The following is a 124,317-nucleotide window of genomic DNA, read 5'->3' as shown; positions in this document are numbered from 1 at the left end:
CTGTCCTCCCTTGCCCTTGTGCTCTTCTTTTTGCAGTGCTGCCTCCACCCGTACATTTATGGTTACATGCACCGCAGTGTGAGGAAGGAATTTCTAGCACTGCTCTGTGGGCTGTTCTGCAAACAGGGCCGCCCCAGACAGAGCTCTGCAGTGGAGAGCTGCTTTACAACTACAGATGGACGTTTAGGTGCCCACCCTCACCTGCCCAGCCTGACTGCTCGAGTCTTCCCTCTACGGACTTGGGAAGAGTGCACAACATCCTCCTCTCCCACTTCTGAGAGGAAGTCAAGAGACAGCCGTAAAGAGACCACCTCTACCAGCGTCAGCTCTGAGAGGGAGCTCACAGTCCACAGCAAGCAAAGCACATAAACTGCCTTGAGGATTCATCGGATATAGACCATGTACAGTGTGTTCACACATAAGCTAACATGCCTTCTTGACAACAGGGTCATTCATTCTGAAGTTGCTGGCATTAGGGATAGTGGTATTACCTAGTTGATCACCAACATAAGGATCTTTTACTAATTTGTCATACGCCTAAGAATGATGAATTAGAGGTTGAATATATCTCTTGAAAAAAATGACTTGGTCTATTCATTGTTGCATTATGAATGTATAATAGACTGGCTGTCTGAATGAAAACCTAAACAATGACTAACTTTATTTTCCTTTGGTCAAACTTTGAGAAACACAGTTTTAAGAGTTACCAAGTGTCAGATAAGTCTCAATGTGTGCAGCTGTTATTTATGTATTTTTAAGTTGCATTATGTTTTGTCTCTACAAACCATTGTTAGTATTTTAAATGAATGAAATTATTGTACTTGCTACTGTTACAGCAAATGGGCATTCTAATAAATCTAAAATTTAAAAAGATTCAAATTAAAGTAAAACCAAGGAAAAACCTTTGCCTGCAGGTCTTTAAATGTTATGTTGGATCAAAGCGGTTGGTGTTCTGACCACTTTGGCTTAATCATGGGCCATAGATATCTTCGATAAGGCATTAATCTGCAGTATCTGCACAACTACAGTATCTCCTTTAAACTTATTGTGTGTTGTATCCTCTGTGATCCTGCCTGAGGGTACAGTCATTGTGTTAGTGGAAACAAGCGTCACCTGTTAGGAACTCAGGGTATGCTTGTGGAACAACGCCCATCTCTGTTCTTGAAACTTGTAGAGCAAGTAACCGTGTGTGTTTATGTCCCTGTTGCAGTAACTGTTCTTAGTCTCAAATTGCCTTTTGAGCAAATGAGTAGAATAGAGATTTAGTATGCCTGCCAGTTACAGAACACACCAGAGTTGGTGAATCCCTCTCCCTGATGGGATGGTCACATTGTCTTAGCCTCTTTATTTCCTTTAACTCAAATAACATAACCAAGGTGGAAATGTTGCATCTTACTGGGGTGTACCACTGTATATCTGGACTCAGTATTTGCTGCCTTTGTAATGCCAGCCTTTCTTTGAGGAAGCGAAATATTTTTGTTGTAAAAAAATAGAGAGCAGGGTATGATAAAACATGACTCCAGTGGATTTAACGTAGGCTGCATGGCGCAAGATCTTATGTAACAGAGTCAACAGTTTCTTACATTCCACTGAATACATGTACAGTAGATTTTACAGGATACCTCCTGAAAACCCTGTGTGATTAAAGATGATGAGTACTTATGTAACTCATTTAAGAGAAATGCAATCCATTGAGTTGATTGGATAGATAATGTGTTGCCAAAGGATGTCAAAGGTGCATCACCAACCAGGGGGCTCCCAGTGTGTTATTATTAGTATAATTATTGTTATTAGACTGTGATAGTTTTCTTGGAAACAATTCACAATTTATGGGACCTTGCTGGACTGGTGTGGATTTGAGCTTTGGTTTATTGAAAAGGTCAGTGTAGAAATCCATACTACAGTATAAATGACAATCAAACTTGTATATTAAGTTTGTCAGTGTTGCTTTGTAAAAGACAAAATGGGTAAAGTACAGTATGTAATAGTGTATCATAAAATAAGAGAACATTTTGTTTTTAAGTGCTTTAAAACATATATACACATATTGTGATCTTTATTGTGCTTTTGTATTATTTCTGGTTTCATTATCCAACATCAAAAGTTGTCCGTTGTTGAATAAAGGTGAACTAATTGTAGTATGTGTAAAGTTTTGTATTCAATTTGACACATCCCTTTTTCATATCAAACCCTTGAGATTAAGTTGACCACAGGTGTGCATTAGTGTGTCAGGGTGCTTCTTTGACCCCATCAGCCAATGCCTGGCTTTAGAAATGAGTAGGATCTTTAAAACACTTACAGGACGTCTGTGCAGACAGGTCTTTGCATTGGACGCAAAGCAACATTCTGTTGAACAAGTGAGTGAGGCATGAGTGAAGGGATTCCAGAAATCAAAGTGAGACTAATTAAATGTATGAATGAGATAAACACTTGCCAGAAATGAAATTAGATTTAAACAAAAGCCAGACATTCTCAATTAGGTTTTTGTGCACTTGTGGTAAAGTTCTACATTTTTAAGTCCAAAAAAAAAAAAAAAAAAAAAAAGCAAAAGATTTAAGAAATTCGACATTCAGCTGGAAAGGCTGTTATAAAGACTATTATAGCAAACATGCTGAACACCCAACCCCATAGTCTTAAGTCTTGACATAAAAAGTAATCAACATGGTTAATTGTGTGTAAAATGTTCATGTATGTATTTTAGTGGCTCAAAGAAAAAAAACGTGGCCTTCATTTTGAATTAATTGCATTTATTTGTAAAAATGTTATCACCTTGGGTGATGACTCCACACTGCTCAAAGCAAAAGGCAGCAGTGTTTTATGTAGTTACAGTTCAGCATTAACTGCTTAATAAATCTATAAGGGTGCCTCTCAACGGTGCATATGTACTTAATCAGTAAATTCATGGACTGCGTTAGGATCCTTCATGTGCAACATACTGTTGCTGTAGCATATTCGTTTATGATACAGATGTGCTTCTTAACCAAGTGTACCCTTTGTTTCTATGCAAACTTAAATGTAGCCATTAAAATCAAGAGAATGGACATGTATCATAGCAATGTCATGTTTTATATAATTTCTGACCTACAATACAGGCTGATATTTAAGGATGTATAGCCCCATCTTCACCTTAAACAAAAATAAAAAAAATAACAGGAAAAGGAATTCCTACAGATGATTCAATAATGTGACAATCTTTAAGGAGCATTCTCTTGCTGACTCTATACAGTATATGTACACACATTTCATCATTACAATACAGGTAATGGAAAAACAAAACATTTAGCCATGAGGGAATGGAAAAACAATATTTTACTTCCTTTAGAAAATTAAAATAAAAAAACATTTTAGCTTGTCTTAAACCCATCAAAACAGACTGCTCACTATGAAAGCTAGATAGATCATTGGAACCCACACTAATTTTCAAAGTGCCACTCAAAATATTACTGGTCAACAGTGAAGACAAAATTATATATATATATATATAAAAAAAAAAAAAGAACCATAGCAACATAGGTTTAAAGCACAAAAGAGGACGGGCTCTGCTCATCGGGTCTTTTCTATGATAAGTGATGTTTCAGTTGAGACCACTTTATCACCCAGCCAGCACAGGAGGAGGACAGTACTGCAACAGGAAGGAGTCAAGTCTTCCCCTCAGGCCTCTAGTCCACCTTGACTACACTGTAGATCTTATTTACAAACCAGAAGCAGGCAAAGAAGCCAATTGTACCTGAAAAGAAAAGTTAGAGGAAGGATTTGATAAATATTACAAAAGACAAACAAAAAAAAGAAAACACCCATGAGAACTAGCTGCCTTTGAAAATCTTCTTGGGACAAATATTAGTAAAGCACCACATTAATGAAAAGCCACAAGGTCCTGGAATTAATGTACTTCACAAGCACACCTTAAAACCCAAAGTTTCAAATTGTACACCAGCTTGCTGTCATGGCAAAACCAAATTTAACCACTAAAGCTTGAAAAATAACTTGACAGTTGGGACTGCACTCTACACAAGACAACAAAAACACCAGCACTTCATACCCCCAATGTTGAGAAGCCAGATTGGTCAAAATCCTGGATCAATTCAAGTGGGTACAAAAAATAAATAAAGTTCTGCCTGCTCAACAGGGGTCACGCAACCCAATCCCGAATTAAATTGTGATCAAAGTTGGGACGAGGTGGAAAAAAAATTAAAACTTAAAGATGGGGAATGAGTGAGAGAGATTAGGATTATTTAGATCAAAACTGGGAGCAAGGAGGGAAACTCCTCATCTTTTCCTTGAATCCTTGGATTATTTCTTAGTGATAATCTTCTGACATCTCGTCCCCTTGCTACTTACAGCTCTGACTTAAGATAGTGTCAAGCAGAGCTACAGGCTAACTTTTTTTTTTATCTGGCCTAATGACAGTTTAACACCAGAGAAAATTTCATCATGTGACATCATGGTGACAGAATAGGCAGTTATCTAGTCCTATATATATATTAGCCTCTTTCGACACACACACCCCTAGTCTCATCTGAGTGGGTGTGCATGAGAGCTGGACAGGGCCGGAGAGTGCCGTTACCATGTCAACCTGTCTCTTTATGTGGAGACAAAGGCAGCAACAATGTTCTGTTCATCCTACCTTTGTGGTAGTGTGTGGTGCATAAATCTGCACAACCTTAGTCACACGGCATGATTTTAAGTGCAAAAACAGAATTGGAGGAGCAAAAGGTATTTTAAGCCTAATTAGGTTTGCTTGAAATACTCTTGATGAAGGTCCGGAGGGACCAAACGTTTGTTGTATATGATGGTAAATAAACGGTGATGCTATAGCAAGAGCAGAGTGCGAGAGATTTGTTCCTTTGTGCCAAGTTGAGGTTATTTGCCAACACACCTGCACAGAAGAATCTTTGGATGTGAGAGTGGTTTCTTCAAAAAAGCATAAGTACAGAGAAACTGACATCACAGCTATAGTCAGGAATCCTGAGTGCATATAGACTTTAAATCATCCATTGCAAATCGTAAAAGTGGCGCCTGTATCTTTAAATCTACAGAAAAGAAACTCCGAGGGGAGGGTGGGGGGGGGGGGGGGAGAGACAGACACTTTCTGTGATCTGTACAGATTCCCCTACACGGTTCAGCATGCACGTGAATCGTGGATTAATTGCAAGGTTTAACCATTGTCGTATGACATTGTTTTAATGCTGCTGTTAAGTGACATGGTGTGACAGAGCTGGGGTGGAAATGCAGCGAGACTACGTCACCTCTGCAGCTTGTTCAAGTCAGTGAGTCAGGGCAATTCCAATAAAGAGGCCGCATGTGTGGTTACACTTTTCTAAACTTCACGCAGACAATGTTTGCGGCAATGTAATGTCGAGCCAAAAGCAGTCGGTGTGGTTACGCTTCCTCTGAAACAAAGGCGTTCTCCATGCCCTGGTGACAGACTGACCATCTAGAGGTTGTAGGGATGGGAGAGAGAGAGAGTTGTGTGTAGTGTGTAAAATGTTCTAATATAAATTTAGACTTATTTTTACAACTGAAATCCATTGTGTTATTACAAAAAGAGAAAGTACCAGTAGGCTAAAACGATAACTTTTTCAGTATCAAATTACAGACGTGTGAAATTTTGTTAGAATTAGCTATGAATTCTTATGTTAAGGCCAATAATGTGTTATCTGAGGTCACAGTGACTTTGACCACCAAAATCTAATCAGTTCATCCTTTAGTCCAAGTGGACATTTGTGCCCAATTTGAAGAAACTCCCTACAGGCGTTCCTGAGATGTTGCTGGCACAGAGGCATAAAAAGGACAATCCAAATAACTGTTCTTAACTTCATTTGACACAGTGTCTCTGTACATGCTATTATAGAAATAAAAAAGGCCAAGGATTGGCTTTTAGCTAAATAAGAGGGGGAAAAAGAATTTGCACTGCTTCCTGGTGCATTATATCGGAACAGGATGGAGGTCCTGAATCTACACAATACAGTTGAACCACTGAGCAAACAATGACATTCCCTCCTACAAACTACACACACCTTTCTGCCTGTCATGTAAAAAGTATTGGAGCTTACTCTCCAGTCATAAAACAATTAGGATGTGAATTTATTTTTTTTTTTTTTTTTTTTTTTTTTTTTTTTTTTTATGTATAAAGATGATCTGAGCTCTTCAATAAAAGAAACTGATTACTATATGCCATCTAGTTATCATTGCAATGGGTCAAGACAAGCAGGAAATGGTTGTGGCTGCTTAAAGAGCTCACGTGTCAGTTATCTCAGAGCCTCACCTGTGAAGAGAAAAAAGATGAGGACCATAATCATAGTGTATCCAAAGTAGAGGATGGTGCTGGCAGCTCCAATTATTTGTAGCTTTGAGAAGAAGTAATGCACAGCGTAGACAAACAGATAGACTGCTGTGAAGCCACTGGTCAGGAAGGAACGCCACCACCAGTGGTAGTCCTGGACAAACGATGACATGTTAGGATAGGTCAGCTGAAATTACCCTAAACAAATACATTATTAGACATGTAGTCAAGGTTGTGCAACTAAATAAATATATTCAAAGGCAAGATCTAGAGGAAGACACCTAAGATATTTGTATTTCCTTTCTTAGTAGGACTATGATATGACCAGTATAGTATGTGCTCCTAACCAGAATTTATTTTTAAGTTTAAGTAATTAAATTTCTTTCAGCAAACAATTGATAAATGAGAGATTTCTCTGAACATTCAGGTACCTCAGCACATAGGTGGAAGTAGCAGAGCAGAACTGTGGCCTCAGAGCATGTGATGAGTAGAATAATGAAAACCAGGAACAGGAAGCCAAACATGTAGTACATCTGATGAGACCTAAACAAAGAAAAGGCAACATGTGACTCTTTTCTGTTAAGAGTGCAAGCTGTTCAATAAATCAATTCCAGACCAATCAGAAAAGACAGCATTCCTCTCTTCTTACCAAATGCTATTGAGAATGAAGAAAAGTTGGATGAAGATGCAGCCGAAGGGCAGGATACCACCCATCACTATACCAGGAATAGGCTTTGTAAAGAAGGACTGCTCAGGAATCTGACGGGGGATTTGGTTTGTTCGCACTGGTTGCTCAATTGCCTGTACAGGAGCAGAAAGAGAAAAATGATTACAAACTCTTAAAAACACACACCTCATCTACAATCAATGATTTCCAGATTTGATAAGTTTATATAAGGCCCAACTCACAGGTTTCTTGAATCCAAAGTAGGCACCAACGAAGGTGAGGGGCACAGAGATTCCAAACCACAGAGCCAAAATGGCCACCAGAGTGCCAAAGGGGATTGCTGCTGAGGAACCTTCCACCCAAAGGATCAGGTTCATCAGGAAGAAGTCTGCAAACACAATACTAGGGGAAGAAAGGTGGATAACAGACAATGACAAGGAAAGACAATATTTGAGAGAGTGAGCAAGACAACAGGAGCATATACAAGCGCAACATCTTGCTCTAGACAAATGAACGAAAATCTGCTTAGCAAGTGAACTTACCCTGGGCACAAGAGTGCCGTCAGCAAGACGTTTGTCTTCCACTTTTCACCGCCAAAAGCTGAGAGCAGAAAGAGATGGATGAGGATATGATGAGAAAGATCACATTGACTGCAAAAAAAACAAAAAGATTTTTAATGAAATTTTGCTGCAAAGTTTTCCCTGGACTCTTACTTTTGTAAAGGCGTGCAGACACATAGCCAGCAGGCGTGCCCAGCAGAACCCAGAGGACCACAGCACATGTCATGAGAGCCCCTCTGTTGGCCGGTGACAGGAAACCCAGACAGGCCAGGACTACAGAGGACAAACTTTCATCAGTGCACTCATTAAGACATAGCAGCACCATTGCAAATGAAAGACTGAAAAATCAATACAAAGACTCAGTACAATGCTAGTCCTATCTGCTCCCCACTGAACTCCCACTGTAAAACCTAAAACTGGCTTGACAATGTATATGCATCTTCTTGGTGTACATTGAATGTAGTTCAATATATTTCAGAGGTTTCAACAGATGGGCCTTTAAACTTGTTCTGAACTTTCAGTAGAAGTATGAACTGAATTGTTCTACTGCCTCTCGCTGTAGGGATGTCCGTTACCATGATGGCAAAATAAAACTAAGGGAATTAAACAAGGTACGTTTTGGGAGACAATGAAAGTTAAAACTCAGCAGGTTGTCTTGAAGTTCCAAATAAATTCAGTTTTCCCATACACTCCTATTTATTTATGTTAACTCAACTCACTGAATACAACAAGGTGGCCTTTAAGTGTAATACTGACTGCAACAATTTGTAAATTGCTGTTAATTATGTGTAAAAAAAATATATAAAAATAAAATGACACTAGTGTCACTTGAAGTACTTAATGTGGTGAACACAAAAGAGGGAAACTAATCATAGCAATAAAAAAAAAAAAAAAAAAAAAAAAAGAAAATTTCAGTGTGCGTCACCATTACCAATATTGTAAGTTACAGCCCAATGTAAAATAGTCCTTACAGAGAGTAATGAAGGTCATGATGAAGATCTGGGTGCCCTGTCCAAGAAACACCGACAGCAACATGCCTTTCCGGGGGGGGCGGAAAACATCTCCGTGCACCTGCTTCCACCCCGACTCCTCCTGGGCATCCTCCTTGGAAGGGAGGCAGAAAGCAATACAGCAACAGTCACAATCAAGGTAGTACTTAACATTTGCAAATGAAAAAGTTAAAAATGTTAACCCACCACCAAGCAGTGAACACTACCTCACCTTTTAGTAAAGAAAAATAAGGTGAAGACAGAAAACTTTGTTTACTAAAAGCTGTAAAATGCAGTGTGAAAAACTTCGTGCCCAATTTACAGTATACTTCTGCAGTTGGGCACCTATGCAATCCGTTTACACACCACATTTTACATCATGTCCCAATGTGCTAGTTTGCTGCAATCATACACCCAAACACCCAATTTAATAACCACAAAAAGGTTCTCTTCAAAACAGCTATTAATAAGCTTACGTAGGGTATAGAGGATTTTTCCTTGGTCGATGGAAGCTTTATCAAGTCTGCCTGTGAAATGTAACAAAATATTTATAATTCTGGGTACTGAGCACCCAGTGTGCTGGGTGGTATTTCACATTGCAAGATTAAAGCATTACCCACATAACTGTGATAAAGATGAACAGTAAATCTCACTTATTGCCAGGTGAAAACCTTTACCTTGAATTTTTGTGAGTAAAACGTTTCAGCTAAACTCTAATATCATCATGCACTGTGGGTTAAGAGAGATTTACAACCACAGACATGAAGTGACCTTTTAAAGCCCAACAACATAGCTTCAATAATGTATGGCCATCTGGCTAAAAACAAGGCTGCTCTTCAAAGCTGTAAGCTTGAATATGAGATTTCACTGAAATGGTACAATCTACTTTGAATAGTTAATTTGCATGGTGGCAACATGTTGCCATGCAGTACACAAATAAGAGAAAAACTGATATTCAAATTGTTACCCTTAAAGGTCCCATGACATGGTGCTCTTTGGATGCTTTTATATAGACCTTAGTGGTCCCCTAATACTGTATCTGAAGTCTCTTTCCCGAAATTCAGCTTTAGTGCAGAACTACAGCCACTAGAACCAGTCCCACAATGAGCTTTCCTTAGGATGTGCCATTTCTGTGTCAGAAGCTATTGAGGAGGGGCAAGGTGGAGGGTGGGGGTGTGGCCTTGACCAACTGCCACTTTTCTCATTTGAAAGCCATGATGTCTCTCTCATGGGTTGGCCAAATTCTCTGGGCAGGCAAAGCAGAGAAAGGGGAGGTAACCTTGCTTGTTATGACCTCATAACAAGCAGATTCCAAAACGGCTCATCGGAGTTTATTTTCTCAAAGATAGGTTTACTCCTATCACCATTTCCATTTCTAGACAGGCTGGGGGAATGCATATTAATGTTAAAAAAACCTCATAAAGTAAAATTTTCATGCCATGGGACCTTTTAAAAAAACAAAGAGTGTTTATTTCAAACCACTGCATCTTCAAGAAATCTTCACTTGTATGCTGGTGCTTCATATACACATCAGGATCAGCTCCAACTGAGAGAGAGCTCTACCATGCTTTTTACCTGGTCCACCTGGTTGTATCTGGCAATGTCCTTGTGCAGGGTTCTCAGCATGATCATGGCAACCATGCCAGACAGGAAGAGGACAATGACCAAGGAGTTCATGATGCTGGACAAACAAGACATACCAGAGCATCAACTAACAAGCATCGAGACCCAGGGAATTTTAGGGAGAGTGGTTCACAATGTGAAAATGATCTTCATACCTAAACCACTGGATGTTGGTGTGAGGCATAGAGACCAGGATGTAGTCCCACCTAGAGGCCCACTTGATAGAATTGTTTTCCTATAAAAAAGTAGTGAAATTATTGCAAAAAACACACAAAACGTTATCTTCCTCATTCTCATAGTCCGACGTTAGTTGCACACAATAAATTATAAAATACAATTGGTCGTATAGTTTAGATACCTACCTCAAATGTGACAGAGTAGGTGTAAATGATTGACAAATCCTCATTAAACTCCCCAGGGACCTCCATTGGGGTGCCTCCTTCACAACTTGTTTTTTTTTCATCTGTATGTTTGATACTGTTGTGCGCAAAACAAAATTCTTCATGTTAGATTAATAAATCTAGTGTTTGTTTTGAATGGCAAGTTGTCATTCAGTTGGTAGATTAGCCTTAAATCAATATGTTTACTTCCTATCAATCTACTACCAATCACAATTACCTCTTTGGCTCCAGAGTGGCAGCGACCAGCCGAGCCCCTCTCCACCCTTCTGATGCTCCATTGTGGTAAGTGATCTTGATGTCCACATGGTTGAAGACATAATATGTGTTCTTCTTGTTGAACTCCGACTGAAGAAGAGAAAGAAAAAAAAAAAAATCTGTAGATTTTAAACAAACCCCTGTATGTTGTTGAGAATCTTCAATACTGCAATTGTCTTACTCAAAGAATTTTATAACTTGATTTCCAACTTCACCACTATCCTACGTATGTCAATTGTACTATCTGTGTGGCCTGGACCCATCAATTCCGATGATTTAATATTTTTGGTTACATTAGTGACTATGCTTCAATATTTATATGAAAGATTGTTACATCGTGTATATGTAAGTATTATCAAATACTGTTTGAGACTTTAAATGTCAATTAATTGCAAATTAAAGACTACTTTTGTATTCTAACACAATAAATCAAATACACTATGAATACTCCCTAAAGAAAGAAATAGTTTTTTTTTCCATTACAACTTTCTAAAAATTAGAAATGATTACACTTGTGATTATTTGTGGACGTGAAAAAAAAAAAAAAAAAAAAAAAAAAACCAATTAGTTTTAAGTTATTATGTTAAGTGGAGTACATGTTCAAAGACAGAAATAACTCACATTGATCACACAAGCATCTTTAGCTCGGCCATCTGAGGTAACAAGGCAGCCAATGGGGAAGCCCGGGTTGCAGTACTTCTGACCATCTTCCACATCATAGCACCATGTCACCGGCATGTTGTCAATGATCCTGAAAAAAATAATTTGCTCATCTCAATAAACTTCTTGATAAATATCTGTGCTTGTGTCTGTTTGCTCAACTGCTGTTATCCATCTGTCAAACAAAACCCAACTACAAAACAACTTACAAATAAATGACAGTACAATGCAGTATCAAATGTACAAACCAGTGGTGCTGGTAGTTCAGCTGCATTCCCATCTTAAGAAAATCCAGTTTGGTTAGATCCTCTGGATTGCCTTTCTTATAGTTCTTTGTGCACACCGCCTCGCATTTAACATCTTTGTTGAAGCTGACCTGTAAAAAAAGGCAAATAAGAGTCATGTTGCATTAATAGAATGCATTAAACAAACTTATATGAAATCTAACAAATGCAATCCCATAAATGCCATGCAGGCTTAGATTTTCTGATTTAAACCCACCTTGTATGGTGAAGACTCGATTCGTTCGCCAAACAGTACCTGTCCAAGGTTCTCAGACGGCCTGCTTTCCTTGGCATCCTTGCAAAAGTCAAACCTTTAACACATACAGATGGTCACATATTGATAATAGGTCATTGAGCTAGAAAACATTTATCCAGAGAGAACATAAATAGCATCAAGGAGAAACGAAACGCCACTTACACATCATATTCATAAGGTAGGACTGACTCCACGGAGTCCAAGCGATTGACAAACAGCTGAATCACAGTCTGTTGAGAAGCAGAAACGGTTTGCCTTTTAGTCTACATTATAAAAAGGTGGCCAGTCAAGATAGGTATGACTTTTCTCTCATAGTTCATTATTTGAGTCAGTGTTAATGTGTCAACAGTCTCATAAGTATGCTGGATAAACCCCCGACACTCCAGTTAACTTAGTTTATATACTCCCTTGGCCTGGAAAACCAATTAGCAATTCATTAGAATATTATGCCAGAGCTACGTTTCCATTTGATAGCCGGGGCCTAAGGAGAAGGTTGGCTAGCTAGCAATATTAAGGAAAATAAATTGAAATGAGGATGCCAATTCCATCTACCTAAGACAATCCAATACACTACATAATAATTTTGAGTCTCATCATGAATTCAACCTACCTGGCAATCTTCGCCGCCTTTGCCGTCTTCACAAAAACTCACTGGAGCTAAACCCGGAAGATAAAACGCCGAGCACGAACAGAAATACGAGACTAGCGAATAAACCAGTAACGTTACAAAACCAAAGTGTATCCGCCTCTTCATTTTATCGCGGACACTGTTCTCCTAAGAGTTTATATACCTATGTCAAAGGAGAGCTTTCCTTCTTCTGAGAAAAGGAAATGTTTCCTAGTTGTACACTGTTAGCTAGCTAGCTACGCCTTTCTACTCGGGACGCAGTAGCTGAGCTGACCTGTCTGTCTGGCTCACCCTGCTCAACCAGCTTAAGTGACGTTCTTGCACCGGAAGTTTAAGAGTGTAAGTTCAAAATAAAGCCGTATAATAAGTAATCTGTTTAGTATGTAAGGTTTATACATTTTTAGCTGCTGTTGATACACCCATTCCCGTTTTTGTAAGATACGTTTTGTATAAAGATGATTATAAACGATTACATTTTCAATCTTAGCAACACGTACATCGATAATTGTTTTAAGTTGAAAGGAAAAGAATCGGACGTCGGTTCTGACCGAATTGACACCGTGGAAGTAGTTGACGTTGCTTATTGAATCCTCCATAAACGTCCTTGTTTTGTTTTTACGAACAATAAGGTGTCTGTGCTTTACACTGCTATAAGTTAGAAACAACGCGTTATGAAAGAATATTTCTCTGTGTTTTATTAACCCATTAAAACTAGACATAATATATATATATATATATATATATATATATATATATATATATATATATATATATATATATATATATATAACCCCAAGACCAATACAGTCCACAATACAATCACCTCGAGTCCTTCTCGTACTCATTCAATATATTCATTTTAAAAAGTATCTTGAAATTGCTCATTGTTGTAGGCCTACATTATTTCATCTCTTCACTGCAGCTGTTCCATAAATTAACTCCTTTGGTTGTGATGCAGATATTAAGCAATAGTTCTATAGGGTTCTTTTTATCTAGAATAGCTAGAAAAAACGGAAAGGGTTTATACACCCTGCAAGTCTAGCTCTTGTAAAAAGTATTAAGTGCATGTACATGGGTGCAATGTTGATGTACTTGTAGGTAGCTTATTTCTTCATTATACTTCTAGAGAAAAATATTGTGTTTTTAATTTAACTTACATTTTGAGTTACACATTGGGTAGTGATGGCGCAGTGGATATGACACATTCCTTTGGTGTGGGAGATCTGGGTTCAATTCCCACTCTGATACATCAACCAATGTGTCCCTGAGCAAGACACTTAACCCATAGTTGCTCCAGAGGCATGTGGCCTTTGACATATGTAGCAATTGTAAGTCGCTTTGGATAAAAGCGTCAGCTAAATGACATGTAATGAGTTACTTTGCAGATTCACATTTTACATACAAAACATAGATCAACCAACAAAATATGATGCATTGTTGAAGGTTAAACTACCAAACAGTATATCAAGTAGTTAATATTCGCTCCATCCATCAGCCACATTAAAATTGCAATGTATCAATATCGATCATACAAAATACATCTAATAATGTAACACTTTGAAAGGGCCAATTGGGAAAAATGTGTTCTTTTTACCTTATACAGTACAGGCCAAAAGTTTGGACACACCTTCTCATTCAATGCGTTTCCTTTATTTACTTCATTTATTTCCTTTTATTGACTATTTACATTCTAGATTCTCACTGAAGGCATCAAAACTATGAATGAACACATGTGGAATTATGTACTTAACAAAAAAGTGTGAAATAACTGAAAACATGTCTTATATTCTAGTTTCTTCAAAGTAGCCACCCTTTGCTCTGATTACTGCTTTGCACACTCTTGGCATTCTCTTGATGAGCTTCAAGAGGTAGTCACCTGAGATGGTTTTCCAACAGTCTTGAAGGAGTTCCCATGCTTAGCACTTGTTGGCCCTTTTGCCTTCACTCTGCGGTCCAGCTCACCCCAAACCATCTCGATTGGGTTCAGGTCCAGTGACTGTGGAAGCCAGGTCATCTGGCGCAGCACTCCATCACTCTCCTTCTTGGTCAAATAGCCCTTACACAGCCTGGAGGTGTGTTTGGGGTCATTGTCCTGTTGAAAAATAAATGATGGTCCAACTAAACACAAACCGGATGGGATGGCATGTCGCTGCAGGATGCTGTGGTAGCCATGCTGGTTCAGTATGCCTTCAATTTAGAATAAATCCCCAACAGTGTCACCAGCAAAGCACCCCCACACCATCACACCTCCTCCTCCATGCTTCACATGTAGAATCCATCCGTTCACCTTTTCTGCGTCTCACAAAGACACGGCGATTGGAACCAAAGATCTCAAATTTGGACTCATCAGACCAAAGCACAGATTTCCACTGGTCAAATGTCCATTCCTTGTGTTTCTTGGCCCAAACAAATCTCTTCTGCTTGTTGCCTCTCCTTAGCAGTGGTTTCCTAGCAGCTATTTGACCATGAAGGCCTGATTCACACAGTCTCCTCTTAACAGTTGTTCTAGAGATGTGTCTGCTGCTAGAACTCTGTGTGGTATTCATCTGGTCTCTAATCTGAGCTGCTGTTAACTTGCGATTTCAGATTAATTTATCCTCAGCAGCAGAGGTGACTCTTGTTCTTCCTTTCCTGGGGCGGTCCTCATGTGAGCCAGTTTCGTTGTAATGCTTGATGATTTTTGCGACTGCACTTGGGGACACATTCAAAGTTTTTGCATTTTTCCGGACTGACTGACCTTCATTTGTTAAAGTAATGATGGCCACTCGTTTCTCCTTACTTAGCTGATTGGTTCTTGCCATAATATGAATTCTAACAGTTGTCCAATAGGGCTGTCGGCTGTGTATCAACCTGACTTCTGCACAACACAACTGATGGTCCCAACCCCATTAATAAGGGAAAGAATTCCACTAATTAACCCTGACAAAGCACACCTGTGAAGTGAAAACCATTTCAGGTGACTACCTCATGAAGCTCATTGAGAGAACACCAAGGGTTTGCAGCGCTATCAAAAAAGCAAAGTGTGGCTACTTTGAGGAATCTAAAATATAAGACATATTTTCAGTTATTTCACACTTTTTTGTTAAGTACATAATTCCATATGTGTTCATTCATAGTTTTGATGCCTTCAGTGAGAATATACAATGTAAATAGTCATGAAAATAAAGAAAACGCATTGAATGAGAAGGTGTGTCCAAACTTTTGGCCTGTACTGTATATATTTTACCCAAGTCAAATTTTGAATGCATGACTTTTACATGTAATGTCATGCCCTATTTTCATGTGGTATTACTAGCCTACTTTTAATTTGTGACTAGAGCCATCTGATGCCAGGACTTTCTTAAGCCCCATTTAATACTGTAGCCTACAATTCCCTCTCAAGGAAGGAAGTTGCAAGTCACAAATAAGGAAAAGCGTGAGTAATGAGTAAAGAAACGTAACAGATGTAGATACTTCCATATACAGTGTAGATATATTCTCAAACTATCACCATTCCAACACCAGATGTCCTCATTCCAGCTAGGGGATAAAAAAGACTTAATCAAACTAAGAGTTTGAAAAAGTCACATTCCACTAACCTGGGTAGGTTCCGCAGTTTTTACATCCACCTAGCCTATTGGAGAAAAGTTTGTTTTTGCTCACTTTAAATGTGAGTCTGATTGCAGCTAGTGCACAACATGTTTTTGTGACATCACAGCTAAAGTTTGGAAGCCAATCATTATTCAACTTGAAACTTCCAGCCTTTTAGTTTTTTTGCTTACATGTGTTATAACATGTCTTAAGGGGATATTTAAGTACAGGATTGCTTTGATCTGTTCATGTAATCATCCTATACTGCAAAAAGTATTTGTTTGTCCATCATTCTTCTTCTTCTTCTTTTAACGGAAGTGTGCATTAGATTAGATTGGATAAGATAATACTTTATTCATCCCAGAATGGGGAAATTCACTTTTACAGCGGTAGTTTTACCACAATAAAAAAAACCAATAAACAAACAAACAAACAACAGACAATGTGCAAAAAGTACTGAAAGAATGTAAAGTGGCATTGTATAAAAAGTATTTTAAAGTAAAGTGAGGTGGCCATAGTGCGAAAAATATTGTAATGTAAGTAAGTAATTGACGTGAAATTAGATTGAATAATATGTAATTAAAACATCTCATTATGTTCTTATCCTGCTCCTGTTATCCCAAATCGTTTGATTTCGTCCATAATGTCCTTTCTTTCTCTGATACATGTTTCCTGCAACTAAAAAGCACATCCTCTACAGTTTCTTTCCGTTTTGTTCACTTACTTCTTAACACACTCATTTTTGGACTGAATGTCACCCATATTTGCTTTATCACAACGCTGTTACAAAATCAAAAAGTTAACCTTATTCGCGTGTTTTAACCATAGGTTTTAACTGTAGGTGGCAGCCTTACTTCTTAGGGCATCTGGTCTGCCGGAAACGGAAAAGAAGGAGGAGGAGGAAGAAGAAGAAGAAGAAGAAGAAGAAGAAAAAGGGAGAGAAAAACCGTTGTGCGCACCATTGCTGTTAGCTTTAGCTTACACAAAGCCGCGGTACAGTACAGTGTGGCAACACAGCTGACTGTGTGCTTGCATACGTATGACAACCCACATAGCAGTATTGCCTTGTTGTGTTTTTAAAGTTGAGTGTTGACATTTGTAAAGCTTAAATCTCCCGTTAGTCGCTCGAATACTTGCTAACTATCGTTAGCCAAGTAACTAGTTAGCTAAAACAGCTGGCACGTTTATCGCCATTTTGCGCATTCAACCGCCCAAGACTTTCGCCAGAAGCAAGGTAACGTTAATCACCACAGACATGTGTGTATACCGAGGGCAAATACAACGTTGCATGCTTGTGTTTGCAAATGCAAAATGTTCTATTGACTATGCACGACCCTTCTTTTGTTGCAGGTGGTGGATTTTGTAGCATGGCAGAGGCAGACCGACCAGGAAAGCTCTTCATCGGTGGACTGAACACCGAGACAACCGAGAAGGCCCTGGAGCAGTACTTCAGCAAATATGGCAGGATTGTCGAAGGTGTGAGCGGAACTACTTTTGGCTATTTTATTCTCAATTCGTACCGTGGTCAACCCTAGTAAACGTGTTTAACGTTAATGCAATGCTGTTTCAGTTATCCTTAAAATTGACCAGTTTTTGCTGATTCGCATGCATAACGTTACCAGATGTGTGTGCCTTAAACGTTACCTGACTGTACGTTAATTGTTAACACCTCAAATGGGGGTGTTGAGATAATGCTCATGTTCGAATTGGTTGTTATGAATCTGTGAATTTGGTATTCATTTTTAATAATCAAGCACAAGCTATTTTGTTTTTATTTTACGCTTGTCCCCATTTTGTTTACTTAACATGAAGCCTATTCTGAGCTAAAGACTTGTTTACTGTTAAATTCACTTTCGTCTTACAGCAGGAAATGAGGAAAAAATCTTTCAACCGTAAACTGTAAAATGGGGGTAGTAATAAGAGCATGCTTTTGCCATCCTTAAACTGTTGCAAGATCATTGTTGTGACTCTGTCAGAGAATAATGTAATCAGCTTCATCACTAAGCACTAACTCTCCTCTCACTCTGTATTTTCACATTTCAGTTCTTCTGATGAAAGACCGTGAAACAAACAAATCAAGAGGCTTCGCTTTTGTTACTTTTGAAAGTCCGGCTGATGCAAAGGATGCAGCACGCGAGATGAATGGAAAGGTAAGTACAATCTTAAATCAGCCATAATCTTTAAAAATGTGCTTGAAGTTGTAATTGTAATTCTTCTACAACAGTCGCTTGATGGTAAGCCTATCAAAGTGGAGCAAGCAACAAAGCCTCAGTTTGAGAGTGCTGGCAGGCGAGGACCTCCACCTATGCACTCCCGCAGTCGTGGTCCACCCAGGGGCCCCCGTGGTTCCAGGGGAGGCCCTGGTGGTATGAGAGGCCCATCATCCAGAGGTAAATTCTTAATTTATTTAATCATTTGAGTTGGTAAAATAATACAATGTGTGCTATAGTAAAATATTCTCATTGAATGTAGTTTTTGAAAATTGTCTTTGGAGCTTAGTGTGTTTAATATTTGCATTTCTTGTCTGTGAAAAGACTACTATGATAATTCAGGGAATGTAGAACCCTTCTTTAAAGGGATGTCATCCAGAGGTCCCCCTCCCATGAAGAGAGGACCCCCAGTTCGTAACGGAGGTCCCCCACCCAAGAGGTCTGCCCCATCTGGTCCCATGAGTAGAGGTAAGTGTGCTGGCTGTGTAGACTTAAACAGATAGCCTCCAATATTCACTTCTCATCTAACTGCAAGTACCCAGATGGGCTGCATGCATCTCAGGGTTATTTAGTGATTTATGAGCCAGTTTGTCATTACTTTGTGTTCCAGCCCCCATGTCAAGGGACAGGGATCCCTATGGTCCACCCCCTCCTCGCAGAGACTCCATGTCCAGGAGGGATGATTATCCATCACCAAGAGATGACCATTACAACTCCAAAGATAGGTGAGGCACTTCATATATAGTTACATTATACATTTGTGTGGCACTATTACCCAATTTCTCCAGATTTTGTTGAGCTGAAATAAAAGTATTGCTTCTGACACCTCTACAGTGTTTTTGTTATACGCCAACTGTGGCAAAAGGTTTAATTTAAATGAAAATGAGAGTTGTAAAGAACATTTGAATCTGGATTAAAATATTATGTAATCCAGATTACTACATGTTTGCTTATTAAATGTTAATCTGTTACCCTTGTCTTACTTTATTGGAAAAATCATGGGCAGCTGAATCAGAGTTCTTTTTTTTTTTTTTTTTTTTAACTTTCCTGTAATAAAACCTAACTGTATAGATCTTTGGCACAAACTATATAGAATTTAACAAATCACGGTTACAGCTTTCCCGTTTTGTGCTATTTTTCACAGCTACTCCAGTCGGGATTATAATTCCAGAGATTCAAGGGACTATGGACCTCCTCAAAGAGATTATTCATACAGAGAATACTCCAGTTCCAGTTCCAGAGATGACTATGGCTCAATGTCAAGAGGATGCAGGTATGAGTATGGGTTCATACAAAAGGTTAAACATTGAGATCAGATCTCACCTGGTCCTTTAAATAACAATGTTCCAATTATGCAGTGACCGCGATGGTTATGGGGGAGGCCGGGAACCCAGAAGCTATATGGACCGTTCAAGTGGTGGCTCCTACAGAGATTCATATGATGGTTACGGTAAGATATGACTCCATGAGTATAATGACGACAGATAACCACTTTGTGGCACAAAGAAGAGCTGCGCAAATGACCAACCAAATGATATCATTGACTACCACAATCTCCAGTCACAAGACACTGCCGTTTTCCCCTCCCCAGAGGAAACTGCATTTCAGGCACCCTTTTTAAAGCCTTTTTCTTTCCCTTTGCTGCACCCCTGACCTGCAATCCAAGTTGCATATTTCAATGCGTTTTAGAAATGTGACCATTGGCATCTCAACTGAAAAACAAAATTATATTCCAAAGCGGTGTCCACAAATCGGTGCATGTTACCGCTGCATTCTGCAGTGTTTGTGGCAATATTATGCAGAAAAAAATAGAGTATTTAATGTGCCCCAGAGAGATTGCAACCATATGGAACCCCAAAAAAGTCCTTGGAAACATCTGTTGACCACTCAGTATGTGTTGCCTAGAAAAGCACTCCCTCAAGGAGTAACGTTCAAAAAAACCATCAAGACAACTCTGAAAACCTCGTCCTTACCTGCAGTTCTAACACTTGGAGCTCTAAAAGGAAAAATGGCTTCTCAAATCAATGGCATGCTGAAATGGGTAACACTGCCCATTTGTCCCCTGTGCTTGGATATGTTACTGCCCATATCAACTAAATATCTATGTTAAACTTAAGATCGATGACAGAGGAGGAACACGCACCAGTGTTGGAGAAGTGCTGACTACGATAAAAGTACAGCTGAGAGAGAAGATTGTCGCACAGTCGTAGCCACGATGCAAAAAAAATAATTTGATAATTTACACACATTTCAACATGACATTCTTCAGGGTATTGAGGGACAAAACGGCTCAACAGACATTACATATGGGGATAGGACAGAGATGTGCTCTATCATGGGGAGGACTTTATTCAAATAGATTTACAAATTGTAGGAGGCTATCTGATTCATATGCCATTTATAAAAAAAAAAAAGAAGCAGTTTAGTCAAAAGCTTAGGTTATACATTATATTATAAAAACCTCCATGTAAATATCTTAAAATGGCTAAATATTAGAAACAATATATTTGAAATGTTAGGTTATATAATGAATCTAAAAAGTCTACATATAAGTATAAAAATCTACATCAAACTGCTTTTCTAATGTGATTTTTTTTTTTTTTTTTTTTTTTTTTTTTTTGAAATGGCATATGAATCACGTTGCATGCTCCTCCTACAATGTGTGAATGTAACTGAGGACACTCCTCTGCATGATAGAGCATGGCTGTGTCCAATCCCCCATTTAATCTGTTGAGCTGTTTTGTCCCTTAATACCCTAAAGAAGACTCATATCAAATGTTTGCAAAACTTTTTTGCATCGTGGCTACAAGTGTGCCACTATCTCCCCTCGCACCTAAACTTTAAGATCGATAACATGATGGGACATTCAAACATGTCGTCCATTAAATGAATCTGTCAGAATGACTTCTATTGGCGAAAATGAGCACTTCACAGTGCAAGAAAATGTATAAATTGAACCTTGCCAATTACCTGACCCATTGACCCTGCAGGTAACTCTCGCAGCGCCCCACCTTCACGGGGTCCCCCACCAGCCTATGGTGGGAGCAGTGGAAGCAGTCGTTATGATGACTATGGCAGCAGTTCCCGGGATGGCTATGGCAGTCGTGACAGTTACCCCAGCAGTCGGAGTGACCCATATCCACCTAGCCGTGGTGAGCGAATGGGCAGGCAGGAGAGGGGCCCAGCTCCCCCTGTTGAGAGAGGCTACCCTCCTCGTGATTCGTACAGCAGCTCAAGTCGTGGAGGGCCACGTGGGGGTCGTGGTGGCAATCGACCCGATAGAGGGATGGCTCGCAGCAGATACTGAACTGGACTTGGAAGTCACATTTAAAGCCAACATTGGTCACCGTGCACAGTTAACAAGTATTTTGGAAGAAATCTGACAAGACAAACTAGCCATGTCTAAATCTGTGGAATATGAAGCTTAGCTTTGAAATGTATTTTGACTTTACCAGTTTTTTTTTATGTGTAAGTTTTTTTTTTTTTGTTCTTTTTTTAGTATTTCTCCTGCTCATGTAACAGTACAGTTACCAAGTGAGTGTTAGTTTTTGTACATTCAGTGCTGTTGGAATCTGCAATGCCCTATCAGTCTGGCTTTCCTACTCTAATAAAGCTTTTAATTGTACCTTCACCACTGCTCATCGATTTTCCAAACAAGGCCAGACCGTAACGTAAATGTTAATTTGCAACATGATCTCCTTTACAACAATCTGTGCAAAGCATAGGTGAGTCTTTGCTCATTCTTTATAGTCGAGTGACTTGAGTTCCTTCCTAACACAAATATGCCATCAACTGGACGCTGCTGTTTTCAAGGGTTAGGAAAATGTTACTGTCAAAATGTTCCAATGTAGTTTCCTTGGAAATGGATCCATCACCCTAGAGCCATTTGATGGCATGCAACGACAAAACCAAAGACAACAACCAAATGCAACTCGACTGGTAGTCAACAGCTGGTAAGCAAAGCAAACCTCATTGTTTCTCATCTGTAAATGAGTTTCTCATTGTCCTGTATTGCAATCTCCCCTCAAAGGGTGATACTCAAGACAACTTTTGCCTCAGAGGACAAAAGAAAAAAGGAGGCCAACTGAATGTATTTTCATTGTAGTGCGTTTTCATCAGCTTACATTGTCAAAAGTGCAGCAACAGCCAAAGAAGTTTCGTCCCTTTTTCAGCAATGAAAGTTTAACCGTCACTTTGCCAACTGAACCCTGAAAATGACCCTTTTTGCCCAACCAATCGTTCAACCTCAGTAAAATGATTGGAAACAGTGCATTTTTAAATCCTAAGTAAAGATGTCTTAAGTATTTGTAAGGACTATTTCTTGGGGGAAATGAAAAGCCATATTTAAATTAAGATCCATTCCCAGTACCGAAACCTTTTCTACAAGCATGCCAATCCAAACAATGGAGACCTCTGGAAGAACACCATCGTCCTAACTGCCAAACCGGAAACAATTGCGCAAGCCAATTCGCAGTTGGATCAAAAACTATAAAATTATTTTCTGATGTTTTATGAATACATGATTAAGAGAAGGGCAACATGTTAATTTTGTGTTCTGATTGCAGGATGAACACTCAAGGCAACTGCTCTTGCAAATTAGCTGAATTGTGTCCTCAAGTTGTTGGACCAATGAAACCACAGTGCACCAGTGCGGGTATGTCCACCAGACTAATTGTAGTACACATTCAATGTGTGTGTGTGTGTATGTATGTATGTATGTATGTATGTGTTTGTGTGTGTGTGTGTATGTATATATGTATGTATATATATATATATATATTTTTGTGTGTGTGTATGTATATATGTATGTATGTATGTGTATGTATGTATGTGTATATATATGTATATATATATATATATGTATGTATGTATGTATATATATGTATGTGTATGTATGTGTTTTGTGAAAATGTACTTTTGAGATGTTACAAATGATTGAGTGGATTTATGCTGTAAAATAAAACTGATATGTAATCAGTCATTTGTAATGTTTACGATCTTTCAGATGCTGGCGCAGGCTTCTGTTGAGAGTGCTGGTTGAATCTTCAAGTGGAAATGCGTGTTGAATGTGGGAAGAACACAGGCTGAGGATTTGCTCAATTTAAAGTGTTACGGTTTTCAATAAATTGTTTAAAAGGAGCTTTTGTTGTTTACTCAGTTTTTTTTCTTGTCATGAAAGAAGAATGCAATTAGCACAATTCCTGAATTGGTCACTATAGTTTTTAAATGGGGGGCTTTGGGGTTTGTGGTACTTTTAACAATGTTTGTTTTAATTTATTTATTTTAAATAAATATTTTGTGATTTAAGCTACTCTAATGGTGATAAACAAGTATTTAACATCAGCTTTTACCTTACTGAATAGTAGATATATTGAGGCAATCATGTTTCCTCCTGCATATATCACAATTCAGTATACATGGCAATAGTCACCCAGCTTGTTTTGCTGTCAAACTTGAACGTGACCCAATTTGCATCCTGATCAAAGCGTTTAACTATTGTGAAGATGCTATGGGGTTCAACGCTATAGTGTTGATGGATGTTTGCAGATTATTTACATGCCAGTCCCCCTGATTATGTATCCTGAGTTAATCCCACAGGAGGTGGAACTGTTTTCTCTTGCAAAATATGCTGATGCACGTCAGATATCCGTTCCTTGATGGTGTTGCCTGATCATTGCTGCATTTTAACTTGTAACGTAATATTGGAGAAAGTGCCCTCTGCCAGCATGTGGTCCTTTGCAGAGGAAACCTACTCCTGTCTATTGTTGAGGTGCCTATTTGCCAGTAGGGGTGATCATCAGATTTGCGTGTAGAAACAGCGGCGTCCTTCCCCCACCGCCTCTTTTTTTAACTTCTACTAGAAGTGCGGATGTGAGTTGCGTATTGATACGGAACAGGCCGCCAGTTTTTGTTTTTTTTTGTAGCAATGCCTGCTTAGGCAATGATCATTTTGTGGAGCTATGAATCCAGAGGAGCAGACCGTAACGTGGTTAATATCACTAGGAGTGCTCAGCTCGCCTAAAAAGAACATAGCGGACCCGGAGGAGTTTTTGAAAACATCGTTGAAGGATGGGGTCGTCCTGTGCAAACTCACGGAGCGGCTCATACCTGGTTTCACTCCCAAGGTGAGTTGTTGTTTTAAGTTAACTTAGTCAACAAATGCCAAATGATCGACGGCTCCTGGGGAAAGGAAGGGAGGGGTTTGATGAAAATGATACCGAGAAAAACTTCTCCCTGCAGCAGGCCTTTCGTTTATCTAGCTCACAGTACTCGAGCCGTGAAGTTTTACTAGCCACCTGTGCGTCTATGTATAATACCTAATGCATCGAATTACAGCTGCATTTGTTGAGTTTTCTGATGATGAGATTTCAAGATGTGGCTTCCTGTGAAGCGAGGAGAATGTTCCGCATTCTTGACATGATCGAGTTAGTGTGAACACCCACCATAACAGGACAAATTCGGCAGGAAGAGTGCATGAAAACATTGGACACATTGGCTCGAGCAGGGGATTACACAGGACTCGATTTTTAAACAACTTTTTGACGCAATAAGTCAACGTTAACAACACGCTTCGCTAGTTGATGAGACGACAAAGTTCATAATGACAAATAACAGTTGCAAAGACAGTACGTCACTTCCTACTGAAAAGCCTCTTGCCGGTGCGTTTCTAGGATGGCGACGGTATGTCCCGCCCTCTGCCGTATTCTTCCTCTGATTGGCGTACCCTGGTTTTCTTACACAGCACTAACCAATCTTACTCCTCAGGCATACATTAACCACGACTACTAGCCGATCAGAGGCAGAGTATGGCGGGCCATGCCTTCGCCATCCTGAGGAACGCAAATTTGCTCTCCTTTGAAAACAGCGGCGTCAAAAAACGGAAGTGGTAACTTCTCTCTTGTACGATTTCCTACATTGCCTAGCAAGCTAGTTTGTTGCACTTTCTGTTTGGTTGTCATACATTTCTCTAAAAAGAACAGTGGACTTTACTTACAAGCAGCGAAAAGCCAAACGTGTCTTCCATATTTCGTTTTCGAACCTTGCGACGCGGCCGTTAACAAGAACTTTATTTTGAAAGTTTGAAAAGTGAGCGGATGTTTTGCTTAAATCTGGCTACTTTGACGTATCTGTCTGTGGTGTTGTTAATGGTTATGTATGCATGAAGGAGACGCAGGGAGAATCCACAGTTATTTTGTTAACTGTAGGTTTACCACATTCGGATATGATACAACAGTGTTACTTTATGCGCTTTAATATGTAGCGCTAACACAAATTCCAGTAATGTCGGCCATGGATAAGCGCTTGTGTCAGATGTCTGTCTGACATACTAAGCCGTGGTTTGTGTTTTATATATTTATTTCGTGTGTGTGCTCAGTATTCCCAGGATCCGAGAACTGAAGCTGACTGCATTACCAACATCAGGGAGTTTTTAAGAGGATGCTCGTCCTTGAAAGTGGAGGTAAGTTGCTGTCAAGTTGTGTACAAAAGTATGATGTTTCGACCTGTCTCTTTTCTATTTCTTTACTTAGCCCTCTAAACGCACTGCAGTTTACACACAAGACTTCAACACACTCTTGCTTGTGTTATGATCTGCTTAACCTGCTGGCATATGTTTTCCTTTCACGCCCATGCTGTCAGTCACTCCCACTGACCAGACAGTAAGGGAACTTTTCTGACTAGTTGTTTTCAAATGGTTACAACTTAGTTTTCAACAGTGTTTATTTCCCTTTTTAATTTCCCTTTCTATTTTATACTGCAGTGTCTTTTGCATACTTGTTAGTTGCTGCAGGTTAAAACAATTCCCTAGGCATACACTGCAGGGCTGTATTGCTAAAAAGATGTCCTAATATTGGAAAGGGGCAAATCATTCACAGATGTTGGGTGTTTTCTCTGTCTCTGTACCAGCCTGTTTGTGACTGCCAAACTGGACAGTAATTTCTCCTTCAGCTTTATAAATAGTTCTTTCTGGTCTTGAGTCACATCAGTTGGTTTCTTTAAACAGCTAATTGAGTCAGCTAGCTTGGCTCACTGCAAAGTCAAGTGGTTCAGTAGTTCTGCCCAGCTGGCTTGTTATGTCTGGGAGCTTTCATCCACCAACCCTGCTATAGCCCATAATTAGACCGTTTGCGGCCAGCCAGTAGCTCATGGGCAGAAGTTATTGGAGAGCCACTGTCAAATGTATCAGTCAAGGGATGTCTGTGGTGCTACAACGAGCCCTACCCATCCTTTGAGCCAATAATGTGATCATGGTTAGATAACTTTTTCTCTCTTTTCTGCCATAGCAAAAAGTGTCTGTTTGTCCAGTGACTGCACAAATAGAGCAGTCATACTGCTTTCACTTCTGCTCTGAGAGGCTGAAAGAGGAAGCGCCAATTACTGTTAAAGGCTACTGATGTTTTTTTTAAAATTATAAACTGCATCAGATTACTTTTATTTGCTCTGATTTCATACACGACTACAGTTGTTCAGAGTAGCATGTATTCATAACATGACTCATTCAAACTACTGGCTCTAACCGTGGTCAATATGTCAATACTGACAACATCAATACCGTGATGTAAGGCCTAAGTACTCCATTTTGTTTTATCAATGCAAATGGGGTTTTCCAGTATTTTCTACTTTTAAAACCAGTGGCACAAATATTATCCATAACAGTGTGTTCTTTTTTTTTTTTTTTTTTTTACATGATGAAAAGCAGGCTGAGTAGTCCTGTAGACCCTAAGGGTGATCCCATACCCAGAGATGGAATGGTCACCCTTGCTTTACTCTAAATTAGGTTCTTACACAACTCCTGACCAAGGCTGTAATACTCAAACTTTATATTTAAAGATGTTTTATTTAAAATGTGAAACCTTATCTGCTGGAGGAAAGAAGATAGCTGTTTGAGATTGTGTGTGTGTGGGTGTGTGTGTTAGCATCAATGTGTGTGCGCAAGTGCACAGCAAATTGCAAATGAGTCTGGCGCTGTCTGTTATATTACAAAACACTAAGTCACAAAATATGGGTCATGCTCAACATGTCATTTTTTATCTCAATCTTGTTATAGGCTTATTCATAGCCTATAACAAGTGTGTGCTTCATTGTTTGTGTGTGTGTCTCTCTATTGTTTGTCCTACAGCCTGGAATGTGTCTCTCACGGTTTCTGTGTACACTAATCAACACTACCAGTAGAAAAACATCTAATTTTGATTTACTCTTCTTCCACATCTGATGGATTCCAGCTTGTATGAACCAATGGTTTGGTTTTTTTTGGCCTGATGCCATTTTCTCTGTTACTTTTCCATCCAGGGGTTTGAACCAGAGTGGTTATACACTGGCGAGAATTTTGGCAAGGTTCTGACCACTTTGCTGGCAGTCAACTTTGCCACACAAGGTAAGAGTTTTGCAGTCTCTATATGTATCTCCAGTCCCTCATGGGGACTGCTTGATTAAAGTAAAGAATTAAATGGTAGTGAGTAGTTGTATTAGCTCTCACGTTATGGTATCCTGTGTCTGTGTATTGCACAAAATGTTTCTTCAGTGCTGATCCCTCCCTTGTCACTTGATGTAAACATTCCAATAAACAAGCTTGGATAGTGAAAAACAATACATGTAGCTACATATTAGCAGTGGCCAGGTGATGCCTTTTTCCACATGTATATCCTATGATGGTGGTCTTTGTCATTTTTCACAGACTATGTACCTGCAGCCACTGTAAATTATGATTGAGTGTGTTACCCATGGGCAGCTGGCATGGCAGTGTGTGTTTGTGTCATGCTGGGTGCCATATTTACTAATGTGCATCCGTTGATAGACCCTGAATGATGTCCCCTTTTGTTCATTTTATGCGTTTTTTTACATTAAGAATTAAGCTCAAAGTGATGCAAAATGCATAATTAATATGATTATATCGCACATACACTCCCTTTTCAAGTGCATTTCTATAAAGAAGGATGCAGCATAAAATGGTTGGCAGTGCAGCACGCCCACAGCAGTTTGGTGGTAATTGCTTTGCTCGAGAGTCCTTGTTTGGGGGCAATGAAGAGGTAAGCCCAGTCTCCCTCTAGTTTCCAGCTCACAGATGCACAGGGAACTAGCAGTCTTAGAATTATTTAGTCAGCCTTTTTAGATCAATCTACCACCTCTGCGTTTTTTATATATATATATATATATATATATATATATATATATATATATATATATATATATATATATATATAAATTGCCTAATGTTCCAGGCTATTTGAAAACATGAGTTTTTCACATTCCTGTATGTAAACAGTGTAGCGGGATTGTGCATGGAGCATAACATTTGTGCTGCGGTTAATGATAATCTTCATTTCTAATTAATTAAATAGTCTATAAATGTCAGGAAATTGTGAAAAATGAATGTTTGCTAGACCCAGAGGTGACTTTTTCAAATAACTTGTTTTATTTTACTAATGGTACAAAACTCCAATTTACAGATATTTAATTTACAATGATTTACAACAGACAAAGGAACCAAATGCTAGCAGCAGCAAACATTTGGCATGTTTTACTTAAAAAATGACTAAATTAATTAATTATTATGTAAATAGTTTTTGACCCATCAATTAACCAGCTAATTGTTTCAACACTACATGATATTATCTTCCTCTCGTGAGATGTTACACTTGACTTTGTAAATGCATGATCAGTCTTTTTTTTTTGAGTGCACTTGAAGGGAGGACGCGTGCCACAGTGTGAGATGTGGACCAGAAGCCTCTGTCAGTACTCTGCCTCTGCTTGATATGCAAATCTATGGCTATGTCCAGCAGCTGTTCTCCAATCTTCAAAAGTGAACTTGATCTGAACTGGATTAGTCACAAGTTTGTTGATGTGATCAAACATTAAAGGCCTCTGTTTTTACTTGTGATCCTCTTCCAAGGCTGGCTTTGCTCCTGACATAAGTGTTTCTGTGCTCAGAATTTAGGTTTGTTTAGGGTAAATGCTTTTGAACATAGCCTGCATACAAAAATAACCGTGTTAACCACAGAGCATAGTTGACAGAAGGGCTTGTTAGGCTTCTCTGTGTGCGTTAGGAGTGGCATGTGGGATCCATGAGCCCCACCTGCAGTACACGATGTGGACCATCCGGCTGTCTTTAGTGTCCTTTTTCATATCAGTTAGGCCTCCCTGACGTCTCAGCATATGGAAAGCAGTAGGGAATCACCAGCCTTTCCCATCTTGACATGTATTGCATATGTTCCAGCTGATGAAAAAAGATTAAACAAAAAGTGTTACCATGAAACATAAGTTAATGTCAGTTAAAGTGAACTAAAACATTTGTCTGTTACTAAGGCTAATGGTGCACTTAGATTTATCTTTTATTCTTCTGTGATTTGCGCAAGGATTAGAGGGTAAACGTGGCTAGGATCCTGTTGGCATTTGATAGGGAGAGCCCTCAGTTGGTTGGTTTTCTGCTTATTGTGTAAGAGGTTGCAGGTTGCATGGCTACCATGTGTCACTTTTCAAGTGAGTACTGGCAACTAAATTGATACCTCTGTCAGTGCACGCCAAGGACTGCACTTACACTGCAGCACAGCTGGCAGCTACTGACCCTAAATCACTGTTACTCTGCTGCACCGGCACAGAGATGACAGACACTGTAGAGGGGTTGAGTGTCGGTAAAATAAACTTTTTTTATTTTTTTTTAACCACTTTAGATAAGAGACAGGGTTGAAGGACATTATGTGAAATCCATTAAGTCAGTGGTTCTCAACTGGTGGAGCCCGCCCCCCTGGGGGGGGCGTGGACACTCTCCCGGGGGGGCGCGAGTAGGCTACAGGATGGGAAAAAAAAAGAATTTCCCCCATGATGAAATGCAAGTGGTTGGACTGTAACACACAAACAAATCATCCTCCTGGCGACTTTTTTGTCAAAAACTAATCTAGCGACTTTTACTGGTGTTATTGGAGACTTTTGTGGTGTTTGGAGACTGGAAATCACGTATCACTCTGCAGCTACTGTGCTCAACGAGCAGCGGGTGCTGCCGTGAGCCCCTCCCCCGTCCAAAAACACTCACAGGCGGTCAATCTCTCAGTAGCCTCGCGCAGCAGTCCCAGCCTGCAGTCGGACCAGAGAGGAGACACACACCACTCCTCATATAAACTCAGATTTTGCTCCTTGCAGACAGAATGGACGCCTTCACACAAAAACTTGACCTCTGGCATGGCCGCATCAGTCGAGGGAACTGCGACATGTTCCCCAGCCTTGCAGACTTTATCACTGATGCACGTCACACGACTTCTCCTCTCTATTTCAATCAGCGTCTGAGCACCTGTCAGCAATGAGAGAACAGCCACTGACCAATTGGGAGTGAGAACGGGTCAAATTAATTTCCTTGTTTATGTTATGAAGACGATCGTGTGTGTGACTCGAACATCACACACACACACACACACACATACAATCACGCAGGGTGGATGCAGAAAAAAACGCAGATGAGACAACACAATGACCTAAATTGAGGACAGCTACACTCGTTATTTTAAGTGCAATGATAAGTTAAAGTACTTTGTCAAACCGTATGAATGTGTGTGTGTGTGTGTGTGTGTCCCAGGCCAGATTAGGAAATGAACTAACAATGTAAAGATCAACAATCCACTGACCGTGACATATATGTTCATATTTGATGAATTCAATGAATTATAATTTTTTGTCTTAAATCCACCAGCCGTTTTTATATTATACCAACATTTGCAGCATCCTGAGCCTTTTTGGTAAGGTTCCTAGGAAATCTCAGCCCAGAGTAATTAATTAATAGTAATAATTATTATTCTCCCCAAAACAAGTTTCCTTTCTATTTTTAAAGAACTATTAAAAGAAATTGCAACTTTTTTTGCAACTTTCACTGTCTTCTGCAACTTCATTGCAACATACAAAAGACACCACAACTTTTATTGCAGTTTTTAACAAAAGCTCCCGTGAAATCAGGCATTTTGGGCCGCAACAATCTCAAAAAAAGGCCACAAAATCCTGGAGGGACTGCCCTTGGTTGTTTTTTCATGTGTTATGGTGCACGTTCACCAGTGTTTCTTTGTTGTGGTGGTGCGCGTAGGCTACTCCTGATTTTGTCAGTCATCTCATCTCTTATATGCTGTGTCTCTATGATCCTCTCCTGTCCTATTCATGGTAGCCTACTCGTGGACATTGCGCCGTCATCACGTGCTGTAGTAGGGGGGGCCGCCTTGATAATCCTGCATAGGGGCCCGGTGTTGGCTCGTTACGCCACTGACCTCCTGCCTTCTTTCGTCATTCTGGGCAGCATTGATGCAGGAATACTCTCAACTCTGTGACGTCGCCTTGAAGATTCTCCTCCCTTTCGCGTCGGCGTATTTGTGTGAGGCAGGATTCTCAAAAATGACGCACTCAAAACCAAATACCGCAATTGTGCACAAATCGAGGATGATTTGAGGCTATGTTTATCAGACATTTCGCCAAGAAATTGGAGGGGGCCCCAACTGCAATGAACAAGCTTTGGGGGGGCCCAGCTTGCAAAAGGTTGATAACCCCTGCATTAAGTTGTCAGAGTGAACATATTTGCTGAACTGTGTGCGTGTGATCCTGGGACTGTGTAGCGCAATGGAACATAATCACACAAATTAGCATCCAGATGTCAACTCTGCATCATGTGCACCTGCATCAACTGTGATGATAATATGTGTTTTCGAGGTGAAGATGTTTACCTGATTAGAACAAGGCCAGGGAGTCATACATTCAAAATATCAATGTAACCAAAATAAAAGAGGCTCTGTATTTTCTCTGTTTGTCCCTAGACTGTGCTACTGAAAGGTCATGTTCACAGTCCGGTGGCCACTCTCCTAGTCAGACGACATCTTCACACACACTCTCCTCTGCCAAATCCAAAGGCTCTCTGCGTAGACAATCCAAATCGGTGGTATGGTCACTTTTTTGTACAGTTTATCTACATTTTCTGTCTTTCTGTCGTCTACTCAATTCACATGCTTGAAACTGGTTCACCCCAGTTTGATTTTCCATATTTTGCAAATATTATACGATGAATTTGTCCGATCATTTAGTTGTTGTACCTCCGATGACCACACATTGCATTCCCTTGCACAATGAAGGACAACACATATAATGCAACGCGTAATTTAAAAAATAAATAAATGTGCAGGTCAAAATTTGGGTGAATATTTTTTTAAATGTAAGGTATATTATGCTCATACGTACAGATATTTTTGCTGATACACCCCATGACATTTGTGTTTGTGCTGCTGACCGTCCCTCTAACAGGAGATGTCTGAGAACGGTGGAGGCTGGCAGGTGATGGTGAAGGCCCGGTTCAACTTCAAGCAGAACAATGAGGATGAGCTGTCATTCAATAAAGGGGACTTGATCCATGTGCTGCGGCAGGAAGAGGGAGGATGGTGGGAGGGCACACTCAACGGCAAGACGGGCTGGTTCCCCAGCAACTACGTCCGAGAGATCAAACCCTGCGGTGAGTTGGGCCACATAATCATGAGTATGAATTCCATGTATTGATAGTGTATTGTATCGTGGTAGTGGGATTGAGTATGATTGTGCCATAAGTTTCAAAGGGAAATGTAAAGATGGTGTAATAGTAGAGTATGATGATGCAGTGGCATTGTTCTGTTAAAAGATGGAAAGCTGCAATGGAAAATATTCAAGTTGAAAAATAGCTGTGTATGTAGTGGTTTTTTTTTTTTTTTTTTTTTTTTTTTTTTTTTAGTATTAACACTGAATAAAATCATTTGCACGACAGAATCTGAGTTAGAAATTCTGAGGTAATATGATTGTAACCTGTAATCGATTTCCCTATAATACATTTTTTTTTTTTTTGTCTTAAATTGGCTGTGTATAATCCCAAACAGATTTCGAAGATAGTTATCATGGTCCTGGATAAATGGTTTCTTTTTTTAAACTTTTTGATGATTATAATATATTAGCTCTGTTACTTATCTCCTCTCCAGAGAAGCCATTGTCTCCTAAAGGAACTCCGCTGACCAAGAACTACTATAGTGTGGTGAGTCAAAATTGAGCAGGACATGTCAAAATGTTTATTCTTTATGTCACTTTGCTTGCACACAAAATGTGTGTTTTTATGTAGATCTTAATACGTAAAGCAGGAATTCATAAATTGCCATTCTTAGATTTCAACTGTTTATTGGAGTTTGTCAAAACCTTTATTGCCACTGTCCTGGTTAAAAAGTGGCAAAAACAATGTATTGCATCTAGCAGAGTTTCCTCATTTTGTTTATTTTTCTGGAGGTATCTTGTTATTAACTTCAACAAATACTGTAAGTCACTTCTCCATTTTAAACCACACTATCAGCATGGCATCACATTTTTTTTCTCACATTTTAAGTGAACTAAAGATAAAATAATAAAGAGTACTAATAAAGTATTGTAGACTAAAAAAAGACATAATTCCTCCTGATTTTCCTGATCATTAACCAGTTACATTTTACTTTTAGAAAATACTGTGTTTGCCTGGAATCTGCCAACATTAAGGTTCTGCTGGTTGTGCTGCTTTTGCAGGTGGTACAGGACATCTTGGAACATGAGCGGGAATTTGTCAAAGAATTACAAACCGTGCTGAGTTGTTATCTACGACCTCTGCAAGCCAGCGACAAGTAAGAGTAACGACAAGGAGATTTGACAGATCCATTAAAGGGCAAAATCCATTAGACAGAGGGCAACATGTATTACCATGGTTAATTGGATGATCCAAAATTCTTGAATAAGATTTTATTTTTATTTTTTGACATATGAAATTAACGTTTTCAGAAATGGGTCAATATTGTTGAATTTACTGAAATTGTAATCAATGATAATGCTTACTGTACTTTCATGTTTAACTTTCTTCCATCGTGCATGTTGTAGGAAAGCTGTATTGTCTCCGTTAACGCTAAATATGTGTATATTCAGGCTGAGCAGCGCAGACAGCGCCACACTGTGTGGAAATCTGGAGGAGATACTCACCTTCCAGCAGGCTCTGTGTGTGGCTTTGGAGGACTGTACCAAGTAAGTCATGCTTAGTCTCGCTTTGCCAGACCATCCACACGCTCGCGAGCGGAGGAGTGTCTGGCTACTCCAGAGAACATTCCAGGATGGGAGAAAAACGTCCACTGGGTTAATTGGCATTTCTTTAAACCAATCACAATCGTCATTGGGCGGCGCTAAGCTTCACACCAAGCCGCTGTAAAATAGTCGTGCGAGAGAAAACTCAGATTGGACAGATAGTCTAGCTAGCGGTCTCAATTTACCCTGCAGAGATCTGAGGAGCAGTCAACCATAGTTCTCATAAATCCACCGGAGTTTAAAATTCCAACACATAGAAAGCGGAAGGAAAACGGACATCAGCGCAAATACATACATCCGACGGAATTGGGAATATCAGTGGGGAGAAATGTTTGGACCACAGTCTGCAGCCTGCTGTGCTTCTTCTGTGAGACATAATCAAATGCCTTTTGACGACCATTCTTGTTTTCATTTATGTGTTTACAGTCGCTCATTTACTACACTGCACACATACAATACATTACTGCCAAGTGTTCCGCAAAGCAATCATACTTGATTACATTTTTGCAGTCACTTCCTCCCTCCCAGACATCTCTTGCTATGTATTGGTTCATGGTACAGATACCAACTTGCAAAGACTAAAAATAAAAACAATGTTTGAAATGGGTAATTCGTCATAGTAAACCTGTAGCCGAATATATTTTTCTCAAAGTTACTATGTTTGCACACATTGATTTGGTGCATGCTGCACTGGTGGGGAATCAGACATCCAAAGTTACTGGAAACAAATGGCTGCCTTGGGGGAAAATACATTCATACATTTAGAAGTTATGCTTTGGATAATGGCTGGTAGGAATGTGAAATGTGTACAATTTTTAATACTACTCATTTTAGCTTGAGGCCTTGAAATGTCTTAAATTAGTCTCAAATTCAGTTTAAGAAATCTTAAGATATAATGGTGTTGTAATGTTCTGATGAGAAATCCGTTGCGTATCAAAGACCTGTATTTGTCCAGGTTTTAAAAGTGCAAGAACAATCTTGTATTCTACCTTTCAGTAAAAACGTCTTTGACAGGATACAACTTAAACACGTCCTGAATAATGGCTTTTCAGTTATTGGTAAATTATTCAGTATATCATCACTGCAAATGTTTTCTTCATCTCTTTGCATATCTCTCTTCTTTTCCCGACCCTTTCTTCACTCTTCCCACCTCTCTAACCTTGTCTCGGTCTGTCTGACTTTGCAGAGTCCCAGAGGGCCAGCAGCGAGTGGCGGGCTGCTATTTAAACCTGATGTTTCAGATCAAGACTCTGTACCTGGCTTACTGTTCCAGCCATCCTTCAGCTGTTTCCATCCTCACTGACCACAGGTCAGCCCCTGCACACACAAAACGGCATACCACAACAAAGAAAAGTCTGATTCTGAATCATGAAGATATTTGAGAATCAGGATAAATAGTGCGAATGTTTTAAGCCCGCCACCACATGACAACTGTGTTAAGTCGTTTAGTCTAATTTTCAGTTTGATGTTTTTAGACTTTTGAATGCCTTTTTTAATGTGGCTCATGGTGGCAAACTTTATTTCTTTAATTTATTATACAGGAAAGTTAAAAGTAACATTAAGTTACAATATAAACAGGCATGACTCAGTTTAAAAAATGGTTTCCAACAGGTTCCTGTTTTGCAGAAACGTAAAACATTAGACACAACTTACAGTACATAAGGACAGACACATTTGTACAGGACCTCTGCATAGACTAGACCGATGCAGACATCTAAAACAACAATACAGTTTTGGCACATAAGGACAAAAACATTTAGTACAAGACATTAGCGTGGGGTAGACAGATGCAGACAACTGAAAAAAATGCAGACAAAAAAAACAATCTACTCACTCAACTGATGAAAGTTACAACTCAATAGTAGCTAACAAGGTTTTTCCTAAACAGATATAACATCATTATAAACATAACATTATAAATTATGATGTAAACCAGTAGGGGTCACAAGATGAATTAAAGGGGTCATGAGATGATTTCCTGGGTATGAAATAAGAAAAACAAAAAAAACAATAGTCTGCGGTCTTTTATTTCTCAGACTCTTATCGGAGTTTTGTTCTTGTAAAAATACAGTATGGTTTGTACCTCTTCCTTTCCCTAAAAGTATTCAAATGAAACCTTCTGAGAAGACATGATCTCTATTTGATCAAACTGCTTAAAACTCAGACATGCACCCTGTAATGTGTTAGGGGACATAGGGGTTAAGGGGTAATGTAACCAACCTAAATGCCCTCACACTTTGCTTTCTTACCTGTCCTTTTCACAGTAATGTGTTCTTGTATTTGAGAAAGGTTGACATGGGTCATTGTTGTGTGATTTCTGGAACTACTATATGTTGTTTTCTGTTGTTGAGCTGTAGTTTAGCTTTTTACCACAAGGTGTCAGGCTTCCCATCTGTAAATGACGAGGAGTCTAACCTGAGTCTGTGCGGTTACAATGAGACTCTGTGTGCTAAAAGTTTCCTTAAATCCAGTTACTATTAAAAAGCATTGACTGGGACCTGCTGTTATGAATCTGTATTGCATAGATCGCAGTTGCTGCTGAAATAGCAAAATAAAGTTTAATGATCCAATCTTGAGTAATGCAGAAGTGGCTTGTCGGATTCTACATTGCGAGCTGCAGATGAGGTTGAATTACACACAGGAAGTCGACTGTTGACAGGATACAAAGAACTGTGGTTAATGTAGATAGGCAAACAAGGCACTTTTTCACAGTAAGCACATTTGCATTTCAGTTGCAGCCTTTTTTCTGTGACATTCACATTTACTCAATGTTAACGGTTAGTGTTGCTGGTGTAGTGTTGCTAGGTGACCATATGATTGAAGTTTTTATCATGGAAACTCATGAATGGTGTTACTTTCAAAGCACATTTTCAAGTTTGCAGTGAGGTGAGCGCATTGCAGTTAAAAGGAAAAGTAGTGCCTTTTCACATTTTTTATTAGCACCCTTACAATTGTTTGTGGTCTATTCTTGCACACAATACAACCATAATATACAGTTTTTTTTATCACAGTGTTAGTGATTGTTACAGCAATGACAAATAAATCCTATGAAACCACATGTGGTTAAATATCAGGCCCACTAATGGTGTCATTGTATATTATCAAATTTTCTCTTTTAAAGGATTTTTTTTTTGTTTTGTTTTTTTCAGTTTTAGAAAACAAATGTATTCATGTTTATTTGTGTTATGTTGTATGTAAATGTATCTTTGTTGTGGAGGCGCACATAATTCTCAATCTGCGGAAACAAATTTTAGAATAGATGTTAATTGCCATTTGCACAGGTACATGGCCGTACAGGTACATAGGATTTTCTGTGTGTTGCCCTTTAGAGTCAGCTCTACAAAAATATAAAATATAACAAATAATACAATAAAAAATATAAAGCTATAAAAATAAAAAATTTAATATAAATTAGAAAAACAATATAAAGAGAAAACAGCTGTAAGATAAATAAGGTTATAATTGCAAAAGTGCACCGGAAACGTACACTGTGTAAAAACTACTTGTGAATATAGATATTATTGCACTGGAGATTTTTCGCATTGTTATTGTACAAAGAAAACATTGTTATAATATTGCACTGGAAACATACATTGTTAAATTTTCATAAATGTTCCTTTTGACATTAAAATCAATCTATTTATTTTCCACTTAATCTACACAGCTAGCATAATGTTTAATAAATGACTCTCTTGCAGTACATAGCATATCTGAAATTTGACTAGATGGTAAAGTCCTACTGTGTGTACCATCTGGACTCAGGCATATTTAGTGAAAACTTATTACTTTTTACTGAAATAAATTGTAAAATTAATGCGATGAAATTACCAAATTGTTTTTTGGGGGTAGCATTAATTAATTTACGGTACCATCAAGTTCTTGAGCCTTGATGTGTACAGTCAGGGTGCTGCTCTGTACTTTGTAGTTTATCCCCTTAAAAATAATCTTAAAAACCTTAACTGTGCATAAAAAGTGTGTTTGTGTGTGTGTGTGTGTTTAACAGTGAAGAACTAGACAAGTTCATGGAGAGCCAGGGAGCCAGTGCTCCAGGGATCCTGACCCTGACCACCAGTCTCAGTAAGCCCTTCATGAGGCTCGACAAATACCCTACGCTGCTGCAGGAGCTAGAGAGACATGTGGAGGTACAGGAGAAAATAAACTGGAAATATTGAAGTGTTCTATAATTAGTAATTACATATTTTTTTATTTCATATACATAAGGAATTTAAAATACTTTTCAGAATGTTGTATTTATATCTGTTTATTTGTAAACACATTTTACCTATTTTGTGAAATTGAATTTTGTTAATTTGATTTTTGCCAAACAACTAAATGACGAGTAATGTCAGACAATGTATGTCAGTGGAAAATTAAAAACCCTTTAGTCTTTATCTCTTTTAATCTCTAACTTATTTTTGTATATTACTGCATACCTAGTATGTGTGTGTGTCTTGCCTTACCATTTAGATGGCTCGCTTCAGGCTGCTATGTGTGATCTGATGTGTTGTTTATTTCCTCCACAGGAAGCCCACCCAGACTATGCTGACATTGTAAAAGCGACAGCAGCATTTAGGAGCCTAGTGGTGAGTCTTGGACGTCCAGGGGGCTCTGCATGCTTACACTAGCCTTAAACTACATCATCTTTGTTAATCTCCATCAGGTATTAGGCTCGTTCAGTGCAGAACAAGGCTGAGTTAAACAACCTGTAAGCCCCTCATGTCAATTCTCAATTATTAGATTGATAATGGATTTCCCATTTTTGTCCATTTATTGATTTATCTTCCCAACAAAATTCAAGACACTGTTTTGTGTCAAAGGTTGAAATGTGGCTTAAGTAATTTTGCTTTTAAAATGTATGCCACTTATGTTTTGTCTCTAATGTTAATTAACCAACTTAAACACTCTTGTGTGTGTTGTTTTTGACTCTTTGTTTTTACGATGTCACCTTTGTTGTCAGATGGGCTACACACAAAGGACAGTGTAACGTAACATAGCACTTCATAATCAAGCACAGCTCTGGCGAAAGGGGGAAAAAAGTGAATGGTAGTGTGTGCTGCATGTTGAGTGATCATGTTGTTCCTACAGTGGGTGTGAACTGAAATGCCATTTTAGAAGAGTTGGATTAGAACCGAGCAACCGCATTGTACCTGAGTGAACATCACTGAGACACAGTTTCCTCGGTATAGCTCCAAGTTCCTAGTAAGAATAGATGAAGTGACTCACATGTCTCTTCAGCAGAGCACAGATCACAAAAAATACTGACTGTTGTAATTTGCCAGTCTAATTTTGCATTGTGGGTTTTGAATGTGTGGTTGGATGTGCAGGCGCTAAAGAAATGCTAGTTACATCTCTGCAGTGCTCTATGTACACAAGCTCATTTTTGTACAATGTGCAGTGGAAAACGACAGATGTCATTTTTCTTGTTTGAAGAGGGAGAGCCCCTGCCTGGCACCTGAGATAGGCTTACCTTATGTAGCAGGTTACTCCATATACTTCTGACAAAAAAAAAAAAACATGTACACAGTAAATATCAAAGGAAACGGTTACATTTTTCTAAATATATCCATAGTGGGAAAAATATATCTGCTCCTTATTACTCAGTATTTCTAAATGGCAAGACACCAACTTGTTTTCTAAGAGTATGTGTCACATACTTGACATTGTGTAATCTGGACTAAAACTCTTCAAATCCAGAAATCTAGAAAAAGATATGAATAGCAAATATAATCCCAGATCAGACCAAATATATTTCCAAAGTAGCCAAATGAATTATGAAACGTTTTGTCATCTTCGTTAACTTATGTGTGTGTTCAGACACAGTGCCAGGAACTGCGGAAGCGCAAGAACCTGGAGCTCCAGATCTTGTCAGAACCAGTGCGGGGCTGGGATGGAGACAGCATGAAGAGCCTGGGTCATGTGGCTTACATGTCCCAGGTCCATGTGAAAAATGGGTCCAGTGAGGTGAGAGACGTGTTGAGTTTGACTTGCTTCAATTGTCATTTTTTCCCCCATCTAATTGTAAGGATTTGGATGTCTTCAAAGCTGTAGATTAGAGTCCCCTGTGTTCCATTCATTCAGAGGATAGATAAGACTGTAGAAGGTAAAAAAAATCTCCTGCTCCCCTATAACGAATACTAGCAGTTTGATATGCAATTGGCATAATTGCCCAGCAAAAAAAAAAAAGATTTAGCATTTTTGTCTTCAAATTTAGACCGCTGCAATGACTTTCATTAGTTCAAGAAATGTGCAATAAATTGTATCTTCTTTCCTTTCATGAGTCCAAATTGAGATAAGTGACTTAGTCATCCATCAGCTCCTATTTTCAGAGCCTGCATGTGTTATATTAAGTCTGTGGGGAAACCTGCCGAAGGAACTTTACTGTATATGTTGCATTTGCAATGTGGCCCAAAGGTGTTGCACCTAGAGGAAAAACACGTATGTCAACGAAAACCCCCCCTAACCCTTTCTGGCGGACATTCATTTTTTTAAACAAAAATCCTGTCTCGCCTATGGTATTATATCATGTCCCGTGTCACTTCTCGCATGTGTTTTTTCAATACAAAATGTAGTTTGGAGACCAGACATACACATTGGGAATTCTCTTGGTGAAAGATCTTGTATTGTGTGACCCCCTGTTGCCAGCGAGTCATCATGTTGTGTGAAAACCACAACTTTAGACTCCCGATTTTGACGGTACATTAAGTGTGAACATTACAGCGATAAGCCAACTTTGAAAGTCATGTAGTGTGAACTTAGCTTAACCAGACCGAGAAAGTGTGAACGGCGCCTTGAGGTAAAGTGCGCTAGATTTGTTTGACTAATGCTAAGACTCCCAGTTACCAGTTAAGGGCACAGATGGTACCTTTTTAATTCCAAAACCCAAAAGTGTATAATTTTATAAAACAAATGTAAAGCATTTGTCTTGGCCTAAATTAGTTTTTGGGTTCCTAATATCCATGAAACTGAATGGTGGGGGGGGGGGGACAAACCTTTATTTACCTCTTGTTCAATATCCCCCTCAGGTGTGAAAACCGAAACCTATGTAGGCCATATGCATACTGAAAAACCATCTCCTCTTTCTTGTGTGGTTTCTGTGTAGGGGTCTTTTTTTTTTTTTTTTTTTTTTTTTTTTTTTTTTTTGTCAGCGGTTGGAAGACAGCCCAAGATTGACATTTGGATTCACTGTCTTTTAATCACTGCTCACTGCTTTCCAACCACCATACTAGTCACCATATTTATTCAACCTTCTTGTCAGCTCATCTTATTTTCCATTCATAAAACAAGTCAAAACAGCCTTGCCAAACTGATTCCTCGCTTGAGCTAAAATATGCCAGTGTCAGCTATGAGTGTTTCACATAACTGGGTGTGACATAAACTGGCACACATTTGGTTTTTGACAAGCAACATAGTGAACCGTTTCAGCTGCAGCCACTTTCCTTTCACTGACTGCATAAACTAATAGGCCAACCAAATCTTTTTTCATCTCTTACAGGAAAAAGAGGAGCGCTATCTAATGCTTTTCCCTAATGTGTTAGTCATGCTCTCCGCCAGTCCCCGGATGAGTGGCTTTATTTATCAGGTGAAGTACATTGTATACAACAAGTCCGCTACATCTGTCCTTCATGAGTCATTTTTCAGTTTGTTGTAGTTTTAATTTTTGTGGGCACATAATTCCATGAGTTTTATAATGTGATAACGAGATATATTACATACTTCCTACCTATGCCATGGTGTCTTATTTCCTCTTCCTTTGTTTGTCCCATTCAGGGAAGACTGCCACTGACAGGCACCACAGTAACGAGACATGCAGAGGATGCAGACAATGCCCACTATGCCTTGGACATCACAGGTTTGCATCTGAAGCTCTGTAGAAAATTATGACTCCTTCTTTTAGTTTAGTTGAGGATACAGCACTAATACAGAAAAAGAATCGTAGATCAAGCACTAGCTCATTTAACAGACATGGGACAGTTGTCACTCCAATCCCAGGGAACTAATTCATATGACAGTACTCTGAACATTTTAAATTTCAACTAGTTGTCAAGGCAGCCCTTCTCCCGGTGAAATATTAATGCTGGGCTCTGTACATAGTCAATCAAAGGATATCAAACTTGCCCTACTTTTTCAAAGTATACCAGTTGCTACACATGGATCTCGATGAAGCATTTGATTCAAATAATCCCTTGACTTCAACAGTAAGAAATGGAAGTCCCCACCACGATAGTCACCAAAACATGTTGCTTCACATGCCTGACACAGTATAGTCATGTCTCTTTATTTGGGGCATTTGCAACCTGTCAACAGGTTTGATAGTGTTCATTTTGTATTTAATCATGTATTTGTTCCTGTCACACAGCATGGCATTTTAAATTTTGGGGGAAGTAGACCTAGATCTATGGCACCTGCATTCCCTAAGTGTGTGTGTGTCTGTGTGTCCTGCAGGAAGCATGATCGATCGTATAACAGTGTTCTGCAGTAGTGCCCAGGAGTTACAAGACTGGCTAGAGCACCTTCAGCCCTTTACCAAAGGAGGAAGCCCCACAGGCACCATCTCAAAGGTACACATCGCAAACACGCACACATACAGTAAATGTAAAAGTCAAAACCATACCAAAAGTGAATCCGGCAACATGCGGAGGTGTGAAAAGACTCAGACTTTCATTGCACGTTACACACTTGCTTGTCTTCTTTCCTTTCTTGATCGTCCCATGTAGACTGTAGAAGGCAAGCCACAGAGCATGGTGGGCCCTCCCACTCACCTCTCCCACCTGGGCAGCCTCAGCGCCGTCAGTCGCGGCCCCCTGGAACCGCCCAAGATCAGCAAGCCCTGGTCTCTGAGCTGTCTGCGCCCCGCGCCTCCCCTCAAACCCTCTGCTGCACTGGGATACAAAGAGGTAGGAGGCTGTAGAGCTTCACAAACAAACCTACACAAGCTTGATATAGATGCAGTGTTAGTCAGAAACCGCAATAATAAGTCCCCATCTTCTACAAGTCCCCTTCTGTAACTCCTTTTCTATCTCTACTTTTTTCAGACTTTCACTGTCCTGTTTCACACAAACCCTTCCACCAAACGCACAAATAACACAAGTGAAGTAGTGAAGACATACGCACATTTAATCCATTAACTGGACTAATATTGACACATAAATAGCAAAAATAAAAGTAGTACTCCAACTAGATGAGTATAGATTTACATAGATATTCTGTGAAACCCAGTGATTACCTACAGTTGTAATCTGTTGGCCGCCTGTAATGTACTTTTGTACCTTAGGACCAAAGTAGCTTTCAATGTTTGGATATGTATGTTGGATTAGTAACTTTTTCTGCCATTGAACATTTTTATTCATGAGTAGCAGGAATTGTTATTCGATAACTAATGTTTTGAGTGTTTTTCATCAAGGCAACAAAACCTTAATTAACTACTCCTTAGTGACGTTTGATATTTTACAATACAACAACTTAAACTACATGTGGTCACTGGCTTTAAAAACCTTGCGCTGTGATGACGACAGGAAACTCCTTCGCATATGTATATTAGTGCTTTGCACAATGTGTGGGCCAGCTAACTAAAGTACACAGTGACTGAAAAGCAGCAACAAATATTAAAACAGTATTAATTATGTACGTAGAATACGGTAGATTTAAAACTACTTGAGTGTGTCTGAGACATGACAGGGTATGATTACGTTCCATTAACGGCAGCAGGATCCCCATGTCTGACTGGCATTGAGTGTACCAGCACTTATGACCTACTCGGCTCTGAGTGTGATGGTGGCCACTCTGTCATCGGTATGAGAGGTAAAAGCTTTTACGCAGTTATCAGTCAGAAGTTTCAGTTAGTGTTTTGTTGTGGCGATGTGTTGACTATATATCTACAGTAAACATGCACGTAGGCACTTCTGTACTTTTTAACACAAAATACACACATATACTTTCAGCTATCCGCTTTGAGAATACAAGCTACAGGCTCGTAGCTACCTTGCTCTTTTTCTCTGCCCTGCAGAGATTGCATGCATAGTCGTCTGAATGCATAACAGTCTTTCTGCCAATTTCTCCATGTATCCCCTTTTTTACATGAAGTAATCGCCCTATTCTGCATAGACTAAGAATAGGTGAATGGCAGAGCGGGGTGTAAAAATGTTCACTATTAACTCTCTATCACACCCTTTTCTCGTCGTATGTTTTCATGCACATTTCCCCTTTTTCTCTCTTTCTCCATCCTGCTTTCTTTAGAGGATGTCTTATATCATGAAGGTAAGGTTAGATCTCACTCTGTTTCTGTGTGTGTGGGTAAGGATGTGGGGGGTGGGATGGGTTTGTGTGTGTGCGCCTGTGCCCCAGTGTTGAGCTGTCATGTTATTTGCTTCACTCCTTTCTCATTGTCATGGGTTTCCTGTTTCGTATGTGGCCCTGCATGTTGGCTCATTTTATTTATTTATTTTAATGCTCCAAAATTATGTGAAAAACACACGCAAAACTACCTCAAAGGGACAGAAACTGATGAGACAGAAACAAAAATGACCAAAAAGAGACACAACACAATGACAAAGATACGCAAAACCCACAGAGACAAAATCCCCAAAAGAGACACAAAATGTATGGGGAATTGTATTTTTTTATTGAAAAACTTATTTTCTTGAGGAAGGACACTTAAACCCCCCCGCCAAATTCGAGCACCTACAGTATGTCTTCCATAAACTGAGGGAAAACCCTGTATTGTATCAATTATCTGTTCTCATGCGGCAGTAGTACTAAATTTCTACTCTAGGTGCTATTTTTTGGAAAACTCCAATCATTGCTGATTTTGATTTGATTTATTGGGATCTCCATTAGCTGGGGCCATAGCCACAGCTATTTTTCCTGGAGTCCACCCCTCAACTTGTGCAACTGATGTGTGTGTGTGTGTGTGTGTGTGTGTGTGTGTGTGTGTGTGTGCTGATGATGTGCTTGCACAAGTGTCACATTTGAATAATCAGCAACCCAAATATGCTGCCATAGGTTGGATGATGTCTCTTTTGAATGTCAATACATGTTTCTGAAAAACCTGGTGGGAGCTATGTTTTCCATGCGTGATGATGAGCAATTGTATTAGACCTCACAATGATCCACATTAGTTCTTCGCCAGGTGGCTTTTAACAAAACTCCAAAAGGATGCTAAAGCTCCTATATGTAAGGCAGCTGTTAAACATGTTGGACAAAACAGCTTTACATAAGGTGAGCATATACTGTATCAGGTCCTTGTGTCTGTAAGCTTCTTGTGAAGTTCTCCTGCTCCCAAGCAGCCATAAATATCAATCATGCGGCTTTAAAGTGACGTAAATCTCATGGAATGTGTGTACGCTGTGCATAATGCGCTATTGATGTACTCCAAGCAAGTGGACGGAGCTATAAACGCTGCCAATCTTAACACAAAAGCTGCAGCGTGCCACTTAATTGCCATTTGCACACCACCCCTATTTCCCCTTTCCTCCCACTGTCACAATGAGAACACTAAACCAACAAGGGAAGAAGCTCATTACACGTCAAGAAAATGCGCTTTGTGCTGTGTGCCTGAGCAACTTCAAAGGTTCTAAGAAACATGATGTCGTCAATTATTCCTCCTGATTCTTATGAGGGACTTTTAGGAGTCTCTGGTGGAGTTTCACGATGCCCCATAAATTACTGAAACAGACAATTCCGTACTCTCGGTTTCCCTATTGCGTGTTTGACTAAGCCTCTCCTCTCCTCTCCTCTCATGGGGCAAATTACTACATGTGAAGTATTATAAGAATATGACATTCATGGCCACAAGTTAGCGCTACCCATCAGTTTTTAGTGAGCTAATTATTCATCACACCTCAGCTTTTAATGTGTCATCAGGAGAGGAAACCGACAACCCAGCACCAAAAAAGAAAATCTCTCATTCATAAAACCACATCATTGTGGTTTTGCTATAATATTAATGTAATCATATCTTAGCTTTTTTCCCCATGGCTTTGTGAACACTGCATTCCACAGGTAAAGCATTTTTCTCCTTCCCTGACAGTAGTCGGTTGTGGGTGAAATGTTTTTGATATAAGTACCGTGAAAAAATGTGGACTTAATACTTAATTGATTAATTTATATATAAATTAATTTATTTTTTATTTTAGATAGATTGATTACCTGGCAGGTTGGGTCACAGTCATCGCCACATGCTTGCTGCCTCGTTTGTTGATGGATTTTGATGTTCTTTGTTCATAAGGGATACGTTTCCCTGTAAGCTTGCATTCTGTTTGGTATGGAGCCTTGGCTTTACGTGTGCGTGCGTGCGTGCGTGCGTGCGTGCGTGCGTGCGTGCGTGCGTGCGTGTGTGTGTGCGTGTGTGCATGCGTGTGTGCACGTGTGTGTGTGCGTGCGCAGGGATGTACTGAATTTTTAATGTCGCACTCCTCCAGGACTCCAGCAAAAGCCCACGGCCCATGAAGAAGTTCCTGCCAGGCAATAGGAAAAAAGAGCGGAAGCCCTCTGATGACGAGGTTCAAACGAGGAAAAGTAGGAGTTTAATCTTACTATAATAGGAAATGTATGGGTAGCATCAGAGATTGTTTATCTTGTTGTTGAGTTATTTTTATCTGTGTGTATTTGTTGAGGATGATTGTGTCTAGCGCCAGCCCGTAAAAGAAATAAAACAGGAATTTGTCTGCTGAATGAAACTCCTAAGGGTGTATTTATGATATTGACGGTCTGTGGTTTTGACAGGCACGGTTGCGCTGGAGGAGGACGCCCAGATACTTAGGGTGATTGAGGCGTACTGCACAGGAGCCAGCCTGCACCAGAACACCACAGGTGTGCGTTTATGTAAGGAAAACGTTTCTTTATTGCCTTCTTAGATTGCACATCTTCAACAGATGATACAGCGATGGATCTAGTTTTTTTTATTAATTTGTGTGTGTGTGTGTGTGTGCGCAGCGGTGCGGAAAGAGTGCATCCCTCAGGTGCTTCTGCCAGAGGAAGAGAAGATCATTGTGGAGGAGATGAAGAGCAACGGGCAGACCGTTATTGAGGAAAAGTATGTGTATTATTACTTTGGAAAATAGGCCTTCATTTACTTGTAGTACTAACAGTATAAGGCAGTGGTGGCCTAAAGGTTAGAGACGCGAGCTTGTGACCGGGAGGTTCCCCAGACTGACAAGATAAAACTTGAAAGTGAAAGAACAGCACTTGTCTCTCCCTCGTTACCACCACTGAGGTGCCCTTGAGCAAGGCCCTTAACCCCAACAGTGCTCAGTGGCCAGCAGATCAGACTCTGGTTGTACTGGGCAGCTTCCAGGTATGAATGTGTAACTGTGTGAATGTGATCAGGGCGTTCCTGTAAAAGAGAGGCTGCTTCTCAGTGAACCTTCCCTGAATGAATAAATAAATGTTAAAAAAAAATAACCGTGGCAAAAGGGGCTTTGTCATTATTTGTATTTGGATCCTGATTTTTTCTGTAATTAGATTCAGAATTATGATATTGACCCTAATTAGGCTGTTGAGGCATTATTCTTTACACCGAATGACCTTGGGTTGAAAGCCAGTATCACATCTAAATTGTGTTTTTACCTGCTTAATACATAAGCAGATGTTTGAAAAGGAAAAAAATATACATACTGATATTGTCTTGCAATAATTCTTTTTTTCAGGAGCCTTGTTGATGCTGTGTATGCTTTAAAGGATGAGGTTCATGAACTAAAAAAGGTAAGTGTGAATTTAGTTTGACTAATTTAATGAATCTGATAAAGTGTTTCACTAACACAGTACGTGTAGACATCACACAGATATATGATTATATTGCTTTCTTTATATATTATAATCTTTTTATTATCAATTTCACTGCCACCATCAATGTTTGAATGGGTGGGTGAATGAGAGGTAAATTGTCAAATTATTTGTCCGGTAAGGTAGAAAGGCCATATAAAAATGCAGTCCATTATAAAGTCGGTTTCCTGGTGTATTGGCCAATCTCTAGAATTTTAGTATAGAGATTTGTACATTTTGCAAGCGGGATCAGTCAGACAACCCGTTAAATACTGTCATTATCCGTATGTTTTACAGGAGAATAAGTGGATGAAGCAGTTTTTGGAGGAGGAGCAGAAGTCTCGTAAAGATCTGGAGAGAGTGGTTCGAAAACTGGCCAAGCAGAAGAATGATTCTGCTTGGGATGACGGCGGCCACTGAACACATCCATACGATCATCTGTGTGTGTGTGTGTGTGTGTGTGTGTGTGTGTGTGTGTGTGTGTGTGTGTGTGTGTGTGTGTGTGTGTGTGTGTGTGTGTGTGTGTGTGTGTGTGTGTGTGTGTGTGTGTGTGTGTGTGTGTGTGTGTGTGTGTGTGTGTGTGTGTACATTTATGTAAGCGTGCTTGTGGAGGGTCAGGTGTGTGTGCGTGTCTGTCTATGTTGCGTCTCCATATTTCAATCACACACATTAGAGTTGGACTTTCTGACGACAATGCTTGGAGTTTCTTCACTTCAAGTGCTGGAGCTTCATTTGACATTTTTGATTAAATCTGATCTGTCTTCCTGATCTAACCTCACTAGATAAGACCACACATATAGTTTCCTCGCGAAGCAGCTCAGCTAAACCAGGACTGGTAAAGTGGGATGTTTTTCAAACATACTGCTTCTTGGCGACTGGCACTGTGAACACTCCCCCAGGAAATGGAACGATTTTGGACAAAAACAAGTTCTTCGCTGCTTCTTTTGCTTCAGTTAGAAATAGAAAAGGAGTACGAAGCCATCAGGTCCAATAGGTGTTCTCTTGCATGCACTTCTCTTACCAAGGGGACACATTTTCTTCTCACATAATTTTTTCATATTTTATTTGTCAAAAGGATAATGGGGAAATGGATTCGTTGTGCTTTCATGAGCATGTGCGATTGGCATTCACATTTTCCAAGCCATTTTGTAGGCGTTTAAGCAATTCAAACAGGTTAGCTCATCATGCTACATTCAGTTGTTTCCAAATGCAGCCCTTGACTGTTTATTTAAAAACTGCATGAATGTACAGTGTTTTTACAGTATGAATTCTGCATCAGAAATGTGAAAATCAAGATATTCAGATATATAGTCCAAAGCTATCAGGGATGCAGCTGCATAATAGAATAGGAAAGGCTTAACTACGTATCCTTTAATGACAAGAGTACGCAAATAATGACTAAGATGTCACCCCTCCACTTCTTACTAAAATATGTACAAGTGTAATTTTAACACATTAATTACATAGCCTTGCTTTCAGATTTTTTTTTCAAAGATTATTCCTTATTTATTGTTCACCCAAGCATTTAATTGTGGTGTTAGCCTTATATATATTGTTTTGCTGCCTTTGCATTTGTCTGAAATTTTATTAAACTACATTGATGTGTAAAGGCAAAACAAAACATCCTCATTTTGGCCCAAGGGAAAATAGACATTTTTTCATCACAAAAGAGGGAAAATGATTTTAAAAATGAGTCTGACTTCGGAATTCAGAGGTTTTTGTTTGCAGCCTCTGTGGCCTCCTAACAGGGTCCTCCAGAGCTGATGGAGACAGGAAATAAAACGAAAGATTTATTTGTGGGTGTAGAGCTCAACTGTGTAAGTGCCTCCCGAAAGGTGTTCGATAAACTTAAAGAGTTTAAGACTGGGACTAAATGCATGATTTATATTGAAAGTGTCACAGGTGGTTTGTTGTAATATTTTTCAAGCTTAATTGGTATATATATCTATATATAGGGTCTATAAAAAACAAACCGGTATTTGCATGCTTAAAGATGCAGCCTCTTTACAAAGACCCACAGCGGTACATTTCCTCATGAGGTTGAGTGTGTGTGCACTGTCAACACTGTTATCTACTTGCTGTGCTGAAGAGCAACAGTGGATGCTATTGAAATGCAATAAGTGACTGCTTTACTGCCTGACCTCTGGGTTAGTCCCAGCATTGAAGGTCAGATTTTGAGAAATTGCAATAATAATAATGTATGAATTAACCCAATTTATTAACCAAAAAGGGCCAGGCCATGTGGTTAATCCACCACACAGTTAGGCTATTCATTATTTTCCATTTGCCTTTTATTTAATCTAGTCTCTTGATATTGATGATTGTTCAAAGATCACTGTCTAGGTCCCAAATTTCATCACACGTGATCCAAAATGTAATAATATTGTACAATCCCTCAAGTGCTGTTTTTGTGCCTCTTTCCAGGGAGGTCAGGGTACTGTGTAGGGTGCAGCAGAGATGTGTCTTGCTCAAGGGCACTTCAGCAAGAAAAGAAGCTGATCTTTGATTGTTCTTCCTAATGGGACGTTTAGTTGGCAGCCAGATTCCCCGTCAGTGTTACAGAGACTCTTGCTTCCTGTACAGATGTCTGACTCTCATAATGTTCACTGTTGAGATTAACATATTGCTGTTCCTGTACCCTAAATTGTTTTAATTAAGTACCACATACTCTTGTTTTCAATTCCCAATAGCTGCAGCGAGCACTTACTGGTGGGAGGGGGTTGAACTCAGTCTTCATTATGTTTATCTCCAGACCACTGTGTGTATTGTTTTCAAAAGGTTGTTCTATGCAATTATTGTTGTTGCAAGTATTGTTATTTTTTTTTTTTTTTTTTTTTTTTTTTTTTCTAGACACTCTGTACTCTGCGTTTTGGTATGGTCATTCTTTTATTAAAAGTTTAATATAATATGTGAAGATTGCGTCAATTTAACCAAGTGAGAAATGGAAAACTCCAAAGGTTTTAAACGTGTGTCAACCACACAGCATGAACTGCATGTTCCCTTGTTCATACTGGAAAATCTACCAAGACAGGGCTTTCCATGCAGCATTTGGAGCACGTGCAGTTCAGGAATTTGTAGGTTGTTCAGTTTTCGTTAGCAAGAAACCCTTTACATGATGGAAGGAGTGACTAGAATAGATGACATCCTGTGAGAGTTTACCACTTCTGCATCTATAAACACCTCCATAAAGATTCACACTTTCCATGCTGATTTTGCTTGTTATGGGCAGGGGTGTAGAATGTTTTTACTCACCAAGTACTTTCAAGACATAGTCAGGGAAGCTAAGGTGTACCCAGTGAGTAAGTTAAAAACTAGGTCAAGGTCTAAACCGTACATGTGCATTTTAACAGGGCACTTAAAGTTTGCTTTCCACAGAGAAGATATTTTGTGTACCAATGAAAACAACATGCAGATGAATGCAAATATTTCTTTATATACATCAAAATGACCGTTAGTACTGAGTCCAGTTACCACCTCTCGAGTGGTAACCTACATCTTGGGTGGTCATGTTTGCAGAAAATACATCATTGCTATGTGGTTTCCTGCGTCCTAGAAATTGAAAACCATTGCAGCATGGTTTTGTGCTATACAGCAAATGTGGTAAAAGATGATTTGAGTCTATGGAGGATCATTTTGGGTATGTCAGGTGAGTAGTGGTAGTCTTTGCTGTGTTTACTGGTGACTAATCTGGGTATTAGTAATTGTGATTCATCAAACATCTCAATGATTTTCTTTTATACGACTAAAACCTTTTTTTGCCTGCACATCTTTCCTTTACACCATTTAAAATATGCTGCATTTTCATGCAGATACGCTCCATACTGGGACATGCACACATGGTGCTTTTTGTAGTCTGGACGTTTCAGTCGACTATATGTATAACGAGCTCATGAAATAGAGCAGACGCTAGACAAAGTGATTTAAATATCAAAGTTTCATTTCACAGCAATACAAACTCATTTACATCAATAAATACAGAACAACCATTCACAATACTGCCATAAAAAAATCCACATACTATTTCTGATTTAATAATATATTATACTTTAGGAGTGTTGTCTCTGAAATCCATGAAAAAGATCAGAAATCCAGTCTATTTAACAGTGTTCTTAGAAGCTTTAAATCCAAGTAGATCCACTTAATGAGTTCCCACTTTTTAGCTTAGGTCCACACGTGTTCACATAGGAGTTCTACAGTTTGTACATCCCAAAGGTTGTGGCTCCTTCCTCGTAGTTCACCAGTGAAAGGTTTTGTACCCAAAGGCTTAGCTGGTTTCCTTTCTCCAGTGTGATCAACTCTCCTTGTGTGGCCGTGCAGAGGCGAGGGATGGATGAATCTCTGTCGTTCAGGTTGCAATAGGCCTGCATCACAACCTTCTCCTTTCCTTTCTCATTATCCCTCAGCTTCACCCTGCTGACCAGTGGGCGCGTAGAGTCGCCTTTGGAGAAGGTCACCCTGGAGTAGATGTAGTAGTCACCAGGCTGCAGGATAGTCAGCCTACTGTTGTAGTAGGGTCTGATGTTCCTAAGGACTGAGTGGCTCATGTCCCACTGGAGATAACCCACTGGAGAGACACGGGAAGAAGTTTAGGCAACATTATTGAGAATACTTTTACTCTTAACTTCTAAATAGGTTTTACTTATTTACTACTTTACTTGTTATTTCGTTTTAAAAATCCAACATATGTAATTTTGAAAGTTTCTTACGTTCAGATTTCTGATCTGATGTATGTGATTTCTGCTGAACTACCATGCGTGCCAAGGGTTTTTCGGAAGTTTCCTGCTTTTCTGATGAGATATAAGCAGCTGGAGAAGAGAACAAACATCTAGTCAGAGACCGTTTTGAGATTGCATTTTTGTATGCAACGTTAAGTAAAAAATTACTTTCAGGAAAGATAAATTAAATGAACATACCTGAGGGAACCTGAAATGAAAGCTGAGGGAATAAAAAAAAGTAGAAGATAAGGAACTGGCAGTACTATATGTTGTAGATTTCCTTATGGATTTTACATGTATAATATTTATAATTAAATATTGCAATATCTTTGTTCACAAAATGCTCATCTTGTAACCAGACACTGAGAGCTGTGAATATCACACTTAAGTTGTTTGATCAAGGAAATGTGTGGCATTGCAACAAAAACTTTTTCTGTAGCAGTTTCATTGGTCTGACAGTTATATTTATACACTGAGCAAAATGTGTGAACTGTCAGAAGCTCTAAACAGATCTATTTCAATACTCTAGTGTAAGCAAAACCATGGGCAGTGTGATATATACATTTGCTTCATGTAGTATAATTAATACAAATAATGTTAAACTTAATCACTAGCTTAAGATTTAAAATAACAATTTGGCTTGTTTTCTTTAAGCAATCACCTTAATATAGTCTGTGCAAAGTAAAATATTTTAACTTGTAATGGCTTGGAATATTACTGTATAATTACTGTAATAATACACGCAACAGTGCCAACTATTAGTACAGTAACTTGCCAACTATTAGTACAGTAACTGTACTTAGTTAAAAGAAGGGAAAAAAAATAAGATATAAATATTATATATATATATATATATATATATATATATATATATATATATATATATATATATATTTTTTTACCATTTTGTCTTTGTGGTACAGGTAGACGAATCCTCCGACCGACAGAAATAAATGCAGCAACACTACAGCAACCAAAAACCGGACGAGAGACTTGCTGTGGCCTCGCGATGGAAGTGGAGCCGGGATGAGGACCGGCTGGGACGCGCTGAGGCGCGGAGGCACCGGCGGTGGAGCCATGCTGGTCTGGTAAGTGTTGATCATGGTAGAGAGGAGTGCTGTAAACTAGAGAGGCCTTGGCTCCGTGACATCACATGCACTTCTGAACTGCTGCTCTCTCAAGCAACTGAGTTTGTCTCTCGCTACTTCCTGGAAGATGCCGATCTGTGACCTCTGGTGAGTTCATGTGTGGACAGTTTGTGTGCGTCTGACACTTTGCATTTTTTCCCTGCCTCTCTGTCAATAGGTGTCCCTAAACGCCATACAATGCCATGAGGCCTTGTATCACTCAGTATTTCTATGTGGCAATATTTCTATTTTTGGCCTATGAAAAACAAATTCCCAAGAAGTATAAATAATATAGTATGACAAATAGTACCATATTTAGTACCATAAGTAGGCGACGTTACACATTACGTTATGCAGAGGATTTTTTTGAATTATTATTACAGTTTTGATGCTGTGGGTGTTTTCTGAGACCAACAGCATCAGCAAATATATAATTTAGCCTACAGAGTAATACCGGAAGCAGGAAATAACACGTTTACAACTAATTTTCCGTAAAAAAACATCAACGTAATGGCTCAGTGACCAATATGGCTGTATATGGTGAGCATGATGCAATTTTAAAATAAGCCAAGGATTCGGGTTTTTTTATGTTCACAATATTGATTTTATTATTTCAGTTTTTTAATTTACAAGAAATTCAGATGGGACGCCTTTAATTAACAAATTGCAATGACCAAAATCCAGATAATATAGCCTGTTGAAAGCTTGCTTCATCCCACTTCAATTCAACTTCAAAAGGTTTACAAATATACAACGAGGTTGTCAATCTTTCATCAACAACCGCAGAATATGTAAACTCTGCTTGGTTGTGGTGGAACGTTGCCTGGAAAGGTATCCACTTATGTTTTCAGTCTATACCCAGAGAGCCTGGTTGGCTTAATATGAAACCTTTTTTGTGACATTTTGACACAGTGAGGGTGCTGCATAATGCAACTTAGCAGATGCAACTATGTCGTTGTCATATGATGGTTTCGCCTGTGTGAGGTTACAAACTATAGTTGGTGTAAGTTCTGCATTGCAGCTTTTTAGCTTCTGTAAACTTCAGAGCCTGAAACCCCAAGCCCAAGACAAGAGGTTGTCTGACCCAGTGTAAGTGTTTTAGGGTAAAAATTAAGCATGAGTTACATATTTTAAATTGGTTAAATAACCCAACAATAAATGTAAAAGAACACTTGGTCAAAACAATCCTTTGATACTGGTTAAAGGTAATCCAGTATTGCATCAGTGCTATGGTGACCCAAACTGGATAACATTTGCAGAGTGGTCTTTATAACGATTTGTTTTGTGCTTTAAACCTCCTGAATATGAATAATATACTGATTACTGTGTTTACTAAAATGAAGTGTTTTTGGAGTAGGGAAATTAGGTTTCAGCAGAAACCAAATGGCATTCTGGGTGTTGTTGATCTGATTTAACCCAGCCATGTGTCTGGAGGAACTGATCAGGAAGCAGAGGTGGAGAGCCTCAAGCGGACCGAGGCTACAAGCCACATGCATGGGAGACAAATATTTTGGAAGACTGATTCTTGTGTGAGAGAGTGGGCTCGCAGAGTCCCGGCGCTGACGAAGGACGCTGGAAAGCAGAGCTAGAGCAGAGGTCCCGACAGCGAGGTCAGCGAAGCAAGCAGCCCTGGCTCTGGAGCACGAATTGAAACAGCGGCTGGGTGAGTCAGTTTAACACAGCACAACCCCTCTTAGGCAGGAAAGAATACACTCATCCAGGTCTCATTCTCACGTTAAATGCATCACACAGGGAGAGGAGACCAACACCATTAATGTTACGAGCTAGGTTAGTCTTTAGTAGCTGTGTTCCTTTATTCTACGAGCCCAGGTTAGCTTAGCCTTTAAACAATACATACAGAATAGTCATATGTACATGGTATATAAATACACTGAATATACAAAATGTCAATAAAGAAAATCCCAGAATTAACTTAATCAGTTTATTGTCTTAACGTGTCCCTATGGTGTCAGACAATATTGGATAATTTTATTAATAGTATAAACTTACGGTCTTGTAATTGTTGTATCAGTAGTTATACTAGTATAATTACTACTGGTATGCTGCTATTGAAATAAACACTCCTGTTTGCTGGGGTTACTGTTTATTTTGGAAAAAGTTGAAGATTAAGAAACAAAAAGACAGGATGATACTTCAAAATCCAAAACACCTATAGATGGTTTTGGTTTCTTGTAAACTGATAAGTAGGGGTGGATATTATTTAACATAAAAGGTAAAAGACATCCGTTGCATCTGGATGTCTGTCAGAGAGCTATGGACTGCTTTAACTTGGTCAAACCTGCATCAAACACATTCACGTATTTTCAGAGCATACATTCAAAACATGTACATTGGCACTTGCATGTATTAAACATGCATCAAAGCAGAGACTGAACTATGGCACTGGGTTTACATTCAAATGTTTACGAGTTGACAGTGAAATATATATTCGTATGTAAAATCAATAGCAGGGTGTTGGGAAATTTGTGTCTTTTAGTTGCACTTAGGATTCTAGACATAATAATGACTCTTTTACGGATTGTAGTGGACAACAAGAGTGTGGCACTCATTGTGCCTGCTGCAGAGGGCAGTGCTTCTGGAGCCGCTGAGGATCTGATGCTGTGAAGAGCTGAGGGAGGCTTGTCTGTGGACGGGGAAGAAACCAGAGAACCGTGTCCTTGGAGTTGCGTGCTGCTCTTCTTGAACAGACCGGGGTTCCCCACTGCACTTCATGAAGGCCACGAAGCATCTATAAAACTGTAAAAGTACAAAAGACTATGGTCCTATCTAGTAAGCATGAATTTGATGATTTTCAGAACTTAAGACATAAAGTTAAAACTGGGATTCATTTGGTTTGAAAATAAAGGACTTTTTAGACATCTAGGTCACATTTAACCATTGTTTCAACAGCACTGAAAATCAGATCATTTTAAGTAGAACCTAACTACACAAAGACATTTCCAAGGATTCCCAAATGTCATCTGACCGGCAAATCGCCTAATCAAAGCTTACTGGGTCAACTAAAGAAAAATCAGTAGGCACACACTGCATTTCACCCCATATATACAGCTGCACGGGAAAGAGTGCTCTCTCTAGTGTGCTGCATGTAGCACCTGATAAATGGTACAGAAGAGTCACTGAGCGTTACAGTAATAATCATAACTGAGACTGAGCTGCATCCTCAATGTCACAGAGGCCAGGGTGCCATAGAGTTCTCCTCTGTGGATGAAACACTGTCACTTTCCTCCCTGTTTTATATTTAGATAAGGCTGAGCAGTCATATGCACTTCAACCAACAGATCTTACACAACATACTTCAGTCTAGTACCATTTGCAATAGTGACAGTGATTCTGGGTCTGCCTTCATCACCACCCTGCCCTCAGCTCTCACCTGGTTGTTGAAGAACATGTAGACGACCGGGTTGACGACAGTGCTGAACTTGGCCAGGACAGAGGGCACCACGCTAGCCATAGGAGTGACCAGTCCCGACCTACCGAAGGTGGCCATCAGTGCCATGATGCCGTAGGGCATCCAGCACAGCATGTAGCAGGACACCATGGACAACACCATCGCCAAAATGTGCTGCTCTCTGCGCTGAGCTGCCAGCAAATTGATTTTACTTACCTGGAGGCATGAAAGAGGAGGTTAAACCTGTCTTGACAATGATTTCCCTATTGACTTAAAAACTAAGAAAAAGCATGGATCATGTTTGTGTCATTTGCAACATCGCTCTTTGAGGGTCTGAGGTAGATGGAACCAGGTAGGCTATATGAAAAGTAGATAAGGTCAGTTTTAAAGTGCCTCTCCACTTGACATGCATTGATCATTTCTTTATTTGGTGCCCTCCAGTGGTAGTGTTACAAAAAGACACTATGACACACAGTAATGCATGCCGAAACACTCCTCCCTTGCCCCTCATGGCTGAAAGCAACAGATAGACTGATTTAGAGCAGATTGTTGTCATTTCTTTACAAACAAAAACTTGAACAATGTCAAAGAAAGAGGGTATTAATCACAAAAAAACTAATTCAAAACAATTACACATAGTTCACTTGAGTTCCATTTGCTGATGAAGGCTGTGAGATGTGGTTGAAAGTTTTTAAAAAGCTATTAAGTGAACCATGAGTTTAGATTATTTTGTACGCTGTATAGTGGATTTAAAGTTTACTGGTGCACTTCCATAAAGAGACAGATTAAAGCAATAGAAATATCGTTTTGTTCCTACATTTTCCCTAATGCAACTCTCTTTTATTCTTTCTTTTATTAGACCTTTCCTGTTTTGAGAGATGTGTGGCATCTTTCAAACATTACACCCCTAGTGTTTAACATTGGATTTCTATTATAAATGTGACTCAGACAACAACAATTAGCCCTGATAATGTCAACAGTTTTCACAATTTAGAAAACTACCTGCAGTAGAATTGCTGGAACCATTCACCTGCATTTTCTGTGGGCTGCTGCCGCTGGGGCTGTCAGACAGTGTTACAGCACGCACGGAGATGAGAAGGATATGTATGGACTTATCTAACTCTTGGGGTTACGGTGAATAAGCTAAATTCCCAATAAGTCGGCGTGTTCCTTTTTGTGTCAAATCAGTGGAGCACTACTTTAATATCTACAAGGGCTCCAACTATGCAAGTTTTTTTTTCATTTTGTGCTTTTTGCCAATTGTTCCCCCACTTATTTCATAGACAAAATAATGGTTGAAAATGGTCGTGCAATAATTATTATATATGTATTAAGGTTACACTGTAGTGTAAATTGAATTAGAATACAACACTGGGTAGACTTGCAGTGTAACTTGTTAATGACTGCTGGATCTATTAGGACAGATCCAACATGTACGAGTAAGTAATGGTCATGTTACAGTAACCATAGAAACATGAAAAATACATGATTGAAGTTATGCTGACAGCAGTGTGGCCACAATGTCTGGCTGGTTTCTCCTGATGTACTGAGGTCCTGTAGCTGTGGGCTAAAAATAGTCCACACATCATAAGCCAAGTGGTTAGAGCAGCATCTTATCTGTGGTGATTGTCACCTCCTCAGTATTGATTTCATACCCCTGTGGTCACAATCTTGTGTAGTTACCACTGTGATGCTCATCACTGCGCTTCATGAATAAATGAGCATGTGGGCCTGGTGAAGGAAGCCCTCCAGAGGTGAAAATCCTGCCCTTTCTGTAAAATGAGGCTGTGATATTAGGTCTCCACCTCTGTTGCTTTGTCTCTTCAATCTGCAATCATGTAATACGTTTTCTGACAACGTTCAGTTAGCAATGATTTCTGCATGGCTGAAATTTTGTTCACAGAATAAATCACACTATCAAAAGATAATACTCAATTCTGTCTCATCTCAATCGTAATATGAATATGAAACTCAAAGAGTGCTACAGAATTTTGCTCAATTAAATAAATGGAAATAAATCTTTTTTTTTTTTCAATTGAATCTTTTGTTTTGGAATAAAATTGTATATTTTTGTTAGGAAATGTGTCCATTTGTCAATTTGACAACACAATTACAGTATGAAACAGTAGCTCTCAAAAGAGTGTGTGTAGACAGCATCATCATTTAAATCTAAATGCAATGCTGTCATGCAGAGAGAGAGAAAAAACTCCAAGCTTAAACCACACTGAAGCTGTTGCTATAAATGTCATCGCTACTTCTGATGTGTCATTTTAAGGCACCTTTGCGAAGCCAGCAGAGGCTCCATAGACTGATTGCTCAGTTTCTAAGAAAAGCCTAAGGTCTCAGTCGCAGGGAGACTGGTGTGTGCGGCTGAGCCCCCATTCACCGGTACAGTAATGAAGTCTGCAAAGCTCTAATGCTTTGACTCCCTTGTGTGCATAGAGTTTAAAGGAAAAAATGGAGATGCTTATTATAGCAGGTATCCAATAGTAACAGGTTGCTTCCACAATCTAAATACACCTACTGGGTAATTCATTGCTAGGAGTAGTAACTGCAAAGTGCACAGCAAGGCCCAACACCAATTGGGAGCTCTTAATTGTCAATTATTTGTGTGAGCAGCAGGTTTATGTAAGCAATGAGTCAGTGGAAACTGAGGGGGGGTCGTTGCCCTCAAGACACAGCCAGCAAAGAATGCACAAACTCTGCTGAAGACATTGCAGTCATTCCTTTTTCTGCTGGATTAATGTATTGTAAGATTGTAAACACAGCTGTGGCTTCTGGCTTGATCTTCCTTGAAATTAGCTTGAAAACACATGACCAAGTGTTAGTGGGAGTCTGACACCTATCACTTGACCTCCGAGCCACGATCTTATGGCCTTAAGAACAGAGCCCACTTCAACTACTAAAAAAAAGTGGAAAACATGAATTCTAACGGGAAGATTTACTGTGGAAAAAGTTGTCAAAGCATGACAGACGTATAATTGAAAACACATTTCCTAACACAATTTGCATAATAATGACACTGGTATCTAAATTTAGAGATATGAGCTGTGCTATTAAGTGACTTTCTCATGTGTGCTGTTTTATAGAAGGGTGTTCCCATTTCCACTTACACATGAATGAGAAATAATATATGCAAATATAATGAATACACAAATACAAAAACCTACAGAAGCAATGGCCCTTCATCAAACTTTGCATTATGTTTTCTTTCATACGATTCATGTTTTTTCTTGTTTTGTCAGTTAATTTGTGGATCAAAATAGTTTGCCTTGTTAAGAGTGTAACAGAATAGTGTGAACTCACCCTCCTGATTGCCATCAGGATCCGGCCGTATGAGTAGACCATGAGTAGAAGAGGCAGCAGCAGACAGAAGATGAAGAGACACAACACGTAGGAGACGCTGGTGGGTGAACGGAGGTGCCACTGGACGGAGCATGTGGTACCGGGTCCCTCGGGCCCATAGCTGCCCCAACCCAGGATGGGCGGCAAGGTCCAGAAGAGAGAGTAGAGCCAGGAGCCTCCGACACAGAGCCAGGCCTTCCTGAAGTTTGACATGTTGACCAGGGAGGAACGCAGCACAGCGGTGTAGCGCTCATAGGAGAGAACAGACAACGAAACCAGGGACACAATCCCTTAAAGAACAAGACAGGAGAAAACAGAAAAGTAGATTACAAGATTCATCCTTATGAAGACCCCAGCAACTCTAAACTGGCTCGCAATGAGTCCACGATTGAGGGTCAAAGCCAACCTGCTGAAGACTTAATTGACTGTAAAATGAGGAGTAGTCCTGAAACTTTTTCCAAAACCAATTCTACCAAACTGGTTACTAGATGGAGAACATCTTTAAAATTATTGAGCCCTCAGTTTCAATGACTAAATAAATAAATGAATAAAATAGAAACTAATTAAATGAAGAAATAATTTTTTTTTTTTTTTCATTTAAATGTAAAAAATTTAAATTGTCAACAGACTTTGTGATTCCTGATGTAAATATGCATAATGTGCTTTTTTGTTATATGTTCACTACAGGGGAAAAATCTAGATCTTCACGACAATCTCTACTGTGTTCAATATTTATCTAAGCATGTTATTATGGTGTCTGACTGACAGGACCTTACTGGCCAGCTCTGTGGCTGACGACAGTTCACTTCAATGTGTGTGGGAAATCGTTTTTTTTTTGTATTACTTTGAAACTTTAAAGGGTGAGAGACCTTCAAAGAAACATCCCACAGAAATAAAGAAGAAATAAAACCATCAAATAAGAAGACATCTGTGTTGCACCGGCAATTTTTTGCTATTTTATACTGTTGTCTCCTGCCTTGGTTGCACCGGATTGTTGTGGTCTGCAGAAGCGCAGAGAACTTCCCTTTTTTTCCTGAACATCCCACACAATTGTAGGATGATTAAGAGCTGTCATGTCTGATTTTCAGCCTGCTTGGCTCAATGGATGGCAATGCCGGTCTGTCGGTCAGTCCACCACTTTGGTCCAGACTGAAATATTTCAGCAACCATTTAATGGATTGGCATGGGATTTTGTACAGTCATTTGTGGTTCATACACACTGAATCCTAATTACTTTTGGTGACTTTTCCTGTGATGACCCTATGAGGTTTAAATCTGTAGTTTTGAGAGAAATGTCTACTGGTTACCATGACATTTAGGGCACACTTTCAATGACCCCCTCAGGAAGACCTGTAATAACTTTGTTGATTCCCTGACCTTTCAAATAGCGCCACTATTAGGTTCAAATTTCAGTTTGTCCAATATTTATGGCCAAATACCTGCAAAACTAATGTCATTCCCATCAGCCTTTAACTTTCTGAATTCCTCAAAATTCATGAGGAATTCCATTTAAATTTGTATTATAATGTAGGCCTAGCCTATAATGTTTATTCTCTGTAGCCGAATCATGTAATGCCATAACTGCTTTGTTGATGTTCTCACCCAGGGACTGCTGAAGAAATTTACATATTGAGCTAATTCCGGAACGACTGTCCATTCATTGTCCCGGTAAACAAACAAACAAACAAACAAACAAATGAAAACGTCCCACATTCAACACAAGCCGGTGGGAAACAAAAGTTGACAGACAAAAAGTTCTATATTTCTGCTCATCGCCACACATGTCACTCACCAAAGAGGGAATTGGCGAACCCGTACCACTTACAGCCGCACTCTCCAATGAGCCATCTCCCGTGCAGACTCGCAGCGAAACTGAATGGTGTGCCGAAAACGCACACGAGGACGTCGCTCAGACTGATGTTAAACAGGATGACATTGATGGGCGTCCAGAGCGAGCGAAACTTTGCGAAGATGAAAAGAGTGAGGAAGTTGTTAAAGATTCCCGCAACTAAAATGAAGCCGAGGCATACCGCCACCACCGTGTGGCCGGTCCGGCTCAGCCCGCCGGCGACGGTGCTGAGGTTGGAGCTGGAGAGAGAGCTGTCTGCGGTGCTGAAATTGCAACCGCGTATGTGGACGACCATAGCAGTGATAGGAGAGCAGAGGGCTGGAGAGAAGCACAAAGTCCTGCACAGCCCCACTACAGCAGCTCTACACGCTGCGAGGGCGGATTTATCACAGTTAGGCCTGTGAGAGTGTGAAGAGAGTTGAGTGCCCTGTGCACTTCTTATACCCCCTATATTGTAGGCTATGTAAAATACCCTCCCCCTGAGCTCTCTCTCTGCCACGCAGACAAACACTCACTGTTAGTCTTTTTTTTTCAAATCTCTCCAGTTATTATATTGAGTCCTTTTGATCACAATGGCCTGTGTAAATACAGTAAATCCCCCACATTTATTGCTTTCCAGTGAATGCAATGCCTTTCAAGGCGTTGTGCTGCACTCATCTTGAGAAGTGCCTCAAATTCGCATTGTTTCAACGACTTTTATTGGTTTTTAGGATTTTTCATTGCAGATATAGGCCAGATTAAGTGATCGTCCAAAATGAAGTTGTCATATTCCATTCACAAGAGCATTTGTCAGGGGCGTTCCGCTCCAGAAATACACACTTTGGTTGCATGAGTTTGCTAAGCTGTTTTTTTTAATATTCATTGTTGCTTTTTGTGCTTCTGCTCGGTGAGCACAAAGTAAGTCACCAACTAAGTTTCACATCTGTTCAGCATTTTCTTTTCCGTACAGCCTTAATCAACTTCCACAGTAACTTTAAAGGACCATTCCAGTGTTTTTTTTTCTTTATATGTTTTATCCTATTTAGATTATGAACATCCTGAAAAATGTAAAACACTATGGTATGACTTCAAAGTAGACTGCAGAGATGTATAGTATATATAATTTATAGTAAGTTATCTTCAACGTGCAAAAACTGCAGTATGGTCCTTTAAAACCAAAGTCTTTTTGGGCATTTCATTTTTCATCCAAATTAAAAAAAATTCACCCAGATGAAAAGAAACCAACAATGCTAACATATTAAATAAAATCCTTATTAACCTTCATCTGACCCTGACACAGAACACACCCAACTTTCTTTATTCATCTGCATACACTAGATCTCTCAGTGTGTGTTTACATAATGCTGATGAAAGTGACACTGCTGGTACTGTAAAGACGAGATGCATTCATGTAAAATCTTATGACTTCAGTGGATACATGTCTAGAGGGACTGACGTCATTCTGCTCTTTTACACCTCAGTCGCAGGGAAAATGACTGTAAATCTCAATTGCTATGGCCACTAGTGTCAGCTGGAACCCACATGGAGCGATCATGAACACCTGATGCTCCAGTTTCACTGGCTTGGACACATACACATGCAGTATGTGCCCACTGAGCTCTGTTAAAGCATTAATGCAGACCCAATTGCCTCATCCTCTTCCCCCCATGTGGGCCTCAGCTCAGCCTTATTATGCCTAATACAAGGGAGGAAGAGGGATTATGATTTCAAGTCTGCATCCCTGCTGAATCCACACTCCCCCTCCCCCCGGAGAAATGCAAATTGTCTACTGTTTCTCACACCAGCTGCCAATCTGCTTTCTATACTTCCCCAGGAAGAGCTGGAACACATTGCTGTGGAGGGGGACATCTGGAATACTTTGCTTTGCCTGCTGCCCCCATGTTCCGACCCTGAATAAGCAGAGGAGGATGGATGGATGAATTTAATGGGTATTCTTAAATGAAAGGTCAGCCCAAAAGAACAAACTAGATCTGACTAAATATCAGTTGAAGACGATCCAGTCAGTTGTTTTGAAAAGAAGAGGTAAAAAGAAACACAAATCCTTTGTTGAGTCATTTGCATATGAGAAGATACATTCTACAACAAATGCCAATGCTAATTTGCTATATCAATCTACTTCTTAAGTTTTTAACCTTCATCCCTCATCTGCAACACTTGGTAGAAATGCCAAACCATCTTTCTCTGTGCCTAGCTCTTTAGCTATTTTTGTGCAAAGTTGACATTAAATATTTGTTAGACATACTGAGCAAATCAATGGAAAGGTTAGAGAGTGGAGGGGTAAATCCTTAACCAATGAATTGTAAGTATTAAAATAATTTCAGCCAAATACCAATAGAATGCCTAAAAAGAGTATGGTACAGATATTGAATGAGATTATATCACTGGATTGTTTTGTCAAGCGTCTATTGTCTGAGTTGGCGCTTAAATGCAGAATGACATTAGTATGATTGGATTCAGCAGGAAAACAGGTCCTGTTTCCAGGACAGTTAATTAAAGTGTGTTAATGACCACAGTGAGTTAAATACCATCTTCAATAGGTTTCCAATGCTGTCAAATGACAAATTACCACATGAATAGTGACATTACTGAAACCCTGGGGTAGTGTGTACCATCATGCACATGCAGACTTATTGTTTCAAAGTCTTATTGTATTAGATGGTTTTTAAATAATAGAAAAATGAAAAGGCTACAAAATATTATATAATTGCAAGTATTCCAACCTAACTCTAGCTTTTTGGTCAAGCTACCACACAAACTTCAATGTAACACCACAACATTATGATTGTACAATAACCTTCTATACTCACCATACTTATTTCAATTAATTCTAAAGTGGACATGCATGCGTGTACCAAATTTTGTAACAATCCATCCAATAGTTTATAAGACATTTCACTGAAAACCACAAATGTCAACCTAATGGAAACGCTAAAGGAAGGGTTCAGGGGATCACCAAAGTCAGTAGAAGTCATCATTTGGGGAACATGAATGTCTGTACAAAATTTCATGTCAATCTGCTTTATGGGATTCCACCCCTTCTGGCTGAGTCTGACTACCAAGACCTGATTCAGTAATTCACACTGCAAGAAGTAATTTGCAGAAGAGGGTGCTTCTGGTCCTGGGGAGAGGGCTGGAATAGCACTCATCAGCCCAACTACACACTGTGGCAGACAATATTAGAAAGATTCAGTTGAACTAACCTTTCATCTGTGTTGTCCGCAAGGCCAGATGAAAACTCGAAAAAAAAGAAATTGCAGAATACATGTAATTTCTTGCTTCACAACATATATAGCGTTGTTAGTATTAACAAGATAACCATATAATCACTTAGATAGATGTGTTTTGAAAAGCAAACTATATCATTGCTTAGAGTGTGTGTGTTGAAAACCCCCCAAAAAAATAACATATATCTTGCTTATATATCAATCTGTCTTTTGCTTACATACTGATCTGTTTTTGCATTTTAGGACAGAAAGAGCTTTCTTTGAGAAACTGTAAGGTGTAGGAAAGCACCTAGACAGATAAGAAGAGCACAGGCAGGAGCCGCGGCCTTGATGGGTGCATGCAGCTGTGTGTGTGTGCGTCCTGAAGGCACATGTGTGGCCATACACAGCACACGAGCTGTAGAGTTCATTAAATATAATGTAATGTTATTTGTGAAGTGTTTCCTACATTACCTTACAAGGATAGGGAAGTACATATAATACGTCCCTTTTGATAGCTTTGGGAGGAGTAAAATGTTTTTTGTGTATAAATATGAGTGTTTTTGCCGAGTAGCAGTCCCTTTTGGGTGCCTTTTGGCCCTTTTTACCCTTTTGGGCTCCCTTCGGGCTCTTTTACCGAGTGCTTTACGTGGCATCGAGATACCATGAAGCCTTCTCCATCTACCCTTGCACTTTTTGTGTTTTGGGGAAGATTCATTATGCCTCTCCCAGCCGGAGAGGGGTTCCCTTGCGCTCGCTGAGTGTAAGGGAGGAAAAGAAAAAGAAAAAAAGACTATCTCTGAAAAGCGGCTTCGAATACCTCTGTTATACAGAGGCCAAAAAGTGCTCTTCTCTCTTAGTTCACCCAGACGCTCTCTTCGCTGCGTTTTGGGGAAGATTTATTTACCCTCTTCGACACGGAGAGGAGATTACCTGCACTTTTATAAGTGTGGGAGAGAGAGCCAGGAGGAAAAGAGAAGCAGCTTTAAATACCTCTGTTAGAGCGAGGCTTTATCTTTATCTTTATTTTTATTTTGTAGAGGACCACTTGCTTTTAATTTCTGCTTCTGTCACAAAATAATAAAAATCACCTGAGTCCGATTTTGGACTAGGGGAGCAAATCTTTGCCAGTTCTTTATTTTTTCTCTGAGATCATCTCGCCCGCTGTCAAGCGGGGAGGGTTTCCCCCCTTACGGGGGTTAGCGATTCTTCTTTAACCGCCCGTGGAGAGTTGCCTCCCGGCGGGGAAAGACTTGGACACGCAGACCTCCTGATATCTCCTAGTGGGAGTGCATTTCCCTATCCGCGCGGCCTGGTCAGAGCCTCTGAGCATCCCCCTCTCTCAGTCGGGCGACCAAGAAGGGCAAGGCGGGCGTCCTAGAGAAGGAAGGGACCTCCGGTGACCCTGGGAGGACGGCTAACAGACCGTGAGTACTAAAGAAAAATCATTGGTTTTAAAGATCCCCTCGGGCAGTGCTTGTCATATACAGGGGGAGGATAAGAGCCCGTGTTTTTCTGGGGACGTCTGGTGTAGTGTGTATCTAACCTCTTGTCTCGCCTTCGGGTTCCCTGATCCGGGCGAGGGCCTCTCCTTAGACGGAGGGCGTGTGTGTCTCTATAAACTAAATTAATCAGGGAAGCGTCAAAAGCAACTCCTTTTTAGTATAGGTCAAAACATCCGCCCCGCTGACGGGCAATTGGCGTTCATCCGTAAGGCAAAAGAGGGCACTAGTAGGACCGGGGCTTTGCTGAGGGGAAGGCAACAAAAAGGGGTTGCGAACTGCCACACCGGTCTACATCTGGCAAATCTGTAGTTGTTGATGAACGTTGAGGGGATCAAGGGACCGTTGGAGTGGGCCAGTTGGTGATGCTAACATCTGGATGCTAACTGCAGAGACAATAAATCCCAGGAAGGAAACAGCAGAGATGTGGACTTTTTAAGCCTTGGAAAATGTTGGCTCTCAGAAGACGTTGCAAACGCAAACCAATATTCCTGAGGATGTTATTGACCTGAGCCTGGATGCCTGTAATGCTAAAAGTCAGTCAGCCAGATTCCTGAAATGATCATCAGGCGTGGTAAAAACAATTTTTTTTGCATCTTCTTTATGTGCACCAAGGGGTTGATATTGATGAATAGATGTTGTGCAGATCCAGCATGATGTCAGATGACAACATGTAGTCTATATACTGTTTAAAGTCTACATATTAACTGTGTAGGCATCCACATATGCTTTTGTGCATAATTTCTGCCAACGAAGGTGTTATGTGTATGTTCCTCAGTGATGACAGTTGAGGTGTTTCCCTGCTCTAACATGATCCCATTTTAAACACGGGCATTAGTTAAGGCCTTGGCCTGGTAATGAGCTGTTTGAGCACATATACATGGAGGGCCCCTTATTCCACCATTCTGGCTTAGGGTCCATGGACCCTCAGGAACAGTGTGCTCATTTAGTAACACATCCATGGTTGATGCAGTACCAGATGGGAAGAAGCTAATATTAGCACTGCATCGTCAATAATCCCCCTCTCATCATGTGGAGATGGCTACTCCTCCATCTGTGGCCATGAAGGGTGTCTGCAGTAAAATGTGGATAGTGGCATCGTGTATCTCTGACTCACTATGAAAAACAATATTAGACTCATTGATTTAACAATTTAACAACAGTTGCAGATTAATTATCTGAGGGTCATTTAAAAAATGTTATATAAATAGGGCAGGAATTTCCCAGTGGCCACGAGGGTCATGGCCACCCTGCCCCCTCAGTTTGGCCTTATGCCCCTCAAAAAATTTATATGTGCTGAGGCAACAGAGGCCTTGATGCCCCTCCCATACTGCTACAGCTTATTTCATCGTTTTCTCCTCTGCCTCTTTCCTGTCAATGCGGTTTAGTGTTTTTTTTGTTGTTGAGACAAAGACATGAATATGCATATGGAGTCTTTTCCTCAGATTCATAAAGCTACACATAAGCCTTGTTCTGTTTTATAAATTTGAATCATTGTGGAGCTGTGCGCACACACGCCTCATTTCCACTTGTGCAATTCGCCATAAATTGACATAGAAACGCCCTTGAACCTGTTTGCATATTGATACTTGTGCTGCTTTACCACTTATTAGACCTGTCAGTGAGAAATACAGCAACAAAAGTGTAGTTTCGCCTGTGTCACATACTACTAAATGAATGATTAAGTATGCCATTACCAGCAGACTGTTCAAACTGAAGTATATACTCAAGCAGTACATCACAAAAATGTAAATCAACAGTACCTCCTTCATTCAGTTTAATATTGTCCAGCATCATGTTTACGAAAATTATAATTATTAAATATTTTAGTGTTGTCACAGATGACCAGGAGACAGACTGGAGTAGCGAAGCAGATCTTTATTAACAATGATCCAACAAAGAGCAGGAAGCAACAGGCAGGAATCTGGTAGCTGAGCAGGCAGGTTTAGAGCAGTAGCAGACAACAGGATACGAAGGCCATGTCCACACGAACACGGGTATTTTTATAACCGTGACTTTTTTTACGCGGTTCGGCCTTCCGTCCACAAGAAAACGCAGTGTCAGGGCACTGTAACCGAACATTTTTGAAAACTCCGGCCAGGGTGAGCATTTTCAGAACCGCCGGTTACAGTGTTGTCGTGTGGACAGTATAATCGGGTTTTTTGCCTTGCGACGTCAGAGTGTGCGCCGTTATCCGCTGTGTTTGATGTCATATTGTGCGCCGCTAACTGCTTTGTTGATGTTTTTTGACGATTCTTTGCAATGGCGGATGAGTAGGATGTAACTTTTTTCTAGGCTTCTGATTGGCCAAGGTGACTTTACGATTTGGGTTATATTGCCGCCTGCTGGTGTGGCATGCTCTTGACAGCGCTTGACAGCGTGTTTTTGCGTTTTCATGTGGACAGAGATTTATTTTAAACCGAGCATGTGTGGGTTTTTTTTTTTAAAAACGGAGGAGAAAAAAACTCCAGTTATAAAAATACCCGTGTCCGTGTGGACTAGACCAAAGTACTGGTAAGGCAAACTTTGATAGACTAGGCTTAACGTGAGTGAGTCAGTGCGTTGTGTAGAAACGAGACTCGACAAAGTGTGTGTGTGTCTGTGCTGCTTATGTAGGTGGTTGTTGATTAGCTGCAGGTGGTGAACTGAGGATGTGGCTTGATGAGGTGTAGGTGTGTGTAATTAGTACTGAGGGGACTGGGAGCGTCTGATCGCCGTGAGTGACGAGGAGTATGAATCAGTGGGAGGAGTGAGTGCTGGAGAGTGAGAGGGAGGAGTGAATGCAGGTGACGGTGGGACCCTGACAAGTGTTAAATATATTTTCTACATTAGACCTTGAGTGTGTCCATTAAACTCATTTTTCATACTCAGAAATTCTTGCTAATCTAGTATACATCAGAGCATCTTCGAAGTACACAAAATCCACTTGGATTGCACAACATGCTCAATTTTACGCTACACTTAGTATGAATAGTATGATGCAATTTTGAACAGAGACCTGGTCTTGTTTTGTTTTTCAATAACAAGATGTGATTATTTTAAAATGGCCAGTGTTCTACTGGACTAGACTTTCCTAGTTCATGACCTACTTTCATTCTTAACTTCCTCTTGACTGAAGTAAACTTCAACAATCTTGTCTACGTCCAATATTGACACCTTTCAAAAAGTGCCATAGGAGAAGAACTTTAATAAACCTCACAAAGTCTCAAGTGAAGTTCTTCTCAAGGCGTGAACGTGCTCCAATAATGAACTGACCACTGAGGTGAGTATGTTAGGTAACTATCTGTGTTCAATAGGGAATAATGTTTGAGATTTTTTGTGTGTCTGTTCAGATATTTATTTAAGTTATGATTCCAATTTTGTACAGTGCATTCCACAAAAGTTTAAGATTACAGAAACAAGTCATTAACGTAATATCACAATCCTTCATTTTATTTTGTTTTTACATATGAAATATTCTCAAAGCAACACAAGCTTATAAACTAGATAGATATTTGCATCAATATTTATACACTCACAAATGTTCACAATTTGACTTACAGTAATGCTGGTCTATTTACTGGTGCAGGCCCACTAAGAGAAGTGCCTGATAAAAACACAAGAAAATGCCCTTCATCCAACATATACAGTGCTTTGAGATCTTTGAGAGGAGCGACAGAGTTGAAGAACAGGTTTGTCAAAGAGTGTTCCCTTCCAAAATAGTTGTTGCAGTTAGTACATGCTGACGTACTGAGGTCATTTCACTGAAAGAGGAAGTGCTGCAGTGTTTTTTCTGTATATATAACTCTCAGTGAGGCCTGTTTGACAAAAGAATATCTGAGATCTGAACAGAAAGCCGGGCGTATGTGGTGTAGTTGAAGCCGTTCCCTGTCTCTGCTGCTCCAGCCACTCTCTCTTCAATACCAGTACAAGTCCTTCTTGTCCAGATGCCGTCCTGACAGAAAGGAGACAAAATGAGTTTTAAGCAGCTCTAATGGATGCACAAGAACAACTTTGTAATTAAGTACGCCGATTAAAAATGAGCTGTAATACATATATTACTTAATTTTCACGCTGTAGGAATAAGATGCACAAATTCCTGAGTGGTTATCAAGAAACGAGTAAGGAAGTCAGGAACAGGTAATTTAGAAATGCCTAACAAATAGTTTTCAAGTAATTCTTAGATTATTAAATAATAGGGTGTCTATTCTAATTATAAGCTACATATTTGTAAACCTGGCACATAATTATTTACTATGTATGTGGTAAGTGGTAATGCATCATGATTGTAACAAACGGGTGTGAATATTAGTAAACGTTTTTAAGAGTTTTTATTAACTAGTTATGCTTTGCAGTAAAAACTCAGTTGGTAACTGTAAGTGATGCCTGTACTTTACCTGAAGGGACAAAAAGTTAGAAACACATATGTACATGACAGGGAAGTAATGGTTAGTAATTGGTTACGTGCCATTTAGCAACTGGTTCAAGGCAAGTTGACCCTGATGACACTACCAGGGGTTATTTTATCAGACTTTGGAAAGCTTCTCCAAAGCTATTAGCATAGTACCTCATACTTTAGTTATCAATAAACAAATAATTATCTATTATAAGGTCATTTTTATAAAAAAAAATACAAAGGTTTTGTGCACCTTTTCTATAGTGTTATCAATTCTTCTTCTATGTAAAAAGCAATTTTTTGCATGTTATTGGTTGCAAGACATTTTTAAAGATGTTATATTGCAGCTGAAGGCCTACCAGGTTCAAAGCCTACAGCGGTTTCCACGGAGTCTCTATATCCTTGAGGCACCGTCCAGCTGGAATGCAGTATTGGCTTGGAGCTGGAGGCCATGCTGGGTCCCATCTCAACCCGGTCACTATCCAGTAGGTTGAGCAGGGACGTGGTGTACTGCTGTCCAGTAAGATTCAACCCTTGAGAGTAGGTAATGGACGGCAACCCCGGGCCCTCTCCTGCTCTGGCTGTGAACGAGTTCCAGGAGCCAGGAGCGTTGTCTGCAGGGCTGAAGTTAAGGAGACGTCCTGCTGCAGGAGGGACCTGTGACTCTGAGTAACAGTCAAGAGCACTCCTCTGATGGTGGCTGGTTTCCTCTGCGGGGGACAAAGAAAGAAGCCACGTAGTAAGGATCAATGGGATTCATTGTCCTGCTTCTAGTCAGGTAGGTCATACACTGTTGATTTTTTGTGCTTACCCAATTTAATAGTTTTACGAATTGTCTTTGTCTTTGCTGCCGGTGCCTTGGCTTTACAGACTTTGCTGAGAGCACGGGTGAAGTGAGCATCCACCATGCTGTTGATGTCCCCGTGAAAGTAAGTCAGGATGAAACAACGAGAATGCTCCTCCACCTTCACAGCTGTGGGACTGTCTGTTCTGTCCTCCATGGGTCAGCTGTGACAAAACAGGTTGTTAACTCTACAACATACATGCAACAACAGATTTTACATGTCTGCTTTTTATTTACAGAGTGTCTGTAAATAAATAAAAAAAGAAAACTTGATCCATAATGTAGCAGTCCACATTTTCATTTGGTCTTTCTTTGCATATAGTGATGACATGGTTTTTTAAAATAAATGTGGTCTGGAAGACTCATTGCTGACAAACACAGTAAGAGTGTAAATTGATGTTATTTACTTTTACTTTCATTTTAGTACATTCTATGGCTTAGTATTAACATATTATACTAACAATGCATGAAAATCACATAATGGTGCACAATACGTTTACTCCAGCAACAAATGATGAGGAACATGTTGACATTTGGAAGAACTAACTAACTAAGAAAATGGGCATTATGATTGGGCATTTTAAAGACTTAATAAGAAATATATTCTGTAGGCTTACACTGCAGGGTGTTTAACCCTTCTGTGTTGTTCATATTTTACTTACACAGCCAATGTTCCCGGGTCTGGTGGACCCACCACATTATTAGGCTTTTAAATCAATACAGCCATAACAATTGTAAAATACTTAACGGCTGTTTACTTTAGCTCATTTACCAATGATATATACATAATTTATGGTTCATATTTGCCATTTACCCCTGTGAGATCACATTCATGATCATATGATCATTTTCGTTTTTTGTAACAAAACAAGGAGATTCAATTATAAAAAAGGTAAAAGAAATAGAAACAAGATTTTTGATCATTATTGGTGCTTATTTCTTAGAACTTAATCAAAACAGGTGAAAGTGCTTGAAATGTAACAATTTAGTAACTTTGTGTGGGAATAGCAGGTGCAGAAAGACAACATAGTTTCATAGCACCTACAATTAAATACACTCGGGTCCAGTAGACCCAAACACCTCATAGACCCAAACACCTCATATGTAATAGTTATGTGTAGGGGGGGTGTACCATGTGCAGTCAAAATAAGTTATTTTTTATGCTCTTGACAGAAAATGAGACAAGGCCAATGAGTTTTAGTTATAAGAAATAATAAATACCATAATTGTTCTTTTAGCAAACATTGAAAACGGATCCCACAGACCAGAACAACACACAAGGGTTAAATAAGCGTTCTGAAATGCATAATGAATGTTGCTGATTTGGCGGAAAACATGATGCCAGCCACTAAGGAATAAAGTGTAAATAATCACATTACATCCATCCTGTAGCAGATTGGAAAAAAAAACACTTGGTAAGTTAATTGAACTGCTGGTTGTGAATAAAGAACCAAAGCATTGAGTTAGTTATATTTCAAGTAACTTGCTTCTCTTACCTGGCCTAATGAATGACCAAAGATAACCAGGGAGTGTGTCCTTGCATGAGTTGATCAACGCTGATGTGTTCACTAACATGAGCAGCAGCCGAAATTGTTGGAAAAATGTCACTCAATGTCATCAACTTTCCTATCCTCTACGGACAAAATATTTTGCTCACTGAGCCTCCAAAGTTACATGGTGTGTTAGACTGGGAGGGCGTCTGTTCAGCGCTGTCTGTGGTCAGAAGGCAGCAATGAACAGAATGTCATCCAGCAAGTTCCTCCAGAACCTGACTGACACCTTGTTAAAACATTCCTCAGCAGCACTGTCAAACAGTTAGACACAGTTAAAAACAGCTCCGAGTTGAATTGCCTGTAACGGAGGTTACATTTAATATTATATTCTTTAAACCTCAACATGGATATTACAGCATAAAGTGTAACCTCATTAACATGTTACCTATTACCAAAACAATATATAAAATCAGTGGTTCTCTTGATGGGTTTAAATCTTCACACAAAAAAAGCAATACTCAGAGGCTCACAAAACTCACATTCATATTTTATTATCATTGACATTGAGTATATCTTTAAAAAATGTCTTCAAAGGAAACATCATGAGCAGGTAAACTTTCATGCAGACGGAGAGCTGCTGGCTGCTGTACATACACATGGTTTCATTAAAAAAATATTCATGAGTACAATTTCTAATGTACTGTACTTGAAAACATTTCTTGATTATGATACTGTCTTTTCCATTACATTTAAATGGAATATCCTCATAACGGCTTCCTGTGCAACATTTACTTTACTATTAAAGGTTTTACGAACACATAGTATTTATTTGTGTTGTTTTGCCATTCAATTGTACAGTGGAAGCATTTGTAAACCTTGAAGGTGAAGTGTATGCTACATTAAATATAAGTTGCTTCCATGAAATTTACTTTACTTAGAAATGACAGTTGGCACAGTATTATCATTATTTTCATAGCTGGTTAAGGTGCAGGAGTGTCCACGGACCTATTGTATCTCACTGAACAAGTTTTTTTTTACCCTTTTTTTTTTATCTTTCTCTGCCCATCACAGACATGTAGCTGTTCTATTTTTGGCTGTCACTGTTTGTGATTGCTCAATGGGCCTTGAAACGGAGCGCTGTACAGAATGGCACATACAGAGGCCCGCTCACGCCCCCTGGTGGTGGTTCGGTGCTGATCCCGTAGAGGAGTCAGAGATCTTCCTGATGGTGGAGGTGTTGTCAGAGGCAACTGAGTCAGAGTTAACAAGATGGTTCTTTATGCAGTGACCACCCACTGTCACAGAGCGGCTGCAGTCTGAACACCCAGGGTACAAGAAAGAGAAAACAATGCATCATCCTGCTAGAAAACACTTCCCCCTCAACCATCTGGCAATTATACTGCAATGTTTGTTCACAAACAATATGTACCTGAGTAATCACTGAGTTTGAAACGTCCACAGCACAAGTGGATTCTCCACTGTTTCCTCACATTTTCCTTCATCAAACAGTGGAACAAGAAGACAAAGAACCCTAGGACAAAAGAGCAGAGTTAGTAGACAAATGCTAAATGCTAATTTGGAATAAAAAGCTAAATAACATACACATGCTAAGTCTAGACATAAACACTGACAGATGTGTTAAAAAATGACTCGCTCTTCTCCTGTAACTAATAACTTCTTAACTTCATCTACAGTTCATATTTACCCTGCAAGCTGTTAAAAATGGAGAACAGGTACATCAGGACCACTTTGCCTGGGCCAAAAGAAAAAAAGCCCAGTGACCACGTCAGGCCTAAGAGGACGGTGAGACTGGCCACTGCCCTTAAGTCATGCAAGGAGCTGGCGCTGTTTGCTGACCGCTTATTGGCCCTCATATGTCTGATCTGGATAAGAACCACGATGAACACAGAGATGTTGCACAACAGGATCAGAAGGACAAATGCCACCACAGTCACGTAGAAGAAGACATCATTCTGCAGCCAGCAGCTGGTGGGAGGGAGAGTGTTGGTCATATGTCATTTACACTGGAATTTGTGATTAATGCCATATACTACATGCTTTCTTTGTGTACAGTAAGACACTGCTGAGTGTTGGATTTCTTTTGGTTGTTGTTTTGTGCAATTTTCTCATCTTCAACAACAAATTCATTTATCAGGCACTCATATGACTTGATCTCACAGTTTTCATTACACAATTTAGACATGATGCTCCAAAAATAGAGATAACTCACCCTAGTTTCAACCACAGACCAGTGCTTGTACTTACAATTGGTCATTGGACTGAAGCATCACTGCAGCGTCTTCAGGCACACTGCCATAAGCATCTTTATCTATGGCCAGCACCAGGCTGACTATGACCAGAGGAATACCTGTTGGAAAAAAATGTTTGATTCCCAAACTGACTGACTAAGAAAATGCAAATGTGTTGAGCATTCTTTTCTGTCTGTTGCATTTTGTGGAGTCTTGCTTAGCCAGACCTCTCTCCACAAATTTTGTTTATTTTTTTGAAAGCAGATTTTCCTTTAAAGATTCTGCTACAACCCCTGGTTCATGTCTATGTCAACGGTAATGCTATTTTTATGGGTATTTCTTATCATAGATAAAATAGAGACTTTTTTCTATAGGTACACTTCCATCTATGAGATTTCAATCAATTAACCCAGAGAATCACCGCACAGAAGATCAACTGAACACACATTATTGTGGGTTTTGACAACGTTTGTAATGATAAATAAGCGATAAATAAAGAGCTTTTTCGTTCAAGGACATTCCTATTTTCCCTATAATAAATTACTTACAGGGTACAGTATTTCTTGGAAAGATTCAAAACTTATGGATTCATGAAATAAAATATTAACAACTAATCCCCCAGCTGCTCGACCCCAACCAATCAAAATACACTTCTGAATCCAATCAGCCAATCAAAGCCAACTAAACTTTCATTACACTCATAGTTCTGTCTTACCCCATCCTACAGCACATAACTTGAGGATGTAGGAGGGAATATAGATGTTGAAGACCTTGACCAGTGCAAGGTACATGTGCACAGCCTCCAGGCCCATCCAGGTGAAAGAAGCCAGCAGGAAGTAGTGCAGCGTTGCAGCAGTGGCAATACACAGACTGTAGTTGGAGAAGGATGAGAGCCAGGAGTCCAGAAGGAAGAGCATGCTCAACCCCAGTAGGGCAGCTGATAGGTTAATGAGTATCTTAGATGGGTAGTCTCGACGCAGCTTCCTATAGTGTAGTGACAGATGCAAGTAGGCAACATTTGATTTCTTAGCACAATGTCCTATGAGGCAGCATTGCATCTAATGCTAAAAATCCACTTTTTAATTTCTACCTTCAGACAAGGACTGCACAATATATAGTTTTTTTTATCGTCATCGCAATATTACCATAACTAGCGCAATTCGCATATTGTGAAAGGCTGTGGCATATCGTGAAAGGCACATCAGTAGAAAATGGCTTTTTAAAATGTAACTATTGTTAATTTTTTAGTGGTGCCTTTTATGTTCAATTCAGTTTTCCATTTGTTCAATAAAAGAATGTTGGAAATGATTTACTTTCATTTGTTTTAAATTCAACAAGCAATTGTTGTATTTTAGCAGAATACTGAAAGTAGCAGAAATGCAAAACTGAGTACATTTCAATATCTGTGTATTTATCGCAAGTAATATCGTTATCACGATATTCAACAACCTTCTTGCATATCGCATATTTTCCTCATATGGTACAGCCCTACTTCAGACTCCTCTAGCTGGTTATTGCAGCAAAGATGGTCTTTGCGATATTAACCTGTTACAATGGGATAAGTATGTTGGTGTCACTCCGAGTGACTTACTCAAAAGCAAAGTAGGTGAGAAGAGTGATGCCCAGAAAGATGGAGGATATACCACAACCGAGATTTGAGATCACTGTCAGAATCTGGCTGTCAGCTTCACTGATGGGTGTTCTGGATACATCCTGAAACACAATATACAGAAACGGAAAAAAACATATTGTTTGCCTATATTTAACGCCCTGTAGTGGTGGTGTCCAAACACTTTTGCGCTGCTGGGAAATAGCAGTGAACAGTAAAACTCATCCCATGATAATTATTTGTAAAAAATATTCATATAATTATAAAGGAAGTTTGCACATTGTGGTGTTAACATCAGCTTTTGTATGGAGTTAGAATCATGCCAAAACCTCACACACACACAAAACGTGTTTTACTCACGCCCAACGATTCACAAACAAACTCAGTGTGGTTTGCAAATACAAAACATCATTCACAAACTAATGCATTTTGTTCTGCAAATAAGAAACCTACCTATCAAACAAATACAGTATGTTTTACACATACAAAAACGTATTTCTTCAATGACAAAAAATATCCTGCAAGTACAAACTAAATTCTTTCAAGTACAAAAAAAAATCCTTCAAGTACAAAAAAAAATCCTTCAAGTACAAAACAAATTCTACAAGTACGGAAAAAAAAATCCTTCAAGTACAAAAAAAAATCCTACAAGTACAAAACAAATTCTACAAGTACGGAAAAAAAAATCCTTCAAGTACAAAAAAATCCTTCAAGTACAAAACAAATCCTTCAAGTACAAAACAAATTCTACAAGTACAAAACTGTCACGTGACTTTTGGCACTAACTTTCCGCCTTGCTGATCCACACTCAAATGCCCTCAGATCTTGTCCAATCACTTTCAATTCCACAATTCTTTTATTCCAAGCATTATCAAGAAGACAGGTTACAGGTTTGTATGGTTACGTGTTTGGGTGTGTGGTTTATAGAGCAATAACGCACACAAGGCAGGAAACACAGCATGTCCAGCATCAAAGATCCTCCATGTGGTTTTGAACAAACATACATGCATCACATCCGTGGGCCCGTCACAGAATTTTCGGCGAATCTGTGAAACTGCCACAGTTTTAGAGTTAAGGGGCCGTGTTCATTTCACAGAATTCTGTGAGATCGGCAGCCTGTAGGTTACTACTAAGCAAGATCAACATGCTGGATTTCTTCAGTTACCCGGCTTTACCTAACCTAACAACCACAATACAGTCGTTGCTTCCTAAAACAGGAAGGAAAGCTGGCAAAAAAAGAATAGCGGACGCTGTAGCCTAGATGCGTAGGCCTAAATCACATGGCTTATCAATATCACTTCCCCATCAGTCAGGCACAATATCTGACCATAATTACACTTGTGCTTTCCATTAACTGTCGTTGCTTTCGCCTATTATATGATCAGTTGCAACCCTGGCAGTGGAAGCGATCATGAGAGCAAATACAATATATGAAAACATAATTCAAACCGATGTGCGCATTGGCGACACACGGCTCAACAAGCGGATATGCAATTCTCTCTAAAGGTTTTAACTTTTATGAGCGCATATCGCTCTCTCTCTCTCTCTCTCTCTCTCTCTCTCTCTCTCTCTCTCTCTCTCTCTGCGCACCGGGCTCCACCGGATCTTCTAAGAACAGTGACGGCGTTATCAATCGAGTAGTCTATTGACTGGTCAGTAGGCCTATGCGGTGCTTTTACATCGGTTGATCTCTGATCTCCAACTTAACGTGCTCCCGACCAGGTTAGGTATTCAGAATAAGTTACAACGGTGATTGTACCCGGTAACAACTGATCCACCGTTACCATCACTGTGTCACTATAACCAGCGTCGTGACACAGATTATGCAGGACCCCGGTTGTTAGGTTAGGTGAAGCCGGGTAACTGAAGAAATCCAGCATGTTGATCTTGCTTCGTAGTAACCTACAGGCTGACGGTCTCACAGAATTCTGTGAAATGAAAAACTGTGGCAGTTTCACAGATTCGCCGAAAATTCTGTGACGGGCCCACGGATGCGATGCATGTATGTTTGTTCAAAACCACATGGAGGATCTTTGATGCTGGACATGCTGTGTTTCCTGCCTTGTGTGCGTTATTGCTCTATAAACCACACACCCAAACACGTAACCATACAAACCTGTAACCTGTCTTCTTGATAATGCTTGGAATAAAAGAATTGTGGAATTGAAAGTGATTGGACAAGAACTGTTCTTACCGACACCTCCACTGGTCTCACGCCAGCCACCCACAGCCCTCTACACCTCCTTTTCAATGTGTGGTCTACGCACAGATTCCCTGATCACAGCACGTCTATTTCTGTACAGAGAAGCTGTATACAGCTTTGCTGTTATTGGTATTTTTTGCCCAATAACCGCTGTTTTAATCAACATTTATTCACCAGATCTTATCATGGTTTAATTGTATTTCTTTTAATGTTATTATTTCGGTCTATTTCGGCCAGGGAAGCTGCTTTGTTGTTTTGATATTTTTTAAACTATAATACTACATCTAGTAACATATATGTAGATATTATCATAGTATGCATTTCTTTACTTTAATAATATTATTTTGGTCTTATTACTGGTGAAATATTACAGTAGGCTGTAAGACAGAACACGATATGATCAGAGTTGGGCGCATGCAAAGCCAATTTCCCACAATGCAATGCCGTTATTCATTTCAGAGAATCAGACAACGATCAGCGGGTCTTTAACGCCAGCATCGCTTCAATATACATATATATAATCAGTGGTTTTGTCATCAGCAACAACACGTTGCTCAGTTTTGTTCCAGTAAGTTATGCACCATAATAACGTTTAAAAAAATCCGCGTGTATTTATCTATGTTCCTGGTAGGCTTAAATGTATTTAACAGCGCTACCTGCTGTTGTGGAGGGCGAATTACAGGACATTTGTTAGAAAACGTACCTGCATTTGTGTGTGGATCAGCAAGGCGGAAAGTTAGTGCCAAAAGTCACGTGACAGTTTTGTACTTGTAGAATTTGTTTTGTACTTGAAGGATTTGTTTTGTACTTGAAGGATTTGTTTTGTACTTGAAGGATTTTTTTTTTTTCCGTACTTGTAGAATTTGTTTTGTACTTGTAGGATTTTTTTTTGTACTTGAAGGATTTTGTTTTCCGTACTTGTAGAATTTGTTTTGTACTTGTAGGATTTTTTTTTGTACTTGAAAGATTTTAGTTTGTACTTGCAGGATATTTTTTGTCATTGAAGAAATACGTTTTTGTATGTGTAAAACATACTGTATTTGTTTGATAGGTAGATTTCTTATTTGCAGAACAAATTGCATTAGTTTGTGAATGATGTTTTGTATTTGCAAACCACACTGAGTTTGTTTGTGAATCGTTGGGCGTGAGTAAAACACATTTTGTGTGTGTGAGGTTTTGGCATGATTCTAACTCCATATTTTTGTATCATTAGCAGACAAATATGTAAGCAGTCAGCAACGGGCCAGATTGCACACAGTATGTTGATGCTTGTGGAAGTTGTTTGTTCCCTGATTATGTGACCAATGACTCACCAGGAGCACAGCAAAATGTGTGAGATGATCACAGAGACAGCTGGTCCGATAAGCAGAAATACTGTGGGTTATACAACCTCTGCTGTTCCAACCACCCTGCCCACCTGACACACACACACACACACACACACACACACACACACACACACACTTTTGATTAAAGCTGCTTTTCAACAGACACAGCTTCCTGTGTTTAGGGACCGTTATTGATGTCACTGTTTCCTAAAAAGTACTATGAGCTTCAATTACTGTAAATCATCTAAACCCAATTGTAACAACATGTATAATAAATAATTAAGAACTTACCGTTTTTCTGCAAATCCCAAAAAATGCACTGCACATTGTCTTCTGGCTGTAACGAAAAAACATAGCGAAGTGATGATGGTTTTAGATTCAAGGCTTCTGAATGAAATTTATTTCTCACCTGTTTGGGTGTTTGGTGGCGGAGGGTCACCACCACTCGCTCCTTTAGGTTGCTGACATGGCTGTTATTGATGCTGGCAGATACTATATAGGAATTTATGGTCAAGCTACTCTGTGGTGCATTGGTTATGTGTGGGTCCTGTTAAAAAATAAAAGGGTTATCACATTAGAAGGCAGGACAAGGATAAAGTAATTGGTCAATAAAATATTCTACAGCGGGAGAGAGAGAGAGAGAGAGAGCAGATTTGTCATTTTTAAGTTATTATCATTCTGACAAAATATGTATAGTAATTTACAACGAGCCTGGCTTGATACTTATCCCAAGTGTGGTGTCAATCTTATACCAAGAAAGCAAATAAGCTTACTTCCCAAAATGTTAAACTATTTCTTTAAAATGTCCTAACTGTAAGCTTTATGTGGTCAGCATAAGATCTTGGAGCCTAGTTTCTTCTGCCAAACAAGAAGAGGAAAAAAGCAGGAACAAAAACATAAAAGAACAATGTGACAAATAGTAACAAGAGAACATTGAAATGAAAGTACCTGAAAAAGGTCATCTGTTCCAAAGAACTGGAACTGGACACGAGTTGTATTTCTTTCTCCGGGAGGGAAAAAGTTGTGGAGTTCAGAAGGCAAAGAGATAGTTGCATTCGTCTCAGGGAGCAGTTCACTCATAAAGCTCTGGTCGACAAAAATCTGTGAAAGAAAAGATCATCATGGACCTGTCAATCTAAAGAAAATGTTTCAGACTACCAGTTCTTGTCATTTGGTGTCGTGTTAAAGCACACAGGTCAACTGATTGAGGCCACAATGTCTGTTTATAACTATAACACTGTTTCCGGGACAATAATGTAACAGAACAACAGCTGGGTGGAACCAGTTATGGAGTTTAAAAAAAACAACTAAAATAAGGCTTTTCTTTTGCTTGTGGATATCACACTCTTACAGTTCACAAAAACAGCTGATAAGTAATATTTACTGCCCCTTTTATTTATTATAGCATTCATAGCGTCTCACCTCTGGATTCATGATGGAAGAAACAGAGGAGACACCAAAGGTGAGGCCACTGAATTCATTTCGATCTACATTGAACATGGACAGGGCCAGAGATGGTGCTGTTATACTGGCAGATTCATCTTGGAAATCCATATTGTTCCCCATTCTATCTGTCAGATGAAGGACACTTTTTCCAAAGACAAAAAAACAAAAAGATTAACAAGAAAATAGGATTACAAAAAAGGCAGGATTTAGAAAGAATTATAGATTTCTGTTAAATCTCACACGCAAGTGTGAAAAGTTATGTTAATATTTATGTAGATTACCCAGACACATACTTTCCTCTCAACTTACGTGCTAGCCACTGGAGTGATGTCAGTTTTGGAAAGCAGAATATTTGCAATAATATTGACGATTTTGGCACCAACAGCAGGTTTGATTGTGCTGATTTCGACCACTTTACGGAGCTTCTCTACCACTGTATCCAGCTCAGAGGGAGAGAGCTCTGCACTGTTACCTAACTGAACATCTATAAGGTCCTGAATCATGTCCACAACCTCAGCCGCGTTATCTAGAAATCAATAATATCATTATTGGTTGTTTTTTTTGTGTTGTCGCCACACATTTCTGTTGTGATTTTATTAAGATGTTAGAATAAATAAAGGGAAATGTTTTATTTCAAATTATTTATTTAAATATTATTATAAGCAATAAAAATTAACCAGACCGTGTGTGTGTGTGTGTGTGTGTTTGTGTGTGTGTGTTTGTGTGGCTCTTACCAGTAGTGACAGGGATATTGTCAAGGTCTGATATGGTCAAAAGCGGGCTGCAATTTTTCATATCAGGATCAGCCCAGCTGGTCATGTCAGTTTCAATGTCTAACTTACTGAAGAGAAAAAGAGGGAACAGAATCAACAAAGGCAATAAATATTCTTTATGGTCTGTTTCTGATTGGTTTAATTAAACTTGAACAAAGCACATTGTATTACTACATTGGTCCTCTAGCTATTGTCAGTTTCAGATGAAGGATGATGAAAAAAAAAAACCTGTCCACTGCTGATGATCGTGTCTCAATAAGCTTCACTAAGAGACTATAAAAACTGATTACCCATGTTGTCCTTTGACTGATATCTATAGCAAATTTGGCAGAGTTGATTTAAGAAGATTGAAGCCCTTCATTACACTAATAATTCACAGGAAATAGTTATTTTAGCCTGGGCTGCAGGCTGGCAGGGATCCATCAGTATTACGCGTATGGGGGTCAGAGCTTGTGTGCAGCGTGGGAGGACTGGTTGGAACAGGACATTGTAATTGAGGGAATTTTAATGTCTCACTGAGCTGTCTCTATGGAAACATGTTGTTGCGACAAAGATAGAATCTGTAGAGAATCTGTACAAGTAAAAAAAAAGAATCCTGCAAGATGAATGTTGGCTCAGGCTGGTGTGACTAACTCCCTGAACTTTATTACACTTTGTCTCAATTGTAAATCACTATATGCTTTATTGTTAGACATTTATGTAATATGCCACTCTTTGATGTCAGGCAATAAAACAAATCATTTTTTTACTGCATGATGATTGTTTCAGATTACTGTTTTGGTGATTATTGGCACGTGTTATGATCATAATTTTGCAGTCTGATAGTTTGGTCAAATATTAAATCAACTGGATGAAAGGAAGTTAATGTCTTACCAAAGCCTGAAGCCTCTCTCTAATTTTGGCTTTTCGCATCCCATGTCTTGGTTGACTTGTGGAAATGCTTCAGGCCAAATGTATAGTCCATAGATTGTTGAAGTGGTTTCTTCTAAACAGTTTGCTGGCTCTTAAAACGAATATACATGTTAACAAGTCTTATTTCATAACTGAATACATATTTATCTGTGTTAGGACATCCAGCTTACCTATGTGCTTGATCGCCACATCTATAGGTTGAATAACAATGGAGTCATTTTCATACTTTGATAATAATGCAGCATTAATAACGGCTTTAATTTCTGCCACACTGTTTGTGTTGTATTCCTGAACGTGGAAGGTGCAGTAGTATCTGAGGATGAAACAGACATTTAGTGGCATACAAAACAGGCAGGTAGCTTTCTGCACCGTTATTATTCTCTTTTTTTAGTCACCTACTTTTTTTGTTGGCCGTGGAAAATCTGAAAGAAAGGAAACCAGAGAGATGTTTCATTGTAAATATCAATTGTCGTGGTGGTGTGAGATATTATCCCTATTTTTAAATTACCCCAAACTGTAAAATGAATGGCATTTCTAATCATTTTTATTTGTCTTACAGTGCATTCTCACCATCGGTCCATTGTAATGCTCCACGTTCCTATGAAATATTACATATGATTAACAAGTCAACCAGAGCGTTCATATCACATATATTAAACACTGGGTGCTAGTTATGAAACAATGCATGAATTCAATGGGCCCACCTTCCAACATTCTCCTTTATGATGAGATTTAGCACACTCATGGTCTCATTCACCTCTAGCTGTTTTTTCACCTTTTGCCCAAAGAGAATAATTCATTGTACACATATTTATTTTTAGTAAAGACAGCTATCAATTGCACTTATGTGAGTGAGTGTCTTACCCATTTCTCAATAATATCCTCTGGATTTGCCGGGCTGCCAGTCATACTTAAGGTCAGATTAACTCTGAAGAATGTATCTGGTCCAACTACAGGAGTGTAAAGACAACAGATAACAGCAGTGCATCTTTATAGTACATGTGTATTTTTATCACTATTCTCTATCACTTCCTCCACAGACTTCCCGGTTCAAGTTTTCATTTATCTCATGTGCAATAAGTGCTCTTAATTTTGAAACAACAATAAACTGCTTCTTTGTTCCCCGCTGTGTTTTTATTGTGAATAGTTGATGTTTTTCTGTTTTAATGCTGCCTTCCAGCAAAAAAACATTTTGTCTGATCTATAATGATATGAAACAAGAATGAAGAAGATGGATAAACATGATCCATGAGTTGTTTGGTGAACTGACCAGCAGTCTCGTTGACATCTAGAGGATCTCCTGTTGTTGACATGTTAGCAGGTCGACCTGGCAGGCTTTGAGTTGGACCTGTTACTGTTAATCAAATGACATGGCAACAGAAAATATTACAGCACAGAGAGATTGTCTTGCATCTGCACCTGAAGGCCTTATTTTTTCTTGCGTGCTCACCTGATGTCGGTGCACCAGTGCTGACAGTTGGCTGTGGTTCTGGCACTGCAGGGAGTAACTCTGAAAGACACAAAGTTAATTTGTTGATTACAAAAGCCTTTGATTATATTTATAATCATAATTTTCCTTTTTAGGCATGATGTGTGACAGAAATCAAATTATGAAAAATGTATAATGACTAGTTCTACATATTCTAGTCATTTATCAGGTATTTTTAGAAACACTGAAATTATGTCTCCAGCTCTAATGTATTTCTGCAGGTGTGCAATAACGTTTTTTCATTGGTGTACGCAGCACCCTTTTAATTCAGCCACTTAACAAGGCTTTTTTCAAACAATATAATTATGTGTGTAATTACACTTCCAATAGAAACGGTCATCTTCATGTGACATGAACATACATGCTTTTTGAAGGCAATAATAATGGTCATAAAATCTCTGGTTAATGTTTGATTAATGCTTCAGTCCCCTGAGTGAGTGAGTGCATTTGACATGTGAGAGGACTAAAGCACAGACCATATACTGTACGTACCCACAGGTAGTATGCTGATGCTGTTAGGGTCAGCTGTCAGGTTGAGGAAGTCGTAAGAGAAGTTCAAACTCAGCAATGAGGCAATGTTCGCCTGAACCACTTCTACATTAGCAGCAGGATCCACGTTCACGTAGACTTCACATCTGAAACTTGGAATTAATCACAATGACATTGGTTAAATCTGCATTGTACCTAGGTTTAGAGAATATATAGCTTGCTTTTTGCATCTATTGCCTTTCAGCCCTCATATATACTGTAATTATTATAATCATTTTCATGTCTTGAATTTATCTTACCATTTATCAAAGGTGGAGTCAGGCAATGCCCTTGATCCCTGAAAATGTTTTCACATCTTTATTAAAAGGTTGTATAATTTCACTTACATACAGTACTTACAATTGATTGTTCTTAATATAACTTACAGCTACATTGCCTCTCAACTGATCTCAATGCTCACATACGTCATTCATTTCCTCGGAAAGTGATATTGTCTCAATAAAAAAACGAGCCTTTTATCGGTCTCTAATCAGCTGGTCTTTGAGGATATTGCTGCTTCTTTCCATGAAAAATAATAATAATAATAATGGTGTACCTGAGGTTGTTGCGCAGGTAGAGTAGCAAAATTATTAACCACATGGCAGGTACGGCTGTGAACACAGATAACAGAAATCACAGACAGGAATGTTGCGATAATTGCTTTTATGATGACACTATACATTTACAATGTACCAATTAATCACCTTTATCATTCACTGCCAATGCATACATGCACACACACACACACACACACCCATACACACACACACACACACATACACACGCACTTTTTACTCTACTACACGGGAAGCCACACCATTTCTCTGCCCACACTGCCATGACACAGAGCTGGATTTAAATCAGCTAAATATGTCTTCAATTTGACATATTTGATTACTAGTTACTTTACAGATGACATAATATGACAAGTTTTTTAAATATAATGTTACTGTTATTACATTATAACTATGACGGTAAAATACTTCTTACACATGAATGCAACAGTAATAATAATCCTGTACTACAATACATTTTAGTATAACACTTTTGTCGCATTGAGTACATTTACTTTAAGGGCTTTTTACTAATAATACCTGAGTAATTTTACTTTGGTGATATTTCCAATATAGGACTTAAGAATCTTTATATTGCAGTGTTGCTACTTTTACTGAAGCAAAGGATCTGACTACCAACACTGTCAGCTGAGAGAAGTGTTTTGCTAACAAAAGTTGTGTTACCTTGGGGATGACACCAGGATGTTATGGACAGATATGTTGCGAGGGAAAATGCTCTCCAACTGATTATAGAAGACAACAAAGATGAATTCTTTAGATTGGCTAATCTGACTTGATTGTTCAAAGTTATTGCTTGCCAAATTCCATTGACACTGGAAACATACCCAGTTTTTTGTGACTTCCTCTAGTGAGACTGAACAATTTCCAGGCTTTGTAGAGTGACCAATGAATGTCCACATTTTGATTTTGTAGAGTGACCATGCTAACAAAAAAAAACATTAAGCAGAGAAAATGGCTTCTTTAAAATAAGCAATATTTGTTAGTTTAGTGTTAGACCTATCAATAGGCTTGTGAGCCAATTGCTGAACTCAGGAATGTGTGGTTTACCTTTTCTTTGACCTTAAACCGTAGTTATTGAACAGCAATGTGTATTATCTGCCCACTTATTCAACTCTCACCTACAGTAGATTGCCTTGTTATGTGAATAGGTGAGGAAACCCTGGAAGTAATTCATTTTAAACAAATCTAGACAGCTCAAACTGCAGGACCATGGAATGCAAATAAAAAGGTTGTACTATATTTACCACAATGTATGTCATTGTTAAGCTCAGGAGGGCAGTCATGTTTCCACTGCTGCAGATCCCACCTCACCACGTCTCCGTCTGCACAGCTCTGCCCCCTCAGGTCCTCAGCGTTCCATTCTCTGGCCCATATCCTGAACAGACCAATCTCACCAAACAGTTCCTTCCCCTGCTCCAGAAGCACTTCACCATTTATGTTTATAAAATGAGACACCCCCAGAGTGAGAGTGCCGTTTGGGGCCAGTTGGGGTTGAATGAGGCTCACAGGGGCCTCAAGCTGACTAGTTCCATTAATGTAGATCTGCAGCCTCTGAGTTTGGCCAGACCAGGTGAAACAGACATTGAACCATTCATGCAATTTCAAATTACTTTTCAAGCTGTGTTTTTCTCCAAACAGCCATACTGTCAGCTGTGTATCTGTGCCCCCAAGTCCCAGCTCTGTGTGTCCCCTCCCTGGTGCTTTATAGTCAAAACCTGTCCATTCTGTTTTAAGGGTGCGGCGTAAAAGCACACAAACACTCAGCTCATTGAGGGCCGGTACAACTGTATCTGGTTGAAGCTGCCATATACACCGACGCCCCTTGAACACCACCTTCTTACCCCACAGGCTGGTACTGGCAGAGGCAGCTGAAACAACACATAGGTTTGAAAAGACACAGGAAGATAAAGAAAACCGTCATGATGTGATATCACACTCAGCCTATAATGGCAATAAGATCAACAAAAAAAACTTAAACACAATAAAAACACATTAAGACAACTGACGACATTAAAAGTGCTGTTACTTTACACACTTTTTGTATCTACAGCTATTTCTCTCTGTGATATTTTGTACTTTAAACAATGTCAAGTGCTCATTTAATAGATCTGGAATCTTACTTGAACCCAGAAGCTGTACACACAGACAGATTAGAGTTAGGCTTCTGACGGAGTTCATGGCAGCAAACAAAAACGCATTCAATGTCAGTCAAGTGGTCATCTGCACAAAGGTGACAGCAAGATAAACAATTCTATTTAAATTTGCATCCGCATTGAAATAAAACAATAATGATTAACTTTTCTTTTTGTAGCTAAATACATAACTTAGACTTACCATGGTCATCTCCTTGAAATCTGAAGTTCAATCTATTTTGTGAGAAATTACTCAATCAATATCAGTTCATGAGAAGCTGGCTGAGCCTTGAGTCTGCTGGCAAGTCTCACCTCATTTCGCTATAAGAAGACCTACACACCCTCTCTCTGTAGTCCCCTGAGTTACTCATTAATCACCGGCAATAAACATAACGAACAAGCACCATAACGTTACAATCATGACTTTATGAAATCTTTGCAAATGTGAATCTCAAAATCCTCCCATTAACACATTTATTTGTCATTTGTGTTCTGTTCGAATACACCTGGCTTTTAGTGTCAGAGTTCCAGTGAGAGTTTTAATGGTAATACTAATTATCTCTAACTGTAACAAGGCTTGACATTTACATACTGCAGGATGTTGAGAAATACTTGACACACACCCTTGTTTGTGTAGATGTTGATGACACAGATGTACCATTACTGTTCCATTATCAAATGGCTTGTCTCTATAATACACAACAAGCTTTACATTTATTGATGTTATATACAGAAATCTTCCTTTTTTAAATTCCTTCCTCTGATAATTGATTTTTTTTTACAATAATGGTCATGGCAGTTAAAGCAGACGATTGGCATGATTTGGCATACAACACCATTTGCATAGGTTGCAAGTGCTTGTACAAATGCTGGATATGAAAAAATATCTTGTGAGGTTATATGACTCAGTGAACAGGTGTTTGTGTGTGTGTGTGTGTGTGTGTGTGTGTGTGTGTGTGTGTGCGCACGCACTCTATATGTCAGGTCTGCAAACAGTCAAAGTAATGTTCTCGTTCTACTCTTGTGCTTTACAATTATCCTCAATAACTGCTCAAACAAATCTAATTGGCTTTTCTGTCATAGGATGGCCACGTCTGCCTTGTTCTTGGCTGTCAGTCAGTACAGTCTGTACAGTCCTCAAAGTAAAGCAAGTCCATAGTATAGCCTTCCTTTAAGCCTAACCAATTCAAGCAACCAATCTATGTCAATAACTCATCCTCTATTGTTACATCTTTATCCTGTCTGGGTGGTGAATGGTTTGAACAAGTAGGGACATGTTGGTTTTTTTGTCTTGTGGCTCCATACTACCACAAAGTGGTCAAACAGTATATTGCAACTGAATGATTTTGTCTGGCAACGTTATGATTCACAACATGAGTCTCACCTTCAGCATGCCCCTCGTCAGTGGAATCTAAGAGAACAAAACAAAACTGATTGTAGTATTAAAAATTTTATTCCAGCCTGAAAACACACTCACACACACAAAGTCTCTTTGTTGGTAACATGTCCGTTAACAAGGGTCTCATTCATGCATTTGAATTCCCTCCCCTCCTCCTTGTCTGAGAGACCAGAGCCAAAACAAGCGGGTTCCCCAGAGGGAATATGAGAAGACCAGGTGTGACGTGAGGCGCTCAGGTGGGAGACCTGAAAGTCTTGTATTCATTGGTCCACTGGTTGATAGTCTGGTTGGGAACCTCTCATGCGTCATTTGTAATGTAGAATGAGGGGCATTCCCAAAGATTTTTTCCCACCACTTTACCTCTGCTGAATGTGAAGCAGCTTGTACTGTATGAAGGCAAACCAAACTGCCACAGATGAAGGCTGCAAATGAATAATTAGTCTACGAGGATCATTTGAAACCTACCAAGTACGTTTTTAAGCCTAGCCTTTGAGAAAGTGTAGTTTTTTTGTATCAGCTGTCTTCATATGTGTAATTATAAAATTGTGTTCACAAGTGCATAAATAATTTTTTAGGGTGGCTGTTTCAGTGTAGCAAAGAAGAAGAGTAACATACTCCTTAGAGAAGGACCATGGATAGTTTGCAAATGGATGCTTGTCTCTATGCTGCTCTGCTCATGGTAGGTCTGACCTATAAGCAATTTCCTTTGACAGATTTCTAAAACTTTGACTCTCTAATCCTATCATTTCTAGATGGTCATTATTTTTCAGTTTGCAAAAAATAACTAGGCATGGTACTTAAGCAAAATATTGAGCTACTTGTACTTTACTTGTATTTCCAGATTATACTACATGATGTGATGTATTGGTCAATGAACAAAATCTGCTTATTGAGCAATTTCCTTGTGCTGTAGTGTTTTAATGTTTTTAATGCATATGAACTTGTTTCAAGTCATAATTCTAGTTCAGCAACCTGCCTTATTCTTTATTCTTTAAACTACAGACACCCTAACAAAAAAAACAACAACCTTACTGCAATGACACCAAGGACATATATATATATATATATATATATATATATATATATATATATATATATATATATATATATAATTTATAAGAATACCACTAAAGTATCAATTTATCCTGCATAACAAATACTTTTACTTTGACACAAGTACATTTTGCTGGGAATGTCTCTGTACTTTTACTTAAGTAAGATTTTGAATACATGACTTTTACTTCAATACTTGGTAAAGGCTCTGAATAATTCTTCCACTGCTGATTATTTTAATTGTGTGAATTCCTCAGGTTTGGTTCTTGCTGGTGCGCTCTGAGCCTAGCTGCGATCAGGCAGAGTTCTTACACACTAATGGCACCTGTGTTGTATGCCCTGTGTGTGGTCCAGGAGAACAGCTCTCAGAGGTAACACACACACAATACATTACAGTAGCAGCCCCATGTTTTTCTCATTTTATTTTCCTTCTTTTACTTGTCTTGCTACTTTGCTTCAAGTCTATATTGTACATCGTTCTCAGGACTGTGGTTTTGGAGATGGTGGTGAAGGTGTCTGTCTTCTGTGTAAAGAAGGGACATTCAGTGCAGATACAAGTGTTGCTCCATGCATGCGATGCACCCAGTGCAATCTGCTGAACCGCCTGAAGAAGACAGCATGCTCACCTACCAGCGATGCCCAGTGTGGTCAGTGCTTCCCAGGGTGAGTTACCTACACCACCAGGCCTAAACATCAGCCACCTGATAAGTGCAAGCCTTTGCTTTTGTGTCAAATGTATGAAGGTGGTTGTGTGTACAGGTATTATGAACTCAGGAGCATGACTGGAGAAGTGGAGCTGCCCTGTGTGCCTTGTTACAATCATGACACAGTCCATAAAGAGTGTTTGCTTTTGAAAGCTCGAAGCTCTAAAGGAGGTAAGAACCAGAGATAAACCTTATAGACTGAATGGCAATGTTAATAAGCTTGTACAAACAGTTTGAGTGACTAGTGATTTCCCAGAGACGTTGTCAAGGAAAGGTTATAACTCTAGTTCTCTGACAGAGAGTGCCGTCACTGTGCCCAGGGCAAATGTCAGAGAACCAAAAGAGAAGAGTAAGTAACCCTCTGCGGATTTTTACTAACAACTTTTTTGTTTCAACTCATGAATAAAATTTCACTCGACTGTTTTTTTTTTTTTCTTTTCAATTAAGGAGTAAAAGAAGAAACATTCTCCATGGTTCTGATTGGTTCAGCATCAGCTTCCTCGATTTTCCTCATTGCTCTGCTGCTTTGGGCTGTCCTTCTGACTGCTGAGAGATTCAGTGAGTTGGACACATGATGTTTGACATTTCTGCTATTTCTCCCCATCTGTCTTTTGCTTGCTTGACTATATTTGGATCATATTGCAATACTCAGAACAGGTTCCTGAGTACTGTCCTGGGCCTGAAGGACTGTCGTCTGCAGATGACCGACCGTACACACCTTTGTCCAGCCCAACAGAGAGGGCAGCCAAACAATCAGGAACCTCTTCACATACATTCGTTCCAGCTCAAGATCCCCTAAGGTGCTTTGCAAATACAACATACTGTTTAATTACAAGGGACCTGTATCAGTCTCTATGTCATTATTTACATTCATTTAATCTCTACCCAGAGGCCTGCACTCACTGAGCCATGAGAATGAGGTGCATCCTACTTCTATTGTGATAAATGTCACCACCAACATGAGGCCCTCCGGTCCGAAAGAGGAGATCATTACACCGGAGGAGAAGCAAAGAAGCTCCTATTCCATGGAGGAGGTGAAGTGGTGTAACTTATCATATTGTTAAGAGTCATGGTGCCCAGGCCAGCGAAAGATAAGCATACGCTTTGAAATAAAATGTACTCTAAATAAAATTTGCCGTTGTTGTTAAAACCTTACAGCAAGAGAATTTTAGTTTTACAGTTATTCATATTGGTTTAAGTCCATGGGGTCAGTTTGTCAGCACATAAACCAACAAGAACTGTGCCCACCAAAAATAAATAAATTATCCATTGTGGTATCTAACCATGGAGATAGTTTTTGGTTTTAGATTTTAGAGATTTTAGATTGAGATTTTCCCCAGTGAGATTTCTGCCATCACTCCACAATGGGGATTAAAAACATTTTTGTGTGAACAAAGCATGGAAAATTACATTTAAAAAAAACTCAACATCAATGTCTCTTTCCAGACGTAAGCCTCAGATCATTCACAGACATCACTGTCAATAGTTTCCATTAAGTCTATTGCCTACGTGTGTTTAGTGTTACAATATGTAAGTAGAAAAGAAACCCTGAGCTTCTCACCCACAAGTCTGTGAGAGGGTATGAGCACAAGAGTGAGACAAGTTAATCAAACACACAATACAATGACTGACTCTGTCATTGAAGATATTGATCAAAACACTGTATGTACTAACCAGGGCTGATTTTCAGTTGCATATTTTGAGATTCACTGATTCTTCTCTGAATCAGAAATAATTACGAATGCATACTGTATCTTCATATTTCAAAAGCTTTAGCTAGAAAATACTTTGTATTTAACCTAATAAATTATGTAATTTTTTGTCATTTATATATGTTGTATTAATTCAATCAGTTTCAATACTAACACCATGATATATTAATTTATTCTGCTCCTGAAAAAAAATGACAATGACCTCTTTTCTATGTTAATATCAGATGGAGCAAAAACTTCAGAGGATATGGGAAGTGGCTCAAGGTATGTTTGTTTTCCTTTAGTCAAAGTAAGTAAGTGGTCCCTCATTTTATGTGTCCATAATAAATGTTAAGCTGGTTAATCAATTTATGGGTGAGTTCAGATGTTGGCGCTTATCTCTGAAGTCCATGTTGGTGATTCTGTTGTGACTCTGTCCAGGTCAGAGTATCGAGATGCTCGACTATGACTCCGTTCAGGATTTGTCTCTGCTGCTTAACTCTGCTGACAACAGCAACGTGTTGAGGAGACTGGGGCGGTCTTTGGGTGTCCCACCTCAGGTCAATGCTCATCTTCAAGGCTTCCAGGACCTCTTTAAGTACCTGCGCACCTCCACCTACACACTGCTGCCCCAACTGGCACAGGCCGCCGCGCTCTTGCCTAATCCTCAAGTTGTTGCTAGGATACACAGAGCTGTGATGAACAAGTGACCACGTCTTAGACCCAGGATGTGTTACCATGACTTCAACTGTTATATTACGAATATCTCATCCACTTTGCATGATGAAACCGTCACCATGTGGATTCCCCAATAAGGCTAACATTTATTGTTGAGACACAAAGACATTCTTTTTAATAGAATGAATCAAATTTTGAGAGGAAATATTGTAAATGAAAGTAATACCTCTGACTAAAGAACTATTTTCTACTCCTAATGGTCTATTGTTGTCTGTACTTTATTTGCTTCCATCTGAATAAATTCCTTTTTTCTTATTTGTCACATTATTAATGAGTTTGAATAGTGAGAGGAAGTCATTAATTGTGCTTTAAGTGTTAAATAACACAATATCCAGGTCATTGCAACTGAACCCTACATGCGGTGTAACTTCCTGTTTACCATGTAAAATAGATGAGAGGCCCTCTGGCTAAAGCATGTGAGACAGACCAGGACAGAGGATACAGTGTTTAGGGCAAGAGAAAGAACATAGAGCCCTGAGAAAATATGTTATTCTCTCATTTGGAGAAGTTTGCCAACTGATAATTTTCCCTTGATCTCTAGCTCTGCAGATTCTTCAGCACACTCAATCTGGTAAGGTTTACATTTTTCCCATCACTATTTTTCTCAAAAGCAAATAATGAACAAATGTTCGATTAAGTGTACTGTCTTGTTTGAGACCTTTCTTCCTTCTAATCTGAAAACTCTCTGAATCTCAGAAGTGAAAAATATGAAAAATATTGTATATCATGAAATAACTTTATTTGTTTAATTGAACCTTCTTGTTTCGTAATTGAACCTTCTTGTTTCGTGAAAGTATCGTGATTGTTTGATTAATTGGGTCTGAAACATCACTGCTGGTGTTGTCACTATATGTTGTGGATAAACCAGTCTCGCATATTAGATAAAGTTATTAGCATGCAACAACTGCCAAATAAACGCTAGGGGGCGCTTTTGGGTGTCATAGTTAGTATTTTACAAGCGACCCCGTAGATCGTCTAATAATATGAACAATCACTAATAGGCAGAAATACTGTCACTTTGCAGTTTGCACAACGAAAACTTTCGGATCACAATTAGCTTAATTGCCCAAGTATTGTGTACACATACAAGGAATTTTACTCCGGTTTTTATTAAACACAGTTCCAGTAGAAATAGAGATAAAAATGGACATACATTTAAAACCAAGGACAATAAAACTGAGCAAAGATAGGTTAAACTAAACATATACCTTTTATGCTCATTATACAAACATGCCTTGATTAAAAAAGTAGGCTATATATAAAATTAACAATGAACAACACTATAGAGTGTCTAAAAAACTTCCATTCACACAGAAGCTTTTTTAAGGCTTTGTTCATCCCTTAGACTGTTAATGTTTACAGTCAACGGTTCATCCGCGCTTTGTTGGTTTCCGGGAACGGGTCAGAGTGAGACCTCTTTTCGTCGCAGCCTGTCTTTGATGTCCACGTCCCCGTGGTGTCCGAGTTCTACCGGCTGCGATGTGTTACGCGCCCCTGCTTTAGAAAAAAACAGAGAAGGAAAACTTCATAGAAATGGCGGAGGGTGCTACGACTCTCAAAGGCTTGCGAGCCCAAATGGGTAAGAAAAATCTTGGCAGTCATGGTTATTTTTTGACCCAGTTTTGTCTTACAATTTACTAATGACTTTGTAATGTTTGCTGCCAACTGCCGCCTCAAACCGGGTTATCTGAACGTATTGTAACGCGACCAGCTCGCCGGGCTAGCTAGTAACGTTAGCTCGCTGTCCGGTTATCTGCTGACAATGGATGCGGAAAATCTGCAACTTCCCGCATTAAACGTTGTAAATTGGATTTGATTTTCCCACCCTAGCGGAAAGCTTACGTATATTGATAACTTGCGGCGAAAGCTAAAAGATTTGAAGTACTTGTAGTCAACGTTATCAAAAGTTGTAACGTTATATTGTAGCCTGAGAGCCGGTTGACATATCACGACTTTAACGTTACTTTTCTGGCGCCTAGCTCACCTAGCTTTGCTTTAGCTTCGCTTCACCGCATTTTAATCACGTTGTCTAACGAAGTGCTGCTGTGTGAATAATTATTTGACTAGATAGATACACTCTAAATGCTAGGTAAACGGAGCTAACTGCTTTGTAACTACGATTCGTCAGTAGCTTAGCTAACCATGCTCATCACTTGGGGATTATTGTCAAAAGTGATCATCTGCTTATCAGGAAGAGTTCGGGAAGCGCTTTTCTGTGCATGTCTTTTGTGTAACGTTAGTTGACAGCGATCTGAGTTGATGCCTGCAGTACTAGAAACCAACAGAAACCACTTATTTTTTTCTAGCCACGGATCGGACAGTTCACAGTAGCTACTTTAGCAGTTTTGTAGCTTCCTGCTCTGAACTCCTCGTATCTTAATACAAAAGTGGTCTTTTCGCCTCTATATCCATTGGACAAATATACCTATTTGTTGACATATGGCATTACCCCCCTCCACTCTCTAGGGGAGGGTAACCATAACAATGTCTGACCTGAATTTGAGATAAAGCTGGAGTGTTAGACACACAGCTCTGATAAGGTCTGCATAGTTGCTTTTTTGAAATATCTTGATGAAGTGATAAAGGAGTCTTGGTTGGACCAGCAGCCCCATGTCACAAACAGCTCTGTAAGCAAAAGGCACGTTGCATTTTTGTAAATGGTACTATGTAGGCCAACTGCAGCAGCAAAGTCTCTTTCAATGCTTCTCATCCATGCCTCAGCTGGCCCCTTCCAGACTTACATGGATGTTTACTGTGTCTGCATCTGTGGGCATGAATGCACAGTTTGTTATGACTCGAGCTGCAGTTGGGCTGACAGTTTTTTTTTGTGTTTTAGGGTAAGAGGGAGTTTTCTGCATACAACAAAAAAAAGGCAACAAATGGACCGTATTTAGTTCATAATCTTCCTGTTTCCCTTAACTTTCAGTATCTGGAATTTACATCCATCCAACTCTGTGGTTTTATGAAAGTATCCACAACGTTTAGAGTTATGTGAAATGTAGCAATCCTGGCATTGTGAGCAATAAAAAGATGTCAGTTTGCTCGACCTTCAGTCAGAGCACAGGACTGACAATAATAAAATAATGTTAGGAATCTAGCTCATGTGCATGGTCATTTCCACAAGAATGTGAGCAAGGATAAAATGTACCCTGCTATTATGAAGGGAGATCGCACTACTGCAAGTCACACTGCAAGGTTATCCTGATCCTGGTTCAGCAATTGCTGCTGCAGAATTAAAAGCATGAGAAGTATTTCTGAACTGGTTGGATTTAACCAAAGGAGGAAATGGACCAGCCTCAATTTCAGTGTGTAGTTTCCTGGATCTGTCCACTTAGCTTTGCTCTATAGCACAAATGCCCCACCTCTTGTTTTATTTCAACCTTTTAAGTTGGCTGGTGGGACGTATTACAGTATAAGCGTGTGCACACACCAGAGATTTGAATAGCAAAACAAGTTATAGGCTTGATAGCTATCGTCAGAATAGTTTTGTTCATAAGGCATCAGTTGGTATGTTTACATATCATACTTTTTGTTTTTGTGGATTGTTCTTGTTTTTTTATTTCACATTACACGCCTGCATGCACATTCATGAGTTCTCTGCCAACTTTGCCTGGAAATTTGGGGTTTTGGGAATAAATTCCCATTTAGAATCAGATCCAGAGTGTCCAATTATTGAAAGTTGATTTTTCTCTTGCAACTACATAACACTGGGAAGCACGCACATTTTGATGTAATGTGATACATGAGCTACAGACTGTACAGACTGTGAATTAGGGTTGTAATATGTAACGGCATTTGTCACAAATTGTTGGATGTTTAGTTCGGCGCTCTTGGTTCTAACTTGTTTGGATTTGGTAAGGCCCATAAACCAAATAATTACAGGTGTAATAGACTTATAGAGTCCAGCCTAATTACAGTCTATGTTTTGGTATGTAACTAGAAATTCCAGAATGCTTGTAATTTATTGATAAATGTTGTAGTATTTAAATGTTTGGTATATATTTGTAATCTGCTGTTTTCATGTAGAGAGTTGACCATATTTATAAAACTAACCTAACACTATAAACCTTTACTTTAAGTAGGCTACTATGTTTGAGCCCCCAATGCCTTTTACTATAATGAAATAGACAAAAGAGTCTAGCAAGAACTGGATTGATAATGCATTTGTATACGATCAGATCTTTTTAATGCCCATCTCCACAAGAGAAAATGGTCCACCTGGAAGAGGAGACTCCCTAGGAAACTGGGATGTGTCATCATTATCCTGCTAGTACTGCAAATAGCCAAGGCTTACCTTTGCATGAATAGGTCCTGAGTAATCCCATAGAAGATCTAGTGTGTTTGTGCATGCACGTGTGTGCATGTACACGAGCGTGCATCAGCAGTACGATCTGAGGACGTGAAATCTTGAGCCAGTGATGGGAAGCTCTGTGTGCCATAGATGGCCAAGAAGGTTGATGTTTTTATTGAAGCCATGTACTACTCAAGGCAGTTTCACTGATTTTGGAATTATCAAAATAAAAGGAACAAATTACTGGTTTGAGTTGTTCTGATCAGTTAATTAACCTGTTGTAGTGTTTGATTGGAGTCTAAAGTCCCTATGTTCTTTTTGTACTCAGTGGCTGGCTTATGGTTGTCCACCCTTGCATTAAGCAGCGCAGACACTTCCTGTGCAACAAGCTACTTAATTGTACCATGCAGGGCTCATTAAAAGCTGTAGTTGGAAAGAGGGACAGAAGAGAGTCCTAACTCACTCTTGGTTCCTCCCCACTATACCAGCATTGTCTCTGTGACAGAACCTGCAAAAAGTATGTCTAAAGATCTCGCTTGTTATTTAGAACTAGCATTTGATCAGTGTTAGCATTTAACTAGAAGTGTTATGATGTAATGCAGGCAGCCTGTTTCCTGTTAAATGTTGTTTTCTGGCCTGCGGAGCCAGGTCATCACCAGCCTCCCTGGTGGTCTTTACTGCTGCCACAATAACTCAGCAGCATGAAGGCTGGACCACATCTAATCCATATGTATATGTGCCGCGTTCAGAATGTTTTTACAATGTTTTTTAGTTGCTTCTACTACCCCAAACTGCTGGATGATGTTGTAATAAGTATCATAATAGCTGTACAAATATATTCAATAAATATGTCACAATATTACCAACCAGATTAATTACAGATCATACATCACATTAAACTACATGACTTTTGTGATGAGCAGATGATGAGTGAGTGGAAATGGCGCTGTCCGCCCTCTGCAGACTGGATCTTTAACAATATCCAACACTAGTAGCAACACGTACCTAAACAATTGATTATGTAGCTCTGATAATGCCATTGATCAGCCTGTTGTATGATTAGTGCCCAGTTGAATTACTAGTGGTTTTGTCCCTTTAACTTATTGAAGCGTTTAGCCGAGTCTGTCGATGGCAGTAGCAGTTATGTATGTTAATGTGTGCAAATCTCCATAGTGATGGAGTGATGAGAGACAGCTCCTCTGATTGGCTCTTTTAATTTCTATGACCACACCTGGCTCTCTTGAGGTCCGTTGGGAAAATGTATCTCTTCCCGCATCTCATTTAAGCACTTGATACACTGGATATTATAGCCAATGATTTAATGCATACATGGTCTTTAGCTTAACATTTGTTACCTACTCAGCTCCTTTGCTTTCCTGTCTGCGTTTACTTCCCTCTAAAGACCAGAGAATGCAGAATGAAGTCCAAAGCCAAGTCATGTCATGTCATGTCATGTAAGAAGGTCTTTTGTGTTCTCAACTAAATTGTTTACGGTATTTTGTGCAAGTTAATACTGTTTGAGCTGCCCCTTGATAGATTTAATCCTAAATCTACTGATTTATGGATTATTATATCTGCATCATGTCATTCACCAAATCAGTTTTCTCTATTTAGCTATAAATCATCTCATGTCAGTGTCCACTCCTACCTTGATACAGGCCTAAGCATGGTTGAGAAGCTCTTCATCCTGAGCTGCAGCGTGTATCACTTAGCAACAGTTACCCTGTTACACAGGGTGCTTGGCATTTATTTATTTAATCTTTTTTTGCCTTCATGTGAAGGTGGAGAGAAACATAAGAGGTTGGGGAAATGAGGAAGATATGATTATGGGCTAGATTCAAAGCCAGGACATATCAGTTAAATCATGATCTGCACTACTGATCCCTGAGCCATCAAGATACATTAAATCTTTTTTTCTGTTAAGTGTGTTTGTTTTACTTTGGGTTTTTGATTCATTAATTTCCTAGAATTAGATGGCTTTTTCCTCTGAATATAGATCAGCTCCTTTTAAGCCCACAGTGCACCGTCTGCTTTTCTTGTCTATTCTCTTGAGTAAAGGAGAATGTTTGTGTTGCCAGAAGGTTAATAGCAGTTTCATCAGTGCCCTAAAAACACTTTGCTAACCTATACTGTATGCTAAACATACAGCACGATTCATTTCTTTCATGCACCATAGCATGCTAAATAAATTGTTTGCCTTGAGGTCGGTGTATTCTTTGTGTTATTGTGTGATTCTGACTACATATAGAATCTCATGGCACAGCATTGGTGACTGATTAATTCAAGTAATTAGTTACTCTTTTGTAAAATAGCTTAAAAGTGCAGTCAAATCACAGCCATTTGTCTTTATTTACCCACCACCGTTTAAGCTTTGTTTATACTTGCATGAGACACTGTTGCGCGGCCCTCCGCAGATGACGCAGGAACTACAAGCGTGCACAGAGGCGTTTTGTGAGCAACGGTTGTTAGTTGCAGTATTCTCCAAAACGCCAGGTGGTGTACAAATTAAATATTCTGTGAATACTCCAGAAATCAACAAGTGTAGAGAGAGCGGAAGTAAAGTTAAGTAGGCTGCCTGGCAACAGTAGTAAACACAGATGTACCGCCAAACATTGCATTTGTGTACTGCAATTATTAACGTTACTGTTGCTCACCTCCAAGTCGAAATTATTGTCCTCACCTAGAAGTTTAACGAACACGCTTTCCATGAGACAGTTTTCTTTTTTTTAGCTTTGACAAAGCGATCGCTCATGTTTTTCCATACCTCTAGTAAAATGCCCTTTATCTTTTCCCAGTGTGGTGCCTCTCTCACCATGAATTTGAAGGCCATTTGACTGTCCCTGTGGTCTCTACATGAAGAAGCATACAGATATTTGTACAGGAAAACCTGGTCGGACAGTCTTCTCCCAGGCATCCATGTTTAAATGAAAGCGCAGAGCGCGCCTACACCTAGTTCCAAAACTTTAGAGGTGGGCAGCCAAGCACCGCGACAACTTTTGGAGCCTTCGCACTGGATGCGGAACACGTGATGGCGTCACTTTTCGCGCAAGCACACACACCGGGGGCACTACAGCAGGCATAAACCTAGCTTAAGCCTAGTCACCAGTGGGGTTGAAGAAGGGAGTCTGAGATCAGTATGCTTCCACTTGGCATTAGCTGCAGACTTTGACCCTCATAAGCTTCTTTGACTGGAGAACATTGATGCTGCTGCAGAATACAGATGGTGCATGATTACCTGTCAGCTGCTTTGTCCAGCTCCTGGTTCAGCTACTCTGTCATGTTTCTTATTTTTGCTTGTCTGCACTCATAAATCTTCCTTTGGTTCAATGGTGCAAACAAAGCACACTTGATAGTTAACAAATGTTATCTCTCATTTTGTCAGTGTTACTTCATGTAAGAAAGGCCCTTTGTCCCCTCTGCTTTCCAGAGAGGAAGGTAGTATAGTGTATTTCCATACAAATAGGACATGGTACTCTGTGGTGGGCACAGCAGGAGTGTTTTCCACGCCTTCATGTAACCATTTAAATTCTCTACGGCTGCTTCTTTTAAAGACAAATGTCTATAGCTTACCTTGGTGGCAAATAAAGCTGCCATTCCTAAAGCTGGTTTATAAAGAAAAGCCTTCCAGTGATTTAGTTCGTTGAGTGTGTTTGGTGTTATATCTTAGAGCTGGGCAATGTATCAATATATCGATATCGTGATATGAGACTAGATATCGTCTTAGATTTTCGATATCGTAATATGGCATAAGTGTGGTCTTTTCCTGGTTTTAAAGGTTGCATTACAGTAAAGTGATGTCATTTTCTGAACTCACCAGAGTGTTATAACAGTATTTGCCTTTACCCACTTCACGCCATTATATCCACATTACTGATGATAATTTATCAAAAATCTCATTGTGTAAATATTTTGTGAAAGCCCCAATAGTCAACAATACAATATTGTTGTGGTATTGATATCGAGGTATTTGGTCAAAAATATCGTGATATTTGATTTTTCTCCATATTTCCCAGCCCTATTATATCTTACGTTATCTTAATTACTTTTCCAATTAGGGGTGCAGGTGACCATATTGCAGGGACATAATATAAATTTGTCTTCCATCAGAGTTGTATCACAATATATATTGATATTGCGAAATAAAATTACATATACCCACCCCTATTTAGAGGCTACTTAGGGCAAAGAAGAGCAGATCTGAAAACATTGCGGCTGCAGGAATTTTGGTGAGATTAACAAAACTACAAGAGTAGTTGGCATTTCTGATCTTGTCTCCCTTCTGAAAGATGAGGGAGAAGTAGTACTTTGGAATCAGTCTGGTCTTTCTAAAAGAGACTGGTTTACATAAGTATGTAATGTATTGATAATAACTGTAATTTTGCCAGAAAGTTTAATTAGGGCTGTCAAAATGAACGCGTTAATAACGACTTATAGCACATTCCTATTAACAAAAGCACGTTCTGTGATTTCGCTCTGTAGTTTGGGAAATCAGGAAGTAACATTGTGGACAGTGTTGCCAACTTGGCGACTTCTCGCTAGATTTAGCGACTTTTTAGACCCTCTTAGCATATTATGCAGGCACTCAATAGAGGAGGGGGGGCTGCCTGCAGGCTGCAGCAGGGAGTCGAGACGGCGGAATGGGAACAGGTCTTAAAGGCCCTATAATACATCCATGAATGGGAGTGGATGGCTAGCAGAAACAAAGTTCCTTGGTAAAAATGGATACATAAAAGGGTCTTTTTAATGGCAAGTTGAGTTTCAAAGCAGATCCACATGGTTCTCTCCACACGACTAAAGTTATTTGCTAAATATTTACTGTCAATGTGAACTGAGTTACCAAAGGAGTAGTCAAGTCTCAAATACCACTTGAGCATTAAAAACTTGAAAAAAATATCCCTTTCAAAGTACATTTGGACCAGATTAAAAAAATTGCGATAAATCGTTATTAAAAAATGTAATCAATTGACAGCCCTAGTATTAATATATGCCACTAGCAATTATTATTTTTCTGGTAATGGAAACAGTATGGTGTTAGTGTTGGAGACAGTGAGAAGTGTTCATCAGTAATGTGAATATCACATGACTGACCATCGTTTTGCCTCTTTGTCAGCTGTTCTGTAATGCTGAATACACACTGACACAGAAAGACAGAGAACGGGCTGATACCAGGGTGCATAAAGCTTGATCGTGTCCTCGCTGTTTCCTTCCTTCCTGCCCCTGTATCTCCTAAGCATAATATTCCTGTTAATTGTTTTGGCTAAAGAACGTGCTATTGACCCCTTGTCGGTACTGCCACTATCTGAAAATGCTCAATGTGTCTATGGGTATTGCAGTGTATTGCCTGCACACTGACATCTTCCTCCTATGTGGTGCTAGAAAAGAAAAGTTGTATTACAAAAACAGAGAGAAAGAGATGAAGGAAATTAAGGTGTCCAATAGCTTATACACATCATACATACACATAGGCTCACAGACATATGACACCCACGCACACATACATACTACAAAAATACAAAGGAAGATATCAATAGTGTGCCCTTACAGTAAAGTTAGGTTGTAGCATGTTTAAAGGAGCAGTGTGGAAAAAATTTACCACAAGCACAGGATGACAAATGAAATTTGTCCTAAATTTATTTCAATTTGCATTATATATTATTATGATTTTGTTTTATGGAGTAGTTGCACATCCCTGGGCATATAAGCTGAATACCAGGAAGCTCACAAGGGTTTGATTCCAGATATGTTTCTCACAGCAGCCCATTCCTCCGAGCAGTGTATGGCTGGCTACAGGGTTGACCATGAGTGGGGGGGTTATGTCAGATGGCTGAATAGCTGGATTGTTCTGCAGCTTCAAATCCGTTGGATCTCTCTAGAACTAGCATTCCTCGAAAACAAAGCACAGAGAAAATTGGCTGATTTAAACTTGATTTGTTTGGAGTACCCAATGCAATTCTGATACCTAGATATGATTTGATATTCCTGCTTTGTCAGACATTACATGATGGGAGTCTAGTTCTCTGTGTGTAAACTGTGGTTGTCTGTGTGTTTTCCTGTATACAGCTGCAGCTGCACAGGCACAAGCCGAGGAGCGGCGCAGCCTGTCAGGGAACAGCCCAGGACCTACAAGCAACGCACCAGCTAAACCTCAGGGGGGGAGTAGGCCAGGTAAATGACACCACACCTTGACACAGAAAAAGATTAGTTCCCAGAGCTACTGCCCTGTCACCGCTCTATTGTATTCCACAATCTGAACCATTAGATGCAACACAATCCACTTCCACCACCCTGTCGGTGTAGCTTACTGCAGGTAAACCTTAGTCATCATCTTATTACTCCAACAGTTGACAAAGGCTCATTAATGAGCGTTTCATGTACACATCTGCCTGCCTGATGCAAAACCTTTGTAACACTATGCTGCGAATCCCCCCTTCGTTCTGTGAATATGCATTGCTGCATATGTTTTACCTTTTTAACCACATATACACATGTATGTGTATGCAGTCATTGACGGTGCAGCACTTAGAATAGACGACCGGCTGCGAGTGGCAAAAGAGAGGCGAGAGGAGGCAGAGAGACAACAGGGTAAGAGGGCGATCCCAGTTTCTGTGTGAAATTATTTATGCCTAAGGCAACATACTAACAAGTGACTTTTTTTCCTGCCTGCATGCACATACTGTATGCGCGGTCAGTTTTGCGAGACTCTCAGATCATGGAGCGGGAGCGCAAGGCCAAGATGCAAGTGGAGCGTCAGATGGAGGAGCGTCAGAAAAAGGTTGATGAACAGCGAAGAAAGGAGGAGCAGAAACGATTGGCTGTGGAGGAGAAGAGGAAGCAGAAACAGGAAGAGGAAAAGGTAGCTCAAGTCTTGAGAGCCTCAGAGCAGTTCTTGTTGTTGCTCTGTAGATTTTTCTTTTGTGACTAAAATTATTGAATATACATAGAAACACATGTATGTGTGTGGAAAGGAAGATAATTTTGAATGAAGACAGTGTTAATGGGATTACAGTACAGTTATGCATACATTGTAGTATGATTATGACATCGCCAGGTCCTCTCTGCTTCTGGTTTAGGTACCAATATTGCTCTGCTGTAAATGACTTGCATTTCTTTTGTTCCTCTACCCTTGTAATGCTGCAGGAGCACTACGAGGCAGTGATGCGGCGGACATTGGAGCGTAGTCAGCGAGTGGAGCAGAGGCAGAAAAGATGGTCCTGGGGAGGACTGTCCACAGACTCAGATGGACGAACAGGTAGAGGCCCTTCCATCACCTTAAAAAGTTCACCCTTTCCTTTCTACTTTTGTTCAATTTGACTTTCACCATATGCTACCATGGTGCAGAGCCATTTAGGATACACCAAAAGCTCCTCACTTCTTAGATATGATTGAAAGTAGTCAAGTTTACAATGTAATTAGGTCTCACCACAGGTGGGGTTGAATCCAGCCACAATGTATATGAAAGCAATTTAAAGCTCTTTTTTTTGCCAGCAACCGATAATCAAAGTGGTAAAAGTGCTCTCAAGCTATACAGAGCGGTGTCTTTTTACTGTGTTTCACCACAAAAATCTACCTGCTGTAAGCTTGGGTGAAATGCATGAGAGAAAATCATGGTTGAATCACATATTTTTCAGTCATTTTCAGGGGCATCTATAATAATCGTTATCAGTCAATGATGCAAAACAGCTTCCCAACTTAATAGCTTCAAATCGGAACCCACAAGCATTGAAGAGGCTCCCTTTCAGACTGTGAAAGTGGAAACTTTCAACAATCTAATTTTGTTCAAGTTAAAAATATAATCAGATATTGCTAACAGTACTGTCAAATATTGTTAGCTATCAGTTATTATCCAAGCCCTGTTTTGTCATGCAGTAAAATAAACTCGTAACTAATTATTTACTGAGATCTGAAGATATGTCAATGACAATTGTAACTAGTCTGTCACACTCTCACAACACTACATGCGATATCACTTAACCCCCTCTGTACACACAAGCAATAAACCACAATATTCTGCATACATTTGCAGAAAGTTTGTAACTTTGAAATACATGGGTCACTTAAATTAGATTTTGTTTATATTGCAGAGATAACTCTTTGGTGCCAAAATGTCAGGCCACTGTATTTTTTGCTTTAGGCACTTGGTGTCAAACAAAGGCTGATGGCTACCAGCCAGGTTTCACCTATTCTCTCATTCCTTCTGTGAAGGAAGTGCCTCAGCATCTTGTGTTTTATCGCTCCTCTCTGAGAGCTGTCTTTTCCCACAGGAGACTCTGATGCCGGCACCTCATCTCCAGTAACTATAGTTATCTCCTCTGCCTCGCCAGAAAAGCCACCAAGGAGTCAACAAGGTTTTGTTTGTTGATAATTTGCTCACCAATGTAGCAACACAGCATGGACTGGCACCGGCACTCTAGTCAGCTTGGTTACCTACTATGCTTTCCACCAACCCCTCCACCCCACCAACCCCCACCTGCAGTCTAACCGGCAGCTTTTCACTAACAGTTTTTTTTTTGTATGGGGCATGTGTTCTGAATGTGCCTATTGCTGGGTGAATAGCTGGAAATATAGCTTTCGGTTTTTCACTCACCCACCCTATCTAGCACTTCTGGGTCACATGGGCAACTTTGCATGGATGCCCATTCGATTGACACACACACACACACACACACACACACACACACACACCCCCACCCACCCACCCACCCTATGGATTCTCTGGCACAGATCATGTAATGTTGGTGATGCTCTCCACTTTTTACTAACCACCATGCCTGCCTCTAAAACAAACACCTTTGTTATGGTTTGATAAAATGTACATTGTCATGTTAAACACGATATTTACCAGCAAAGACAGATCATGTGTTTTGCTAAGTGCGTCATTAAATGTGCACTGCATTAGTAGCACATTAGATCAACAGGTTAATGGGGATAAGTATATCAGTGTATATAGTTTTTATGTATTTTGACTTTAGGTATATTAATTAGACAGCATATCATCCTTTGCATATTAGTGGTATTAGGATCTTTCAGAGTCCTGTACTCCCTTGTGTGCACCCAAATTCCCTCCTCTATTGGCCAGCCTCCCGTGTAAACCCCGCCTTCCTTGTCTGTCTCTCCTCCTCCATCTTAGTGGACAAGCGCTCCACATCCACCATGAACCTGAAACAACTGTCCGAGGCTGGCATCAGCAAACGCCTATCTTCCTCCTCTGCCACCCTTATCAAATCTCCTGACAAAAGTAAGTCCCCTCTTTCCCTCCCTCCTTCCCTTTCTTCATTTACTCCTACTCCACCTCCCTGCCTCTCTTTTTTATCCTACCCTCCCTCCTACCCTCCCTGCATTGCTTTGCTGTGTCTTAACCAACGTAGTATGTTCCAAACAGTCTATTATTAACCAGGTAAACATATTACTGTGATTATTGGTGTACTGAGATCTATCAAGTGACAGACTGTAGATTATCTGGAACAAACACTTTCTTTTCCAACTCTTAAGCCTGGAGTGAACTCTGACCCCTGTGCTCTCCCATATCCAGGGTTTAACACACAGGCTCACTGGAGCACTGACAGACTGGTAAAAAAAAAATTGCTTTAGCCCTCTGTCTCTAGTTCCAGCTAATGATAAAGTAGCATGGCCTCTCAATCCATTCACTATGAACCTCTATGAAGCACTGAATCAAATTTTCAGAAGGGTTCCCAAGCACCAACTGGTGATTCATTAATAAATACTGTATGCTCATAGTGGTTTAGAAGCCTTTCACAATATTCCGAAGCATTTGATTCACAATAAGTATTTTTGATTTGTGCTGAAAAAAAATAATCATCACAATCAAGTTGATTAAAATTTCTCCACAGCTTCTATGCACTGCCAGTGCCATTTCTTCTTTCTGATACTGGTGATTTTTCTATACCTCTCAAGTTGTTTAATATTAACACTTTTCCTTTCCCAGGCCTATGAATATATTCTAAAAAAGTCTGAGAGACGTTGCACCATTCACAAGAGAGCACTGTATAAATTCACCATTGGGTGTTTCATCATTGTCTCTCAGGTGTTAAGCCGAGGAGTTCGTCTTGTAACCGGTTGCCTAACAATGGCAATGCTGCTCAGGCCAGTAAGGAAGATGGCAAAAAACTTCAGGTGGAACAGACAGGTGCAAAAGATCCCCTCTCCATCCCACACTTTGCTTTTATAACAGAGATGCTATACAGTGCACAATTTAGCAAACCACCACACTTTATGGAGAAAATATTCAATAAGTTCCATTCCAAAAAAACTCTATCACAGCTATGACACCAACATAGCAATCTGACTTTGTGCATGCTAATGGTTCAAACACTTACAGCTATTAATACTAGAACAGGGGACCTATCCTGAATTATTATCAGATAGGGCAGTTTCAGCTCTCCTCTGTGTACCTAGACATTGTCTATTATAATTCACATCAGCTGCGGTCTTCCCTAGCCTGGTGACTCACATAAGGGCCAAATGAAGAGCACATGACTTGTAAACTGTCTTTGGGGATTCCTTGTTGACTCCTTCCCAGTGCCTGCTCGGCTATAACTCCACTTTCATGTCCGTAGGCCGTTCCGTCAGGAAGAGAAGTTCCTCCCTCACACGAGTAAGTGTGGGCAGAGCACAGACCCCCGCCAAGCCTGATAAGGGGACAACGGATGATCAAGGTGGCTAGCATGAACAATCAGTTATAATTTTTCTCATGCCCTTATCTGCACCACTCAGGCCTCCACTTTTGAATAACAAGCATGCTGCTGTGATGTTAACGGCTTGCTGGCTTGTTCTGAATTTGCTCGGTTTTAAAATCATATCAACACTCTTGGCTACCCAGAGGTTCTGGGGATAACTCTTGGCTCATTTCAGTGTCATCAGCTACATGGGTCTATAAACTGGCCACCTCCTCTTTCTGTGTTCCTTTTGTCTATATTCTGATCTAAATCTTCTCACTGACTGCTGAATTACCCCTATGCAGCTGCTAAGCCTCTCTAAACTGTGTGTGTAATTTACTGGGAACACAGTACTCATTCCATGTATGCCTTAACCTTTCTGCGGTCTTAACCTACCAAATCCTGTTCTGTGCCATGTTTCTCACTCACAGCTGATCTTTGTTTCAACGTTTTTTTATTTTCACGTGACAACACGGGAATGGTTTTGTGTGCCCTGTCTGCACTAACACAGTCTAATTGTTTTGTTGTCACAAAGTGTTGTTTGTATTCTCCCTTCAAGATGACGTCATAGCTGGATTTAAGTCACTAGGCTCGTGCTAAAGTGTGGTGTGTCAGTGCCATCCCACCGTAGCAGCCCCAGAGCACAGAATTGACCACAGCAACTCCAAATGCAGTCTGTGTATTGCCATTAACCACCACTGCTTTTGTTTGTCCTATAGCCATGTCAGCATCCGTGCAGATGATGTACAAATGTTCCTGTTCTGTATACGTGTTTGTTCTGTGTGGTTAGAGACAATAATACAACACAGCTACCATCATTCATACTGACTTACTACTTCATATTTGCAAAATAACAATTTATTAAAGTTATTTAATTCAAAAGCTCCCACACATAACACATTTTCATAACTATAACCTTATTTCAGACTAATTGCCCAGATTCTTAATACCTGGGTGTAGTGCACTGCAGAGCTGTGCTGCTATGCTCCAGGGGCTAGCACTCAACAGCTAACAAACAAGTCTGTCTGCAACAGATGTATTCTCAGTAAGGGGCTCCAAAGGGAAATGTGTGGCTCTTTACTCTCCTTTTTGAAGAGCTAGCATTTAGGGACATGTGGCAAAATCAACCTGTCAACACTTTAATTCTTCTTCTGGTATGATGTCTATTTTGTAGCTTAGATAGCAACAACGACCGAAATAGGGAATTGTTAATTCTTTCATCCCATGGAAGCAAGAGCTCCTGGCTTCTGCTGTGAAATTAATGTCCACCATAGTGCTTTTATAATATGCTGACTTGTTCAGAGCTGACCATTTTTAGTCAGCCTCCTCATTTTAATCAATTTTGTCACCTTTATATTAACCTTAGAGATGTTTGCACAGCAGAAGCTAAAGAACTCTTGCCTGGTCACAGTCACTTGCCCTATCACTTTTAGGTTTCTTTCACTTCTCATGTTCCTACCCAATAGTTTTCCTCAGCCGACTTTGAAGTTCACTAATGGATTGTTTTTTCCCATCAGCACACCTCCCTCTACTTCAAGTGACCATTGATTTGACCTCATTGTCTACCTTGACTACTGTTTTACTGATCTTCAGTTACCAGACAATCAGTCTTTGGTCTGTCTCAGCACTCTTCCATGGCATCCTTTCCTTACTGTCTCTTACTAACTATCCTCATTTTATTGAATATCACTGAAAGTGAACAGGATAAAGACAGTTGATAGGGGACCCATGGAAGATTTTTGAGACATTACCTTTGGTTGTTAATGTTGATTCTTTCCTGTTGGTTAAATCACATGGTGACCTTTCTAAACTTAATTGACCCCTCCCTACCCCCTTTCTTTGTTTTACCTTCATCCCCCATTCTTATCCACTCTTTCCTACTTGGCTCTTTGTTCTCCTCTTTTTTTCGGGTGATTTTTCGGCCGTGTAGCTCGCAGGCCACCGGTCGGCACTGTGGACGGAGGGGTCCTTAGTCGCCTGCTCACCCCCACCCAGGCCTCACTAGCTAGGAGCAGGAGCGCCGCCGCCCTGTCAGCTGAAGGAACAGATGCTCCAGGTAACCTAGGAGACCATAACAGAGAGGAAGGATGGCTAGACACAGACCCTGGTCCTCTCTACTTACTCTCATTTCATCAGTAGAAAGTCAGCCCAGTCACTCCCAGTATCACTTCATTAGATCTGAGCTCATATCCCAGTACCCTGCTTCAGACTCTCGTGCTTTTGTGAATGGTGGCCTCTTGGCGGTGATGGTGGAATTACAGTAGTGGGTGCACTGCTCCCTGTGTTTAAAATCAGCTGTATTGTAACGATCAGCTGTTTATGTTATGTATGTACAGGAATTATTTGCAGCAAAGTACACTCATGTGAGAGAGCATAAAGTAGTACTCAGTAAATATTGACACACACACATATGTGGGTCCAGCTCACATGCGCTCTCAGATCTGACACAATTGGCTGTTGTGTGCTGAGCTGAGCAGGGCTGACTTGGCTGGGAGCATTTCTCTGCATCTGAAGAACCTCAGGGTCCATGCTGGGAGATTTGCTCTAAGCTGCTTACCTGTTGGTTCTTGTTACGTCAGAATGAGACTCTTGTGCTATTGCATGTGTTCTGGTAGTGAGACCAGAGGGCTGGGGACTCCAGTACACGTTGCTGAAAAAGTAATTACTGGCATTTTCATAGAATATATGGGCTTAAAGTCACACTACTCAAATTCAGTATGTCCCCATTCTGGCACTAGATTTTGGGCTGACAATGTCTAGTAAAATATGCTCTGAAGCCATCAAGGTGCAGTTTTACATCTCACCAGTTGATTTGCATGCCTTACATTTTATGTGAACAGTTTCTGTGTTATGCAACGATGGGAGTGATCTACATTACGTATACGTCCCAGCATAGACAACCCGTGATAAATCTCCTGACATACACTGATGAATACTGCATTTTTCTTGTTGACTATTTTTCTTTTTAAGATGGAAATAGCCATACTGTAAAGCACTGACTCACTCCAAAGTTGCATCTGTATTTCCCGTGTTGGTTTTAGGTTGTGGTGTTTATTGAACGGCCATTACAAACCCATTAGCGGCTATAGATCTTCTGCTAAGTATAGCCCCAGTAGAAAGATGACCCATCGCATTAGCAGCAGTATCAGTGGTAGCTCATGGGTAGGGTAAATTTCATAGTCACTATAGCTGCTCAATGTGCAGTCAGAATGAATTGCAAAACACATTTGTGAACAGACCGTGGCAGGGAGAGTTCTTCAGGTCTCAGGATTATCATGGCTTATCCCTCAATCTGACACTGCAAGCACATAGCCAATGGCCAACAGCCTTAATTTTCCTTGCTAACTACCGGCAACACTCAAACTCTGTGGTAAGGACAGTTATAATTATTAAGCAGCTCGGCATCAACATTTTACACCTGTTAACATACAATTGAGATTTGTTTGACTGTTTAATGCTTTGGAAATTGTAAGGCAATGCTTGTGCCAGAGACGGATTTGTCCTGAAACCACAAATGTTGCATTTAATGTCTGATCTGAAGTCAGGGGAGTTAGATTATGATGGCAGGAAGGACTAAATTAGAAAGATTGCAAATTACTTAAATTCTTTTAGTTTCTTTAACTGAACACAAACAACACTATGAACATTCGTTGTGTGTTTCGTGTACTAATAAATCTGTGTAATGTGTGTGTGTGTGTGTTGAACGGTTAGTGGTAGGTTTTTTTGTAGTGTGTGCTGTGGTGCTTGGTGTTCTGGTTTGTTGTGTCCAGAGGCTTTGGCACCTGTGGAGTGTCTGGGTTTTTTTGTTTTTCTCTGCTGCTTATATCTCCTGTAATCTCCAGCCCAATCAAAGCTTCAGAAATCAAGCTGTTGCCTGCCTAAAGTGCTACATCTAACAAATCGCTTTTTTTGTGCTCTTGTCCCCATACAAAAACACTTCTGCATTTCTTTCAACCATCATCTGCCCTCCCTTCCTCTCTCTTTCTCTCCCTCTTTCCCTCTCTCTTTTTCTCCACTCTATTCATTCTTTTCATTTGGCTTTTTGCTGCTTTGCTGCCCAACTCGGCCGCTTATTGCGCCTCCCATTGGTTGTGCTCCCCTGGCCCTGCGATGACTGTGTCCTTTACCAGAGTGTCACCTGTGTCCTCGCTCAGCCTCTGCCAGTCCCCTGCATCCACCGCGGGGACCCGTGCGCAGCCGCAGCATTGACCGGCAGAAGAGCAGCATGACCACCTCTGTGTCGGCCGACGGAGCCCTTGACCCTTCACTGGTGAGAACACGTTTGCATCAGACATTTACTAAAGAAATGTATAATGCTGTTAATGATCTGAAGTGAAAGCTTACATTTCCTTCTTGTTCCCACCACCTTGAGCTGCATTTTTATATCCTCAACTATACAGTGTAAAGTATGTGTATCTTATATGGCTATGCAAGTATTGATACTTAGCATACATGTGTGTATAATGGCAGTGCATGCGCTAGCTGACAGACTTATATTGTTTCCAAGAGGAGGTCTGTTTGCTTGTGCAGTATTGGAAGGGAAAGATGCCGAAAAGGATTTGATAAGGTTTCATTTAGTGGGTCCAGTCGCTTTGGATGCCTAAATATCAGTGTTGTATGAAAAACCTTGTTATAACATCATATCGGTTTGTTAGATTTTAACGATATCTCATTTGAGAATTGTATGAATTAATTAATGATAAAAGTTATGTGGTCAAAAGGATAATGTTGAATTATTTTCAGCCCTGTGTCAGTAAGTCAGTTTCCATTTACTGATGGAGTATCCGGAATTTAGATGGTATCTTCTAATCTTGTCCATATTCAAACTACAGCTTGATAATGGACACATTTACATTTGTACATATGTGGAACCACACTGCTACAGTATGAAGTAGTAGAAATAAGTTAGACACTGACTATTATCAAAAACAAAATAAAAGAATATTATAAAGTTTAAGGTATTTGCTAGGAAATAGTGCTGTCTTTGTAACCTTATTATTTATGCCTTTTTAATCACCAGCAATAGAAGGGTTTTATTTCCTTAAGGAAAGTTATTGAATTTAATCTTGACTATAACATTTTTTTAGCAGTGGACTAGGGCTGCACAATATATTGTTTTTTAATCGTTTTTAACAAATTGTTGTATTTTAGCAGAATACTGAAAGCAGCAGAAAGGCAGGACTGAGTACAGTTTAATACTGTCTGTTTATTTATCGCAAGTACTATCGTTATAGCGATATTCAACAACGTTATTGCATATTTTCTTAATATCATGCAGCCCTACAGTGGACACAGATGTAATTGTTGGTAGCAGTGGAAGAGAGCAATACCTTATGATAGCACACAGATGTTTTTAAGTGCATTGCTTCCAACATTAAAATGACATTGTTCAGAGAAATAAGTGGATGGCACCAAATACTTTGATTTATATGCACATATCCGGCTACATTTGCCTGTCAAAGTACTATGGCAGGATGCTAATTATAGGGAAATGTTGTTCCTCCAGCTGTTCTTTAAACCGTTGCTAGTTGCTCATAATATGAACTTGTTCATACATTGCCAAAATGTTACCCTACTTTATCCTACCTACTACTACTCATAAGTGATGTCTTAGATATTCTCATTTGGTGTCCAGTCGTGCCTGGTTCTCTCTCTCTCACAACCTGCCTGTCCTCATCCTCTGTGGCTGTGAAGGGCCTCATTGTCATAGCATGAGACAAAGGGATCCACAGTGGCCTTATTATGGACAGATCAGACCCCACCCTGACCCTAGGCCCTTAATGTCAAAGGCCTTGACTTTCCTCACCATTTTAATGTCTTCTCTCCTCCAAATGCACAGATTGGTGTGGAAATTCACAGCCTATCACTCAGGCATTGCCAGACACTTTGGTTAAATTGTGTCTTTCGTGTCAGCTAAAATAGGCTGCCTTCCTACAGTGGGCATGAACAAATCATCAAAATGTATAAGAAAATAACTTTAAAGGTGCAAACTGTGTAGGTCTTCTGCAAGCTCCTCCCTTTCCTTATTAAAGGATATTATGATGGGTTTAGGTGGCTGTATGTTTTTGAGATGACTTCTGGACCCCTATTTCTACAAAAACACTGTCTATATACTGTCCTTGCTCCAATAGTATATTGACATCAATTAATTAATTAATGTTTGTCCCTACTATGAAACCGTACGCCAATCACCTGTTTACTGTCCTGGTTTTCCTCCCCATCCTCTCAAGAAAAGGATTATCAGGCTGTGTGACCAAAGCTAAACCACCTTATTATAGGAGCAATTTCTTACATCGAAACATAAAATGCATTGTATCTCAAGTCTTGAAAAAGGGAGTGTACTTGTTGTTGTTTATTTGTGTCTGTCTGAGTGTCACGTGGTTGGCCTTGCTGTTCCCTCTGTCGTCATGTTTATGGGCCAAACATGGCACAAGTGCATTGAAAATAGATTAATTAAAACCTGACCCATGGCTCCTTCACACCAGCATTGTGTCAATGTTTGAAATGCCACTGAAACTAAAAGAGGCGGACTTAAAAAGCAGTTAAATGATCCATTTTAGTTAAAGAGACTCCGTTATAATAGGCACCCTTGTTTTTGTGAAATCCATCAGGGTCAACATTATGGATCACAAAATGATTAATGGGATATATTAGAAAAAAAACATACAGTATTTCTGCTAACCAAAATTATGTTAACCTTTTCTGACTTTTCACTATTTTTTGGCCACTTTTCCTAAGGCTATGAGCCCTGATGGTGTGTTACAAGTAAATCCTGATTCATTTTACGGAGTCACAAGCCCAAATGTTGGAAAAGACTGGTATCGACCAACAGGTTGTAGTGGGTACTTATTAGGGTTGTGGATTGATCAATACAACTTAGTTATATGATCCAACATGTTGTATATTCAACTGTTTTTTTATTTTTTTATTTATATATCATCCAATGATATTTAATTAACAATGACAATAGGATAACTTAGAGTTCTTAGCATGATCATTGTTCAGTGACGGTCATAAATGACTTCCTCACTTCTGTCCCATTGCTGTGGAACTACAGAAAGACAAGCAGTTTACATCGCCTGGAGGGCAACGTCCTGCCTCCCCATCTACTACCATGGGACGCAACCGTTCACCATCCCCAGCCCCCAATCCAGCCCCAAAGAGGACCCCCTCCCCAACAGCATCCAAGTATGACTACAAGTCTTTTCCAATACAGATTTAGTGATGTTTACTCTAGCATGGATGCAGCCTTTCATTTTGATTTCATTATAAAACACAAAAAGACACAACTCACACTTCGTTCTTACAGGCAAAATCCTAAGACACGCCCACCCTCACCGAGTGCAATGAAACAACGCCCCCCATCCCCCCAGCCTACGTCAGCCAAACCTCCACCTATCCAGAAACCAGCTCTCACTCCAACAGGGGCCCCCACCTTGCGAAAGAGGGACTCCAAGTCCAAGGATCTGTGTCCGGTCCAGGCTGTGTCTCCACAGTCCTCTGATTCCAGCAAGACCAAAGAGAAAGATGGTGAGCAATTCTCAGTGATAAGAATGCAGTTCACAATATAAATGTTTTATTCTACTTCTTTAAAATATATCAAACACAATAGAAGGTCTTTCACATTAGTACAAAACATGTAAAACAGGTCCATATAAAGGCAGACTAAACTATCATGGTCGGCTGACAGATTTTAATTAGTCAGTACCAATATTTGCCAAGGCTGATCTTTATTCTGGCAACCAGGATGTTTGCACTGGTGCATTGAGACATGCTGTCAATTTCAGAGAGGGAAGGGATCCAGCAAGACATCTTTTTCATCTCAACTAAATAAATATTACTGAAGTTCTTTGCCATTGGGGTCCAAACCTAATTACACTCCCAAAAAATATCCAAGTAATTTCTTTATTGACATTTTACTGATCTTGTTTCTAGATCATCACCTATGAATAATTGGATGTCCCTTCATCTTTTACAAGTAAAGATTGTTGCTACACAAAGGCGTCACGTTTAATCTTTATACAATTCATACTGAAACAAGGGAGTGCAAAAGCAATTAAAAGGAGGAAATTAAACCGCGCTCTTGAGCCCAAAAGAAATTACACTGGGTGGGTTTTCTAAATGAATTGTTACTTTTAGTGTATTATGGTAATAAATTGTTACTTTAAGTAGAATAAAAATAATCCTCTGTGATCATGGTTTAATACTGCTTCAAGGAGCAGTCAGTTTGAAGATAATAGAATATCATCTGTTTTAATAGACATCATATACAGAATTGTGTCTGTGTGTGTGTGTTTGTGCGCTGCAAACCGACGTGGCAGCAGCTCAGATTGCAACAAATCTCAGTGGAGCAGGAGACTTATTAAGTTCCAGCTGGAGTCGCATCCTGTTACGGATCAGTGTTGTTGCTGCTACCACCTCCTGGAGAGACTCATGCTCTGCAAGATAAAATAGCTTAGTAATGGTAATAATTCTACATGCAACTGGTCATCTACTGTATCCATTTTATTTTTATGAATAAAATAACCAGAGGAGAATTTTTTTTTTTTTCCTGTTTTTGATTCATCAACCAAATTAACTAGCTGATTTTGATTTTTTTCTTTTCTATATCCAATAGAAATCACAATATATTTTAATGTAGCAGTCCTGCTCATAAGTTTGCAACATTGTCTACTAGAGACTAATACACTTGGAGTAATTAAAGGCATAAATAGGCCTAAATACTATTATAAATGAAATAGCAAAATCTCTGACGATAGACAAATTGATTTCATCTCATGGTATGTATTATCATATTTCTCAACCCCGTGTACTGTATGTGACTGTATTCCCACGGAGTTCTTTCAAAGAGCACAGAGAAGATCATGTGAAAGTCACACAACTGTATCAGGCGGCTTGTTTCTCTATACTGCTCCTGTCTTTCTCTGTCACCGCTAATCTCCTCCAACAGTCAGGCTGTCTCTCCTCTCCCAGTCATCAGTCATTGGAGGGCCAGATGATGTGGCCCTTACCGGGCAGATCCACCTGGCCCTGCGACATTTCTGTCGCGCCGCGCTCCACTTTATTCCTATGGGTGACGTCAAGCGACTTGAACGCGCCCGCAGAGCATCCCGGGAAGGCAGCGCTGCATTTGCCGATGCCCATCTTTATGCATGTTACTCCGTTTAACGCGACGAGACTATCCAATAGAAGTAGAGCACAGAGGAGACTGGGGGAAGTCTCTCGCGGGTCCTTTGTTCTAGACGTCCTACAACATACAAATGAAGGGAGGCATCGCAACACCACGCTTCAGTCGTGACGCAAAAGTGGATCCGCAGCGTTAAGTTGGCACTACGTTGCGAAATGGGGGGGCAGGGTGACATTATGTGCTAAACGTATTTTCTATATTTGTCTTTCCATCTGTCAGACTCTAAAGCCTCGACGGGCACCAACTCGGCCGCTGAGGCAGCCAAGATCCTGGCGGAGAACCGCAGACTGATGCGAGAGCAGAAAGAGAGAGAGGAGCAGCTCAGGATACAGAGGGAGGAAGAGGAGAAGTAAGAATTGTTCTATTACAATTTTGTCATCATTTTGCGTATGACAGTGATGCATCAGATATGATCAGAACAAAGTACCATCGACAACACTAGTAATTACAGTAAAATTGCTCTTAAGGGAATTGTAGTTGTTTGAAACGTTTGTGTACAGTAAGTACATACACAAGTAAAATGAGAAAGTCAACTAGTTTCAACCAGTAAAACACTGCTGGTTATTTTGTTATGGGTATTCGTACGAGCAGCATTTTTAGCTAGACGTCTAGGCTAAAAGTATCCTGTGCTGGTGATACTGACCCCGCTTTTTGACATGTCCACTTTTAGAAATGACCTGCATTTATTTGTGAGCATGCTTTCAAGCTGTTTCTTTACTCTCCCAGGCTGAGAAAGGAAGAAGAGATGCGTTTAGCGGAGGAGGCTCGACTGAAGCGCCTAGAGGAGGAGAAGAAACTTGCAGAGGAGAGGAAAATTAAAGACGAGGAAGATGCTCGCCTAGCAGAGGAGGAGCGGGTGAGAATGGCAGAAGAGGAGGCAGTGAGACAGGCCGAGCTCCAGAAGGAACGGGAGGAAGCTGAGGCCAAGGCCCTGGAGGAGGCAGAGAGAGTCCGCCTGGAGAGAGAGCGCATCATGCAGCAGAACCAGCAAGAACGAATGGAGAGGAAGAAGGTATGGATAGACTGATGGAGAATCTTCTCTTTATGTTGCTTAATTAATCATCCAGACCTATATCAAAATATTTCAAGGGATTTTTCTTAGTGTAGCCTCATTGTGTAGATATCGATGAGACAACATTATTTACAAAGATATGCTCTTTTTCCATTTTAGAGAATTGAAGAGATAATGAAGAGAACAAGAAAAGGGGAGCAAAATGACTTGAAGGTGAGCTCGCATTCATTCAGCCTGCGTAGAACACATCTACACTGAGTGTATGTTAACACGCTGTTTGGGTCTCCTGCGTAGAGAGATGGCGATAAACAGGAGGATGACGAGGGAGACGAGGGAGACGAGGGAGAGGACTATGAAACCCAGAGTAAGTGTTCTCATCCCAGAGCTGTCCCACTGATGGCAGGTTCAGGATATCAGAGTCCACGAAGATGTATGCATCACTGCATTTTTGAATGTGGTATTTTGTGAAGCAAAGGTGTCTTTCCCTCTTTGTGGTTGTTTGTGTATACTCTACCCAAATGGCTGGTTTGTGTGAATTGACATAATTTTCAACGTGACTTGTGACTCCATTGACGTGGTAGGCCAGACCGATGACCTCGGCATGGAGGATGACAAAGATGAGAGTAGTCTGTCCTTTGGTGAGCCAGTGACACAACGAGAGGAGCCCCTGGGCAGCGTGAACGGAAAACCAGAGACTGACGACAAGGAGAATAACAATGGCATGAGCACAGATGAGACTCAGGCAGTAAGGTACGATTAGAGACAAGCTAAAGAGACACTCAAAGAAACTGCTCAGTGGTGTGGACAATATTGTAATTGTTAACTGCTGACTGCTAAATCACTTTCCTAACCGTCTCCCTACCCCCCCCCACCCCCACCCTCTCCAGTCCAGTCCCTAAGGGCCGCCTCGTCGAGGGCTCGGAGTTCCTGAATGAGCAGGACTCCGCCAAGGTGGGGTTGGTCTCAGGTCTCAACGGTAAATCCAACCAGTGGAGCTTTGAGGAACTCATTGACCTCAACGTCCACTCCAAGACTCGGCCCCTCATCGAGGCAGAGGACTGTAACCAGGTCTTGATCAACTGTGACGGGAGCTCAGATGGGACCAGGGTAGCCTTCGAGGACAAGGGAACCCCCGTCAACACCCTGCTTTCCCCTAATCAGCCCATAGAAGCTCTGTCAGGTGAGGAATCATGTACACGTATTCACCTATTAGACATTTGTGACTGTCTTCTTAAAGATAGACCATAATTCTTTCCTCCTGTGTCTCTGTAGAGATTTGATGCTGCAGCCGTCGCTGAGAAGCCTCTTACTGTTGCACTTGTAAAGTTCCTGTCCAGCTGAGCTCCTTAAAAGAAAGTCCTCTACCAGTTCCAAACAGCTTCCTCCTTTTTCTCCTCTTCCTCTTCCAGAGGGAGGAGCACAAGGTGAAGCGGAAAGACCACCCCAAGTGCTACATTTGCACCCCACATTATGAGGAAACAAATCTATTAAAACAATTATATATATTAAAAATATGCTTCAGGGAAAGTCCATATATTCCTTCAACGTGCTCGCTTCAGGTCTCTTTCCTCTTCCTCTTGTGTTTAGTTCTCCAGATTTGTTTTTGTCTATGTTGTGTCCAAATTTGATGATGTTTTTTAAGAGTTGTGTCTTTGTCAGGGGTGCATTTGTTGTAATTTATTAATTTTGGCTTTTTTGTTATTGTAATTAATGTTATTATATGTTTAGTCTTTTGTTTTCTCTTTTATGAGAATATTCCAGAACACATGCACATTAAGCGGTGTGAATTGAATATTGTGAGTTAAAGGAAGGAGCGTTAATACATTCTGTTCTGCCGGGGTTTGGTGGGGGATAGCACCCCAAGTTTTGCATGTGATTCATCTAAATTGACTTGACCGGCTGCCTTTTGCAGCATCCAGCAATATGGCCTTACCATTTTTCCCCAACTTCAAATTTTTAAGCGTGAATATTATAAATGGCTTGTGTTGAAGCTAATACATGCACAGTTTAGTCCGTCATGTGCTTACACATGGGACTGGATCCTGTATTCACACTTTACTTCACTTCATAGAGCTCTGTCCTCCCTGTCTCCCAGCTTCTCTCACCGTGTGTTTCCTTCTCTGGCCTGTAGAGGGCGTCAGGAGCACAACTCCAACTGTTACATTTAAAGCTGTATAGTGTTGAGATGAATTCACAACACTGTAGTGAATTGACATGTTCAGTGAAGTTTCTGCAGTTTGTTCATTTAGGGCTCACTTAGGTTTTCTTAATTTTTACATATGTATATAGAATTTATGTTTACTAACATCATTGTAATTTACGTCAGAATCTGAGTTGCATTCAGTTTTAGTCTCCCCTCCACCAACTGCATCTGCGCCACACAACTGTTGAATAACCATAACTGCAACATACTATCTTAACTGGTGAAGTCCGTTAGTTTAATTCAAAGCTGCTTCTGAGCTTCTTAAGGCGGTATGTGTTTGTTACTGAATTGACCTTGAATGTTCGGCTGAAACTAAAAATCCGGTTTACAGTTGTCTGGTTTTAACTCTAGCTTTACCAACACAGCCACACAAACGTTTCTATCCATCCCTCTGTCTGTGCAGCCCTTACATCAATTACATTTATTAACCATTAACCGTCAAAAAATACCCAACACACTAGCTGCTACATCCGACAAAATGCATTTCAATTATTTTGTATAATATACAATTTGGCTGTTTCTTTATATATGAAAATACATTTCTACATATATTTAAGTGTTATTGTGTTGTGTGTATATAATCAGTATTAGGCAAATTAAGCCATGTTTAGGAGTGGCGTCAGGATGTGGATAATTGAAGTCTCTATGTGGCTGTGCTATAATACATTAGGTTTCTGTTCAACTTGTGGCCTGTGACGGTGTAGTCAGGTTACATTTGGGCAGCCTGGAAAAATTTACATACAGCCCTCTTCCACATGAGGAAGCAAAAAAACTAGGGGCCAAGTGGTGACCCACTATATGTTTCTCAAGATCCGGTGTGTTTGAGAAGGCTTTAGCACCATATCCCCAAGCCCTGATTCTGAAGATTGCCTCACAGAGACTAAACAAGTTGACATTTTGATGGTGAGTTGTTACAGCCCTCGGCAACATGTCTGACCCATGATCAGAGTAAAGGCTGTGCCTCTTTATGATGCTTTTAATGTCATCAAAATATGTTTTATAATATGTCAAAGGATGTCGGGTCTTAACTATTCTACTTTGTAGTATGAGGCAGGGCACATCCACCAAACAAAATATGACACGAGTCAGACTTTTTTTCTGTCTCTTCTGGATATTTCATGAACTGTATTCAAATCTTGAAATTCCCTGTGCTTGAATAGTCCGAGCACAAGGTTTGTGGACCTTGATTTTTGCCTTGTTCTCTGCTGGTTAACTAAAATATCTTTTGTACATAAAGACTAGGGGCTTTAGATCTTAGCTTTGATTAATAAGCTCAAAGAATGTAACAGACTGCATAAACCGTCCACCCTTATTTACCATGTCTCTCAGAGCTGCCCGCTTTTTGACTTTCATCTATTACTCAGTTAGAAAACATGAGACTCTTTGCACTTGTCACAAATTACTCTATGTTTAAAGAATGGTTACCGAGGAGTAGCTTTACTGTACAGACTCGTAGAAGAGTTGTGTGATATTCTGGACAAACAGAAAAAGTAATTTGTCTCATTCATGACCCAAAACTTGCTTATACCCAAACCTTTCCTACTCCTCCTTCCACTCACGAGTAGCACCTGTTGAGGGGCTGCTGTTGTAGCTGCTGCTTGAACAGATACTGTATCTATTCAAGGTCCTGCTGCATCTTTGAGGGCTCGAGTACAGAGCTGACTGCTCTTAGTCCTCAACATTGTCTATAACAATAGGATAGAACGGTGCCTTAGATTGAGATTTAGTATTTTTATTGTATCACAGTTAACTAAGAAAGCTTGTCCTTACCTCGGCCTCGACAATCAGTCTACCTGACCAGTGCGACTTTGTGAATATGAATATTTCTCTGGAAGATTTACAAACCTAACAACGCCCTGTCCACAAGTAAGATTTGTACTGTAAATATATCTAAAGTGTACTGAGATGATACAAACTGTTGAAACAAATAAAGTCTTGCAAAAATACTCCTTTGCCATGTTTTTAATTTCTCGCTGTAGAGAAATAAGAGACTTGACATCACTTCTTCCTTTTATTCTTGTTTTACATTTGACTTCACTCAAAGTCTT

General features: G+C 39.8%; 9 protein-coding genes across 25 annotated transcripts in view; 4 read left to right on the top strand and 5 right to left on the bottom strand.

Annotated features, from left to right (window-relative positions):
* gpr101 (G protein-coupled receptor 101) overlaps positions 1 to 1,732 on the top strand; it is a 3,076-nt gene extending 1,344 nt beyond the window's left edge. Inside the window, exon 1 of the mRNA XM_028589909.1 lies at positions 1 to 1,732. This exon is cut by the window's left edge and continues 1,344 nt beyond it. Coding sequence (XP_028445710.1) covers positions 1 to 369 — 369 coding nt within the window. The 3' untranslated portion in view covers positions 370 to 1,732.
* A 998-nt stretch (positions 1,733 to 2,730) lies between these two features.
* On the bottom strand, positions 2,731 to 12,909 carry tm9sf5 (transmembrane 9 superfamily protein member 5). 2 transcript variants are annotated; one of them, XM_028589507.1, is made up of 18 exons: positions 12,589 to 12,909; positions 12,141 to 12,208; positions 11,940 to 12,033; positions 11,687 to 11,814; positions 11,400 to 11,529; positions 10,741 to 10,868; positions 10,485 to 10,599; positions 10,278 to 10,357; positions 10,075 to 10,180; positions 8,976 to 9,026; positions 8,482 to 8,614; positions 7,664 to 7,783; positions 7,493 to 7,550; positions 7,193 to 7,352; positions 6,933 to 7,084; positions 6,715 to 6,826; positions 6,266 to 6,437; positions 2,731 to 3,727 (listed from the first exon to the last, which is right to left on the bottom strand). In XM_028589507.1, the coding sequence occupies exons 1-18, from the start codon at positions 12,730 to 12,732 to the stop codon at positions 3,660 to 3,662; spliced, it is 2,019 nt and encodes a 672-aa protein (XP_028445308.1). In that variant the 5' UTR covers positions 12,733 to 12,909; the 3' UTR covers positions 2,731 to 3,659. The 2 variants fall into 2 exon arrangements, with proteins under 2 accessions (XP_028445308.1, XP_028445309.1); XM_028589508.1 differs by lacking the exon at positions 8,976 to 9,026.
* Positions 12,910 to 16,942: 4,033 nt separating this feature from the next.
* On the top strand, positions 16,943 to 23,526 carry rbmx (RNA binding motif protein X-linked). Of its 4 annotated transcripts, XR_003693567.1 has the most exons (10): positions 16,949 to 17,410; positions 17,527 to 17,652; positions 18,220 to 18,326; positions 18,401 to 18,566; positions 18,711 to 18,854; positions 18,997 to 19,111; positions 19,531 to 19,659; positions 19,745 to 19,836; positions 22,952 to 23,040; positions 23,392 to 23,526. XR_003693567.1 is itself a non-coding variant. In XM_028589791.1 (9 exons), exons 2-9 carry the CDS (start codon positions 17,544 to 17,546, stop codon positions 21,691 to 21,693), a joined length of 1,179 nt encoding a protein of 392 aa, XP_028445592.1. In that variant the 5' UTR covers positions 16,943 to 17,433; positions 17,527 to 17,543; the 3' UTR covers positions 21,694 to 22,017. The 4 variants fall into 4 exon arrangements, 3 of the variants coding, with proteins under 3 accessions (XP_028445592.1, XP_028445593.1, XP_028445591.1); XM_028589791.1 differs by lacking the exons at positions 22,952 to 23,040; positions 23,392 to 23,526 and adding an exon at positions 21,377 to 22,017 and having other exon boundaries at positions 16,943 to 17,433; XM_028589792.1 differs by lacking the exons at positions 22,952 to 23,040; positions 23,392 to 23,526 and adding an exon at positions 21,377 to 22,017 and having other exon boundaries at positions 16,944 to 17,410; positions 18,738 to 18,854.
* A 616-nt stretch (positions 23,527 to 24,142) lies between these two features.
* On the top strand, positions 24,143 to 48,706 carry arhgef6 (Rac/Cdc42 guanine nucleotide exchange factor (GEF) 6). Of its 3 annotated transcripts, none has more exons than XM_028589134.1 (22): positions 24,143 to 24,511; positions 25,762 to 25,845; positions 27,675 to 27,759; positions 32,165 to 32,286; positions 32,646 to 32,850; positions 33,344 to 33,396; positions 33,912 to 34,006; positions 34,302 to 34,397; positions 35,641 to 35,763; positions 38,458 to 38,596; positions 38,978 to 39,037; positions 40,269 to 40,415; positions 41,947 to 42,033; positions 42,222 to 42,303; positions 42,897 to 43,012; positions 43,169 to 43,348; positions 44,688 to 44,708; positions 46,871 to 46,967; positions 47,175 to 47,273; positions 47,385 to 47,484; positions 48,098 to 48,152; positions 48,510 to 48,706. In XM_028589134.1, the coding sequence occupies exons 1-22, from the start codon at positions 24,347 to 24,349 to the stop codon at positions 48,630 to 48,632; spliced, it is 2,334 nt and encodes a 777-aa protein (XP_028444935.1). In that variant the 5' UTR covers positions 24,143 to 24,346; the 3' UTR covers positions 48,633 to 48,706. The 3 variants fall into 3 exon arrangements, with proteins under 3 accessions (XP_028444935.1, XP_028444936.1, XP_028444937.1); XM_028589136.1 differs by lacking the exon at positions 24,143 to 24,511 and adding an exon at positions 25,507 to 25,587; XM_028589135.1 differs by lacking the exon at positions 44,688 to 44,708 and having other exon boundaries at positions 24,144 to 24,511.
* A 2,961-nt stretch (positions 48,707 to 51,667) lies between these two features.
* Positions 51,668 to 54,215, bottom strand: cd40lg (CD40 ligand). Its single transcript, XM_028589961.1, has 4 exons — positions 53,830 to 54,215; positions 53,126 to 53,147; positions 52,919 to 53,017; positions 51,668 to 52,776 (listed from the first exon to the last, which is right to left on the bottom strand). The coding sequence occupies exons 1-4, from the start codon at positions 54,028 to 54,030 to the stop codon at positions 52,403 to 52,405; spliced, it is 696 nt and encodes a 231-aa protein (XP_028445762.1). The 5' UTR covers positions 54,031 to 54,215; the 3' UTR covers positions 51,668 to 52,402.
* A 1,987-nt stretch (positions 54,216 to 56,202) lies between these two features.
* On the bottom strand, positions 56,203 to 63,090 carry tmtops3a (teleost multiple tissue opsin 3a). 2 transcript variants are annotated; one of them, XM_028589439.1, is made up of 4 exons: positions 62,601 to 63,090; positions 60,770 to 61,098; positions 57,446 to 57,679; positions 56,203 to 56,829 (listed from the first exon to the last, which is right to left on the bottom strand). In XM_028589439.1, the coding sequence occupies exons 1-4, from the start codon at positions 62,950 to 62,952 to the stop codon at positions 56,587 to 56,589; spliced, it is 1,158 nt and encodes a 385-aa protein (XP_028445240.1). In that variant the 5' UTR covers positions 62,953 to 63,090; the 3' UTR covers positions 56,203 to 56,586. The 2 variants fall into 2 exon arrangements, with proteins under 2 accessions (XP_028445240.1, XP_028445241.1); XM_028589440.1 differs by having other exon boundaries at positions 56,203 to 56,811.
* An 11,728-nt stretch (positions 63,091 to 74,818) lies between these two features.
* adgrg4a (adhesion G protein-coupled receptor G4a) lies at positions 74,819 to 77,240 on the bottom strand. Its single transcript, XM_028590239.1, has 5 exons — positions 77,039 to 77,240; positions 76,340 to 76,442; positions 75,780 to 76,060; positions 75,504 to 75,605; positions 74,819 to 75,390 (listed from the first exon to the last, which is right to left on the bottom strand). The coding sequence occupies exons 1-5, from the start codon at positions 77,238 to 77,240 to the stop codon at positions 75,242 to 75,244; spliced, it is 837 nt and encodes a 278-aa protein (XP_028446040.1). The 3' UTR covers positions 74,819 to 75,241.
* A 19,069-nt stretch (positions 77,241 to 96,309) lies between these two features.
* map7d3 (MAP7 domain containing 3) lies at positions 96,310 to 124,215 on the top strand. 9 transcript variants are annotated; one of them, XM_028589706.1, is made up of 20 exons: positions 96,310 to 96,482; positions 105,255 to 105,359; positions 105,696 to 105,776; positions 105,884 to 106,047; positions 106,332 to 106,443; positions 107,456 to 107,539; positions 108,322 to 108,429; positions 109,237 to 109,338; positions 109,769 to 109,867; positions 111,798 to 111,923; positions 114,022 to 114,137; positions 116,925 to 117,055; positions 117,177 to 117,397; positions 119,274 to 119,403; positions 119,781 to 120,066; positions 120,226 to 120,279; positions 120,361 to 120,430; positions 120,648 to 120,816; positions 120,954 to 121,246; positions 121,339 to 124,215. In XM_028589706.1, exons 1-20 carry the CDS (start codon positions 96,437 to 96,439, stop codon positions 121,344 to 121,346), a joined length of 2,505 nt encoding a protein of 834 aa, XP_028445507.1. In that variant the 5' UTR covers positions 96,310 to 96,436; the 3' UTR covers positions 121,347 to 124,215. The 9 variants fall into 9 exon arrangements, with proteins under 9 accessions (XP_028445507.1, XP_028445506.1, XP_028445508.1 ...); XM_028589705.1 differs by having other exon boundaries at positions 113,998 to 114,137; XM_028589707.1 differs by lacking the exon at positions 107,456 to 107,539 and having other exon boundaries at positions 113,998 to 114,137.
* A 52-nt stretch (positions 124,216 to 124,267) lies between these two features.
* Positions 124,268 to 124,317, bottom strand: part of fhl1a (four and a half LIM domains 1a) — a 13,432-nt gene continuing 13,382 nt past the window's right edge. For both annotated transcript variants that reach the window (XM_028589715.1, XM_028589714.1), the window contains exon 6: positions 124,268 to 124,317. This exon is cut by the window's right edge and continues 675 nt beyond it. The gene's annotated coding sequence lies outside the window, so the exon portion shown is untranslated.

This window comes from Perca flavescens, chromosome 10 (assembly GCF_004354835.1).
Source record: "Perca flavescens isolate YP-PL-M2 chromosome 10, PFLA_1.0, whole genome shotgun sequence".
NCBI classification, from domain to species: Eukaryota; Metazoa; Chordata; class Actinopteri; order Perciformes; family Percidae; genus Perca; species Perca flavescens.
This window is presented reverse-complemented; position numbering and strand designations above follow the sequence as displayed.

Bases quoted from the DNA above. Each gene is read 5' to 3' on its own strand.
- arhgef6 (XM_028589134.1), top strand. From the start codon at position 24,347: ATGAATCCAGAGGAGCAGACCGTAACGTGGTTAATATCACTAGGAGTG. The intron at 39,038-40,268 runs GTGAGTCTTGGA...GTGTGTGTTCAG, and splicing joins CAGCATTTAGGAGCCTAGTG to ACACAGTGCCAGGAACTGCG. The intron at 43,013-43,168 runs GTACACATCGCA...CGTCCCATGTAG, and splicing joins CCACAGGCACCATCTCAAAG to ACTGTAGAAGGCAAGCCACA.
- map7d3 (XM_028589705.1), top strand. From the start codon at position 96,437: ATGGCGGAGGGTGCTACGACTCTCAAAGGCTTGCGAGCCCAAATGG. The intron at 107,540-108,321 runs GTTTTGTTTGTT...CCTCCATCTTAG, and splicing joins GCCACCAAGGAGTCAACAAG to TGGACAAGCGCTCCACATCC. The intron at 109,868-111,797 runs GTGGCTAGCATG...TCGGCCGTGTAG, and splicing joins GGGGACAACGGATGATCAAG to CTCGCAGGCCACCGGTCGGC.
- adgrg4a (XM_028590239.1), bottom strand. From the start codon at position 77,240: ATGCTCTTCCTTCTGGACTCCTGGCTCTCATCCTTCTCCAACTACAGT. The intron at 76,061-76,339 runs GTAAGTACAAGC...CCCTCCCACCAG, and splicing joins CTTCAGTCCAATGACCAATT to CTGCTGGCTGCAGAATGATG. The intron at 75,391-75,503 runs GTACATATTGTT...CTGGGTGTTCAG, and splicing joins CAAACTCAGTGATTACTCAG to ACTGCAGCCGCTCTGTGACA.
- rbmx (XM_028589791.1), top strand. From the start codon at position 17,544: ATGGCAGAGGCAGACCGACCAGGAAAGCTCTTCATCGGTGGACTGAAC. The intron at 18,327-18,400 runs GTAAGTACAATC...CTTCTACAACAG, and splicing joins CACGCGAGATGAATGGAAAG to TCGCTTGATGGTAAGCCTAT. The intron at 19,660-19,744 runs GTATGAGTATGG...CCAATTATGCAG, and splicing joins TCAATGTCAAGAGGATGCAG to TGACCGCGATGGTTATGGGG.
- tmtops3a (XM_028589439.1), bottom strand. From the start codon at position 62,952: ATGGTCGTCCACATACGCGGTTGCAATTTCAGCACCGCAGACAGCTCT. The intron at 61,099-62,600 runs GTGAGTGACATG...TTGTTCTTTAAG, and splicing joins GTTCGCCAATTCCCTCTTTG to GGATTGTGTCCCTGGTTTCG. The intron at 56,830-57,445 runs GTGAGAGCTGAG...ATAGGACCATAG, and splicing joins ACATGTTCTTCAACAACCAG to TCTTTTGTACTTTTACAGTT.
- tm9sf5 (XM_028589507.1), bottom strand. From the start codon at position 12,732: ATGAAGAGGCGGATACACTTTGGTTTTGTAACGTTACTGGTTTATTCG. The intron at 10,358-10,484 runs GTAGGTATCTAA...ACTTTTTTATAG, and splicing joins CCTACTCTGTCACATTTGAG to GAAAACAATTCTATCAAGTG. The intron at 7,353-7,492 runs GTAAGTTCACTT...TTCTTCCCCTAG, and splicing joins ACGGCACTCTTGTGCCCAGG to TATTGTGTTTGCAGACTTCT.
- cd40lg (XM_028589961.1), bottom strand. From the start codon at position 54,030: ATGATCAACACTTACCAGACCAGCATGGCTCCACCGCCGGTGCCTCCG. The intron at 53,148-53,829 runs GTAAAAAAATAT...TTATTCCCTCAG, and splicing joins TGTACCACAAAGACAAAATG to CTTTCATTTCAGGTTCCCTC. The intron at 53,018-53,125 runs GTATGTTCATTT...TCTCTTCTCCAG, and splicing joins TTCATTTCAGGTTCCCTCAG to CTGCTTATATCTCATCAGAA.